The sequence below is a fragment of the Lytechinus variegatus genome, chromosome 2 (genome assembly GCF_018143015.1).
Source record: "Lytechinus variegatus isolate NC3 chromosome 2, Lvar_3.0, whole genome shotgun sequence".
Lineage (NCBI taxonomy): Eukaryota > Metazoa > Echinodermata > Echinoidea > Temnopleuroida > Toxopneustidae > Lytechinus > Lytechinus variegatus.
Genome location: NC_054741.1, coordinates 18,223,082 through 18,367,260, shown reverse-complemented (window position 1 = coordinate 18,367,260; position 144,179 = coordinate 18,223,082). Strand labels below are relative to the sequence as shown.

General features: G+C 35.8%; 2 protein-coding genes across 7 annotated transcripts in view; one reads left to right on the top strand and one right to left on the bottom strand.

Annotated features, from left to right (window-relative positions):
* Nucleotides 1–27,761: 27,761 nt before the first annotated feature.
* LOC121407484 (ankyrin repeat domain-containing protein SOWAHB-like) lies at nt 27,762–89,501 on the bottom strand. Of its 6 annotated transcripts, XM_041598582.1 has the most exons (10): nt 89,339–89,501; nt 76,541–76,602; nt 62,260–62,580; nt 57,943–58,176; nt 56,411–56,551; nt 54,303–54,431; nt 51,255–51,323; nt 36,288–36,338; nt 33,758–33,844; nt 27,762–27,893 (listed from the first exon to the last, which is right to left on the bottom strand). In XM_041598582.1, the coding sequence occupies exons 1-10, from the start codon at nt 89,466–89,468 to the stop codon at nt 27,777–27,779; spliced, it is 1,341 nt and encodes a 446-aa protein (XP_041454516.1). In that variant the 5' UTR covers nt 89,469–89,501; the 3' UTR covers nt 27,762–27,776. The 6 variants fall into 6 exon arrangements, with proteins under 6 accessions (XP_041454516.1, XP_041454518.1, XP_041454517.1 ...); XM_041598584.1 differs by lacking the exon at nt 33,758–33,844; XM_041598583.1 differs by lacking the exon at nt 36,288–36,338.
* A 50,003-nt stretch (nt 89,502–139,504) lies between these two features.
* Nucleotides 139,505–144,179, top strand: part of LOC121407483 (iroquois-class homeodomain protein IRX-4-like) — a 20,318-nt gene continuing 15,643 nt past the window's right edge. The window contains exons 1-2 of the mRNA XM_041598581.1: nt 139,505–140,269; nt 141,778–142,020. Coding sequence (XP_041454515.1) covers nt 140,222–140,269; nt 141,778–142,020 — 291 coding nt within the window. The 5' untranslated portion in view covers nt 139,505–140,221. The remainder of the gene's footprint in view (nt 140,270–141,777; nt 142,021–144,179) is intronic.

Below are 144,179 nucleotides of genomic sequence, written 5' to 3'. Positions count from 1 at the left end.
TGATTTACTTACACCTTATGAAACATAAATCAAAAGGTTCAGAGGGTTATTTTTTCAGTGCACCATTAATTTTTGTTGTTATTTTCCTTCACTCTTCTTCTTAACCCCTCCATATACTCATTTTTCTTTGTCTATCTTTATTTTATTTTTTGCCATTCTTTATTTCTTTTCCATCCCATCATCTTTTATCCTATCAAGAAATCTATCCGATAAAATCCAAATGCCTCCTCAAAAAAAAAAAAATCAACCAATCTCAAAAGAATCGAGTGTAATAACAGCTTGAGGCCTGATATAGGTCTGTGTTAATTACACAGGGGTCAATTCAGGTTACTATACTTTTCACATCAAATATATTTCAAAACTGCATAATTATTATTGTAAAGAATATCAATATTATATCTTTAATGTAAAAAAATTATGTTTTAAATGCTGCTCTTATTTTATTTAGTAATTCACATAGAGCCCCCATTCTGAATTAAGAAAGTTATATTATTCAGGTAAGCGATATTACTTGGAAATGATACATACATGAAAACAGAAACATTCCAAGGAAAGTGATTCAATAAAGCAAAATCAATTAATATTCATCTGATTCATTCAATTATACTTTTTGTATCATATGGATAATCCAATTCTAACTACCTCAACAATTATTAAGCAAATTAGACTATTAGAATTTTATAGCACTAAGTAAAATGCTATTCATCATTAATGACTTTTTTAACCAAATAAAAATATTTACAAAGCATTCTTCATGTCATATATTGCTTTCCATACTTACTGGGCTAAGCACTGCAAGCTGTTAACGCCCGACCATATGGTTTTATTTATGCTACAATTTGTAGGTTATTTGTCCACAGACTGAGTTCTTTATTAACCCAACACACCCCAGGGCTTACCCCGTAGCTCCACAATCTAGAATAATATTTTGAAAACTAGGTTAAGAATGATTGCACGTGGAACTGTCAAAAGACAAATCAACCAGACTTGGTATGGTATTGTGATTCTCGGCAAAGATGATAGTCTAATAATATTGGTCATGTTGACCAAGTTCGTTAGGGGTAAACCTATTTGCAGATGATACAGTGATCTTTTATTTATGAAATAAAAATTGGGGTGACCTCATCATGGATCATACTCTTTGACTCTTTGTTTGTGATGAGTAAGATGAATTAATTATCCATCATTCAAAATCAAACAAAGGAAAATGATAGTGTGCTTACCCCAATACCTGCAGTTTAAGATAACTTGCCTCACTAAAAAAGTGCAAACATTCACTTTTTAGGGAGTAAATTTACAATGAAAGACATCGCTCAATATGTGTCCTAAATTTGCTTTATTTTTTCTTTCAGCTATTTTGGTGGTCACTCTAGAACAGTAAATAATGAAATTGTCAATATATATTCATTCTTAACTAATTTCCCAAATAAAAAACATTGTCACTATGTTTATACTCTCCCTTTTTCTTAAATGTAATTTGTAGAAACTGTCTTCCATAAAGGATTCTTTTACTTCCATTTTGAAAGAAATTTGAGATTTTTATATGTGTTTTCTACAAAGTGTGAACAATCATTTGAAGTTGAAGAAAATGAAATAAACAACAAATGGATGATTTATGCACCCATGGTCACATTCACCTAATCATATAGTAATATTCTCAATTTTTTTTACTTGAGAATACAGTCGTTATCCCTCATTTCTTTTGAATTATAAACAGCTAACAAATTTACATGCATTACATCCAACAGAAAGAAAATGCGATGGATAGACTTTTATTATTGACTTTAGGAGTAATATGACGACTCTTCTCCGTGACTTGACTGAACAAGTTGATGCGTAACGTAAGACATTTCCAATTGCAAATTACACCTCATAATATGTAAGAGAAGAAAGCCTCTTTACGATTGAAACAGGCCCATCTAATGTTAGCTAAATTGTTTAAGGCCTCATCTTAATCACTTCCTCTTTCGCCCAAACAACTCCTAAAAAACAATCAATGATGTGTTAAACACCCTACCCTAGTCACCGGGGAAATCAGCCCGCAAAAATTAAATTCAAACGGCTCCATAAATGTCATTTTCGGGGAGGCTTAAAAAGAGCCTCGATGCTGGCAGCGGATCTTCGGCCCTGCTGGAAGCGCGCAGGGAATCTAATATGGTGACGCCTTCGGGGAAATCATGGACAGATTAATATTGGTGAAAGCAGATCAAAGTAATCGTGTTAAGAAACTAATCTGGGTGAGCGGTGAGCAGGCCGAACAGCGGTTTTAGCTGCTCCCAACAGGTGTAGTGCAGTCAGAGCCTCTGTTCTACACTAATAAGACATCGTCCATACTACCCGTTCTAGAGGATCATCTCAGAAGGTGGGTAGATGGGTAGGATAGGATAGGCCACTGCACTGACTGTCAGTCAGGTATCTCTCAAAATTGCATCTATGAATGACTGCATTTTCATTTCAATTCAATCTTGTAAGATTCCTTTGCTTTTACAAAGTCGTACTTAATCATTTTTTTATCAATCAGACAAAAATATGGTAAAAGACTGTGAATATTTATTTATATACTAATTGGTGATCGTCAGTTATCAACTGACTGTCGTTTTCTTCTGAATGAAAGAAATTCAAGCAAGAATCCAAAACTTTTATCAAAATTATGAAATAACATTCTGTGTATATGTCCTGTGGACGATGTAATTAAGCATCTTCCAAAAGCATCCAATGTTAAAAGTTGACTCTAATCACTGGATGTTTTTATAAAGATGATTATGCAATGAACAATATTCATGAAGATGTTGTTAACCACATTATTTATTATTTTGAAACAAATGTATATAGCAAGTACTTTGTTTCTGACCCTTTAGACGTAATTCCCTGGAGGTAATTTACAACTGTATTGAGTGTCCCACATAAAAATATGTTAATGGCTTTACAAACATGTGAAAAAAAAAGTATTTTTGAAATATGCACCTTATGGTGTTTTCAGTCCAATTCCTTTTACAAGATAATGAAATGTAATGAAAGTACACTATCTTCTGTTTTCATCTCATACTCTCAAGACCTAATTCATCTAAATGAATTTATTCATGGAGATTTAAAAACCCAAACACCTCCCCCATTTAGTAATTGGTGTTTTGACTGACAGGTTTGACAAAAAAAACCCCACTTTGAGTCAAACCTTAATCCCATGCATGAAGGTTTTTGGTAAAATGAATTAAGAATTTGTTGGAAAGAGGATGAAAATGAGTGTTAAATGAGTGGAAAGTGTGTGTGTGTATGTAAGATAATAAAGCAGGATAGAGGGGTAAGGTAAACATGGTAAAGATTTGTACCCCTTTTGGGAGCCAGTAGTGGATTACTCAATTAAATCAATCATGAGGCTGGTTTGACGAAACCCGGCGACCCTCAACACTCTAAATCTACATCGTAGCGAAGATCACTAAGCATACTAGAAGCGATGAGAAGCATGGAGCTACTACTAAGACTACATCTGTTGGAAAATTATTGCGAAGAAGCCCCCATGACTAAATCACATTTAACTGTGCATCACTGCAGAGATTCTGTGATTCCTTGGAAGGAGTTTTATTCTCCAAAGGCTTTCTGTCATCCTGTGTCGACCGCGGGCTCCGCTGCACAAGCCACCCGACTGGAAGAGCCAATTTTCCCTCTCCGCTGAGCAACAATTGGAGGTAAACGGGGACTCCCTCGGTCTCCCTGGAGAAATCAGCAAGGAGAAGACCCTCGGGTCTACGGCCAAAATTACAAATTCATTGGATGGGCTCATGACGGTATCGCCGGGTGTTAAGCAGACGTATGGAGTTGGGGATTAGAGATCATATACCGCCGAGATTGCGCTCTTCATGGCTATCATGCCCGCAAAATCCTTGGATTGATTTCATATCCTCCCGATTCCAAGCAAATTACTCCCTTGGTCAAAAACCTACTAACAAACCATTACCTCATTTATTGGAATATCTGTATCAAATATCTTGCCTGCAAACTGTGGTTCTTCAAGAGGAATGAACAACGACAAATGATCATATGTCACACATGACCTTCACTTACTTTGTTCTCTAACCCACAATGAAGGTAATGACATTCTAAGGAGGAGTACTATGTTGAGCTCCAGAATGACTTTCTCTGGCTTAGAACAAGAATGTCATTAGCAGTACATAACAAAAACTATAATTTCCACTTTCAGCACATACAATCTGTTTACCCCCATTGTTAGAGGGGTAGGGCCACTCTGGGAGGATAGAATAAAACTTGTTTACATCAACATCACAAAAATAAAAAATATTGCCCAAATCAATGGTCTCAAGCTATCTCAGTAGTCAAAGGATCTGTCCTCAGAAATCTGAAGGTATAAAGTGACAAAATCCAAAGGTGGTTTGCACATGCACATGAATGAAGCCAATATCAAATGTCAGAAATACTTAATAGGGATGGGTCAATGAAACATATAATTCTCCTTTAAAATAAAGTTTTAATTTAAATTCAAGCAATGAATACAAATATCCTAACCACCAACTTGTTCATAGGAGGAATCGCCATCTTGGGTATAAGAGGGAAGAGTAAAAGAAGGAGATAAAATCTGAATATAAGGCAAGAGGGTAGGTAAGATACACACAGAAAGAAGTGAATAACAGGGTAAGAGAGTGAGAGGAGAAAAACAAAGAAAGGGGAAGGGTGATTTAGGAAGAGGGGTGGCAAGCAAAGATAAATAGAATAGAGACAGAGCAAGCATGTAAAGAAGAAATTAAGAGAGAGTGGGAATAAACTAGATTCATTAGGCATTGATAGGGGAGAGATGGATGAATAAATGATAAATAGGCAGAAGAAAATTTGAATAAAATTGTTTTCAGATAGAAAGAAGGGGAAGAAAAGGTGAGGGAAAAAACAGAAATAGAGATGGATACAGAAAGGGTGCGAGAGATCGAGTGGTCGGTGGGGGTAAAGAGAGGGAAAGAGTATGGAGATAGTTCATCAATACTTCAATACTCCCAGTGCCTGGCGTTACCGTGGAGGAGTCCCATGGCGGGTATCAGCGGCTTCTGACTAATGAGAAAGAATGCTCAAGTTTCAATTTCTTGGCACCGTTGTGCAAATCCCATCACTTTCATAAATCACCCGAAAAAGAAGCTCTAAAATATGAATTTTTTCCCTCATCAATGATTCAGGGGCAGCCGAGCAATAAAATACGCCAAAACCCATGCTTCCTACATGGAAAGTAGATGTCTGATACCCCGGTTACAGGCATGTATCTTGATATAGTTTGAATTACGGGCTGGAAATAATGATCCTATAAACAGGGCGTATATCAAGTCAAGGGTGAAAGGATTGGCTTCAGAAGAATGGATATGGCAGAGAGGAAGGTTTTAAGTTTACAAGAGAATCTCAATATACTTGTATGAAGAAAATGCAGAATTCAACTTTTAAAGCAATGATTTCATTTAATTTTAGTTTTTTTTATATGAAAATCAAGGAGATTAAAAACAACAAAACAAGCTAGAGCCATAGCTATATCTACTTATTAATTTCTCAAGATACTAAATAATTTCACAAAAAAACCCCAAAATAGTGACCGATTAATAGCTGCTGATAAAAACACACAAATTTTTAGGTTTCAGAGATTCTTCCTCAGTATAAGATAACACAGAGCCAGATCTTACAGCCTTGCCAAATACATAATATATTTGTTCTCTTATTCTGATATCCATTAAAACAAAAATAAGCAAACAAAATTAATACTGCCTAACAATGTCAAAATTGAACTTTTATTTTTTTTTTTTTGTAGGTTGTCAAAGAAGAAGTATACATGTAGAAACTTACAGAAATAATATAAAGCTTATGAATAGCTTAATTGTTCAAAAGGGAAATTAGACTATAGAAGACCTTCAAAAAGCTGTTTATTTCTTGTATTAATCATTATAGAATTCACAACTCAATATCACCCCCCCACAAAAAAAAATATGAAACAGATTCTGAAAAGTCATAAAATATAAATCAATAATAATTTATTTGACTGAGTTATATCCAATAATTTCTATCGCTAGTTATTATTTGAAGCTTCTTTTGTCCCGTAAAGTGATTTAAGTCATTTCAATATGGAATAAACTGATACTATTTAAGTGTGAATATGGAGCCATTTTAGAAATTAGGCAGTGCAGGCCCGACAGGGATCCCCGCATTAAGTGAGTAAATTTCATTAGCATGTGCGTGGCGTGGAGAATTGGAATGGAGAAACAGACATAATGAGCTTAACTTTGATAGACGAGGAAAGGGAAAATTGTTGATGCAAACCAAAGGAAAAAGTATGGATGAAGGAGAATGGGGGATGGATGGAGAATGGAGGAGAGACAAACAGAGAGATGGAGAAGAAATAGGCAGAGGTAGGCAGAGAGAGAGAAGGAGAGAAAGAAAGAAAGAGCGAAAGAGAGAGTCAGAAAAGACAGAGGTACCTGTACTAGACAAAGAGAGACTGATGACATAAACTCATACAGACAGAAATTTACAGAAATGTGTGTGTGTAGTTAATATGCAAGATAGAAAGAGAAAGAAAAGTAGAAAGAATGATAGAAGTAAAAAGAAAAAGAACATGAATAGAAAGAGAGTGGAAAAGTGGAAACTGCACGGATGTAGGAAAAGGAAATGAAAGAAAAAAGTCAAAGGTGTTTGGCTGATCAGTGAGAAATATACCACGACTAAACACTATGGAAATAGGTAAAAAAAATTAAATAGATTTTTTTTAATATGAAGGATGGCCTATGTGAAGAAAAGAAATAATCCCAAACAAGGTGACATGACAACAAAATTCTTTTAAAAGAATCTTAAAAATAACACAATTGTATCTTTATCAGGAGTATGGATCAATAAATATAAATCCTGAATATTTGGATATTTCTAAAAATAGTTGAAAGAGAAAAGATATTCATAAAAAATCTATACAAGATTTTTATCTTTGAAAATCCAAATCCCTACAAACAAATCAAGCTTAATTATAGACACTAAAAAGTAGGAAAAATTAGCGAGAATTCTTTTTTTTCTAATATCATGAAAATAACCTCAGATAAACAACAAAGCAGAAGAGTTACAATATCATATAGAAGAGAGAAAGAACAAAATTAGAAAGGATAAAATCCAATTGAATCATATGAGTGAATTAAAAAGGTGAAGCCGTTGATGACTACACCCCTCTCGACTCTACCTCACCAAACCCTATGTTGCAGAGGTCTCAAGACCCAAGGGCTATTGGTGTATATAAGTGCCGATGAATATTTTGGATTGAATGAAATTATTTTCCAATTGGGGGGATTAATACGGGCCCATGGAGGCAATTACTCAGTGGGAGGGCCGGAGAGCGCGTCTGCCTGGCCGTTCTCTCCACCACCACAGCTCGGCGATGCATCAGTGGGGTACAATCGCGGATGAAAAGAGCAAGCGTTGGAGAGGCGGGCACAATGACTCGGACACAGACTGGGGCAGAGTGAGTGTCTTTATGGGGGAGGCATTGACACATTTTCGGCTACGCTGTGAAAGCTTTTGTCTATTGGCACCTGAAACTTTACAAAACATCAAATTTGACACCAGGGTACTTGTTTTTGTTTCGCTATCTTTTTCCTCCTTCCATCCATGTTATTTCTTCAAAATTTTAAAGCTAAACATAGGTTCAGACAACGGTTTAAGACAGCTGTACACAAGGACACAATGCTTTTCTCAAACGACTGATTCCTCCCACCGCAAGAACTCAAGATCAAGATTAAAGATGACATAAATGGGCAGAGATGCAGAATTAATACTACTCGGTAGAGAACATGTGTCGTCTCAAGTTTAAGTTCAACAAGCTATGATTAATTCTTTGCCGAGTCTTTGAAGTGCTCTCAAAATAAAATTCATCCATTGTCCAGAACATTGTCAAACTGTTTCCATTTGTTCCTATGAATCCAATCAAATTGCATTGGGTAACACAACTGCCATGGATATGTTCCTTTCATTCTTGTAGTCATATTCCACAAACATCTGCAGTAACATAGTTCTTGTTTTCTTAATACTATTTTTTTCAGAGAATTTTGGTTCATTACTAATCATACTCTCTACCTCCTTCTCTCTTCCCTTGTGTTCTATTATTCTCCTTACACTTCAGTTTTGTTCTCTCTCTCTCTTTCTCTCTCCCTCTCTCATTTTAAATGGTTTTCTCAATTCATTTTCATCATTACTAATTCATTTCTTTCTCTCAAATAATTGAATACATTAAAACACAAATAATTGAATACAAAAAAAAAACACATAACCATGAGAGGTTGGTCTTAAAAAGGGTACTTCCCATTGCCTTTGTAACATACTGTTTGAACATTTCTTATGGGTTGGGCATGAAATCTCCATCAATTCTAACCTGAATGAGAGTACGCTGAAATGGTATATGTGAACACAGTCATATTTACACATTCACTCCTGTCTCATACAACCCACTGTGTGAAGACACCTTCACGTTGCCTCGTAGGTCTGTACGTTGATTGATCACTCAAACAATGATTAATGCAGCCACTTATAGGAAAAGTCTTCCACAACGTGATTAATGGCTTGCCTAATTGTATGAACGCATCCAGTGATAGAGAGTCACTGACTGTGCACTAAATTGATTCCTCAAGAATTTGGGATTCGTTTTTATTCATGATTCCATCCCGGGGATCAATCATTGTATTTAATAACATTCAGTTTTGGCCATTCACAAGATATTTTCCCATTCACTTGGAAAAGTTTTATGTCTATAGCCATTTTTTTTATTAATATCATGAGAATATTGAACCCTTTTTGTATCATACTGAAAAATGAAAAAAAAATTATTTTCCTTTAATGATGCACTTGTGATCTTCTTATTTTATTTTTAAGAATGGGACATACCAACTGCAGGAGGAAACACAGGCAGTTTGAAAATAGTGGGATTTTTTTACCCCCAAAGGTTTTTTTCAAACTCTACATCGATATTCAACACATATGCAAAATATTCCAGCAGAGTATGCAAAATATTCCAGCAGAGTATACAAAATAGTAGTTTGCTAAAAAGATTAAAGGATCATTTCTACTCCCACTTACGATTGTGACAGTGCGCTACAACATCAAAGGTGGGCTAATTAAAATACAAATACACCTTGCTTTCAACAAACATGTTAACACAACGACTGATAACCTTCAATTTACCTTGACGGTCGGGTAAAGGTGAAATGATACTTTGATGTTCATAGAGGAATGAATGGAAAAAGATACCAACAATCAGAAATGGTTATGGATGTATGACAAATATAAAATCTTGTTTAAATAGATCTGGATTACAATATTTTCTTCATATTTATGACTAAGGATGCCTTGAGACATGCCTACTATGGAAAGAGAACATCTGTATGTGAACAAATGCCAGACTGCAAATAGTCAAGCAGTGGACATACATACTCTGTCTCCTTTCAACCATCTCTTCATGCACTGACCTGTATATTTTCCTTTCCTTTTCGTATCTTAAATTCTATTCCGTTCTCTCCATCTTTCCCCTTTTTTCACATCGACCGAGACGTTATGAACCAAACGCAGATTCGTATGGAGAATCTTTGATTTGGGGAAGACTTTTTCAAACCACGTGTTCCCATGGGTAAGGTTTCAGAAGCATCTTGTCAGTAATATTCACTGACTAATTTGCGCTCAACCAATCAGATTCAAGGATTTCAGTAGCTTGTAACAGTTATCAGTGAAAATCACTATTTGTTTCATGAAAAGCTCCCCATGGCTGAAGTTCTTACTAATTATAAAGTGAGTACAGAATTACAGATAAGGGAATAAGATGTATGGGTATGCTCTACTATATTCAGTCTACTTAATTGAAATATGACTTTTAAACAAATTATTGTAATAAGGAATAAATTTTTAACAAATATGTGAAATTTGGGGTTCAGAGACACATCTGATTAGCACAGGGATGGCAAGAGAAGCGAGATCAAGCTTTTAGCAGTAGTCATGATGGAAAGAAAGTGAATGGAGACGTATAAGGTGTGAACGTGCTGGACAAGACCTCTTTTGAGTTGAAGCGGACACTTTCAAAGCACTCATAAAATACTTGTGAAGCAGAGGGGGTTTAAGATTTGCTAAAGAGAAGAGTCTCAGCCTATTGGGGAATGGTTGAAAGAATGAGAGGAACAAATTTTGTCCCCCAATATAAAAGGGAAAAAAATTAATGGCAGGATGGTCTTCCCATAAGGAAGCATTTTTTTTTCAAAATTACAAATCAACTTAGGCCCCCCCCCCCACAAAAAAATAACAAAATTAAAAATTTAATAAAAAGGAGGCAAAATCCAAACTGGTAAGTGGTATCTGAGTTTCCAAGAAAACCAACAGCCTTGCTGAGGAACACAAATGTTAAAAATACTTTAAATTATAAATAAACAAATGAAAAAATAAATAAACAATAGAAGTGAAATAAAAAACAAAAACAAGTAACTTTGTCTGGTGGAGATATAATGATAATCAAAAGGAAGAGGTTGCCATAAAATTACTGTCTTTCACTTTTCTACAGTCACTGGACCCTCTCCCCTCTTTCTCCCCCTTGCCCCCCCCCCCCCTCCTCTCCTCTCTCTCTTCTTCTCCATTTTTCCATTAAGCTGAAGTGTGACCGCAACATTATAGGTGCCTATATTCATACCCGCACTGGACCCATAAAAAAAATCCTTGTGAACCTACAAAGGGAAAATACCTATTGTGCAAACAACAAAATGTAGCAGTCTCCTCACAATCAACAAAACCCAATATTTGATTCTAAATCTTTATAACAAACATATATTAGCCATTATAATCATACTTATTCCAATAATACAAACCACAAAGCATTCCGTTCACCAACCAAACCTCGGATCTACTTTTGTCAAACAAGAAGCTGCGCTTGTACCCCCTTTCCGCGGCTCATTTTCATAAAATTTCTTAAAATTCTGTTTTGCTAATTAAGCATGCACTGCTGGCGCCATTGTATGTTACGGATTAAGGCTAGAGGCCCATTGACTGGCTGTATTTCCTTCAACTACAGCGAATGTCTTTTCCCAAAATCGTCATGTGACAGATTTACTGCTCGAGAGAGATTTATGGTACAAGTGCAAGTCTCCAAACTTGCCAGAAGTAAAACTATTTGTAACCCATGAACAAAAAGGATATGTTAAAAACTTTACTAAAGGCCATTCCTCATAAACTGACATATTTATGACCATTTAATCTGTATGGAAATCCATCTAACTGCTAAATGTGCACTTGATATTCTCCTGCTATTGCTGGCACCAAAGTCATTATGCTAGATTATTCAATTATTACAAATAGCTTTTTTTTTAAATATGGAGAAATATTTTAGACAAGTCAGGGAGCGATTATTTCTGAAATTCAAAAGTTTGATACCCAATGTCACTGAAGCTTGATCTACTATGAAATAAAATCAATAGGTTAAAATCTTCTTTTTTTAGTATGAATGAACAGTTTTAATAAGTAACTCAGTGGTAATTATTTTGATAATTTGAATATCCTTTCAAGTAAAATTTTCATTACATTCCTGTCATGATAAACAATAAAGTACATAATTGATTAGCAAAAAGAAGAAAAATATGATTAACTTATAAAAATGAAATAACTACTCCATTGTGAAACAAAAAGTGCTATTATGCCAATAAAAAAAAGAAAAAGAAATATCCTTTAGATAAAAAGTCCATTTACATATTATACACTGAAACAAAATTGACTATTTCAATATTTCTTTAGCAACTACATATAGATTTAGCTTCAAAAGTACACATCACACTGCAACCCTCTCGTAATAATTGACCATCATAATTCTTTATAAGAGCATGATACTTTGAAACTTTCCCACAATATCAACATAACCCTCTGATAAAAAATAATCCATGCTTATTGAGGTGTGTTATGATATAAAACTAATATTTAATTTACCCACTTTATTCACAATGACCGTTGCCCTAATTTTCCTCTAATGAGGTTCTCATTATATCCCATACATGTGCGTCAGAGTATTTATTGTCGCAACATTTAAGAAAGGGAAGTAATGGATTTTCATAATTACATTGCTGAGAAGAAATACACACATATGTCATTTGGTAAATAGTCCACTTATCAAGTGAAATTTGATGGCTCGGCGGAAGTCAAGCAGAGAATGACGTTGGTACCGTTCCGGGGTGTGAGGAATCTCATAAAAAAGATGGCCATGCTTTTCATTAAAGCCCACTCAAGCAGTCATCATCAAAAGATTTCAGATCATTCCTTCAAATGTGCAGAGGGAAAATCACAGTCATCAATATGTCTGATTAAATGGATATCTTTTCATCCAAACGAGCCTCCAAAGACTCATTTGTATTCAGGGCGCAAACGAGGTGATATGAAGCAGTCATTAAGAGGGAGACAAACAGAAATATGGCTGGTGCTCTCAATGTGTAGCAACACAATACCCGTTGTTGACAGAACTGCGCGACATCCATTATAGAGCCCAGGATTGGCTGTGATTTAGGTCATCTAATATTCATGATGTAACAACTCTGTATCATTTACAAAGCGCAATCAGAACAGAGATGGGGCACTTATTTCGCCAGTGTGAAGTTCAATGTGGCTGGCTGCTAAATGTACCATCAGAGAAAGGCAAATGATCTTTTCACGCTGCGCAAGCCAAGAAGTGCATCATGGTTTCTGCCATGAGGTCAGATGCTGAGCTGCGGAGATACCATCTGACGAAACCCATCTCCCTCGAACCGCTACCAGAAAAGCCACTCCGTACAGACAATTAAACGATTCACTGTTTGGTATTCATGACGGCTCAGCCATGATCTTTAGAAAGACCAGGTAATTTAATTGCAGAATTGACCCAGGTAGTGACTTACAAACTGCAATCCTGTAGACGTAATACTCTCCTAAAGACTTCTAGCTTCCATCCTCTTTATTGGCAGACAAAGTAACATTATGAGAGGTGGTGAAAACAGATTCCTCATCAATTAGATGGAAGACTTGGCATGGATTTAGGAGTGTCATGAAAGAATGCCAGGTGACGGGGACTCATTTACATCTTGATTGGGTGGTGCGGACTAACTTACTTCCTAGAACTGGGCCATTGAAGTGTCAATGATTCCTCAGGAGGGTGAATGTAAGAATAGGTTAAGATGGGCTTAGAGGTAATTTAGAATCAAATTCAAAAGAAACCACTGAATGAATTCCTTCACTTCCATTTCCAAAAACGTGAACTATCTCATTCGCCAACCTTGTTACAATTAGACATAACAATCACTTTTAAAAGATTAATTTTGGTCTTGGGCCCATAACAAAATGCTAAGTATTTGCATCGTCTTAGGCCCATAAAACTAAGTATTTGCTTGAGGCTGATTTTTACACTTGTTCATACACAACAATCAATGCATTTAATCAAAGAAATTATCCCCATGATCAGTTGCTTAACTTTATAATATATACAGGCCATGGTTATGAAATTGAATTTCAGAAGAAACCACCTGAAAGTTATAGAAAATATTCATTAGAATGCACAAAAGAACAAGTGTACACTGTAAAATTTGGAAGCATCAAAATGATTTGAAATTGACTCTAATCTACTGAAAATTACTTGTACTGCACACAAAAATTATTTCAAATATCATGAAAAGAACTCCAAAGCTCAACAATATCTCTATTATCCTGTAACTACTCTATTAGGTGGGTGTTGTCAAAATGTGTATATTGTTTGGATATTACATGAAAGCTTAGACATCTAAAAATATAGAAATACAAAACAGTATATATCAATTGGACCGGCAGTTGGCAATAAGACTGAGAGAAATAAAAATTATAATAAATTATTGAGAAAAGACTGGTTGAGTTATTCATATATTGCTCTTTGACTGAATTATGAAATATAAAACAAACAGAAAATACTTTCAATATACTTTACAAGTCAAATACTACCTCCTGCTGCCATTTTGATGTTTATCAACAAGACAGAAATTTAAGAACTATGTTAATGTAACAAAAACAAATCATCAGAAAAACTTGATATAGCATTCCAAAAATGTCTATTGGTAAGCTTGACTAAGTTTGAATAGATCTCCACCATGCTCTTCTATCAGAATAAGAGTTTGCAATTTAACATTTGAGGACTGAGAATAAACACAAGAGCTCTTTACAGTACAAAAGGACAGGGTTCCTGCTAGTGAGCCGAGAAAGGCAAATCGTCCTTGACTTGCCATGCTGCTTGAAGCAACCCGCTGTCCTAACACGGATAGCTCCTCAGGAGTCCATGTGGGCAGGGTGCCCCAATCAAACGAATCGACAGGTATCACACCTCTAGATCAAGCATACCATCACCTTCACCATACCAGACCTACTCCACGTAAACAACAACCATGCCCCTCTGGTATCCGTCTTGCTCCTCAAGACCCTAACACCTCATTCCAGAACCATTGTCGACTCTTGTCCAAACAATCGCCTTCCTCGGCTTCAATTAACTGCCGATACTTTCCGGAGATAAAGCGGTATCGATCGACAGAGGAACAAGATTTTCAAGGCAAATGTGAAGGGAAATCGGGTTTGCAGTCAGATTCGACACCTCAATATCTGCGCAGATGTTTTAGGGGAGCCAGGACCATAGGTGGGTGTCGCTGTACGGATATTGGCGAAAAACTGCTGTGTAATTGAAAGCACGATGGTGGATGATGAGATAGGTTAAGATGCGAAGAAAAACGTAATGAGAAATGTAGAGGGTGGATGTCACCAAATGGTATTGCACAGGTGGTTCACTGCTAAATCATTCACTGCAGCAATAGGAACATTACATGCCTGATCTATATTATGATTCAATTGCCTTTTGAAGGTGGTAGAGCCTAAAGATCCTGAAATGCAACGGATAGACACTCCAGCAAGTGGTCTTATAGATAGGGTGGGAAGGACTTAACCCTCTCCTGGCCATACTCTGTACAATAAATATAAGCACAAGGTATATGTACAAGCTGGACTGGGGTTGCGTGGGTTAATCTGGGAATGGGTGATACAATAGAAACTGGTTTGATATCAGCAAGAGGTCTCTAACAGGTGGTTTGGTAAAGGATCTTGAGACGAGGGCGTGTTAGCCTTGAAAGGTGCCTCTTCCTGCTCAACTCCCTCATGTCAAGAAGAGAAAGGGACAAGTGAGAAACAAAAGTGTGACCTATCCTTAAACAAAAACATAAAGGATACCTAGACAGAGGGCCATCAACCTTCCACACAGACCAAGGAAAGAGAGGCGACTTTCCAGCAAACCGGAAAGAAAAGTGATTGCATTTTCAAAGAAATGGATAAAGCGATGGAAAGGGACACATATGATCATCTAGTTTTCAGATAGAAAGGGGAACGATAACCGCTTATGATGAGCCTGGTTAAGATTGTTACACCTCGTATTCTCTGTGGGTGATGTGCTTAGGAGTTCAATATTATGGCGTCTAAGATGATGAGGCGTTAATGAGAACAAGCGGCGAGATCAAAGGAAACTCAGGGGTACCTACTGAGAAGTAAGTGTGTGCATCCTGGAGAGATGAAAAGGTTATGTGTGAAGCACACCATTTCAGAGTTTGCACAACGGACTCCTAAAATGACCCATTAAGATCTGAAATCAAAGTAAATAGGCAGGCATTAATTAACCCTGTCCACGCCTGATGATTGGAAATTTATAGAAGGAACTGTCAATATATAGTAATAAGAGGTAAAAGACTTCTGCGGGCATTTCTTTCAATACTCAACCATTCTCGCTGATGAACCAGCTGCTGACTCAGAAATGGTAGTTCTTGAAAGTACACAAAATTTTTATCACGGTAACATATTTCCGATGATAAAAAAACCCTTAAAACATTGCAAGAAACTGAAAGTTGGATTGAAACATTAATAACCTGATTATAAACACCCCTCTTGGGAACCGGTTATCTCCTAATTCTCAACTAGACAAAGATGTATTTCATGTACGAAAAGTAATAGATGTGCATATTTGCCACTGGATAAAAATTCATGGTCACTATGGAAAAACGCTACAAATGTAGTGCTCCCCTTCTATGCTGTCTTTTAAAGCTTTTCCCTAGTATAAAGTCAAAACTTTTCTAATCAAATTAGTACAAGGTAACTAATGAAATCTTAATCAAACATCAACTAATCATGCAAAACTTTAATTTCTTAATTTTTTTTTGGTTTTCTATCTCTTGGCCCTGAATTCAGTCCTGCCATGGATGCTACCAAATCACTTTGTTACAATAGAATACACAGCTCTAGCTTTTCACATATATTCTAATGAAACAAATTATTCTTCATGTACATTCAATTTTTAATCATTATGCCATCTTTCTTATATGCCATCACAATTTGAGGGGATCTATCTCTGTTCTAAATGGCTACAACTCCAGAGCAATATTCCCTCCTATCCATCAAAATACAGTTAAGATTCTTTAGGCAGTTAGGTGCAACATTTTAGAAATGTTAAATCTCCTAAAGTCACAGTAAGAATGTGATGGTAGATCTGGTCCTGAAGATCAGATGACTCTATTACAGTCACTTAATGATTCATGATCAGCTTCCACATGCTAGAAGCACTGATTCCTGCACATCACATCCCAAATATATGACAAAACTCAAGACGATAACAGCTATACTGACTTCTAAGTGGAAAACAATCTATTTCTAGGTGCTAAAACTTCCATGCAATTATCTCACTAGTGTCAAAACTCCTTTCTCATTACTTCACGTTCATTTCAAGTTTGGCGAACCCGGAGTGGCCAGTCGCCCCCACACCTTCCACGCGATTACACGGGCTCATGATGAGCTCTCACACGTCACGGTGCGCACGGCGAGCGTGATGCACGCCGACACTTCAGCCGAGGGGAATTCGCCCACCCCTCGCCAACGGGAGTGCCGTCGATTGGATTGGAAAAAGAGTGTTTGAGGAAAGAGTTGGAGAGGATTTTTGTGTAATGGGATGGAAAATGTGGCAAATGATATTGCACATCTCTGTCTGCTCAGCCATATGTTATGAAAATATGATAGTGATACCAAGTTAATCTCTTGAGTATATAACAGACTAGCAAGTCAACAAGCCAACATATTGTTCATACCAAGAAAATATTTTCTTTTTGTGCCACAGAAGCTACTATCGCAGCTATCCCAGTAGCTTTCATGAATATAAAATTGGCGTGGATTTTCTGTTTTATCCATATGAAGTCAGGAAATTTGAAATTCACATAAGAAACAATTGTATAGGCCTAAAATATTGCATTGAGCTTTAGTGGCAATCATAGTGGGGGGGGGTATTCGAAGTTCTTTTGTTTACTAAAAAGGGAATGCATGCATTCATTCAATTTTAAAAAATAAAGTATTTTCCAATAAAAACATTGAACATGAGATAAATTAGTTATTTGTTTTCATATCAACTGTAAAGCTTTATATGATTAATGTGATTTTTTCACTTCACTTTTCGCATCCTAGTATAGCATACGGTGTCTTCACTTCCCATGCAGGGATGTCAACATGTAAAGAGTATTTGGGTGTTATGAGTCAAATAAAGGAAGGAATAAAATAAAAAGAATAAGTATTAAAACCAAGGTTCTCCACTCATGTAGGTCAACATACAATGACGAATATAGACCCATGACATGAGATATCTGTCTAATTCTCTGATGAGTAATTAATCTCATCAAACCTCTGTAAACAATGACAGTCCTATCCTCTTTAAACAACGCAAGATGTCAAAGGTTGCATTCGCCAAATCAGGGCCCCTTTATGCGTCCCCGGGGACCGTCGTAATATTTCTGCTGGTGAAATTGGAGACATTGTTCATAAATTCAAGCGAGGATGTCATTACCGTCTTGAGGAATGGCCGCCCCGCGCCTCTGCTCCCATCGTTGACGATGACGGCGACAATGCTGCCCTCTCGTACCCGCTGATTCCGCCGCATGTTTAACACATGTACGGCCGGCGCTGCGTGCGGGGAGCCCATTCATCACTTATTCATGTCTTCTGTCTGACTCTCCCCAACACTGCAATGGCCCAAAGTTGTGATTGCTGCCATATTGGATTACCGCTCTAATTTATCAGCCATCCGACGCGCATAGACGGCATTCTCAACAACACTCATCTCCCGTTCCATCTTCTCAAGCGTTTTCACACCAACGAGGAAGTGGCGATGAATCTAAATACATACGATCAAACACCTTCAGTGTTATCCACATTTGGATTTCATTTTATACTGATCATCCTATTTCTGAATGAATGGGTGTTTTTATTCAAGAGAACTTCCAATGCAATGGGAGTTACAATTCTGGTGAATCTGGTGGATGGCATAATAAGGTTGTTTTAAGAGAAGTTGTACATAGAGAATTATTGTAAAGCAAATTATGATATTTATGTATCTCAAGTAATATCTCACTAAGAAATTGATCAAAAATTCAACTTGCTTACCTATAGATTTATGACCTATTTCAATCTAAAAAAACAAACATCAGTAACAAAACAAAAATAATGAGCAGAAACACTCTGAGCGTGATCAGGGATTGATTGTCAATTACAATTTCAACCCAATGTTCAAATCGTACTCCTCCATTACCTGTATTATCTTACCAGAGATCGAAAGGCCTGGGTATAGAAAAGATTCAACTTAATTGCGATAACCAGCAGGTCTTACTCTCAAACATATATGATGATGATGATGATAATGATGATGATGATGATGACGATGATAATGACGATGATGATGATGACAAAGATGATGATGATAATGATTGATGATGAAGAGGATGATGATGATGATGAGGATGATGATGATGACGATGATGGTGGTGGTGGTGGTGATGATGATGATGATGATGATGATGGTGGTGATGAAGATGATTGATGATGGTGATTATGATGATGATGGTGATACTGTTGCTGCTGTTGACTGTGATAATGATGATGATGGTGACGATAACAATTGATTCAACATACATCTTCATCACCCATGTGCTACATCTAATGAGTGAAAAATTGTTTTTTTTTTAAACATGAAATCCATAAATTACTAATAATTCAATTCATGTGCGATGTATTACGCCTCTTCAGGAGTATGTCATCTAAGGTCAATTCAATCAATTTTGATTGGTAGTGACCAAGACTACCATTGCATGGAGAGGGGTAATGTCATCACTGCTTAATGAAGGAATCACCATGCATCTATCTAAACTAAAATGAAATTATCTCGTCATTTCAAGGATAGTAACACATTTGAGTGAAATATGTAATATCAGTGTATCTTGATCAGCCTAGGGGTTCCCCCCCCCTACAATAATTTTAAAAAATTAAAAGATTTTTTGTTCAATCCAGGGTAAAAGAATTGAATAGAGATAGAAACTAGGAGGTGGGAAAACATAAAAAAAATATGACCCATCCTCTTTTCATTAACTTTATTTTATGTATCTTATCAGAAAGGCGCCCCCATCTTTCTCTTAACTCCAGCTTGCCCCAGGATACCAGGATAGACCACTGATGAAAGGTAGTGAATGAGAGTCCCTTACTGCATTGGTAAAACAGCTATGCTCTGAATATCATGGTCATGTCTTTATCACTTAAGATCATCATAAAGACACCATTGTACCTGGGACATAGGCATAATGACACTTCAGGGCCCCGTCTTACAAAGAGTTGTGATTGATCCGATCAATCGCAACTATGGAAAGCCAGCAACAGCAACATCTGAAATGCATGTTTGTGCAAAATATGTTCTAGATATGCTGTATATTCATGCACTCATCCTTTTCTTGCAAGTTAAGTGTGCTTTTCTTTGCTTACAAATGACATTGAGGAAATTTCCTGCAAAAAAGATTATAACATTGATGGATTTCCATAGAGTTATGATTGATCGGATCAATTGTAAATCTTTGTAAGAAGGGGCCCTGGAGTCAGTTCTAAAATTCTGGCTAGCCTTTGTTATGAAAGAAGAAAATATAGAATAACGATAATACAGTCCCCATTACCACACTACCCCCTGATTGCAAAGTGTCAAGTCCCTTGGTAGTTAAAGTAACTCACACTGAGGTTAAACGTAATGCATATAAAACTTTGAATATATTTATCTGTGGGCTGTTTTTTGCTTGATCTTTTTTTTTTATACTTCAAACCACTATACAATTTACATCAAGAAATATCCATCCACAGCCCCAAAATATCACAAATATAACATTCTGCGTATTTCATAGTCCTTATTGCCAAGATTTGAGTAATGCCTAAGTTTATGTGTGCAAGAAGAGTGGAAGATTTGGCGATATTGGGCTAGCAATTGGTAAATACCATGAAAATTTTTGCTAATTTGGTAGTAGATTAACTGGGACAGAAGTAGGGGTGAAGTGGGACAGTCAGGGAGAAGATGGGGAAAAAACTATTCTCACGACAATAATACAGCCTGCCGGGAGAGCAGTTTTCGGAAGTGGCTACCCTGGGTAAATATACCGTTATTACTATTATTACTGAGCATTCATTGCTATCTATATTCATTAGGAAATTACTTTGATGTTCACAAGTACATCCAATAGAGATGTAAAAGATTAAGTGATCACCATGTGATTGCAACAAATATCTTCATAAGCTAATCATAGTAGAATTGACTTTTTTTTAATTTTGCTCTCATACAAGCATCCATCAAATACATCAAACGTACCTGGAACCTCAATTATTATATTTTCAAGATCTCTTACAGTATTCCACAAACAAATCAGTAGATCCCTTTCTTGATTCTTCCCACGAATATTGGGCCCCGGTGATCTGTGTAATTCATGGGGTATCATTCGCCTCCCGTGATTTACAGCCGGATAGAATTTTCTACAACGACATCCCCGGTCACGGGGATGATGGAACCGGAATGAAGAAAGGAAAACATGGCATAGGGATTTACATGTATATTAATTTCATGCTTGGTGTTAGACAGTTTCAGACCTAATACATCATGACTGACAACCCAGATAAACACTTGAATACAGATTGAGGCTGAATTCGATTCTCAATTTTTATCACTATTTCAGGATTTCCCCATTATGATCGTCAGGATTTGTTATAACTCCATGATGTATCATTTCATTATCAGGAGCTGATTTATTAGATCTATTACCAAAGAGAAACTATGTTGCTAAGGGATTTGATATGCGGATGGATTACAGACAACCTTTTCATGAGCAACTTTTGGTTGATTGGAACTCAGCAGCTATATTTCTAGTTCAAATTCTTATTGCAGTCATGTTTTGAACCCCATTTAAGCATCATTTATGTTGATACAAAATAATTCAGATTTTCTGGATTATCAATGCACTTCCTCATGGAATAAACAACAACAATAAAAACACTTTTTACACTCTTTTGAAAAAAAGTAAACATAGACAACCAGAAAGACACATAGACAAAGAAAGGGTGTTTGTAACGTATGTCTCACTCAATTAGCAGTAATAAATGAGTTAAAAGTTATATCCCAAAATCTAACATTCAAACTGACAAGTGTTTTGTAGATTAAATGCATGCATCAATAGCATCCCTTTTCAATAAGAAAAACCATGTGTATTACAATGTTAAAAATGTATCTCTCTCTTTTCTCCTGCTTTCTCAAATATGTAATCTGCGAGGGCTATGGTACTAACCTGGATATTTAAAAAAAAATTCTGGCCAATATTTTCCCCTGAAAAAAAGATATACCATATAAAATATGAAATTTCTCTTTTTTTAAATTATATTACTTCAGGATCATGGCAAATATGAGGACTTTGTAAAAAGAAATGTGTACCAGTATGTATTGTAAATTTGAACATGAAAGCATCTATTACATCTTAACATGATCTTTTTTCTGTTAGAGGTGAAAATGGCTCTTATTTTGTATCAATCTCCCCCCCCCCCCCCCCTCTCTTTCTTTCTTGGCCCATCTACAGTAGATCCACCATCGGAGAAGTCGAGGACGTACAAATACTTGGGATTTTCTACTACTATGGTGTATCTAATCAAAGCCTTTTCAGCCACTGACTGAGGGAAGGTGTTGCAGTGATCCTAGCAGACAAAACTAATTAAGCTTTCATAACTTTTTCATAAAATGCCATCTTTACAAGAAAATAATGAATCTAAATGATGTATCATCATTGCCTCTTTCTAAGTGAAAACTTATATCCTAAAATCTGACTTTCAATAGCTGACAAGCATTTTGCAGATAAAAAATGCATGCATTTCAGATTTCCCATTGACATGGGAGGTGATTCGCAGCATGATGAGATACATTGATGCCTTTAAATGCTATTATATCACCACAGACTTCATCCTATTCATTGCCACCATTCAAACCCTTTGTCTATTTAACCTTTTATACAGAGACCCCACCACGCTTACGACCGGCAACAAAAGACTAAGACAAAGACTTGATGAATTTAACCTTCTAAGGACAGTTCCATTTATAGACCCCAAGCTTGAAAGCCAGTCATGCATCCCTCCAGAAGGCCACAGCAGCAAAGGGAGGGGGTTTGTGGGGAGACCGATTTAAGAATGGGTGCCAAGATTGCCCCCTTGCTTTGGACAACCCCCATGGAGACGGACCAAACTGTAATCTAGTAAGACAAAGCCAAAGTATTGTGCGGTTACTACCCCCTCAATGCCAACTTCTACTCCAGTCAGGTATTGATGAGGTCTTGTCACCTATTTGGAGGCTATACTGTTTTACAAGACTTCTAAAGATTGTAGGGTTTGAAAAAGAAAGACTACTAAAATTAGTAATTGGTTAGCATTCCCCCTGAACACTTCTTATCTCCAATGCTCATCTGCAACTTTTCATAGCAAAAAAATTGTCTGAAGCTCAGTTAATTATAGACTTAAAATTGATTAAATGGTACAAAACTAACACAAGAAGGAAGTAGAAATACCAGTCACAATTACATGAAAATTATTTATTTTCAGTAAAACTTTTTAAATGTGTAATCGATCAATTTAAAAGAACAGACCTCTAAAAAAGAGTGCAAGGCAAGAAAGACGTCTGGCCTCATGCCTGGATCTTTCTTATCTGAAAGACATCTTTAAAGTGAACTGATATCAAAGGGGGTCTGGTCACTTCAATGATAAATTAATCCTAATCCAAGGGGTACCTATTGTTCCTGTATTGATCCAAATTTTATCCTGAGACAGGAGAGAACAATTGCACAATAACCCCCTTACATCCATCCTAATCAATCTTAGCATGTGTCGTCAGTCTGTTGAGCCAGTTCTACCAAAATGGGGTATCTTGTCATCTGGAACTGAAGATAGGGGCCACTTTCAGAACAATGGCACAGCCCGGTATAGATTTTTGATCTCTTGATTAATAATTCAGGGAGTACAGGACCAGTAGCACATTGCCCTATTTTGGGGGGCCACTTCTGAATGATGATGAATGGTAAATAATTGATGCAGAGATGTAACAACCTGGCGGGCAGGAACTCTGGGCATTAGCACCATGAAATAATCGACATGATATGGTCAATTTTCTCACAATGATGGGTGAATAATTAATGAGATCAAAGTTCCTATCGACTACAGGAAGCTCTATGAATCGAACATCGATTTGTAAGAAATCACTATTACCACGGTGACTCACACTTGTTCTCACAAGAGACAATGGGCATTATTCTTTACCATCATGTCCTTAAAATCTACTGCCGATATGGGTCCAAGGTTTTGGTATCTCCTGTCATTTGCTGGGGTTCACCACCGAACACTAGTTCCTATAAAAAAGTGGTTCCACCAGCAGCGATTGTTAAAGGAATCACTAGACAATTATTTACCACTTGTAGTCATTTCAATATCAGAGGGTATATGTATACTTTACTCAGTGTCCATTCCATATGATAAAATCTTACTTTATAGTGCTTTTCAATGCATGTCATTCTCCTGAACACATCAAGAATATACTAGTTGAAATAGACAGTTAGGAAGGTCCTTTCAGGATGAATAAGACACCCAAGAAAAATTAGTATGTGTACGTTTACATCGATGAACTTACAAAGTTGAAGATTTAAAATTGAGTCAAAGATATATTAACATAATATTACAGTAAAATTAGAAGATTTTTTTCCTTTGTACTTGACAAAAATATATCTCCATCCCCCCCCCCCTCTATTGATGGTGACTTCAGATTATATAACAAAAAAGACCAACAGTTTTCTGGCACTTTTTTAGGTAATTTCATGCAGTGTTTACAAACTATTAATACTTATGTCTGAGGAACAGGTTTCAAGATGCATAAACTTTCACTACTGACAAAGTAAAAGGGAATTGCTGACATGGAGAATGCCCAGTGTCTTTAATGAGACTCAAGTACATCAACAATATCCCAAGAACATGTGGCACCAACGAGGGCTTGGTGCATGGCTGGTAACTGGCCATCAAAGAGCAGCTGCCTTTTAAGATAAGATTCCTCCTTCAATGTCACTGCTCTTCAAAGTGACCAGTTAATATAAAGACACTAATGATGAGCCACTATTCATCTCAATGTATGGATTAAACCTCATCACTGTACTTGGCCCAGTCCCAAGTTAAATCAATGTTTACAAACACTACGCAACAATGCCATTCAAGACAAGGTCTTTGCCACAACCGCTAAAGATAAAGGAACTTGCCATGAGATCACAGAAGAGACATGCTCTCCTTAAGACGAAATCATAATGACATTTAGAAGAAAAAAGAACATCAACTCTGGCACCTAAGGAGCCTGGTGATGAAGTGGGTGGCACTAGACAGTTAGGCACAAGCATATCCATAACAATGTGGAGCAAAGATGGCTTTAATCTTGGGAATGAACACCCTTGTGTTAAACTACTAGAGATAAAGGAACTTTCTATGAATTAAAGAAGAGTCCTTTCTTCCATCAAGAATGGTGGTGGTGGTATTTAGAAAAAAGAACATCAAATCTGGCACCAACGGATCCAAGAAGTGGAGTGAGTGACATTTGGCAGTGAAGACACAAGCCCATCTGCAACAACATGGATAAAGGAATTTTCCATGAGTCAAGACCCTACCATCTCTCGTTAAGAATATGCCATAGTGAAAATTTGATAAGAACGTTAAATGAGGCACCAATGGAACAAGGCAGAAAGGGGAAGGGGTCGGTTTAAAAATGAAAACACAAGTACATCCATAACAATGTAAATAGGAGAAAACTCTGAAGTTGTCATTAACACCCTTTGGTGAAACCCTACGTGTAGAAATCATGGGACCACATTGAGAATCTAACTTAAGTACACAGGAGATTTGGTATATTGAGAAGATGTAGAAGAGAGAAGGAAGAAGTGGAAGGAGGAGAAAAATAAAATTGTCCATGAAGGAAAATGGAGGATGGAGAGTATAAATGAAATTAAAAGAATTTAAATGATAGTGACAATCAAAGATGAATAAGACTGAAAACTAACCAATAGTTATATGTGCATCCCAGAAAAAAGGGAAACACATATACATAGATACCACAAACCTAAAATGTGTTTTGATATCAAATATGAAACTGAATGGGAGAGTACGATATCTGCTTAGATTTAAGACCTAATTTTCAGTAATTATTCATGCAAGGAGATTGCAAATTTGTTGTATCCTAAACAAAGCTGGACCCATTTGTTGTTTGAAAACTTGGTCCTGGAATTGTAATTTTGAATGATTCTTTCTTATCTTTTCATGAACTTCCATATTATTTCAGGTAGATCAAGTTTTCATTGATTTTATGAAGATACATATGAAATATCATATATTATATGTCTGTGCAGAAACTAAATGAGAATCCCAGTTTTCTTCTTTTTTTTCTGAGGCACACTATATTGGAACAATGGTGTCATGTTCCCTTTTGCTTTCTAAATATAGACACACATAGTTGGGCTGTCAGTTTATAGGGAGAAAAAAAACTAATGAGACTGTCAAGGGTGCTTAGACAGACATCTAGGATTATAAAATACAATGAAACAATGACACAAAGGGACAAAAGGACGCAGAGACTGCTATATGACAACCTACTTGACATTCAGTCTAGGCGTTGAGGAGTGTTAATCTACTATGTATAAAGGTGCTTACAGAAGGGGGAGGGTAACTAATCCACAGACACCTAGCTGTCAATATTGTGGAGTAGAATTTATTGATCAATAGAAGAATAAAGTCTGATCCCCTAACAAGTAATTAGTGAGAGTAATAGCAATGACTTATTTGTAGCTAGTACTCACCAGTTGTTTGATGCAGGCAAATTAAGATTACTTACTACAGAGAAATGATTGTCATAGTAAAGTTGTGCTTAGAGATCAAGATACCTATGATAGAGATACCTGTCTCCAAATGTCATTTTGTGTGACTTTGGGATTCGGTCTTAGAATGCTTTCCATGCTCAAGTTTGTGTTTCATAAAGCTAACAAATGCCCAACTTTCCGGACAGTTCATTATGTTCTTGGTTGCTAAATCATATTCTTAATTCTTTTGATTCCCATTAGCTGCAGTACATGATCTATCAACTTTGAAGGCTAAAGTTTTTATTCAACACAAATATTTGAATGCATAGTTTTTAGAATTTCTTGAAAATTTTATTACGGTTAAGAAAAATCTGCTACCAATCAGCAAAAACAGGAACAATTTGGGGTATCTCCTTAGGCGCAACAGGTCACCAGTTGCATGGTCAGTGGTGGACCGTGACCCGTAGAAGACAAAGCATTGGAGGGGCACTGTATTGTTTGTGAACAATGCTGTGCCCCTCCAATGCTTTGTCTCCTCCGGGTCACGGTCCGTCACTGTGCATGGTGAAACTGAAGATAGTCATAAAAACACTTCTTACATGGAAACCATGACAATTTAAGTACCACTTTCAATACATCTCTAACTTTTCTTGCAGGATAAGGATAAGATTTGTAGCCAGAAATACAGTTATGGCGCAGTCACACTTCGACTACGATGGCCTTACGAGTCGAAAACAGCCGTTGTTTTTTTTCATTTATCAATAATTCAGCCAAAAAGGGAGAAACAATAAAATAAACAGCACCCACTCAAATATACAGGTAACTATGCCCAAGTCACAGAGGTATACAACACATATTTTGCATATTCTGGCATAAAAACTTCTTCAACTTTGGCAAATATTTCATTCATGGAATGTCGAATTATGCAAGTTTACCCATAATAATTATCTTTCTTTCACTAGAGCAGAAGAGCGGACAAATTACAACATTTCAGAATAATTATCTTTCTTTCACTAGAGCAGAAGAGCGGACAAATTACAACATTTCAGAGTTGCAGGCTGTCCATCTAGATCTGGATAACTTCCTAAAGAGATGGGCTACTGAGGAATGGAAAAAATTTAAGGATAGAATTTGGTGCTGCTCTTTTCATTCAATCCATGCCTAGTCAATACCTGGTCCATTGCGAGTGGTCACAAAGCAACAAAAATGTAGAGTAGTTCAGAGTTTTCAGACATACAGTAGACTTCACAAACATTGACAGGTCCATAATTCCATACACCCATCTATTCCTTAGGATTCACTCACACAACTCATTTTTTTTCTCCTAGCAATATATATTCTCACTTAGTCTCTCTGTGTTAGTAATGAATATAAAAATCCAAGCATCAGAAACAGTCTGATTTTTCTGGAATGAACAATTTTTTAGGGAAATTCTAAAATTTTCCTTCACTTTTAGCAACATATTGCCTTGCTTTTCCACCTTGTTTGGTTAAGTACATAAAATCAAAGATACATCAGAGGCAGTCTGATTTGTTTTTTCTAGAATGAACAAACCTTTTTTGTTGCTAGCCCAGGTTCTTGTTCCAGTAGCCCCATGAGAGCGGGAACGTTGCCCTTGGCAGACTCCATCATCCATTGCCTTTCTAGAGGTTCAAGCTGTAAGAAAGAAAGATACTGGGCAGAATAAAAACGTATCCACAGGCTATGAAAATGCAGTAGATACTTGCTTTAAAGACATTGGTATATGATATAGAGATTTTTATTTAACAAAAAAATCTTAATCTTTGATGTGTATTGGATTCGATAATACCCAGAAAGAGAGGAGGGAATCAAATTCATTCATTTTGAAGATATCTGTGACTAGAAAATCATAATTTTTAGGGATACATTATTTACACCCATATCACATACAAAGGTAATATTAGGGATCTTATATACACCTCGGTTCATTTACAGTAAAAAAAAAATGTGTTTAATAAATGTTTGTTACCACAAGATCACTATTCTATAACATTTCGAATAGCTTCATTTCTATAAATGATATAAATGGAGACCTTGTCAATATATGGATTATTTTTGTATAAGGTTTCATGATAAGTAAACATTCACAGATAAAAGTTGAAATAATGGAAAGGATTCCCTTTTTAGTGAATATATCCCCTCTGGAATTTTCATTGCATGATTTAGAACAGGTGGATAATGATATGATATAAATTCTAATAATATTCCCATAAATTATTTAGGCATAAATATGAGTAATTGCATAGATTCAATATAAACAAGAGCTCTGTCAAGTTGGCATTAAACATGAACTGAATACCACTCCCACGATTTGATTTACTAATTTTATTGATATCTGTAATACATTTCAACATTTTACATTAAAATTCAATTCAAGTTCAATTTTGTAATGTTTTTTTTCTTAATACTTACCTACTGACACAAATCTATAATTCAAACAATTCATCATTATACACAAAATAGGAAGAAATCCATAATGAATAATAAACACAGGCAAAAAATACTAAACTGAACAATAAGAACTGATCCACAAGTTTCAGAAGTAATTTCCTTATGCAAGCATGATTATATCACACTGAATATAGCAGTTATATTCATTTTTTTTCCAAGGAGGAAAATTTCAAACATGCATTATTGAAGTTTGGTGATAGTGCAGTTGCCATAGCTGCAGTTTGCAAGAGTGCTTGCTGGTGCTAAAGGGATGTGTAACAAGGACAGTAAGACATGGATGTGGCCAATGGCGGATCCAGGGGGGGGGGGCACAGCCAGCCCATGCCCCCATTTTGAGAAGCAAAGTTAAAATGTGTAATGTAAAAATGCCATTACAACAGAAATGTGCTCCCCTCCCTTTTGAAAGTGAAGACTTTTTTTTCCACTCTTCAAATTTTTCCTCAGAAAATTGTGCCCCCCCCCCCTTGGAAAATCCTGGATCCGCCACTGGCTGTGACATATTCATGAGAAAAAGAATTTCATTCCAAATGACCAAACATATAAAATAAAACCTGTCTATAAAGGACACACAAGGGAAACAGAAAAGTGGCTACTGGAGACAGGTGACTTTTATATACAGGTTCTATAACACATATTCCTTCCGAATGCAACACAATTTTGGTGGCTTCTAAAAGACAGATTTTCACTAGACAGGTGGCCACTAAAGCCTGGGTTACACCTGGGGCCCCCCTTACAAAGAGTTATGATTGATCTGATCAATTGCAACTATGGAACGCCAGCAAAGTCAACATATAAAATGTATGTTTGTTCAAAAACAATTCTAGATATGAATGTATATCTATAAATTCATTGATTTCTTGACAATTTGGTGTGTTCTTTGTTTACAAAGGACATTTTGCAAATTTCTTGTAGAAAAAAATTATGACACTGATGGATTTCCATAGACCTACGATTGACTGGATCGATTGTAACTCTTTTTAAGACAGGGCCCTGAACTGACTCAGCTGCGAATTCATCCGAATACACAATCACATATTTGGAAGGATTCAGGAGTGTTTTGTTCTCCCTCCCCGAATGTGAGAAAATTCAGGAGGGATTCAACTCGTGTTGAAATGTTCAATACCCTCCAAAATACTCCAGAATGTGACAAACAAATGTCATTCGGGCCAAATTTGGGATGTATTCGGATGGAATTTGGTTGGATTCTGGGAGGCATTTGGGGTACTCTGGGTAGTTAATTCTCTGCGATACTGTTCTGATTTGGGACCTATTCTGGACCTATTTGTCTCAGATTTGGGGAGCTCCCCGAATCAGAGACGAATAGGTTCCGAATCCACCAAATCAATCATAATCGGGCCATATTCAGGCACAATCGGCCCAAATTTATTCAGGGGAATTCGGTTTTGGAGGAACCATGACTTAAGGTTTGATTGTATTCATTTTCAAATCCCATCTGACAGTCATCAAACATATATCTTACATCTTGAATGCTGATACATATCTCAAAAATAGTGCAGATTACTTAATTCAAGTGTAGTTAGGATGGGTCCTGAAAATTTACAATATCTCTGTGGTCACAGGGTAAAATTTACTCGCAATTGACCATGGCTATTTAACTGAAATTCCATTTGCAAGATGAAAGTAACAAACATGAAGGCAAGACAATATTTTGAAGGAAAATCAGTGTAGGCCTTATAATTCTACAATGATCTCCCCATCTCTATATCCCTCTCTCTCTCTCTGCTCTGTGCAAATGACACAAAATGAACATGCAGGACTTTAATGTATTAGTAAATCCATGTTAAGTCATATTCTTCTTGTGCAGTAGAACATGAAATTGATGTGACCCTAATTTACCATCTACCTTAGATAGCATACATGTATAGTCTGGATGTGGCCAAAAAAGGCAATTATAGGCACCTTCACAAAAGTCGGTGTCTTTCAGCAGGGAATCTGTCTCAGGATCTTTCCTCCTCTAAGGGTGCGTTTATGCTTCCATTGCAAGGAAAGAATCGGCGATTTCAAACGTCGATTCAAAACGCCGATCGTAAACGTGGTTCTGGGAGTGCTGTTATGCTTAACTTTTCAAAGCAAATCATGATCTCCAGCTGGCTTCGCATCGTAAAGCGAGGTCAAATTGGGCACGCCTTTTTTCGAAAGTTTTTTTCCGATTGTTGTTATTACGTGGAGATAACATGGAGCAATACGACTGTATTTGCCAGCGGATTTTCATCTCACAGGAAGCATGTACCAAATGACGTGATTTTAACATGTTTACGATCGTGGTTCTGTTTATACTTCCCCAGAAAGCCTGATTCTGGTCAAACGACGTTTACAAACACACCTTTTTGTGAGTTTACGATCGGCGTTTTGAAACAGCGTTTATATGAAAGTAAGCATGGACATAACCATGTTTTGGACTAATCAAGTTTGGGAACGCTGATTCTGGCCTGATAAGTGCAAGCATAAACACGGCCTAATGACCAATGCAGAAATGCTGGTGTGAAATTATGCATTCAAAAATCATTGAAAGATGCAACTTAAACTAAACTTGTTAAGGTGCCTTGGGGCTGCCGCACAAAGAGTTGCGTTTAAACGCAAGTAAAAAAAAAATCAAGCGCAAGTCCCGAATGCACGCTTTTGATTGGTCGAAAATCAAGTTGCGTTTTATCTTTCAGAGTTGCAATTGACTTTGTAGCTCTTTCAGCAATGGGCCCCTATAAACTCACATGCTTTTTACACATAAATTGTGTCATTCTGGCTCTGATCTAGGCCCTGTTGCATATAAGTATTATGAAGGTGACTTCGCCGGTGACACAACATCTGCTCTTGCAACATTTGCTCCAGTCTTAATATCAGGGTTAGAGATAGGATTGTGATAGAGTTTTTTTTTTCAAAATAATGTATTCAGATAAGGATTAGGGTTTATTTAGTTTTGAAGGTTAGGTTTTAGGTTTGGCTTAACGTGCAGATTTTCAATTGAAAAAAATGTTGCCGGAGCAAATGGAATGGAACTTTCTTTGCCATCCAAATATATTTACAATGGAATCCTTGATTTTGATTGGTCATTGAGCATTGTAACCATACAATTTACCATTGGATGGCAAAGTTACTGTAAAAGCAACTTTTATGCAATGGGCCCCAAGATAATTTATATTCACCATATATATTTTAAAAGAGAATAAATTAGTTGCTATATATGAATTGGGGAGGTTTTTAAAGGTGATTTTTCACCCAAGAATATATAGGCCTATCTACCACCAAACTATTTCTTCAAATGTCTTTCTTATGATGACATCTTTTCTGTCAAAAAATGGGTAATTTTAACCAATGTGTAAATAAAATCAAGATCACCCTTCATAAAACCACACCATGCCTCATTGCCATCTCCATATATGACTCAATAAATAACAGACCATGAATTAAAAAAAAAGAAAACAAAGAGAAAAAAAAGTATACAAGGAATAATGAACTCGCCTACAGTTATTTTTAATTCAAACAGGGGTGACTGAACAAGCGATCACAAATACATGTTCACAAAGATGAAGTGCAAATGGATAAACAAAACCTGAAAATGAAAGTTAAACTTAAATAAAGAAGCCTCAAAATATTGATTTGATAGTCCCTGGATATGTTAAAGCTTTGTAGTTACCTATTCACATGAAACCAAATAATTAATATGTACAAATGTCTAAGAAGATTGGTTACACCCGTGATTATGTAGCCTTCCTTTTTATAACACTTTAATTGGGTTATTGTATGGTGTCCCCCTGAATTAAATATGGTGCTCCCAAAAAATAAAGGTTTTCAAAACTTATCAAAGAAACAAGAAGGTCGAAAAATTGCATTATTATTCCAGCCTCTTGAAAGCCTACCCCCCGAAAATATATATGTATTAATTCATTGTTGTAAAAAAGTAAATATACTGAAACATAAACATGGTGAAAATGAAAGGATAGATGAAAATTTAACATACAAGATTTTAACCAAAGAAAATAGACATTAACTCAATTTAACAACCTTGTACAGAGCAGGTTAAAAAGAGAAAATCATCCAATTGAAAAAAATCAGGCTTTTCAAAGAGATGATTAAGAAAAAAATTTTAAAAGAGAACAAAAGAAAACAGTGGAAAGACTGATACATAGAAATTAAAATTTGTATAACAAGAAAGCCCAAACTAAAGCACATATTTTTTTCTCAAAGCGATGAATATGAAACTATATTTTTAAAAATTTAAAAAGGAAAAAAAAATTACAAATGAAAATTTGCATTCAAAAAAATATACAATAATCAAACTGAAGCTGAAATGCATTTCCCCTAATCAATATAATAAGAAACTAATAAACAGAACAATGTAAAGGAATGTAGAAGGGAAAGAATAATTGAAAAAACTAAAAATTTGCAAACAGAAATAAAACAATGGCAAAAATGGCCCAAAATAGATGAAAAATGATTGAGGGAATGTAAAGAATTGAAAAAATAGAATATTGCTTACACCAAATGCAGTTAGATTAAATAGGGCTTTTATAAAAAGACTTCAGCACTGCAAAACTGCATTTAAACTTTTTGAAATATGAAAAAAATATTCACACAATAACTAAGACAAACTTTTTTTCAAATTCATCAAGTGCAAGATCTTGGAGAACAAAAAATAGTTGCGTTTTCATACCCTTTCCCTTTTAAAATTGAAATCTTTCAGAATGGAATTAATAGCACATGATTTCATAATAAAAAGTATTGAGCTGACATTTGAAATTCATTTTTTTGGAAAATGTATCAAATAGAAAATAGAACCTCAAACACAAATTTGAAAACCGAAGAACTATTTTTTTGTGTGAATATGTTTTCTAGCAAGAGATAAAAGCATTAAACAACAGAACTTAAAAGAAAAAGAAATATCCCAGCTGTCAACATGTTGGGGTTTCTTCTTTCACCAAAGCACCAAAAAGCAAATACCACAGTCTGCAGCTCAGAAAAAAAGAAAGCAGTAAAAAAAAGGAAATTGAAATTGCAGAACACTAAAGAATAGCTCAAGCTTTGGGGGTTACCTTAGCTGGTGTGTCTGGATACGAGTTTCCACTACTTGTGGACTTTATTGATCGTAATGTGTCCGATGAAACGGATTCGGTTAAATCCTTTGGGTAAGCATGAAAATAATGAGGTAAAAACAAACCATTTCATGAAGAAATTTTTATCAATCTATTTGATACGTTAGCTGATACAATTCAACACATTTTAAACAAGCAGTACAAATTTTTCAATTGTAATTAATAGTATGAGGTGCAAACGACTTTGTTTGAACATCACTAAATCCTGCTAATTTATTTTCACTAAAATTTTGCAGCAAGATAAATTGGGTAGCAGAATTATAAAGGGAAGTATGGTTTGAAAGAAAAATTGTAATTAAATAAACACATACATGTATATCATAAATTTTTATAAAAATCATTTTTACAAATTGAAGACCAACATAAAAAAATTAAACATTTTCTAATGGAAAAGTAAAAAAAAATCAAGACGAAACTTCTAAAATCTATGCAAATAAAAATGACCAACTAATAAAAATATGTGAGTTATTCTTCAATACACACCTAATATGAAGACACTACATATCCTATTTCACTTGGTTATTTCAGTTATTTCAATTATTTCAGTAACCTTTGCTTCACTGTAAAGCAAAAAAAATACTTTCTACAATTATTATGGCAATATTCATTTGAAAGTTGCAATCCTGTAATAACGAAGGGAAAACCCTTAAACTGTTATTTCAAGACATGTCAATGTTAGAGCGCCACCTTTTGAGCCCACTACCTTGCAACCATCAATTCCTTTGGGTGAAAGTTATGTAAGTTTACAGAAGGAGAAGATGTTATTGGGTAATGGATCCAATCAGCTGTATCACTTAAGCCAGTTGGAGGTGGATGGTCCTTTATAAAATCTCTGTCAAAGGATTCTTTTTTCTCCCTTTCGCTTTCCCTTTTTCCCCCTTTTTATTCTAGAGTACACAAAAGAACCTTTACTTCATAATGTGAACACAAATCATAACAAATAAAATTATTCTACATTTTATTATATATACATTCTTTTACATACACCCATTTTATATATTTTCTTTAAATTAAAAACATACAAATTTAACATCTTTTTATTAATGAAAGAGTACTTGTGATGCCTATTTCAAGAAATAATTCATATACGACCCCCATTTCTTATAGAATTCCTTACATCAGATTTTTTACACCAAAAAAGTACCTTTCAAGATCAAAATATCACACTACTTCCTCTTCAAGGAGAACATGATTTTGTTGTTGTCCTTATGTTTTTCAATTTCATCTTTGTCACCCCTCTCTCTCTTACCTCCTATCAAAGTGGAATAATTTTAACACATTTTTTGCCATTCAACGTTCATTTCATAGTCATTTTTGTAAAAATGTAAAAAAATAGCAAAAAGTACCCCCTCCCACCATCACCAAAAGCTCAAATTAATCTATTGATTAATTTTACTTATTGTGTGTGTTCCTCTATTCCGATCCCTCTCTCTATCGCTCACTCACAATGCTTTACATGAAATTTTAAGCATGCTAATAACTGAAAAGACTCAAAAAATAAAAAATATATATATTTGCTTCTACAGTATGAGTATAGTTAGTTACATCACACACAAACAAGTACTATATAGGCCTAAAATTAAAACCATTAGTGTTATTCTGCCACCCAACCCTATCATTATTTTGTCACAAAATTCCAAGTAATCTCATATTGGTGACCTATATAGTGCTGACACAGCAAAGTGAGTTCTAGGAAAATCATATCAATCATTTCTTTTCATAAATACACAACATGTCACCCACACCAGTAAACACGCTCTACATTATTGAAAACATTAGAAGTGTAAAATCGATATGTTAAGTCATGCTGTATACATTACACAGCACTTGCTTGCATTATTGATATAGGAAATCATTGTGAATCCACACCCTATCACCTGTGAAAACACAATTCTTAAGATATAAACTGAAAATATACTTGGCATTTCATTAACTAAGTTAAAGTCACTGTGAAACATTTCAAAGGATTATGAAATATTCAATTGATATCTGCAAATCAAGGTGCTTTTAGGAATAATCAAAACACATTTAGTCTCTAAACAAATCATGTCTCCATTCAAGAGATGATTTTGCTATTGATTATAGAGGCAATCTTGGTGAATCATTCCATGGTGCAATAATCAGCAAGCCTTGTGATTGGTGCAAAGGTGTCAAGGACCCTGTTTTATAAAACTTATTATTAATAACAAATGCTAGAATCTATGACAAATCTGATGTCAGTCAATGATGATGATGATGCACAGCATTTGTATCATGCCATATATCTGTCAAAGACATTCAAAGGCACATTTTTGGAGGAGCCAGCCAATCTGGGTTGCCTCAGAAGGGCACGCACACAGAACTGTGACCCGCAGGTCTCTCCTCTAATGACAGCACATCAACAACTAACACTGGTAACTAGCAACTTGTCATTGATAATTAGTTTTATGAAACGGAGCCAAGTTTTGTGGAAATTGCAGACTTGCATTACCTGCTGGACTTCATGGGCTAGGTCTTCATTACTATCACTGATGGACGAATCCTGTTAATTCAAGGGACTTTATCAATTAGAGTCAGGACATTCAAACTGATGAGAAAATCATGGGTTTTGTAAACTTTAGACCTTTTCACATTATTATTCGTATACCATACATGTAAACTAGTAATGTGACTGTGTGTTTAGTTATTGTTTAGGATGCTATGGTGGTTGTCATTGTTGTTGCTACTGATGAAGTTGTTGTTATTCCTTATTATTATATTGCTCAAATGACTGCGAGTGTTTTTTGAAAGATTAACGGCAATTGCCAAGTATTGTAGTTGAGTTTTGTAATGTACATGTGTGCTTACAAGAAAACATGAATTCAAGTAAAATGCTGGCAGAAATAACATAAGGCATACAATGAGAAAACAATTATTCTATCAAATATGAATGAAGAATCTGGCAACAAATAACAATCATTTAATACAATGAGAAGACACTTCAAAACTATGAAAGGAATTGGAAAGTGAAATTCTTCACCAAAAGCAAAAAGTTCATCTTTTCATAAACACATACTTCAAAGAACTTCGGACCCCAACAGTGAAAGTCGTTCTAACGTACAAGGTAAAAATGATTACTCTTTCCTCATTCCACCATCGACCTCTTGATACAATTCACTTGAAAAACAGTTAAAATCAATCATTACACATCAATTCCACCTAAGAGAGACACAACAAGATATTGAATCAGTCTAAAGCTCTTAAACTGGTCTCTAAATCACAATTCTAAGTATTCTGTTTACAGCAAATCAATCCAAGCAAGCATAATTTTAACAAAAGACTCAGCCATTTCTGAAAGCCAATCTGAATAGAAGAAGCGATTCTTTTTAATCAAGAAGAGGCAATGATCTTCCTGGCTCCACATTAAGGCTACTTTAACTTGATATGACGACGGGACCTACATCACAGACTTAATATTCTCTAAGACCATAGTAGACAATCATAATAGAATGGAGTACTTGAGGAAACAGAGAATAAAGCTAGTGAAAAGAGAGAGTAATCTTAAAATTTGTCTTAATCTCTCTTAAAATCAATAAAAGACACAAACGCAAGTAGTAATTTCTACTCCACGATATAAAACCCAAATTTTTCTTGCATTTTCTCAAAGATGGGGATTGTTTGGGGGTTGAATGATGTGATATAAGATTCTATCACTCTGCTCAATATGAGCGTAATAATTTCTTTTCCGCATAGGAGACTATCCAGCAGAGTTTGAAGAACTGGAGTTATTGTTGCATAAGTCTAATTTTATCTCACTGTTATATATCAATATCATAGGCACAGGATCATTTCCATTAAGGTATCAAATTCCAATTGCCCCCCCCCCCCCCATCCATAAATCTGCATTGGCCACTCTCCATCCAGGAACCCAGGTGTAGATGGGACCCCCCCCAAAAAAAAAAACAACAGAGAATCAAGCTAGTGAAAAGAGAGAGTAATCTTAAAATTTGTCTTAATCTCTCTTAAAATCAATAAAAGACACAAACGCAAGTAGTAATTTCTACTCCACGGTATATAACCCAAATTTTCCTTGCGTTTTCTCAAAGATGGGGATTGTTTGGGGGTTGAATGATGTGATATAAGATTCTATCACTCTGCTCAATATGAGCGTAATAATTTCTTTTCCGCATAGGAGACTATCCAGCAGAGTTTGAAGAACTGGAGTTATTGCTGCATAAGTCTAATTTTATCTCACTGTTATATATCAATATCATAGGCACAAGATCATTTCCATTAAGGTACCAAATTCCAATTGCCCCCATGCATAAATCTGCATTGGCCACTCTCCATCCAGGAACCCAGGTGTAGATGGGACCCCCCCCAAAAAAAAAAAATCCAAGAACCATGAATGATATTGACACCAAAACATGGAACCATGTCTTGGCAGCTGAGCCATTTTATTGAAGGCTCAAGCTAAATAGGCTACATATTGGGTACATAATGTCATTTGCCCATATTCTGAAGTCGGGTTTAATTTAAACTCGGGTATTAAGTTGTGGTTTAACTATGGAAAGCCAATAGTTACATAAATCCATAACAGAAGAGGTTCAATGTATCAGCTCATTTGACTCCTAAAACTATTAATTGCCTGGGAAGGATAAGTATGATTGGGAATTCTCTCTCCCTATTAACCCCCCCCCAAAAAAAAAGAAGATATTTATGATCAGAGTGGGATAATTGCATGGAATTGCAAGAGAATTAAAGCAAATGGATCATACAATTTGACATCTCAGTAACTTATATTTAAAGTAATCCCTTTGTATTCTTGTGACCCAAATGTAAATAATCTAAGCAAGGTCAAAGAAACTGATATCATGAAAACCCCCCCCCCTAAAAATAAAAATACATAAATAGATAATGAATAAAATCAAGTAAGAATGATAGAAGTCTCCACTGGCATTAATCATGAATGATGAAGCCCATAAAAGTATCACCACTGTGTTCAGATCTAAGTAAGATCTGTAGAAGACAGTGACTATTCAAAATCACATGCAATACTATTTCAGGATTTACACATTTTATCAACTTCAAGTTCACTCAGCGAAATATCTTCTTGATGAAATTAGGACCACAACTCACCAATACAATTGATTCATTTTATAACCTTATGTATATCTGGTTACTAACATCCAACTCATATTGTACCCAATCCAAGATAAAGATGGAACTCGTCTTGGCAAACACAACAAAGGGATTTGGAAAAGAAATATGTATGTTAGATGCAGAAAAAGGAATTGCTAAACAAAAGAATGACAGAAATTGAACAGAAAATGGGAATTTAAAGCTGTGTAATCACATAAGATTAAAAGCTCAAGCATGTTCGTCTTAGTAAGAATAGTGTGTGGGCTCAATAAAAACCATTCATCACTCTCGGAGGGGGGAAGATAAGGACCATTGTAGGGTGCTTTTAACAGGACTGGGGCTATTGTCTGACCGGTCTGAGTCGGGGGTTTAGACTCCCTGCTGACCGATACACCCCTAAAATCTATTCTCAATCAGAAAATAAGAATAATTCTACAAAGGTAAAGAACCTGCTTGAAATAGACCGGATTTCATTCCAAGAGGAAGGGCGGAAATACGACAAACAAGAAATTATTGAAGAGAACAAGTGGGATATGTCTTACTAAGATATCAAAATGTTTCCAAGAAGTAAAACATTTCAATGACTATACACAGACTACAGCAGAATGGAATGTGGAATACATTCCAATATCAAAGAGAAAATCTTTGAACATATCCAATCAAGATCCTACTGAAAATTTACTTAATATTCAATTCATTTTTTTTTCAATTGAATTAACCATTCTGTCTAAACTATGGACAATGATGTGAAATTGTAAATGCACTCTTACAAATGTATGCAAAGCTCCAAAGCAAAGGCTACAATGCAAAGAATACAAAATATGCATACCCAAAATAGCCAGAAATACATAGGGGAGAAGTAAAAAGTAGTGAAATATAAGAATTTTCATCTAAAAATAGTTGATAATTTAATAATTCTTCACTTTGATATGAACAAGTGGTAACTTTGACAGGGAATACGACAAGGAATCCATTAGAAGATGACAATGTGTGTCAAAACACATTATCAATAAGAAGCAGAGATACAGAGAGACCTTTGACTAATGGTTACCACACACTGCTTTTTGGATTGGTGATTAGTAGGTATAGCCTCTTAACAACCTACAATCTGAGCCAAATACCATTACGCCTTTCACCTCAAAGAATTGTTTCCAGTAAACAAGCATTAGAAGAAAAGACAAACTCTTTTCTTCTTTTTGATTTACTGGAGAATTCTTCCTCCTCGTCCCTCCCCCTGCTAAGTACCCCTCCACCTCCTATCCATTGGGGCACTCCATTAAAAGGATTAATCAATGGTCACCGGGGCACCATGGTCATTTACAAAGTTTCTAACGATGTCCAGGGACACTAATGGTCAGTTTGAAGGGGTCATTCTGAAATAATCACTTGAGGAAAATTCACACTAGTCCTTTTTTCTCTATACTTTAGGTTGAGAATCATAGGAGAGTGTGAGGCGATATTTCGTTTGATTCATATACAAACAATATGAGTGTGAATAATTTAGTGCTCTGGATTTTTTTGGTTTCAATTCTCCAAAGTTTGTCAAGGTCATGCGAGAGATTGAGGAGCCAACTCAAACTAACGCTGCCATCTACAAATCCCTAGTGTTTACAAGAGCGAAGTTGCAATGTCATCAACACCTGTAAGTATTCTGTAACAATAACTTAATGATTCATTGATCATGCCATGTTATGAATGCTGAGCAACAAGAATGGCCCAAACCTAAAGGGATCTGTGCAGAAAGATAAAGCCTTGATTATGGAAGGATCATCAAAGTCAAAATCAGTTTTCAAATCAGTCAATGTGAAAGACTCCTTCTCTTCCCCACCTTCTATTGTCTGCCGTAGACCATCCCAAATCACTACCTGTCTTCCAGGTCCAGTTTAATAAATGATCAGCCGATTTGCAAGCCCCTTTCCTATTCATCAACATCCATCCATCAAACCAAATGCAATCCAATTCCTTTATCTGCTCCAAAAGAACTACTGCAAAGATTAATGACCACATTCCCAAATACTGTTTTTTCTGTTAAGATCATAATGACTTCATTGACGACACGAACACTTGAAGAAATGCCTTCCACGACATCTCCCGATTCCTTGTTCCTGTCTCTCCCATTCTTTCTCCGATCTCTTACACCCTTAAAACCCAAACACACAACACAAACGAACCTAATGATAATCACTGCAGCCACACTTGAATGCGGGATGGGCACCCATTTTTCTTCTTTTCACCGGTCGTGTAGAGACACTAATGATGATTACAGAATAATTTGGATTAGGTGTAGCTAATACTTTTGGTCTCCACCAAGGCAAATTATGCAGTTCAACTATAGAGGAAAGCAAGATTTATGATATTGCCTGTCTGATACTTGGTCGTATTCCAGGACTGAGAGGGGGAGGTAGAAAGGCAGAGATACAAGGCGTGAAAAGCTAAAGCAAAATTTGGTGGAAAACCGCAGAAAATGAGTTCAATAAAGTAGAAAACAAGAAAGAATAGAGAAACAGGGCGAGGTTCTAAAAATATTGATACGGACACAAGTGCATTTTGATGGAGTGAAAAATTTGAAAATGTGAATAAAATTCTAAACCAGAAAAAATGTTAGTAATGATTTGAATGATAGATGTTACAATGTTCTTTCTTCCTTGAAAAAAAGGCTTCAAAATCTCAAAGAAATTCCTTCCAAAATGAAGACTTAAGTTAGAATTTTTATTCCTGATAATGTGCTATAAGGAAGTGTGGAAAGTATATAAGCAGCATGAACCATGTGAGTCAGTTCTCATTACGGATGGTACACAATGTAGATCTCAACCATATATTGTGTCGAAATATTATGATTATTTGAAAAGTTAAATTATCTTTCTCAACCTGAATCAAACGTTTCCTTCTCCCAACTCTCTAGATTAATTATTAGCTGGGCAAGGTGGCTCAGTGGTCAGCGCACCCACCAGATGAACAGGAGGTTGTGGTTTCAATCCCTATTTAAAAAGGGATATTTTATCTTATACAGGGCCTATGGGAAGAACAGCTTACTGCTGAAAGAGACAATCCTGGGTTAATCAATTAAAATCATTATTGCTATCATTATCAGTTCTTTTATACAGATAGAGTAAAAGAAATGATTTCTGTTATATTTTGTGTGTCACCAAGGAGGCAAGGACTATAATACAATGACCAACGAAGCACTGCTGGTATCAACGGGTGAAGAAATGTTCACCAACAAAATGTATCATCATGCCACTCTGTCCAACATCACCTTTTCTTTTTGAAATACCACCAAAACATTTAGGACCACCATGGTAATTTGGTTCTATAATGTGCTAAATTTCACAAGCCCAGTAAATTTTAGCAAGATTCTTTACAATAAAATAACAAGGGGCATTTTTAGGGTCTTTCTGACTGACAGAGTATGGCCGTGTCTTACACGCAGCTACCCTGAAGAGAGGTTTGAAGTGTTTACAGCATTTCAGAAGCATCGAGCACATCTGGACCACCCCTGCACCACTTGATCATGAAAAGAGAGGTCTGAATGGAAATTGGAAAAACACAAATCTTAAGATTTTGTACATAAAAGGAAGGAATTCAATTGAATTCAATTTCCAGAGTAAGACAAGTTTTATTTGGTACTATTGGTTCTTTGATCACGGGAAAAACACTCCTCAACACGGTCCTGTGAATAGGTTACGATGCATCATCGGACATCTGCATTTCAATTAAGAATTTTTATATTTTTTTCTCAGCAAGTAACTGGCAGAGGTTAAACCGGTAGAGTAGGAAAATGTTGTGAATAAATTGATATAAAGGGGAAATGAAAGTGACGAACGAGTGAGAACATTTGCAAAAGATAGGAAATAAGTTTCCATCATTTCCCCATTTAACAAAGAAACGTCACACATCTCGAAGGCCTTCTTATTTGAACCTTCGCTTAACCGTGGGTGACATAATCCTTTCCCTTGCCTTGTCACTCACCTACCTGGCCTTCTAAAAGCAACAAAATATTTACATCCCAAGTTGGACTAAAATCCTTTTTCTCTCACTTCTGCCTCACAATGGTAATGAGTATGTGGGCAGGCACCGCGAGGCCGATTAGAGCACGCCGCACAAAGCCCGGCTTTTACCACCATTCACGCTAGGTGCTAACCCAGGCGACAGGCAGAGACAAAGTGGCTGAGGAGGTGTGTGCGGAGCCCTGGCTTTACAGGAGCCCGGCATGACCGATTCCAATCCACTCTCTTACTCTGAAAACTTTTCAATTTCTCCACTCTTCTGGACTTTTACCCCGCTAAAGAGGAGCTCAGACTGTTATGACAGATTTAGCAGCTAATCCGCCTACTAATCCGTCTGTGTTGGTACAACTGAAAACAGTTAAATCCCTGCAAGACAATAGACTGGGGAAGAAAGGAGGTATAGCGAAGAAGGGTGCAATGGAGACACCCTTAACAGGATTTAGAAACCAAAGAGGTTTGTTCCTCGTCAATTAATCCATGTTTGTCCCTACTCTACTCTAAATTCGTTTCCGGTCACTCGTGTCATAATGCGTAGCTTCCATGAAATGTGTGGCACATTATTATGACAGCTCTCGTTGCACTATTTGGCCCTGTACCATGGATCAAAGGTTGAGTTGAAAACACCTAACTGTTAATCCCAGTGCCTCAACATGAAAAATAACATGCTTTCTAAACCCTGGGGAGTCCAAGTAAAGGACTCCAAGGTACTTAGATAAAATAAAGCACCATTAAATCTACAGTAAGCATACATATATTTCTATTTTTGTAGACCCTCAAGAACTTAAGTTTGTTTTCATCTTCTGAAGTAGATATAAATAAGATGATGCAAAAATACAGTTTCAGTCAAGGAAAAAAAAGAAGACATGAAATAATTTGTTGGTCTCTTGGCCAGGAACAAGGGCGGAAATCGCAGGACAGTAGACAGATATACTTTTTGTAAAAAAGGTAAAGGTGGTATTAAGGAAAATTAAAAAACTATTGATAATAAAAATGAAATAACAAAATGATAGAGGGGACAGTCAATCATATCACTGTACACATGCATGACATTTTCAAAGAAATCCATTATGACCGTTTTTCACACTTTCTTTTTAAGGTTAAATGATTTCATTTTTTATTTGAGCCCTCAGAGTTATTATCAAAGAACACATTCTTGGAAGTAAAGGTGGTGTACATGTTTTTGATACTGACAGCTGACATCTACAAAAGAAACGAGGCGATTCCTTCATACATAAATTTAATTACATAACGGAAGAGAATTTCAAGAGGGACAAAGGTTATGTGGGTGTAATCTGAATCCATTAATGACAATTACGTACGAAACAACATTGTTAAAGGGTATAATTTGTGGGGGAGATAATAGGAATAAATGGGTGGATGTTTATTGTTTGAAAGAATGAAATTCAAGGAAAATTGATATAGTATGAAGAAGATAGCCAACTGAATATTTTGAGGACGAAGAAATGAATAGCATATCAATTTCCATATTTTAACACTTTAAATTCCCAAGAAATAAATTTCTTTCAGTGGAGATGGTGTTTATATATTGAAAGGGGGTCAAACATATTATTCTGAAAAAAGGGACATTTGAGAAAACGAATGGATTTTGTATTCATAGTATATGGACTGTATCTGCCCCTTGGTGACAACTAAATAATTCATACCTTAATGAAATTATTGATAATGATTTGGGCCAATATTAATGGTAGAGGGTTTTTGCCAACAATTTGCTAATCAATAGCCATGTCAAACACCAATTCAGTCAAAAAAACAAAATACAAGTGGAATTATTGTAAATCATATATATTTTTACTAATCTACTGTTAAAGGATACACCCTGAGAGAAAATAAAACATTGACATGTTTTTAACATTGTAATATAGATATCAAAAACATACCTCTGTCCATTTGAGGCAAACCACAGTCTATCACTTATATCTATATAAAATCAAGAAACATCAATGAAGAAAAAAAGATGCAAAAAAAATGAAATCCAAAGAACTCACCCTAAACCCTACCATAAAGATCTTTAACAAAGAAAAGAAATGAGAAATAAAAAAGAAGAGAGAGCGCCGGACTAGGCGTGCCGTTCACCCATTTACCTCGGAATATGGGCCATTAAAGCTACTGTAATTTCTATAAATAATGAAAGAAGTTAAAACTTTGGGAAAATAGTATAAAAAAAGGAATTACCTGACACAGTGTGGGATAGGTGTATTTAACTACATTGAAGTAAAAATAACATGCATATCACGTGGGTAAGAACACATTTGATAAAGGTAAAAAACAGTGAAGATGGAATATTCTTGGACCCAGTTTCATTATGATTTTTATTGATCAGACCTATATGGTAACTACCAGTGTTTTAGCTATAGTGGATGGCAGTGATCAGGCCCAACCAGCACACAAGATTTCTAACCACCACTTATGAAAAACACTGCTTCCGTCCACCACTAATTTCAAAGGAAAAGTATTTCAGACGCAACTCCTTGCAAAGAGGAGTTGCACTTGTGTTCATTTCCATATTTAATCTTGTTTTGTTTGTATAATTTACATTAAACATTCGTATATTTGATAAATATTGGTTTATTTTCAAAGATTTGCTAAAGTCAGATTGTTATTACATTGATATTCCTTCACTTTTGGCTTAGGACCTGTAACTCGGCCTGAAAAAACTTTGCAATGCTGTGAAATAGCGACCACCACTAAAATGGGTCTAGCTAGGGCACTGGTTACTACCATGGAAACCTTAATTTTATTGAATGCTGAGCCTTTGTTAACATCAGAAGTTACAATAATTTACAATGTTGTAAGTCTTCATATGCAACGGGCTCCATATAACTACTATTTCATTTATTCAATTTCATCATAAATTGCATAGCATTCATATCCTTCTGTAAACGAATTCAGGGGGGGTTTCTAAATAGATGCACAGAAAAATTACCTCAAGACAGATGTAGACTACCCTAGAAATCAATCTCATATTCTTTTTTGATACAAGAAATGATTAAGAATGCCTCAAAACTTTTACCCCCCCAAAAAAAAAATCAAGGAAAAACACATGCATGTCGACAAAAAAGCTGTTGATAAGAATTGAACATTTGATCAATCACTAGTTGGAATTTGAGTGGAGGTAACTGACCGACCTATAATGAGGTTAACACACACAATCATGACTATAAGACAGACTATCATTAATATGGTAAATGCACATTATGACAGGAAGATAAAAGACTCCTTGTTTGTTTTTTCTTGCACCAATAACTTGATGGCAAATCCCACCAGCACTTTAGCGACCAGACTACTTTTATCTGTTTCCTTCAAGGAAATGTTCTTCACATGTAGAACATCTCGCTGAACATCAGCAGAAAGCTGTCTTCACCTAATTTATACACGCAATCCCCAAAGATGATGAAAATGAATAGAGAAACAAAAACAACAATTGATGAAGAAAAAAAATGATGAATGAGGAAGACTCGATGACCTGTCAGCCAGGATCATTTTTCAAACATGGGGTAATCATCGGGGCTTAATCCACAAGTAAGGCACCGGGACTATTCACAATTGATATTACCTATATGGCCTTAGTCCATGAGTTAATGAGAAATCTGTTTCTACATAAATGTTTTTGTTATGGATCCTTCTCTTGTGGAAATTCTATTGAAGGAATGACTGATAGCGCAGGAATAAATCATTATCTAATCTCGGGCTGTGGGCTACCACCGATACACCCGTCCACCGACGAAGAAAAGGAAGAAAAAGCTCTTACAAACGGAACAAAGGCCGGAACGACTAACATGGGGAAATTTGTCAAAAAGGGTAATGGATGGGTGCTGATGAGCGACGTTCTCAAATACAAGGGGATAATAGGATGGTTATGACAAGCAAAAGTCATAAATTGTACAAGTTTATTAATGTGATGCACTATTCAATGCTTTAGTTCTTCAAAGGTGTCATTGTACACATGTGATTTTCAGTTTCTTTCTTCGCTCTCAAAAGGTAATCCCTATTCAAAACTCTGTTCAAAGATATTATATAAAGGGAATTGACCTGAGGTTTATGATAATCTAGAATTTACCATAAACCAATAACTGCAGGAAGCGTTCACAGCATCATTACGCTGCCTTTGAGTATTTGATGCAGTCATTCCCACCCTAAATATAATGGGAAACGAAAATGAACAAGAAAGAAAAAAAAGGGGGAAAAAGAATATTTCAAAAGAAGTAATAAATATCTAAGTCACATCAACGAAAAACCATATAACCATTGTAAAGCTGATTTAATTTCTTTTCCACTTTTCTCAAGTATAAAAATTTTACTGAATTTCCAGCCATGTTTTGGTGTGTGGAAATATGGATGAGAATTTATCTCACAATGTTAGAAACTAAGACCAGTAAGGAGGAAGAAATAAAAAACTTTGATCTATCTAAATCTCAGTTTCAGCTTAGTTCATTCCACATATTTTTTATCTTTTAAATTTCCTGTATCAGAAAACACATCAGAAAATGCAAAATGAATCAAAATTCCTTCAACAATATTTGTTATAATATCCCTTCCAATCTTTTGCAACCTGCTGCATCAGAACTGCACATACAGCATCCATATTGGTGGATATGAGAGTAATGTAGTGAGACACCGTATCCACAAAAATCTTCAAGGTAAAGGTGCATATTTGTTGTAAAGTATTGATAACTATCGCCATGTCTTTCAGTTTGTAAAAGGTAAATGGAAAAGAAAAATCAACGTTAAGACCCGTAGGTCATCTGGATCATCTGGATGTAGAACAAAAGATGAAGAAATGGCTAATTAACACTAGATTCCAGGGGCCTGATGTTACAGAAAGAATAAACGCAATTCCAAAAAATCATTCGCAACTTGATTTTCAACCAATCAAGAGCATGCATTCAGGACTTACACTTGATCTTTTTTTTACTTGAGTTTAACCACAACTCGTTCTGCAACGGGCCCCTGATAAATGATAGCTCAAGAAGTGAGTGAATGATTGTAAGATTCATATATGGTTGGATATACAGCATTTTCCACATGGTGCTTTTCTAATTCTGACCATTTACAAAAAGTCCTCTCTTATACACCAGTCACATCGATGGAACTGACTCTAAACTGGCCAATGTTATGTCATTGAAAATAATGTAAAACTTTCGGTCGGACAGGAGTCTGTTTTGCGGGTGTGACCGTAGCATTACAAAAATCTGGATTCAACACCAATCACTGACATCAAATTGACCTTGCATTCAATATGATTGGTTAAATATTTCTCTCTATTTGGGGGAGTTGGTGATGGCGAGACAGGAGTCTCAGGGGACCTGTTATGGTCCACTGTAATCCACTTTAAACTGACTGGTCATGTGATTTTTAGTTTGACTGAGGGAGAAACCCTGAGATGAGGTTTTCATTTGATTGATCTCAAAAGAAAGATTATCGCTCCATGTTGAACATAAGGACTCAATACTCTATAGATGGGACTAAACAGATAACATACAAAACCCCTCAAGTGGATTTCCATTTCAACATGAATGAAAGAGATGGAAGGGGCCCCTACCCATCCTCTTTCTTTCCACATTTATCTTTCCTTTTTCATATTTTTAAAATCTCTCCTGAGACTCTTAATTCAGGATGGGATCTTTTTTGACAAAACAGTATTTTGTTCTCTCTGGTGTTTAAGCGGATGTTTGGGGGATTGGTGGCCGAAAAACAAGTTCCTAATCTCTCTGTCTCCAAAAGCATCTAATGCCGTCTACCATTTTCTCTCATTGTAAAATAAAAGGGAAGGACAATTATTTCTGCTGCCAGAGATAAAGAGAATTACATCAATAAGGGTTATTTTTAATCTGTAATAATTCTTGTAAACAACTTCAAATCAACTAAGAAATGTTGAATGCTCTTGGAAAATTCTTACTTCTATTGTGATATCTAGTTCATAGTTTGTAAAAGAAAAATTCTTACATTTCTAGAAATAAAAAAAATGTTTGTATATTCAAAAGCACTATAGTGTTCTTTGAAATTTCAGGTTAGTCGAGATTGGTGAAGCTCTAATAGATGAATAAAGAGTACTTTATTAAAAAAAACAGGACAAACAAAAATATTGAAGACCGAAGGAATATCAGAATGCATATTTATTCATTTCTTGCTTATTGCATATTCATGCCATTTTATTTCAACATTTATTCAACCTTATCTAAAACAGACAAGTAGGCCAGATGCAATTTGGTATTAGGACTATGATTACCATGAAAAAGAATGAATTCAGGGAATCCTTCCTGCATGTACAGGATGAGGCAATCATACATATGATGTTAATAAATCCTTGATGACAAAGACCATCAAACCAAGAGTGTATCTCCACAGGTTTGATGACCTGATGACACAATGGTTCAAACGTGGCCAGCATTAAACCCAGGAACAAAAGATGCCACCAAACTACCCCCAATCAATAGTCAAAGAAGCGCAATCTGATCAATCACACGCAATACATGTTCAACTTGTCACTTCAGAATCAAAGGACGAACACAGGTGTCTATTGTGACAGTGAACGGGTCCCTCGTTCTATCCCGCGAGCATCTCCCTATTCTCATCTTAATGCCTCCTCATTCGGGGGTTACCAGTGATAAATGAACGTCAGGCTCCATACAAATGAGGAATTTGGGGTGAAAAATGTTGGACAGATGTAAATCTAAATCTAGCTTAGGGGACATGAAGCAAGCTTCATCGGTGGAGCTGTGAATCGGGATAACCGGTCGGCTTCAAGCCAGGCAGACACCCTAATCTTTTCATTCCAATCTGGTACAACAAATTATATCCTAAAAAGACGACTGCCGTACTTGTACCCTCTCCCTCTGCATCACATTCCAAACAGAAATAGTCGAGGGTACGCTGCAAGAACCTGTGTTCTGGCACAGTATGAATCTGGGGAAAGACTCTTGACTTGACAAAAGACAAACCTTTTGACGGAAGAGCATTCAATTTCAGAGGGCGCAATAAAAAAATCCACAAAATTAATGCACAACAAACGGTAGAATGGAAATAGCTACTGTTAATCTCTGAATAAAGAATGAGAGAATGGGGAGATAGGGAGTATAAAGTTATAATCCATTGCAGGAGGCCCACTTCATTCTTTAATTTTTATTTTTATTCCTGCTAGATTGTCTCCAAGGATATAAAGTTTGCTAGCTTGTATAATGGGCAATTGATCACTTGGGGGTAATTTATGAGCCTTTCGAGTGGCATTGGGGGGGTGATGACTTGTAGAGTTATAAAGAATCAAATAGAAACATGCCTCAAATAAATGCCATCCAGCAATACATACCACCCAACTGGTAAATTGATGAGCTAGGATGTTAGCATTTTCCCCAAATATAAGCTTGTCGTATTTATAAGCTCATCATAACATATTCAAACACGGCTCCACTCGTCGTCGTCGTCAAATGTTATTTTAATGAAAACATCCAGAAAAGGCATGGGGGCGGCATGATTATGATTTTTCTCTCACAAAAAAGTTAAGACCCCATGAATACAAAGTAGACCAATTGGCATGCTGGTCCTAAAGACTCACAAAAGTTTATATTGCCCAAATTGTGCAGAAATAATATGTTTATGGGGATCAAGACAGCGGCACATGAAAGGTTATGACAAGCCAACATTCCATGAAAATTAACTTCTTATCCATAATCAAGTCATAACCATTCAACCTAGAGATCAGCAGAAGTCACATTCTATAACAAAGCAATCAAACATTTTCACAGAATTACAAAGATCAAAATTAGCCATTACACACTCGGCTGTAATCTCAATTCTGAACAGATTTATGGGACATTTATCAGACTTTACTGTCTATTCTTCAAGAATTATTACATTGTGGGCCACATTCACAAAACTCTTTAAAAGGAGAAAGTCAACCACTTAATTTATCCGTTTGTTCAAGGATTAAGATTTGAAAATGTGGGCAACCTCACACAGACAAAATGAAAAAAAGTATCATTCCTACTCCTTATTCATCTTCACATACGTACACAGTATTATGATGATGTAGGTGGTTGAATGGAAATCATAACAATTTTCTCATCATTCTGATAATTTCCTGATTAATCGGTAATATCTCTATATCCTGTACAAAAAAATGACAAGCTAAGTGTTCAAATCATTATATGCAAATATAATGGCAGCACTATACCAGTAACTTGCAAAAGAGAGAGCAAATACATGTAAGCAATATTTTTCTGTACCATTGAAATCTTCATAAAATGAAACCTTGTATACATAAAAGAAATAGTAATTACCGGAACAAAGAGATGAAAAAGAAATGGTATACTTACTGATCCGACTAAGTTATGTTCTTCTTCATCATGGTGATGAGCGGGAGATACACCGTTTTGAACAAGTTTCTGTGAATAAAAACCAGAGAGATAAGTCAAACAACATCATTTATCTATATCATTCCAATCAAAGCAATATCGGCTAATTACAAAGGTCTTTGATCTTATTCCAAGAGCAGTCAAATTTCTTTCATGGTCATATGTATTACATCGGAATGCTATTAGTAAAACCACTATGAAATGATAGTTATCAGTGGCTACATTCATGGTTTCATCAAGGAATAAGTGGTTCCACGCATTAAATAAAGATTAAACTACGAAAGCATTGTGTCTCACTTACTTCAAATACTTCGTCGTCATCGTCATAATAATCATACTCGATATGGTTAATACTTTCGGTGTGCTTTACTCCGTCAGAGAAATTCACAGAAAAATTGTAATCTAGCACATCATGATTGTTTCTTTCAGGCAAAAGGTACGCCATGGTTAAAGAATAATCCTCTGATGTTTCTAGTGTAACAGTGAAACTGTACAATTGCAAATTTTATGTGCATAGATAACAGACACTAGCAAAGACATACAGAGTGATTAATCTTCGTAACAATACACTGAGAAAAAATATCGTAATGGGGCCATCAATAGATAGTATTATCTTACAAAAGTAATGAAACTGAATGATTCCATTTTCATGAATGGTAATTTCACCAATCTTAATGCAGGAAAACTCATACATGTCGCATTAATGAAACCAAAACCAATTGATAATCAATATGGACTTACATGTAGATGAAGCGCTGTTAATTACTAAACTAGATTCATGTCAATATATAAACAAATTTAAAGTCATGTAATTATATATTTGAAAGTCACTTCCTTTTCCTTTCCAATAATACTGAATAACACATTTGTTAGAACTGTTAAAAGATGAACAATTCTTTACTAAAATGTACCTCAAATTTCTAGCTATTAATTGTTTTCCCTCTCATTAAGTAAAACAAAACGAGCAATCTTTAATTCACATTTAACAGTGTCAAATAATATTAAGATATGATACAAATTAATTGATCAAGTTTGGGTATACATGTAACATATTAGTATAATTCATATATTTGTATATATAAAACAATTTAAGTAAATATAAAAAAGGTAATTTATTGAATTATTTGTAAATGTTCTATTGTATATGCTGCTCAGTACAAAAGGTTTACAAGCTACTTTTAATATCACAAGTGTGCATGATGTAGCTATTATTATTAATAATTGATAATATCACTAAATATACATATATAAGAGTTTTTCTTTCAGAATACATAAAAAGAAAGACATTTTGCTGGAATAAAGAACCTACATTGATTTTAAAAAAACATTATTATATATTAAAGTGTGGTGCATAATTTGGAAAAGTCAAAGAAATTTTATTTTTATGAAAATCCTAAGTTTGACTCTCTTTCCCTCCTCTACTCTACCAATCCACCCCCACCACCTCTCTTGCTTTCTATCTCTTTATTTTCTGCCACCCCACCCCACCCCCCCACCCCCCTCAGATCTCACCATAATCTAGATCATCAGTCCATAAATTTGTGATTACAATTTCCTTCATTGTGGAGAGCAGGTAGTAGTATTTCTATCTTCACACCAAAGACCAGATCGGAGCCTTCTCCAACACGGTCTTGTGTCGAATGAGTGTCAAGGATTAAATTCTCAAGATTTGTTTCCTCAGTGACAACACTCCCCTAGTGTTGTCACATAATCTGGAGAAGCGTTGGAATACCACTCTGCTTCTATCACTTTGAATTCACACTCTGATTTGAAATCTTAACAAAAGGTTCTGACCCAAATCATTGCCCTTGGCCTTTCCATGATTTTTAACAAGTTTTAAAACCTTGATATTCGTACTTCTGGCAGTTATAGAAATCTAATCCTTTTCTCTTAGCTCTTTGTACTTGAAGGTGAAGATATCAAAAGAGACGAGTTATCAGTATGGTGAGTCATATTTGATTACCTCCCTTCTCTCTCATTTTCCCCTCTCTATCTCTCACTCTCTATGTCTCTTACATGTATATGCTTTTCACACTGTTTTTCCTTAACCCCATACCATCCTTAACCCTAGAATATCCTTAACCCCATACTATATTTTTTGGTTTCACACTGTCTTTCTTAACCCCATACTATTTGCTGAGCTGGGATTAATGCTCAATCCCAGACTATCACACAGCTCATGAATATTGATGATTTTGCCACACAGAGAGTGATTAACGTGCAATTTCAACTTATGTGCTTGGCGTATGCTTTGCCCCACTTTTCCTTAGCCCGGTTTCGTTTCACACTGTTATCTCTTAGCACTGCAATTGTCGTGCTAGCATCACAATATGCCAGCTAACCCTGCTTTTTTGCACGGCCAGATAGTACCGTACTATTTACCGTGCGAGCCCACTTTGCTAAAACGTAGTGTGAAACCAAAGTGGGCTAAGCTTAACCCAGGGAAATTGGTGGGGCTAAGTCCCCCCCTTTGACCCACAAATTTCCCAGGGTTAAGGAAAATATGTGCAGTGTGAAAAGCATATTTGTCTCCGTCCCTCCATCTTTATTTATCTTCCATTTTCAGCTTCTCTACTTCCATGGCTCCCTCTATATACCCCCTTTTGCTATCATCAAAACATGTGTATGCACAATGCTTATGTATGTACATCTGAAAATTAATTATTATTTAGAGTATACAATTAACTTCTACAAAACAGAATAATGTGAAAAGACAAGCCATCAAAATTCAAAATCATGCACTGTCACACTTAATGAAGCAACAGGCCTACATACACTTACCAAATCTGATCTCGGAATTTGAATATGATTAAAACACACTTTAACTGGCATGTAATTGAAGTGCACCGTTCCAAATTTGTCAAAAGAATATAGTTTAAAAAATGATTTAAAATAAAATAAAGAATGTATATCATGCAATAGAAAACAATGCATTCATCAAAATCATAATTGCTCGTATTTGCAAGACAGGGATACATGGCTGGCTTGAATTTGACTGCAGCCCCTCACCTTTGATAACTTGGGTGTGCGGTTGCCCCCAAGCTTTGGGGTTAGTTGAGCCGCTGAGGCTGCTTCTTTTTCTGCTTCTCTCTCAAAAAGCTTTCTTGCCCTTTGAACGCTAGGAGAACCATCTGGTTTCTATAGCACCCAAGTACACCAGCAGACAGGCAAGTGCAAGAAAACAGCGAAAGAGCAACACAGCAATAAAGGAAAAAAAGCAGGGTGCAGGTTAAAGTAAGAAATTTCAAGCAAAGTTTGGTCATTATATAGGATAAAGGGAAAACACAAACGAGAAAGAGTCAAGAAAAGAAACATTATTTGGACAAAACAATACACACAATATCATGGTGCAATTTAACATTGGCCACATCAAAATCATGCAGGGACCCCCCCCCCTTTTTTTATAACTATCAACTAAAATTATCATTTAGAGTGAGACTACGCTTTCTATTCCTAAAAGGAAAGATTATAAAGTTAGATTTAAATTTGTTTATCTCGATCTACAGAAAGGCAACGTGAAGCATACATGTACATGTAGCTGAGAGAAGATGGGCCTACAGTACTACAGGATTACATAATTCATGACTGGATTGAAGAAAAACATGACATATACAGGATGTCTAAATGCATTTAAAACTTCACCTAGAAGAAATAAGATCCAATACATCAGTTCATTATTCATACATCACCAAAACTTTAATCTCTGTGTTCATTTCATATTTCATGTTACATGTTGAATATAACTGATGAATATAATAGGATAATAAAATTGAAACATGTATATATACATGTATACGTACTTTTATACATATGTGTGGTACTTAAAAAAATGAAGTGCTTATGAATCTAAATAGATTGGTGAAGATAGGTTGTTCTAATATATTTTCATTGGATGTAGGTTAAAAGTGATATGCAATAAAAGAAAAAACATTATCCCCAAAAACTCATGCATTGCATATTAAAGCACTTTGTTATATTCAACAATTGCAACAACAAAATTTTTAAGGAAGTATAAAGCAGATATAAAGATGTAAGCCCGACTATGATTGATACAGATCTCACTCATGCATGCAGATTTTGAGTTCTCTCAAAAACATAAAATAAAGGATATAGAAACCAAAGCAATTTGATCAACAACAAAAAAGAAGAAAATCAAGATATTGAGCTTTATATGTCATGCATTTTGCATCTGCAATCAAAGGTATGAATCTAATAAGGAGATAATGTTAACTTTAACGTTACATGCTCGCTGAGTAAGTCCCATTTTTTATAAGAAGAAAGTGTAATAATAGCAATCAAAGAGTAATAAGCAAATTCATCAACACAGTATCTAAGCCAAGTTTACTGTAGGTATTAGTGAATTTGTATACACATTATACAAAAGATAATTTTTGGTGATATCTAGAATAGGAATAGAATATCCAAACGGGATTCAAATTAAACCAACGTTAATGCACCAATCACATGATTTTAATACAAGTTTCTTTGCTTGTCTTTGATTTTTTTCTGATTGAAACAATTCATCATCCTCTTTGATGGGATATTGTTATTCATGAAGCTTGTATTAAAGACTAGAAAAGATTAGGGGTTGTGGGCAAATACAAATTCAAATCGTTCGAAAATTTGCAAAGGGGATGGTAAAAAAAAATGTGGTGTGGTAGGCTAACAACGCATCATCCTCTGAAATGACTGTGATTCGGTATCCTATCATCTAAATACAATCAACCCATCCGTCAGTCAAGAAAAGTTGATAATCTTTGGCACTTTTTGGTACATAAAAACTGAAGAAATTGAGTTGTATATCTAGAAATAACTGCATTCACTATTGTTAAGGAGCACTTTCAGAAACCTACAAGATTTACTTTCATATGTTTTCACATTTGAAAGGACAAACTGTGGACTGTTTAATATGTCATTTCTCCTGAAAAAGAAAGGCATCCCTCCCAACACTAAAGTAGAAACCACCATCCACTATACACAGCATACCTCCGCGTGCACTATTATGGAGTTAGTCGGCAATATGAAAGGCATGTGCAAGAGGTTATGATAGCTTTCTTTTTATTCTTTGCAAGGAAGCGGTGGATGATTTTGAAAGGATTGTCTGAGGGGATCCTGACCTGCATTTCTGAGACTGCTTGTGAGACAGGTGGAGCAAGAGGCATGGAAGAAGGAGGGGGTGTCGGCTCCTTGGAAGGTTCTGTCTTCTCAGTAATCTCCATGGCCACAGGATTCTCGTCTTTCCTATCTTCATCAGTAACCTATCAAGGATAGAATGTAAAGATTTGATTTAAGGGCTGTCAAATAACAATTTATTAACCTTCAAAGTGGGATTATTCCTACTTAGATTGCTGGCCAAAGGTTATCTGCAGATAAATTGTATGGACTGTATAGCTCTATGATAACAGCATGCACCGCATAACCACCTTCGTACTGTATGTAGATAAATGAAAGAAGTAGTTTGGTTCTACCGAGCCTTCAAGATCATATGAACCAATTGAAAGTATAAAGAGAACAGAAAAGACAGACAGATAATTTCTCAACAGTAAAGCTACTGATTTAAATTGCAACACCTAAAATCTCCCCAGCACTTCATGTTTTTTTGTACAGAATTGAAAAAAGTTTGTTACTTAGAAAAAAAAATTATTCTAGGAGCACGAAGTCAATACCAGAAAGCATTCTGAAGAAAATGGGGATCATTTGTTTTGTCAATAATCTCTCTCAACCAATCAGATCAAAGATTACAGCTTGTAAGAGTTGTCACTGGAAATCACTGGTAAATTGTAGTGAGTGGTTGCATTACCGAACGTGCCATCATATGCAGCAGAAATAATTTCATACGCTCAAAACTTTGCAACATCCCTGGGAATTTGAATGGAAAGATGATGAAGTATTTGTCAAAAACACATTTTCAGTCTTTATATTCTCAAAACAATCAAATATGGTAAAAATTGCTCATCAGTGATATTGCTATTTTCTCTACTTTTCTCACAGGAAACACACGTTCGCCAAAATATTTCACAAGCGAAGAGGAGTGAGATCGGGGGCTGATTTCGTAAAAAATAAAAATTATTTCAGCAACATTTTTGCATCTTTATATTCTGTAGGTATTTGTCTATGTATGGATGAAGTTTGATGAATTTTATGATATTGTGTTTGATATGATTGAAATTATGAAAAGTGTTCGGTAATACAATTTACTACCGTACTTCATGAAAGTCTCTCCAGGAGCCCACTGCACATGATACATTACCAATCAGAATATTAATGACTAGTTTTTGATTATATAATTTGTCTCTGATTGAGAAGCCATATCAATCAATAATATCATTATTTGCAGGGTGCTACATAAGTCGGGCAAGTGTTTTGAAGACCAAACTACTTGCCCGAAAAAGAAAAGCAATAACAAGGTAGATCAGTTCATGTCAAACGAGAGGAAAAGGTCAATGGTTTATAAAACCACAAAACTTTCTTTAGAAGAGGTAAAACTTTTTTTTCAAGGATTTTTTCAGGCAAGTGAAATAGATTTTGGGGCAAGTATATTCCAAATATTTAAATATTTACTTGCCCAACTGGGCAAGTGCTTCTAAAAAGTTGGTTTATTTCAATTGCAGAGCTTTAATTATGAAACATTCTCCTGAATATAACAGACCTGTATTTCTACCGGAGGTGGATGTACCGCCTCAGGCTTGGGAAGATCATCATCAGGAGCAGAAGAGGCAGTGGCAGTGATGGTGGTGGTGGATGAGGACGGGGGAGGGGAGACAGCAGACTGTCTAGGAGGACTGGCGGCTTGTAACCGGGACTCCTGCTCAAATTTATCCAGAGCATCCTTAACTCCTTCAATCTGACTCAGTTCTTCTATCACCTTCTCTCCAGCTTTAGTCTGAAAGGATAAAAATAGAAAGAAATGAGTGATAGTAACAGAGGTAGAATCCATGATACAAGGTCTATTTGTAAACAAGGAATGATTATCATGAAGACTGTCAACATGTTTTTAACTCATTTCATACCGGGGCACAGTTATAACCTTAGACTATAGCAATTAACTAGTCGACGGATTATGTCATCATCAATGAAAAAAGACATGAAAATAAATTCATCATTGTAATTGAAGCCTTTAAAAATCAAACCAAACATAAAGTTAAAGGGGTACTCCAGGCTGAAAATAATATAATTTGAACAGATAGAGAAAATCAGACCCAAACACACCCCCCAGAAAATTTCATTAAAACCGGACAAGGAATAACAAAATTATGACATTTCAAAATTTTGCATTATTTTGGTGAAGCAGTTCTATGCATGTCTAGCTGATGATGTAATATCCCTACTTATAAATTGTATTTCATTATATAAAATTACATTCATTCAAATTTTGTCCTCCAAAAATAGAACCAATTGAATTAACTACGATGTAAGATGTGAGGTGGTGTAAGAAAATCATTACTGTGCATTATTTTGTTACATGAATATATGAAATTATTATGATTTCATTTAAAATAAGAAAAAGGAAAGTGAAGACTTGACATCCATTAGCCCACCTATCCATGACGGTGTGCACTAAACTGTTTTCACAAAATATTTCTAAACTTTAAAATAACATCCTTATTTGTTATCAGATTTTGATGAAATTTTAAGTGTTTTACTTGGTTAATACTCTATTTTGTCAGATATAATCATTTTCAGCCCAATACATGATACTTTTGCCATAACATTGATTTACACTCATGCTCTTTTCTCTTTGCATCTTTCCACAAATCTTGTTCTAAATAACAAGTTACATTCTGTGTGAGTATTACCAGCTATTTTGTGCATTTGATTGGCAGAAAGCCAATCCATAGACAAGTGGAAAACTTCTTTAACAATGAGCAACCTACTTCTGTTCTTTTTTTCTTATGCATCTATCAAAGAAAAAGAACAAATCTATGAAATTCCTTTATTCTTCTTTTAGTCTCCTTCATGTTTAAGGACAAAGGCTCAGTGTAAAACAAAATCAAATAAATCATTTTGTGTCTAACAATGACACATGGAATTTTAGCAACAACAGTGAAATAAAAAAAATACATTGATACAATATTTTTTTTAAAAACGTAGTATTTTCATAAATGAATGATAAAAAAACACAAATATAAATCTGAAGAAATTTTTTTTTTCTTATTTGGAGATGAATCAATTTGATCTCACTGATATAAAGTATCCTATTTGTTACCAGGTACAGATCCACAGTCAGACTTTGAGGGGTGCGATTTGGTGCGAAAAAATTTGACAAGCAAAAAAAAAGAGTTATTGCTCATTTTACAGGTGCGCAATAAAGAATTGCTTTAGGGTTCACCACTACATTTTCAAATTTTAATAATGGGGTGCGCCTGCACCTACCGCCACCCCTGCATCTGCGCCTGGTTACATTTATCCCCCGTCATCTGCCTTCAAATGAATAGAGCAAGTCATAAAGTATATCATCTAAAAGACATTACGAAAATGATGCTAATTTTGGTCTAATATCTTTTTTATTTATTTATTTTTATTTTTATTTTATTTATTTATTTACCACTTGTGGGAAGGAACACCCTATCAGCACATACTGTTTTTCGTAGGGGTCCATAATGCATGATGCACAAAATAATGTGACATACAAAATACAAGCATTTTTAGGTTATGACCCTCTTTCCACTTCTTTTACGCAAACTGTATAAAAAAAAGGAAAGATAAATAACTACTTTCAGAGAATATTAAGCTCTAATTCAGGCATCAATCTTTATGAAGTTGGTGCGAAAGAATGATTTTGATAAACGGGGTCGTTTGTATTTAATCAAAACAAAAGGAATAAAGGGAGGAGAGACACAGACAGAAACAGAGACAGGAGGTGAGAGGTTGATGGTTTCCATCGCCTGGCTCCATGCCTATTTATTGATAATTGTAGGCATTAATGGGAGCAGGAAGGAATGGGTGATTAAGCAAGTATTTAATTCCTTATTTCGAATTCTATTGAGGATTCTCTTCACCTTATTTATCCAATTGGGAGGTCCGTTCACATATCATGGCTAATAATCTTGTATGATCATGGTTTTTACATGCATATGTGCCACTATTGCACATTCTTCTCATTATGCATGTAATTTGAAATGTTAGTACTTGTTTTTAGTTGTTGTTGCTGACAGTCAGATTGTTATGGGACTTATGAAACAGGCCTACATGTAACTTCTTTTCATTATCATACTAAGTTTAAATTTCAAAACTTGAATTATTTACATACAAGTATATATACGAGATATTAAATTGTGAATTGACCCAAAAATACTTATGAGAGCTCATTGATTTATTCAATCACCATAAATGATACTTTGAACAAGGGTCTTACAAATAGATCAAAGTTGGCAAAGTCCCATATGATAAATCAACAAAATTCCATTCAATGTACATAAGATATAGCAGCTGATTTGTTTCCAGTACTGACTGCAATTCTGTCTCTGTGTCTTCACCCATAGCTGATTTTCAAAAAAAAAATTGCTTTCCTGATCGACAAATGTGAACTGGCTCATACTGGAGTGCGTCTTGTTCTGCTCCATTTGATCACATTGACCACAGAGAGATTAATAGTGTATGAAATCACAGCAGAAATCAACATTCATTTATTTGTGTTTTGGAAGAACTTAAAAACTCCCCCCTTTCTTCAGTCTGTCATTGTTACAGCAGCCACAGTTATCTAAGCTGGTATAATCGACCCTTTCATCCACAATTACAAGCAGAATAGAAGAAATTAAAAAGGAGGACAAAGTGGGTAGCCTGAATGGTCGGTCGGATGCTGGTTGTCATGGTTTTTGCATGACTAGCCCTGTGCGCCAGGATGTACGACAAAAATAATGAGAAAGAAAGGGCACTGCAGGTGACTGAACATCCAATTACCATTATCTTTTTATCCCATAATGAGACCTGAAAAACACATATGGATCTTTTCATCCCCCTTCCTCTTCCTTTCTTCTCTCCACCACTGCACTCGTAATTTGTTTATCTGCTGTGCATTTACTTTTGATTGAACACTAAATAAAATTACCGTACAGTTATGTCTTTGGAGGATTATTTCAACCCATTCACCCCTCTCCAAAGTAAATTCGGAGGGTCTTCTTCAAACGCACAAAACTTGATGTAATTGAGAATGGTCAAAGCAATTAAAGATCCAATGAAGCCTTATTGTAATAGTGATTGGCTCCTATTGATGCTATGTCCTTCACCTTCCATTTTAACTTCCTAGTAATCTTTCCTGTTAGATTTCTTTCCTCTCGCTCTCCAACATTTCCAATCATGTTTTCCCCAAACTGGTATCACTGATTTTTCTTTGTAATTCTTTTTCTCAAGAAATTTCATTCATGTACAATGTTCAAGTAGATAAGTATCACAAATGGTAAACGGTCATGATTTTGACCTGATTTCTGAGGATGCATGAATGCCTACAAGCAACCAAACAGAGGACAGACAGCTTAAGGTCCTCTCTGAGGGACCTGGTAATGAGGATAAATGCCTTACCATAGGGCACTAGCACACCAAGTGGGAATCAAACCCAGGTCACCAGAATCTGACTGGTCACTGCTGCATATATTTTGTGCTAGATTACAAACAATTATGGCTATGGGTCCCAAACATGATATGTTTTGATTTGCAGGGGGGGGGGGTTTGGGGGGGAGGGTTCCTTCCAGTTTCTATTTGCAAATTTGATTTATATTGGTTTTACTAGAGTTTTAATGCAAAATAATTGACTGAATTGAATTTAAAAAAATGCCTAATTGCTATCTATAGGGAAGACCAAATATTTTAGTAACAAGGTGTTCAAAAGAACATCATAAAATAAGAGTATTCCAATATCTTCATTAGATGTAAATAAAATGATGGCTTTGAATGTTGAAGATCGGTTATCCTCACCTATCCTCCACTCCAAAATACTGCAACACTATGATAATCCTATAATCATACTTACACTAACAACAGAATGTTGGTCAACTGGTCCCGTATAGATAGGTGCTGAAATGGTAGGTCTAGGACTACCTGATCCTTTGGGCTTTGGACTACTCCTTCCACTCCCTGACGATCCATTCTGAGCCGAACTGTGATCATGTGACTTCTTTTTTCTTCTGGTGGGTGCTACAGGTTGGGTCTCTGTCTCCATGGGTTGTTCCGGAGCCGGTGGCGGCCATGACGGTTTGGGAGCTTGCGACTGTGCAGACCGGATGATGACATGTTTGGGTTCTATCCATTCTCGATAGAAGTATTCATTCTTTAGGACCAAGAGCTTTTCGCCCTGTTTAAAAAAAAGAAACATTAAATATTCCCAATCAATGTCTAATAGACAGAGAAAACTGTGCTTAAATATTCATGTCATCAAGTCAGGTTTTAACTCTTTAAATATCTTAAATACTTGATATATTTTCTGAACTGGCAATACATCTAGATTCCTGGCTTGTAATAGTAACAAGTTCATGTATACATGGCTGAAAAATTAATATTGACATTTGGTATGACAAAACAAACTCTGCAAACCAAAGATCAAAATAATCTCGTAGAAAATATTTGAAAATTCTATATCTAACCAGTTATGCCAAGAATGTTTCCCTAATCCTTGTATAATACATATTGGTTAATGACTTCAGATATAATTACTTGAATAGTGAAAATGGTATGATTTTGGAGGTCTTTGCTTCATCAGTTCCCTTAAATAGCAACAGAGCAGCTGTTCAGGTTGCGGTCTGGATCATGGTCAGAAAGTTAAGGTGGATGGTAGTGGTAGCAGTGGCTAGTACATAAGGGGAAATCCACCAGGATTTGTTCTTGTTTCTCCCTACAAAGTTCCAATCTCCTCACTTAATCATGTCTAACCTTAGCTGGAGGGAGATTAATGTACTTATTTAATGAGTTTGAGTAGTTCAGGTTTAGTAATACTGTGATGAATTGTGCTAGAAAGGGGTTTGCTGGAACAAGTGCAGGTTATGAACATTCTTTCTAATTTCTTTCTCCATATTTTTTCATTTCAGTCACCCTATACCACTCAGGGGAGAGGGGCCTTTTTTACTGCCTCCCTCAACATTTTTCGTGAAAAACATATAATGCAAAAAATCCTAACTTGTACAACTTTTAAGACCAAAATCACGACACAGGGATAAGCAGTTCCGAAGCTACATAACGTGTTGTAAATGCATACATGTCACATCCAAAATTGCTCAAAAACTGTAAAAATAATCCAATGCAAATTCTGTAAGTAGCCAAAATTCATAAATGTATCATTATTTTTAGTTTTAAAACTTTTAAAGCAATAGATCTAATGTTATTAATGACTGGAACAGTGTTGCAGATGATTTTCCTCGAAAAAATGATGAAAAACATAAAGTTAAAGAGACCGACACACATAAGACATTTTAAAAACAATAAAATACATGTGAAGAAAATAATATTGCAATTTTTTTTAATGTACATGTGATAATAATCATAAGAAGTGTCCAGACCAAAATGTAGCAGTTTTGGGACTATATTTAAAAAATTACAACCAAGTTATGATATCATGCATTAATTGGCATAATTAATCGAAAATAAATTTGGTACAATCGACAATTCAATTGTAGAGATTATGTCATGGATGATGTGCGTGCCAATATTCGTCGTGATTACGCAAGCAGCGGTCGAGATCTGGGGGGAGCTCTTTTTGCCCCCCCCCCAGAGCTATGCAATTTTAAAATAGCCAGGACTATATACATGTAGGGTTAAGTATGTTCAGATGTGATATCTTTTTAATAGCACTAATGACACAAATATAGTAATATACATTAAACTGGGGCTTCAGCTATTTCCTTCCCATGCGTTATACTTAATTCTTCTTTAAATCCTTAGTACATATAAATCTTTTTTTCTATTTTTGTCATTATCTCATCCCTTCAATTATTAATCAATATGTGATTCTTAAAAATTTTACATAGACAATGTCCTTTATTCTTATATCATGTAAATGTACAACTGTACTTTTGTCTAACAATCTTGCATATGGAGATGATGAAATTCACGAACTCACATTTTACAAAGACGCGAGTCAATATGAAATGCACGTTCCTCAGAAAACGTACAAATAAGGCCAACATAGGACAGTTGCTCTAACTGCCCACCCTCGCAGTCTCGTCCAAAGAAATTAGTAAAAGGAACAGATTGCAGAGTCTGCAACCATCGATTAGATCAAATATGGAATATCCTGTTCTACTAATCTTCAAGACAAACGTTACACATGTAAAACTGGTTCATTCTTTTCCTCCAGACCCGTCACTTTCCATTTTCCCTTGCGTTCCGGCAAAGGCTTGTCCAAGCAGAGGGTGCTAACGTCCATAGGGTGGAGTCCAAACGGAACTGTCTTCAAGAGTGACAAATCCTTTGACACTTGTAACAGATCAGTTTTGGATTGCTTTTTATCAATATGGTGTGTTCATACTACAGAACTTTGTTTAAGATGTACATTTATGATATATTAACTTGATGTTAGACTAGATCTACATGTATTGAAGAGGACACAATTCCAAAACAAAGATGAAAATAGATTTCATTGTAATCAATCAGAATTATCACAGATAAAAAAAGGACTGAGAAAGTCCTATATTACAATTAGAATAGTCTAGTATCAAATTGTTTAGATTTAATTAACCAAGTTTGCGTGCTGGAACATTCTATATACATGTGTGTACTCAGCAGTACTATATGAGAGGCCAGAGTTCCAGATAAGGTTTCGCTTACTTTCAAGTAAGAGAAGCAAGTGATCACGGTAAGTCAATAACTTCTAAATAAATAAATTCTTTACGAATTGTATCCATACTATAAAAAGTCAAATTAGCTAGATATTAAAGGAAATTACACAAAACTATGATGTCAAAAAGTCATAATCATTCAACAAAAAATACCACCTTTGTGAAAGGGAACCATCGCCTGATCAAGAAAGTCGTTACTTCAACAACAAAAATAAGGCTATTGTGCTATTAAACAGAGAGAAAGATTTGATACATACAGTATATGCTGTAGCAAATATTTTAATAGTTTTCAACATGACTCATGATACACTCTTCAACTTCAAGAAGAATTGCATTTTTTACCCAATTCAAATTGTTGTTTTATTTGCCCCTAATTTGTCATCTTCCATAAGATTTATTCTTTTATCCTATAACAAAACCTCCAGAGAGGGTTTCAAATTCAGGACAAGAATGATACATGTATGAATCAGGATTTCTGGCATACTTGCAAAGTGAAGTCTGTTTCATTTTCATGAGTGTGAACGTGGGTACAGGCCTGCCATGAGATCGCTGCTGGGCACAGCATCACAACCCACGGACCAAAGTCTCAGGGATACAAGCACTTTTGCCTCATTTGTAGGCTGTCGAAACTACTTAGGGAAACAAATGCTCCGCCAGAAGAGATTGCTAGACTTGTTGCGGGGGTCCTGATCGGGCAACCAAACCCTGGATAGGATGTAAGCCCTTCCTTGTATCATCCTTAACAAATTACCTCGTAAAAGTCGCACCAACAAACATTTCGATGTCACAAGGATCAGAAACAGATGATTGTGGAGCAGTATTAGGGGGTCTAATTAAGTGTAGGAGGAATAGGAAGGGTGGAGAGTGTTTTCTGGCAAAAGTGACAAATTGCTTTCTATTTGTATCAACTTGTGATGAATATTAATCACCTCATCCTTCCATGTTGAACATGATCTCGATAAACATTTATGGAGCTCATCTGATTGGCCACAATCCAAGAACTTTTTTTTTCTTCGTTAAAACCAAACTGATGTCAATCAACTATAGCATTTAGGAGATTGAGAGAAAGAGAGAGCCTTAAGAGTTGGACTCTTTATTTTTTTCTGATCTCAACAGGAATGGTCAATAGTTTTCTGTAAAAATGGGTTGAAAGAAACATGCACTTCCTTCTCTATCTATTATTCTTAAAACTTGGGGGAGACCCTTCGATCATGCGTGCCCCATACTTTTGAACAGACATCCTGAAGACATCAAAATTTGTATCTCTGTTGAGTCTTTCAAAATTGTTCTTAAACCTTTTTTTTTACTTCTTAATTTCTTTATGTGCCTTGAGCACTCCATAGAGAGGATTTGGTACTTTATAAGTCACATGTATTATTAGTTTAATCTATTATTTCTATTTTAATTATCATTATTCCCTTTTTCTTTTTTGTTCTTCAAAGTCTACAACCTTCATAGTTATTTTATGTGTAGATAGAAGAGAGGATGGAAATAAGAAATAGAGTCACTGTTCACGTACAGAATCCTCCATACTTATTTTCCAATTGGATCTGGTTGTATAAACTTGAGAGTTGAATAAATGTTTTCATTTGGAGGTTGCTGTAGTGTGTGCTGTTCTTGTCATACCGAGGTTTTTAACCGACTGATAGAAAGCACGAATGCCTGTGAGCAAGCAACCAGGGGACCGACGGATTAAGGTCCTCTCCGAGGGACCTAGTAATGAGGGTAAATGCCTTACCAAAGGGCACTAGTGCACCATTTGGGAGTCGAACCCGGGTCACCGGAATCCGAAACCCCCGCTCTACCGACTGAGCTATCGCACCTCTTCAAGGCAATGCATGCTGAAATATTAATAATGTTTGGTTTTCAAAACTTTCTTTAAAAATATTCCTCCGGTTTGATATACATGTACATTTGCAGTCCGACACGGAGATGGATTATCAAGTCCAATTTTACCAGTAAAAACCTGTATACATGTATATGACACTATCAGGATCGTACATTTTGAAGTACATGTAAGCTATACACCAAATAAAACTAGGCAGTACAAAGTTTTGATATACATGTATAGAGGAAATGGCTGAAGTAAAGACCTTGTAAATACATTTCCTGCTTTCAACTAAATCTATTTCAAATGTTTGTGTGGATCATCGCTTTGCATGTTTCTCATCGATGGAGAATGAAAAGAGCATGTTAATGTGATTGATCAATCACCTCTGATTGCTGAAAGAGCTGTCAAATCAAAGGGTTCCATTTCTTTCTACTCTGTTAGCAATCCCTGACGTGTACAAATTTGAAAAATTGCCGTGTTGAGCACTTCTGCGATCCGAGAGAGAGAGGTCGGACACATGTTGGTGAGGGGTCTCTTTGCAGGGGGGCACGAACGTACATGCCAACCATAAACGCCAATGTGTTGGGCTAATTTTTCTCCGTCAGGATTTTTGGCGGGATGTGACCGAACGGGGAGGGATGATCAATTGTTTTCTCCATCGCAGCAGGTGCGCGTCTTAAGACCCTAAGATTTCTGTTGGTCCCCTTGGTGGTGGCTCCTACCAAGGGGATGCCTATCCTGGGTCCCTGGGTCTACAGGTGGTACAGACGTGAACAAACATAACATTGATCGATGGCTACCCGTATTGGCATTGGCTGCACAATGCAACTCCACAGATTGCATTTAATCTTGATTTCTCTTTCTTCAGATTACCAAAAAAGTACAACTGGTACACGTTGTCCTCAGCCTCTCCCCCTCCCTCCCCAACCTTCCTTCTCTTTCTCTCCTCTCTCAGGTAACGACTCCGACCCATCTTCATCCTCACCTTACGTTCCACACCCTCTATTCTTCTAATTCATCATCCATTCTCTCTTCCGTGTTCATCTTTAATAGCAGTCACCCTCAATCGCATCTCAAACGGATCATACCATTTACCTCCTAAAACTTCCAGAAGGGCCCCAAAAAGAGAAACATTCCTACATGTGTACACGTTGAAAAAGTAATTCCCACATCCCCCTCTGGTGTCTAAATGCATTTGTCGTATGTACACATGTATTTGCCTCAGCATCAATTGCACGGCACTTCATACTGATTGTTAAGGATTTTTAAAGGCACACACTAAGAAGACATTAAACTATTTCAACTTTTTTTTCTTAGAATTTCTAAGAGAAAGGGGACTAAACATTTTCTCTGGCTCTTTCATTGATGTGATCAATATCTAATTTCAGGCCTTGCCAGTTTATTTGATTGTGCATTCATGTCATGAAGTTTTTCCCTAAGTCTTGAATTTAATCCTTACGCTGAATTACCTGTATCTTGGTTCATACATAAAATAAAGCCTTGACATTACATGTATGCATGTACTTGCATAAATCTGATCTGAATTTAATTTCCTGTCTATTTCTTTCCATTTCATTCATATTATTAAGTTTTACTATAACAGTATTACATATGATTATACATTCTATCAATAGTTAACATTTAATAATTTGAACAAATTCTCCTCTACATTATTAGAGACTAACCCTATTAAACTGGATTTCACATATATTAAGCTCTGCAGTAGGTGTTAAGTTGCAAGCTAACTACAATATGATATCTTTGAGAAATACATGTACAACTCCTTTAAATCCACATGTATCATCTAATTGGAACCCAAAGCCACAAATTAGCAAAGCTCTTTTGCCCCAACTAGATTACACTTTTTAATACTGAAGTATATTGTAGCTCATATTCAGGGGCAAGAGTTTTATTTAAAATGAAAAAAAAACAGAATGGGTGATTTGAAGTTTGGGGATGACCTTTTGATGTTGATTTGAAACAGAGGGTCGTGGGTTTGAATCCCAGCCATGGCGTAATTTCCTTCAAGCAAGAAATTTATCCACATTGTGCTGCACTCAACCCAGGTGAGATGAATGGGTACCTGGCACTACTACCTGGCAGGAATTTATTCCTTGAAATACCACCAAGCTGTAAAAAATGCTGCAGGGCTAAAGCCAGGGTAATAATATCAAAGTCCTTTGGAAGCGCATAGGGACATTATGACATAATGTGATATGCGCTATACAAGAACTGCATTATTATTATCTGAAATAAAGTTAGTCCTATGATGAATCACATTCAGTGTTAAGATATAAATAATGTAATTTGAATAATTTTTGTAAACTCAGATAAGGTGTTAGAGCTAGAAAAGTCATTATTAATTTTACTTCCAAAATCAACACTGGCACCAATGCAGAACTTGAAATAATGACAATGGTGTGAAAATATATTACTGCACAAGCCATCCTACCATGCGTTCAGCAACAGTTTTCTTAGATATTAACAAGCTACAATATAACATCTAAATATTAATCTAAAATTACCAAATTAATAAAAATAATAAGAATATGTTATATTTTACCCAGGGAATTAGCCACTTCAGTTCCGAAACTGTTCTCTCAGCGGACCCTGCTTTACATAATTATATTTTTATTACCCCGGCTTTAGCACGGCTGCATTCAAGGTATTTGTTCCTGCCAAATACCCATTCACCTTACCTGGGTTGAGTGCAGCACAATTCAGCACAATATCAAACATTAGCTAAAATTTTGCATCACTCATTGGAATTCCTACATCCTAAAATCATCTAACATTAATTTTCTATCATTTTACACTTGGCAAAAAATTCTATAACCTTTGAAGCTCATAAACCTGAAAACTACTGATTGTCTTATAGCTCAGAATGTGCATTAAGGCCAATGCACACCTTACAAGCCCGACTGGTCTATGACTGATCTGCGACGGAGTGAAGGGAAATGGGACGTTAAAGCTCTTATCAGCTTGAGAGTCGCAGACCGGTCAGAGACAAATTATTGCAGGGAAAATTGTAAGGCTTTGACATGTTGGATCCTTACAACTGGGTCGCAAGCTCAAGCCAACTTCCAGCCAATAAGACAGCAGATTTGCGCTTAAACATCAACATGTACATGTAGATTATGCAACTCCCATATGCAGTAGTAAGCATCATTTTCTCAGTTATATGTCAAAAAGCAAAAAGCGCATGCGTGAGTCGCAGACTATAGTGGAGGTCGGATCGCAAGGTGTGCGTATCAAGGCTTATGACTACCTTGCGATTCAGCTCATCCCCCTCAGTTGCAGACCAGTCGTAGACCAGTCAGGTCGTAAGGTGTGAGGTGGCCTTAACAGGTACCTAGCCCATTCATTTAACTTTATTGTGGGAGAATGCAAGTGCCCATGACAGTATATTTTCCATCTGATTGTGATAAAATCATTATTTTACTTCTTTTAATAATTTTATTTATTTTTTTATATGAAAGGAACTTTACATCAGGCCAGGACTCAGGAACAACCACTTTCTGATATAACAGAATACATGTACTTGGATATTATAACTAAAGAAATATCAATTTTATATACAATTTCTATACAAGGTGAATGATCAATGACCCCCAACAATGTGGGTGGTATATTTTCTGCTATTTTAAGAAAAGACTTATGTTAACCTATAGGAATAAAACTATAACCCCACAGATAATAACAAACATTTCTGAACTTCAAACTCAAATGCACAGATAAAAACATAGTAATCTGATTGCAATCCCCGAAGCTTTGTGGTTTACACATTTTATGACTGTTTTGTTTGTTTGCTAGAGCTGCAGTGAACTCTCGAACGACATTTGAAAATGTTTCGTAAGCATTCATCCGCGTCCTACAAACGGAAAAAAGGAACATATTTGGCACGATGTGAAACCGTGAGACCAAGAGCACATCTGATTTTACGTAGCCAGAATCACAGACAACCAAACCCCTGGATAGCAATAAAAACATCCTGTCTAATCCGTTGATTATTGATACTGACTTTCAAGTTAGTAGTTCCAGATTTGGTGATGTCATCCAATGTACTTCACACTCCCGGTTGAAGATGAAAGATTCTGTACTGTTTAGACAAGGGGGCATTTCACAAAACAAATAGTCACTCCTTTTCACTGACAAATTTGCTACGAGCCAGTCAGATGCAAGGTTTTCAATAGCTTATAACATACAGTTAGTGAAAATCACGAATTATTTGTTCCAAGAAAATAGAAAAGAATAAAATATAGGTTGGGTTAAACACTTTCAGGCTTCTTCTTGACATTTTTGCAATTTCAAAAGATTAAATTTGTTTCAAAGTTTCTCATTTATTAATTATCTTTACAAGAAAATCCAGGATTGCTGAATATCGCACACATGTACAATGGTTGTTTTAGAGTGGAGACATATGTCCATGATTTTAGGATATCCGTTCATTTCATATGACAATCATCTTAACTTTGAAAAGGAATTAGACGATGTTGTATTCAAGATCAGACAATACGAGTCCAAGAGCAAGACCATAAACCCCAAGTCCGAGATCAGCATATTGCTTGGGCACGAGTGCAAAACCATTCACGTACGCCTGCACTGAAAGTATAAGGTACGACAAGCATGCGCTAACAGCAACAACAACTTACCCTAGCTCGATCACACATGAGCGCGCTCTGCATGCATCGACAGCATTAATTTACACTACGTTGGGCTAGCTAGAGGCCCTGCACATTGCACAGCACATGCACAATTGATAGTAGTTCTTCGAGTGTTGCAAACTAATAATCAGTGTATACACACGTACATACTTCGGCATATTGCGGCAACGCCAAGCTGGTACAATCAGGCAGCTGACTGACCGGGGCACGGTAGAGATGATTGCGACTGTTGAGATTTATGAGCAAAATGATTATTTTATTGGTCTCATGCTGGTCTCGGCCGAAAAATCAGAGACCAAGATCAACATACTAGTCTCATAACCTCCAACACTGGAACTTCTTTGTAGATTGATTAAAACTGAATAAATAAAAATGGATGATCATTTCAATAAACCTGTATTATAAAGTGCTGTTCTTTTTTTCTTTCTGAGATTGCAAGTATATATAAGCTTGATCTTGAAGATAACTGAACGAGTCAGCTGAAGGACATTTTGAGCACTCAACACAGGTCACGTGAATTTGGCACAACATATTACACTTATTAATGCTCTTCTGAAACCCAATCACATTACGTATAATATTGTAATAACTGTATGCATGCTGATTCATAATGTGTATTTCTAAAGATAAATTATGCTTTTTCAAATGAAGTTGAATGACCTAACCTAACTCACGGTACCTGTAAAAATGAAGCATGACAAGGGCCTAAAGGTTGAGTTCAAACAAAACCTACTTGGAAAGACAATTGTTTGAGAATATCCTGGCAGGAACCTGTGAACTACAGGAACTGAACTACAGGAGTGACGAGGAGTGTTGTACAAATGTACTGCACATGAGGGTCAACACTTCAAGGCATACTCTTGTCTTAACATGAGGCCTACTCCACTCAACCATCTCCGTTTCCAATGTTCTCATTTTCCCCGAAGTGCATTTGTGTAGGCCTACTCGTTGTGAAGAGACATCGTGTGAACTACATGGTACATAGTAAGGGCCCCTTCTCCCTACATTGGCTGAATAAGAAGAATTGCCACAAATCTTCCATAAAAGGTCTTGAAAATGAACACAATCAGGACTCTTCCTATTAAAGAACATCATTACAATTTTGTATGAAATTTGAATAGTGCTTCTTATTCCATTCCTGCTTGATTTGATGATGATCCTTACTTGAAGAGTATAATTTGCTGAGGGGCACCTCACTAAAAGTCAGGGTCACGTTTTATATACATGTAAGAATCCCACAAATGTCTTTTTATCATGACACCTCACTTTCGTCTTAGACAAAACACCGGGGAATGTAGGGAGAGCACTATGTAAGATGCAAAACACCATTACAGCAGTACTCAAAGGCACTGTGTCTTTCCAGCATTCTCCATTCTTTTATCTGATGAATACCTTGTGGAAATAATACCAACCAACCGTAGCTTGCCATTAAGCTCAAAAGGGATAGGCCTTTACACACGCATACATGTGCAAAGTGTTGGAAAGTCAGGACTACTGATGAAAAGACCCTTGCGGGGATCCTGCATAAAAGCTTTGGTTCTGACTTTCGGTATTAGTACCGATGATGTAGCCTGTACAATGGTGACATTGGTAAACTAATTGGTAAACACCAGAGATGAAGGAAAAGATACATGCAAACAAGTGGGATGATGTGAATCAGGTGGGTCCCAATGTCCTTTTTTGTATTTTTTTCTGTATCTCCCTTCAAAATCTTTAGAATAACCTGTACGGTTCTCATACAAAAAAAAGAGAAATGTGAAAGTATTATACAAAAAGATTTTTTTAATCTTGTAGAAGAGCAGATATATTTCTTGTATGATATTGTGATATAAGAAGTGAACATTTTAGAGAAGATGAGTAGTTGTGTGTAACCTTTCCTCACCTGCCTCTGACCTCTACAGGGGGGCACACGCCCAGTAAATGTCTAACATGGCTACGTGCTTAACCTGCAGATATACCCGGACACAGATCTTTGATTTCAACTGAACCCATCTCAGATACAAACGACGATAACCAGTACCAGATTTTGCCTCTTTCTTGCCTCATTTCAACGAGTGCACACAAAGGGAGAAATGAGCAATTAGATTTCCTGCTATGATTTCTGTCAGGAAGATCGCAAACAATGAACGAGCTGGGGGACTGACAGTGAACGACACGAGAGAAACATGAAAGCCCCATCTCCGAGGGGGAAAACAGAATCACTCAGTTTTCGGCTTGGATTTCAGTCTTCTTCCTCCAGCTTTTTATGTTTGGCATCACCCGCCATTCTTCTCTATCGCCCTCTCTGATCTGTGAGATTAAAATGCAACATAGGAAACCCAGACACTCCTTCATTCAAAACGCAAGGCCATGTTCACATTTCACATGACCGGTGTAATTTTAGCGTTCTTGTACGTAGGATTAATTTTGTTTTACAGGTGAATTTCAAGCACTCCTTTGGTTCATATGCCTCATAAAAGGGGATCAACATATGAGAATACTGTTTTGAACCTTGAGATGCCCAAGTCTGATCTACATGTAGTTCGAATCACTTCTCAAAATCAGGGGGGAGATTTTGTGAGCCTCCATTCTTTATCTGTCCTAGACACCAAATATGCTACATGTATAGGTGTGTATTTGTTGTAACATATTGAGTTAAGAAACTTATTGAACAGAATTCTCCCTTGTTACAACATATACATGTATTCCCTAAATGCAAGGGTATACTTTTTCCAGGGCATGAAAATGATAGCACCACTACAAGACACTCCTATGATGAATTTCCCTTTTTGGACTATAGTCTAGATCCATTCACAGAGGTACTTAATATATCAATATCAAAATTATCCATGCACACCGTTCAAATTTCGACTCAGGGTATATTGAATCTAAAGTCTCAAGAGACCGAATGAAATCGTATTGTAGCAAATCTTCACAGTGTGAACCCACCTCCTGACATTTTGGAAGCTGACTGATAATCATTTTATCTTTGGATCATCTAAACATTTGCAGATCAATCTGTGTATTCAGCAAAATGCCAAGTCGGTCTGCACTTTTCTTTCCTTACGAACCAATGTCGGCTTTTGTCTCTGAAACTCTTTGTGAACCTCAGCACCAAGCCGACATCTTACGCCAAACGGCTTCTCTTTCGTTACTTCATCTTCATATTTTGGGGGGAAGTTTGGATTATCTACAATATGTATCACCATGCATCAAAGAATAATAATGGCCGTAATTTCAACATGATGATTCTTAGACCACGGTCTATTTAGTTAAACCGTACTTCAGAATATGACCCTGTTCTCATTACACTTTCTAAAACTAGTTTACTGGATATTGGCTCAGGAAACTAGTTTGGAATATCGCTTTGCTAGCGTTCCCATCTGATCACCCGAAAGTGGTTTTCAAAATTACAATGTACTTCACGTAAAGCAGTCTTGTTGCGACAAGAACGCTCTCAGTGGGGTGACACGTTTCAAGCTAAATGTGAAACTGCAGCATAGGCATTCTACACACAGCATGCGGAGTAGCACGCTCAATTTGAGCGAAGATCGCTTCCTGAAGAACGGTTGTGTCCTGCTAAAAACCAGTTTAACGAGGCAAAGCGATCTTGAAAACTACCTTGCGGAGGTGGTTTTATAAACTGGTTTGGAAGTGAACTCATACTGTTTTAGGATGCCAAATTAATTATATGGGGGATGCAACATTTAGTTTGGATTGAAAGAAATAGGAAATAGAATGCCTGACAGAAATAATAATTTTTCACCACCTATGAAAGTTGAAGGCAGAAAACTTAAATTCCCCAATCAGAGGTAAACTTTCACTTTAAGGGTTCAGGTAACAGTAACATTCATGGAGGTGTCATAAAACTGAGCATCTCTATTCCATCTATTCAATTTTGAACAAAAGAAAGGCATATACCCCTTGTCAATAATTGTACACAAGTGCATAAACCACATCTAGCAAAATATGCCTGTAAATTGAGTGTCAGTAATTTGTCCCTTTTTGTCACTAAAAGTGACAATTTGATTCTGCAACAGACGCTTGTTAACTCAAAGTAATGCAGCTTCTTCTTGAACTCTTTTGACATCAAAAGAAAAAGTTAGAATTCACCCAGACAAGACTTATTCCACTCCTTAAGAACTATATGGTTCACATCATCAGTGCCAATGCTTTAGACTTGCTTCCAATTATACAACTTGACAGCGACATTTTTTTCACCCTTTCCTTTTCTTTTTCTCTTGTTCTCAGTGGGGATGATATGTACAGTTTTTATTATCAAAAGGAAACCTCTGCAATAGGCAGATTCCCTCAAAGTGTGTTGCAGATAATTAATTTGACAGAATCCTCTGAAAGAAACATATTGTTTTGTTCCACTTCACACCATTTAAATGAAAATCAGAGTGCTATGCACTTGGTTTTGATAAAGTGAAAAGTGTTGACATTCTACATGTAACATGAGACTTCCTGAAATGTTAAAGAGTACATTACAGTTTTAATGCAGATAGGATTTTTGGTCAAAATGGTCCTAATCAAATATGGGAAATAAATACAAGTGGTATCTATGTAAACCAATAAACCAATTACTTCAAACATACAAATCTAATTTTGATTAAACATCATCACGATATAACAAACCCTGGATCAGGGAAAAAATTTCCATGGGGACTCAGGGCAATATAGCCCCCAAATTCCCAAAATGCTCAAACGATCCCTGGAAACTAAAAAAAAAAAAAAAAAACCTCAAATCCGCATTTACCGCAATGTTAAAGCTCATCCAATGTTGCACATTTAGGAAGTAAATTGTGAAAAGTAGCCCGAAAATAAGACAATTAATTCTTTGCCTGCCCTTCATACATTTATTCTTCCAAAGGGGGGGGGTCTTATACACGTTAATCAGAAATGCAACAAAAGGGAACATTCTATTTCAGGCTAATGATTCAATACCTGATTGAGTAAGAAAAAACTAATAATGAATTTTGAAGAGAAGAAAATTATGAGATAAATTACCTTTTCTGTCTTGACTGTTGCCACTTCATTGATGAAATCTTTGAATTTCTGTCTATTCAGAACTGAAAGATAATACATAAAATAAAAATTTTATGTTGTGTTGAGTTACGTTAACTGGAATACACCAATCTGCATTTCATTATGGTTTTCCGCTACCAAAGAAAGATACACGTATGCATGCATTTCTTCAACATGTGCATTTCAGCAAATATTTGAATTGATGGCAATGATGATGAAGATAATGATCAAAATAATGATAATAATCACAAAGATAATCTAAAATATTACAGATGTATCTTCCACTGTTCTTTACATTCTGAATCGATTATTTTTTTAATGTAAAGAGTATTAATTTCAAGCTCACAACATATTTATACCTGCAGGTATATGAAAGACATGTGTGAACATAATGCAAAGACGGTAATTAGAGGTGATTGCACTCCAAATAACATGGTCACATGAGTTAGGTTAGATAACTCTGAAAATGAAATAAATGACCATTTTTAGCCTCATCCCCACCTCACTTATCACTTCGATATACCTGTTCTTAATTCTCACTATTTACATGTAATTTCATAAGAAATGTACAGCTCTTTCCCCGAAGGACAATCTACACCCTCCAAAATGGTAAATATAGGATATATCCAGACCAACAACCACTCCCCAATTGTAAACAACAACACGGATTCTAACATAAATCGAGCTTGTTTCACTTTCGTATTAGCCCTCCCAATAGAGATGAGTGTCCGTACTACATGAAAGTTGATGAATCTGAATTTTTCTTTCCAAACAAAACCCCCGTATTGTCGATTTCCTGTAAAATAATGTGTTATTGTTAAAAGTGGGAGGGAAAGAGGGACGCACATAAAGAGCGAGGTGGAGGATGACTGATTAGACATCGGGAAATGCCTTAAAACTTTTGGACATTGTCAGACTTTGGAGTGAATCACATGCTTTAGTTTCACTCGACAACTCTGATCAGTTTCTTTATATATTTTCTTTATTTACTAAGTAAATAATGTAAATCAATGTTATCGTAAGTGGATTATGACACTACGTGAACTTGAGATTATGTGTGATATTAACTTGCTTATCAAAGCATACTGGCCAACCCTTAACAAACTCTCTGAGAGCTCTAGCCTAATCAAGTTCTAAATCAAACTGAATGAAAGTTTTACCAATATTAAGGTTATTTTTTATAGAAAACACATGTATGATTCCATCATCATCATAAAAATGGTTGCCATTGTCCACACTGTCTTTAGGGTTACACTTCGTAATTCCAAAGGTACGTAAATCCGAAACACGTAACTTGCCTATACCTCGATGTTTGTTAATCCGAAAACAAAAAAGGGTTCATTAATCTGAACATTTGTGGCGTCATTCCGAAAACGAAATAAGGTTCGTTGTTCCGAAGGTTCGATAATCCGAAAACAAAATAAGGTTTGTTGTTCCGAAGGTTCGATAATCCGAAAACTATATAAGGTTCGTTGTTCCGAAGGTTCGTTAATCTGAAAACGAAATGAGGTTCGTAATTCCGAAGGTTCGTTAATCCGAAAACGAAATGAGGTTCGTAATTCCGAAGGTTCGTTAGTCCGAAATCGTAATAAGGTTCGTTAATCCGAAAATTAAATAAGGTTCGTATTTCCGAAAATTAAATTAATTCACTTTGGTAACAAGAACGGTGTTGTCCTTGCAAGATAACAGGATATTATGATAAAATAACGAACGATGATACATGTGTGTGTTGTGGCCAACGCATGTATTGATTTAAGAATAGGCGCCCGGATCAAGCATACGATTAATTTCGATTTTATCTGAGCAATTGCTGCCCAAGCAAATTGTTTAAAGATGCAGGGGTTTAAGTGTGTTGGTCGCATGCGAGTAACCTCCAGATAATAGGATTTGTATTGGACATGTTGGAGGGGATGTCATTTTTAATAAGAGCTTCTCATGAAAATTAATCTAAAATGTATACTTTAAAAAGAGTATTTTGAAAAAAGGGAATTTTCCATTTTGGAAAAATAGCATTTCCCTGTTGAATTATTTTGGGGTATAAGTTCCCCCTGCTACCCCCCTCCCCCAACAGGCAGATCCAACTTTCGCCAATAGGGGGCGAAATTTTTTCACCTATAATTTTCCCGATCGGCAACTTAAAGTTGATTTTTGTTTGTTTCTTTCTTTTTTGAAAGGGTAGTCCTAATAGCCAATAATCAGCTTTATTCTTATAAAGTAAATATGTAATAATATCATAAGCCTTTTTGAATAATGCAAGCGCGAAGCGCGAGCTATATTTTTTGTTGAAAGTTTTTTTGTGATCTTCAATACAAAGCTATGTATAAACTAGATAACAGCTGCGAGCAAGAAGAGCGAGCAGAAATTTTAATTATAAGCTCTGACCTGATCTAAAAGGGACATGTTAAGGGATTTTTGAAGTTAGCCATGAAGACGATACATGTTTCAACCAAGAGCGGCGGAACCTATTTTCCTTGCATGGGGGGGGGGGCAAAGCCAAAACAGGTGCACTTATATGCCAAAACGGGCATTTTTGTGCAAACCATGAGATTATCATCTGTGTAAAGCTGTGTGTTTTGTAGTAATTAAGTTGAGCAAAGTTTTTTTAATTGATTTTTGATTAATAAGATATATATTTAGGTTTTATTTTTGCGAGCAAGCGTAGGGAGCAAGTGGTTTGGAAAAAAATCTTAAGTTATAAAACTCGCTTTTTGGTCAATTATGGACCTAATTACAGTTAAAAGGGCATCATTGTGAGATATTGCAAGCGAGTCACGAGCTCAAACTTTGGAAATTTCATGTAGGACTAATAGGACATTATAGTAATAATTTAATAATAATAATAATATTTTTTACCAAGGGAAGCCACTTCAGTTCTGAAAATTGTTATCATTACCACAGCTTTAGCTGGGCTGCCTAGGTGCCCAAAGGAAGGCATTTAATTAATTTCTTCATACCGGGTACCCATTCACCTCCCCCAGGTATAGTGCAGCACAGTTTTGAAAAATTTCTTTTTGAAGGAAAATACACAATGGCTGGGATTAGAACCTACAACCCTCTGTTTCATAGTCAGAAGACTAATCCACTGGGCCACACCGCCCCACAAAAAAGTTAACATTCCGTGCATTTTTTTGTAATCATGAAAAACAGATTAACATTGTTAACACTAGGCGTAACGATCCATAAAATTTTATTAACATTTATATTCTTTATCATTTTTATCATAATCGTTTGGGATTATTATGATCATCATTAGTATTATTTTTAGTACCAGCAGAAGCTCTTATTAAAAATGACATCCCCTCCAATACAAATCCTCTTATCTGGAGGTTACTCGCACCCGGCCAACACACTTAATCCCCTGCATCTTTAAACCATTTGCTTGGGCAGCATTTGCTCAGAAAAAAATCGAAATTAAGCGTATGCTTGATCCGGGTGCCTATTCTTAAATCAATACATGCTTTGGCCACAACACACATGTATCATCGTTCGTTATCTTATCATTGCATATTATCCTATTATCTTGCAAGAACAACACCGTTCTTGTTACCAAAATGAATTTATTTCATTTTCGGAAATACGAACCCATTTAATTTTCGGATTAACGAACCTTATTTCGTTTTCGGACTAACGAACCTTTGGAATTACGAACCTTATTTCGTTTTCGGATTAACGAACCTTCGGAATATCAAACCTCATTTCGTTTTCGGACTAATGAACCTTCAGAATTACGAACCTCATTTCGTTTTCGGATTAACGAACCTTCGGAATTACGAACCTTCGGAATAACCGAACCTTCGGAATAACGAAGCTTCGGAAATACGAATGTATGCGGTCTTTAGAGCTCTGCTGGATTGTATCTTTACACTTTCTCTAAATGTACTAAATAAATGACAAAAAATACAATGTTAATGATATCTAGGAAGTATGTGGTAGAAATTTTAGAAATTGTAAGTTCCCTTTTCACAGATAATGATAGCATTGTATGTGGTGCTGAACTTCCTTCATGCTTGATATGTACACAACCATATTTAGAATATATAATGTAAAAAAAATCATAGTTTAAAGAAGACCCCCCTCCCCCAAAAAAAATATAAATGCTTTTGCTGTACATATAAAGGTCATAAAGGAACGTTCTACAGTAAGATACACTTTACTAGCATAATTACATTAAAAAGTTACAAAACTTAAAGGGGAAGTTCACCCTGACAAAAAAATTTAATGTAAAATAAAAAGCAATCTTGAATCTCTACATCGCGAGGTGGTTTAATGAACCGGTTTGGAAGATCGCTTCCAAGATCACTTTGACTGTTCTCATTCCATGTTAAACTAGTTTTAGGAAGGTAGTGAGAACAGTGTCTAGATGTATGTCATCTTCCTTGCTGTTGATGTCGCCACAATCAGCAGCACATCATACTTTGAGATATTAATTCAATCCCTTTACAAGGGCTGTCTTTGTTTTATAAGCTCAAAAGACCAACTATCAACAGAAGTGGACAATGAGTAAGAAAACAATGTCCCAGAAAGATTTTTTTTTTAAAGAGCACTGAAGTCACAAATACATTAAACCACCTGGACTGAACTGATTGTACAATGTACAATTCTCATTAGGTTACTTCTAGAGGAGGTATGCCCCATATACATTTTGTGAGGAAGGGGGCAAGCCAAGATTGAGGGCAAGCTCTTTGAGGCCCAGTATGTTATATTCAGCTCGCAATTGGCAGGTTAGAGTCAATCTACATGGAAAAGGTTTCACCACAGAATTTGATGTTTATAAATCTCTGCCCCAATACTGTGATGTGGACTGATTCTGCCAAGTCTGTACATAATACTCTAGAAAAATTAACTGTCACTTGGGAGGATAACAGCGAGTATGCCTTTGAGTGTAAACTTGAAAGGTATTCTGAACTGATGGCATAGTGCTCAGACAAGGAATGAATGCTTCCCCTTTGTGGTTGGCAGTCTAGGGTTTTAGCATGGTCATTGTCAAGGTGGTTCTGGGAGTAAGGTTTCCCAAACAGAGAGAATAACCATGCTAAAGTAGGACTGCTTGAACTGAGGCAGCAGAGAAGGCATTCTGCTTGGATTTGAACCAAGTATCCAAAGGAAGAGGGTTACCAGCAATTAAGCAATTTTCTGTTTCCAAACGTGAAGGTTTGTGCTCTGCACTACTGGCCCATCACCAAGAGGGAGTATGATTCATTATGGGCCAAAACTTCCAGTGACTGGTGGAACAACTGATGGTACCAGTGGTAATGCATGAGGCTACCTTCTCATATTTGTTTAACTTGTTTTTCAGGGTACCAGTAACTGCCAGGAAAGTCTGGCTGGTGAACTGGATTAACCTGTTGTGAGGTTTGCAGAGCTTGACTATCTGTTGAACGCAGTAAAATAGTTTAATGTGTAGCATTGTATAGCAAGTGAATCTATTTACCGACCAGCCTTTTATTACAGAACTTGCACATTTACAAAATTAATCTCATACATTAGAAGCACTGCAATGCAAGACCCTTTCAAAGAAAGTTTGAATAGAAAGATGATCATAAAAAAGGCCCCAAAACACATTACATAATCTATTTTTTTTTTATTACAAAGTATGGTCAAATTTTGATCAGTGATTTTGTTAATTTTTGCACATTTTTCTGCGGAAAACATATTTTTGATAATACAATACCATTTTAAAGCACTGACAAAACATTTCAAATGCAAAGAGGGGTGTGATTGGATATGGTATTAATAAAAAGAAAACTCATCTTTGCAAAAATTTTACATTTTATTTTGTAGGTATTTTGGAAGTTTTAATAATAAATATGAGAATATATTTTGTTTGAAATGATTGAATTTTTAAAAACTTATTCAAACTAAGTTGACCGAAATATTTATTTCACTCTCACGAAAAGTGCATGTGATTAATTGACTAGACACAAATAATTGTTGTTTCTGGGGATTTATTTTAACAATATCTGACTTTTACTATCATCCCCATTCCCCAGACACCAACGATAATGCAAGTGCTGACAGTCTTTCCCCAATATAGGCCTATGTTTTGTCAATATATTAACCCTATCTTAACTAGGCTATTTCGAACCAACATACACAATATGACCCCCCCCCCCTCAGATCGCAGCCGTTGATAGCGCGATCGCCAAGAAAATTTGCAAGCCTGTACAGCTGGATGTAAACTCCAAGATTGTATAGTACTAAAATTTAAAACAAAATTGATCGCTTATATTTTTGATTAATTAATTATGCAAAGAAGCGTATGAAATTTGCCCTAAATTTTTTTTTTTTTTGCCTTTAACTCAATTCATACAGCGAGTAGAAAGCTAATTTTTGGTGAACATATCAAATTTAATATTTTGAACAAAAATCTGCAAAAGAATTGTCAAAAAGTATTGTATTTCTTTGTTTTTTTAATTTTTTTTATTGTTTTGGGGGATAAACTTTATCGGGGACCTTAGACGATCATAAATAATATAAAATAATTCCATCTAAAACAAAAAAAGTAAAGATAATCATACATTTATGATTTTTGGTTGAAAAACACAATTTGTATTGACTTTGTACATGGAATCACATTTTTGAGCAGTTTGGGACTGACATGCGCTTACAAAATTTTGCGTAATTTCGGAACCGTATGCCTGGGCTTCGTAAATTTGGTCTAAAAAAATGCGCAAGACTTGAAGTAAAAAGTCGGCAAGCGGCGCGGTTAAAAAAACTGCGCGGCGGCGTAGCAACGAAATTTGTAGAGGGGGATCAAATTGACCCCCCCCCCGTTTAATAAGGGTTAAGCATTTTAACAGATCTAACTGAAATAATATTATTTCAAATGATGGCTCATGTTTTTTCTTAGAATATAACTTTTCTTGTGATGTTACTGATTATCGAATAAAATACCGAAAAATAAGTTGTTTTTTTGTTTCTCGGTTTTGTAAAGTTGACCAGTGGAGTTGAAAAACTGGCAATGAGTTTGTTTTGTTTATAATTAGACTTTTATCAAGGTTTTTTATATCCCACCCAATCTATGTGAGCGACAAGTGCAGAATGCGTACACAAAGTCAATAGCGATATGCAGAAAAGCGTAGCAACACAAATTGCATTATACTGCAAGTGGTAAAGACATTCATAAAGATGATGACGTCATTCTATTTACATGTACTACCAAAAGAATCAACAAGGAATGTGATCATTGTTCCTGGGAATTTTTGCAAGCTGTGGTCTAAGTTACTTAAGTTATTATTTTTTTCTCGTCAAAGTGGAGATATTTTTTTGTACAGATTGGATCTTTATTTACTAAAATAAAAAATGACCAGAAAATTTGCTACCTCCAAATCTACTGCTAATGCACTGTCTTGACGTATGCACCTCCAAGACTTCAGTCTTTGTGAGTGCAGCCAACATAGCTCAGCAGAACAAGAAATCCTTCAGTGAATAAAGCTTTGGTCCAATCATTATTGAGACCAAAAGCTTCAGTCTGTACAATTGGTTGTTCAACTAGACTACTCTCGTTTTGAAGGATCTGGGATTAGGTCACAACACTTGAAAAAATGGAAATCATGAACATCAATTATAATAGCAGAGTATGATATTGAGAGTTGCGAAAGCAGCGAAACACGACAAACTGGAAAGCTGCCATAGCCAAGAGGTAAAAGCAATTCCATGACTTTTCTATGACTTTTCACAAATTGTCCAAATTCCCTGACTTTTCCCAGACCAAATTTTTTTCCAGGATTTTCCATGACTGTGAGAACCCTGACAAACTTAACGATGGGATGCCCATGCCATTCAGACAGTGTATTAGCAGTAGATTGGGATTGTTTTGCATTTGTACAGATCTCGACGGATAGTCCTATCATAAATATTCATAATTTGAGCTGCGATTTCCGCGCATGCGCAATTTGCGATGTTTTGGAATCGACAGTGAATTAATACGTGTGAGGAACCCGATACCAACTCTAATTTCTAAATCACTAATTTTGAGACTAATCAGAGGATGGATATGGAGAGTGGAGTGAAATAAGCTAGAATGAAAAGTAGGAAGTTTTTATTCTTTTTAAAATCATGTTCGTTCATGAGTTTTATATTTTCCCCCATAAAATCCCTCCTTTGTCACTCAGAGTATCAGAGCGAGTTCACCACCTTGATGTTCGGGTAGGTGTAGCGTAGTGTAATGATAGTAAAGTGGAGCCTATACTCACACGTATTGCGAGGTTAGTAAATTATTACTATACCAACCTCGCACTACTGACGTGTTTACGCAGTGGATTTTTCAGTTGTCGGTTAACATCGCTTCATCCATCCATATTTTTTTTTGGCCTGACTGGAAACGGATATTTCAATATTCAGATATCCGACACTGAAAACTGGATGGCTGATGGGTATCCGAAATTTTACCCTGAAATATAAGAAATAATATCCATTTTCACTTATTTGAGTTATATTTAAGATTTTCAGTTATATTTGAGTTTTTAACCTATCCGATGGTGGCGAGAGTCAGCGTGCGCTAATTAAAATATTTCTGAAAACCACGAAATTACGAGAAGCTGAATATTTCGGGTTTAATCTGTTTTGCAATCGGATTTGACTAATGTGAGTTAGCATGAGGCTACGGCTACAAATGTAGATCGTATGACTGTGTAAGCTATTAGTAAATGACTATTATTTGAGTTATACAAGTCGGGCCTAGTTACAATCCCATTTAATGGTTGCGAGAGTATGTGTATTTATTTTTTAGTTCCGATCAAATGAAATAAGATGTAATGAATTTGACCGAGGCGAGTGTAAGTGGGAATCTACTATTACTAAAAGTCTAAAACCAGACAAGCCTATATCATTCAGCTCACGCACGGGCTGTCCTGTCTGGACGTGTCTGAAGTGAATCGTCCGATATATTTGGTCACATTACACTCACTACACCTTCAAATGGGATCGTACTTGGAATATTTTCATTTTCATGTCGGGTTTTTCACCATTCCCCAAATTATAGCCAAGCTTCTCATTTCTCAACTTCTGAAACATAATCACACTTCTAACGAAGATTCCAGACAAGATTTAATCACAGTAACAGTAACTAATCACTTACATTCATCACCAGTAAGTTTTACTGCAAAACATGTCGATTCACAACTGACCACATACTCGGCGGGCGCACATCATAAACCTTTCTGGCACGATACCGCCTTTTAAGTATTGTTGTTTACGTGATGATGGATAGAAACAACATGACACACGCAATCAACATTCATTCGACGTTTTCAACTTTTCATAGTTTCAAAAACAATCATCTTCATTGGTAACCAAAGTTGCTGTGAGAAAAAGTAGAATTCATTTTGCATTTGATGAATAAATTACAAGAGACAACATCCAAGAAAATATACAATGAGTTACGCATTTGAAATAATCAAAACATAAGACGGGAAAGAAAAACGATCTTAAGCGACACCATAGTAAAATTGCCATCGTTGTCAGAACGGAACTTTACTCCATCACAAACGGTCATGCTCCAAAACTGATATAAGGTCATGTTTCAAAGCTGATATAAAAACGATGGTTTACGGCGGGAATATATTACCAAAGAAGATTAATTGATATTGGTGATTATATTGGCGACTAAAACTTATAAATTTTGTTGGTGAGTCTTACTAAATTTAATGAGTTTTTGTGACAGGAAAGAGGTGAATTAGTGTCCACAGATACCCGAACCCGAAAAATGAAAACTGTTATCCGTATACGCGGGCGGAAACCGTTAATTAAGCCTGAGTCGAATCGATTTTAAAATCGGTGTTCGATCGATGTCATCGAACACCGGTGCAGATTTTGCAAAATCGATGCATCGAAAAAAAAAATACGTCGGCCGGCCGATTCGTTTGGTTTACACAATCAATCATCAAAATATCAGTAATGCCCAACTTTACTACTACTTGATTTCTATTGCCCCCAAAATGAAACCGATAGAGTAATTACATGTATGATGCTATTCACCATTAATTTGAAGTCTATTTCGATCATAGTTCGAGTCTTACTCGTCTGCTCGTGCCGAGATAATTTATGCACGATGAATTCATGAATGGAAGTCATGGCCATCGATCGTGCATGCGCAGTACTGTTCTTTAATCAAACCAGAAAATGGCCGGAAATTGACGCGATCAACGTAAAATAAATCTTGCTTTCATGAACAATATTAATATCATGACCATAGAACATTATTTAATCGTAATATTTAACAATAATTTGCATATGATGATAATCATTAATATGAATTTAGAGCTTGATGTGAAACGTTTGTATTTCGTTTCAATTTTCAATGGCGGACATCTCATGACGATCGACTTGACTTCGAGCTAGTGCACTTGTCTAAAAAAAATAATCATCACATCAGGATTGATTCTCGAACATTGTCTACATGCAAAAACTCTGTTCAAGTTCGTAATATCACCATATAATAACATTTTACATGACAAAACAGAGAAAATTGCGTTTGATTTTTTTTCCCATCAATTTGAAGCTAGTTTGTGCCCAACTTTGGGCTCTGATTTCATGAATGGGAAAATATGTCATACGTCATCGAACACGCATGCGCATTGTGCTTATTTTCTCGGAGCTTGGAGGAGACGTCCGTCCAGAGATGGAATAACAATAGAAATAATCCGGCCAGTATTAATTCTTCCATATGAACATAACATACTTTGCTGACATCGTCAATATTCTTAGTATGACCATAAAATCTTGTTAAATCGTAATAATTTAGATGAATTTAGGGCTCGATTCGAAACATTCGTATTTATTTTGATCGCATGCTCAATTGCGTCTAAAAAACTGGATTGTCATTATCAGGATTAATTCTCGAACATCGTCATAACTCATATTCCACAATCTTTCCTCACAATCGTTATATCAGCATTGAATAGCAATTCAAATGACCATCCAGAGAAAATTACGTATTTATTCCCATAAATTTATTTGGAGCTCATTTTGAATCCAACTACACAATCTCAGGCAAGTTACAGCGCTCTCCGTTGATTGCACTTGTTTGCTGGAGCTGGCGCTGACGTCAAGCACGCCTGTTGTTTCGGGAGAGTGAGTGTACGGAGCTGCGGACGGGGCTGGTGAATGGACTGCGAATGCTAGTTGACCGAAAATCATTCGGATCGACTCTGCGTGATTCATGTCTTTATTATTGTTTCATTTTTAACTTATATGTTGTCATCTTCAAATATCATTGTTGAAGATATTTTGGGAAGAATTCTGCTTTGGTCCCCGGCCTTTTTTTGTGTGTTTTGTGATCATGGAAAATACAAACGAACTTTGCTGTCATCTGCTTGTGCAACGCTCACCCGGCCAACGCCAGCGCATACCGTCAGTGCGTAGTGCATATGCAAAGCGCATCGCATCGACGCAAAAACAAAAGACTAAATTTTCCCCGCCTTCAATATTCGATGCATCGATGTTCGATCGAATTAGAGCTGTCGAACACCGGTTTTCAAAATAATCGATATGACTCAGGCTTACCGTTAAGATATCCATTTGGTGGCAGCATTAATTTTTTTATTGTTCAAAATAGACATGAAATAAAATACTCAGAATATTTGCTTTGCCAAATTTATTGTGGGCCCGGCAGCCGTTGTGCAGCGCCAGATCAACGAGGCTCTATTCCTTTAATCGTTGAACGTCAAACAGGGTAGCAGCAACTCCCACCATTTAACGTCTTTTGGTCTGACGCGGCGGGGTTTGAACCTATGACTCCCGGTTGCGAGACCGGGAGCCAACTGAGCAAACACACACGGGAATAATGTTAGCCGAAACTCATTCCGCTACTTACCAGGGCTTTTTCAGGTGACGGGCATTCCATTTTAAATTTTTATATTATTCTTTATATAAAAAGCACATAAAAAGAGCAAAAGTGGCTTCGCACGTCTCTTCCAAATAAAAGGAGGGTTGATGGCGCTTTTACAATTCGCAACCTTGATTCAGCTCATCTGTATCTTATAACTAGATTCTAGATTAATCGTATGCGCAATTCCAAAGATTGTTTGATATTATAGACACCAATAAATGCAAGTAATTAAAAAAAAAACTTTTCAGATTATTTTGCAGACAATACTTTTTGGAAAACATTCAAAGCAATGACAAAGTAAACACAAAAATAGAAAATTCTTTGTGCCTTGAACGAAGCAAGCAGTGCTACAGTTCGTTTGTCAACAAACGTTCCACCAAAGTCTTTACAGTAAAAAGATAGGCACTTTGCCGACTTCACGTAACGCTTTGCATCCATTTACGTGTAAAATAGTTTTTGTGCCTAGTCTTTCCCGTACTAGTTGTAGTATCTTTGATATGAAGATAAATCACACACCCTCTTTAGCTCATTAGACAAAAAATTTTGGAAATTGCAAGCTCGCTCTGTATTTTGTCAAAGAGAAGAAAAATAAATGCTTAAACATGTTTAAATGACACTATTTGAGCCTGGGATATTCATCATAATTAAGCCGGGGAATTTACTTCACATCGTTCAATAAGTTTCGTAGGATAAAATGAGGATTGATTCTGTTAATCCTCTTGTGAAATTTGCGGGAGTTTTTTTCAATTTTGCATGCGCCGTGCCTTTAATTTTCCTGTACACGGCGGCAGTAATGCAGCCATGGTGTGCACGTACTGCCCCCATTAACATATATATTATGGGTTCATTTGAGGTAGCCTACATGAAACTCTGCATGTGGGACTGAACTGAAGCCATTTTACAGTAACGAAGTTGAAAACATGATTCATAACAATTACAGTCCAAATTACCTTTGAATTCTGGATCATTTAAGTACTTCGCAAAGTGGCCAACAACTTCCACATTTGTAGCCTTCCCACCATTTGCTACCAAGAACTTTTGAACCCCATCTGCCGAGAATTCCTCTTCCGCGTCCGCCATGTTTGTTATGATTTCATTCTCCGATGTCTGAACAAGTACAAGTTACGTTGCGCTTGCGAGATATAGATCGAGATCGCTGCGCTCACGCTCTTGTAGGTAAGGTAAACCAGCTGATTTGTAGCCCATCATGCCCATAAATTCATATCAATTTATAGCCATTACTTGGGGCATTTCTTTTTTTTCTATGTACAGATATGAGGCTATAATTGTGAGACAAAACTTTCTTAGTATAAACATAGTCATATCTAATTTGCGTGATTTCTGGTAGTTTTAGTGTTGTCTGGTAAAATATAGGCTACAAGGCCGATATTTTAAGATATAGGCCTGCCTATATGTTTTTCAAAAAGTTTCATCAGTCATGCAGTTGTTTGCTTCAAGATATTTCAAAAATAGTAAAAATAATAAATCAGTTCTGAATTTTAGAGGGAAGTCCACCCTGACTTCAAAATTGTTTTGATAAGGGAGCATAAAAGTAAATTGTAAGAGAAAAAAAAAGATCTTTGGCATAATTGAATGAATGAAAAATACAATATAGAAATTTTTATTTAAAGACCTCACTTGCGAACAGTTATGTGGAAATCATTTCACATAAATAAACAATAACGATTATCAATCGGATAGTCCTGAAAGTATTTTTTGGCAGATACATGTGGATGAGACTCTCTCCTGATAAACAGGCTTACCAGCGCCCCCCCCCCCCCACCACCCCGCCGAAATTCGATTTTTAATTTATTAACATAAACATGAAATGATGATTATCTATCGAATCCAATCAGAAGATAAAATTGAATCAATTATCTCAACTTAGATGGATCTTTAAATATTCATAAAATATTTGATTCACAATACTGTAATGGGTCAAAAATTCAGAAATCTCACAAAATGACATGGCTGCCATGGCCCTGGGAAACGGGGGTGCTGGGGTGCTCGCCCCGTTAAGGAGCACCCCATGAATTCTGGTACGTGTTTAAAAATTGAGTAATGTAAGTACAATTACCCTTTTTTAGTGAAACCTATCTCTTTTTTCTTTTCTTTTTTTTTGCTTGTCAAATTTCTCGGGACCGGAAATAGCCCTCATTTTGCAGTGAAAACCCTTTTTTTTTATTTGGCTCGTCAAACTTACATCAGCACCCCCAGTAAAAAAAAATCGTTCCCATGCAGGGCCCTGAATTGTATTGTGACACTTCACATTTATGCTGCGGGTGTCTATCATCATCATGGCCCTGGGAAACGAGTGTGCTGGAGGTACTACGTATGTTATACACTATTATACCATTGGCAGGACCCCTGGAAATAGTAAATGTAGGAAGTTGAAAACATAATTGTCATTTTAGGGCGGAGACCTTGTTTCTGTTTAATCGTCAATATTTTTCAGAGCGAAATCACCTTCATTTTGGAGCGAAAACCCCTTCCTGTATTTTTGTTTTTGTTTGCTTTTCAATTTTCAAAACCAGCAACCCTTAAAAAAAAATCGTTTCATCGGATGCTGGTGTCAATTCATGAAGAAATAAGATGTGGGGGGGGCATCCACAATATTATAAATGGGAGAAGGTCTTAGGGATTGTGTGTTTGTTTTCTAAGCGGGTTCTTGTTAGCAAGGCCCTTGTCAGGGAAATAAAGTAAAGTGGGAGAGATATAAAAGTAATGAAATTATGTTGGTACAAGCAAATGTTATAATTACAATAATGAAGAAAAAATTGCATTAATTAATATTGCATCTTATGGATCAACCAGGTGCGGGCCCAAGGCGCCCCCCCCCCCCAATCAGGAGATAGAAAAAATAGTACTATTATTAGATATTGGCATCGTTGAAATGAATATGATTATGAGTTCTAGTGACGAGTCATAAGAACGCCCAATAAAAACATAGGTCTCCTCCAATACTACTAGCTGGACAAAATATGGACTATATATCGTGGGGGCTGTTGTAAATGCATTTACAATAATTTTGTTAAGTTGAGATTTTAATTAAGCGAGTGTTTTCATACCGCTTCAATGATCAGTGAGTGCGCCCTCAGCCCTGACGGTGAATTGTAAACAATACCAAAAAGAACTGCCAATGTAGTTTGCTGATCACAGATACTGACATCATGCTCTTTTTTTTCAGTTATCGACAATTTCCTCTTTATTGATCGTTAGCTTCAGGCCTGCATTGATTGGCTATTTAAGTCAATTTTTCGTACTTCTTTGAATCGCATAATATCAACATAATTCCTTTTCACCCATGCTACTCTGCAAGCCCGGCCAACATGGCCAATGTGCAAGATATTACAGCATGTATTTTAATCGAACCCCGGCCCATTTCAAGTGTACATACAGTCATGTATCTGGGATTGCGGAACCAGTGGATTGGGAGTTCAGCCCTGTATATTATTTTAATAAAAGTTTTCAAAAATGTGGAAAGGACGGTATAAATTTTTGCATGATAAACCCCTCCCACATTTAAAAAGAACTTCTCACAACCCCTACATATCCCACATAAGTCAATTTCATTGTCCAAAGTATTGTACTTGTGTTATTATACACCTTCTCTGAGTCACTTTCGGTGTTTCATTGAAAAACTCGGAAGGGGTGTCTATTTGGTGCGAAATGCAAATTTTGTATCTAGATATCCTACCCTCGCTACATCTGCAGGGCTTTTAACATTAGATGTAAAGATTATTACGCTTAAGGGAGTAATTACTCTTTAATTAGCACCAAGCCACTGATTTAGAATGTGTACACATTTCTGGTTGGTTTGTATGTTTTTCGCGTTCGTGCCCGTACAGTCTTTTGGTCCTCATTTATACGATTATTGACAAACCTAGTGTTCTGTTTGATTTCTTGACACACCAACATACAATAGATGGGACTAAGAAAGGATGTCACTCGAAGTCCGATAGCAAAGTGTGAAATAACTTGCCACAATGCAACGGAAATGTCAGAGTGTATTGTTCTCTTTGTTTTCCACAAAACCCAAGTGTCATTATGAGTTTTATTGGCAAGAATTAAAACCTAGATGCAGGTGTTCTTAATGGGGGTCTTTTATTTCTATGGTTTTTCTTGTCGTTCAGGCGCTAATGTACTCGACTGGTTTTCGCGTTAAGTAACCCCCCCCCCCTCCCCGCCCCATCACAACTTTTAAACACTAGGCCCTATTTAATGTTCAAGGTATTGCCTTTTACCAATGTATCATTCCTTTTACATTGTTTGCTGGATTGTTGTCATGGTGGATCAAGAAATGAAGGGAAATTTTATAGGGCTTATTCGTAATGGATCTCTTTCCAAATTCCGTATTTCGTTTTGCTTTGTTTTGCTTTTTTTATTTTATGCTTGCTCTGATTGTTTTTAAAGTTCTCGTTGGACCACTTTTCCGTGTTTTTTTTCTATATATTCATAGACTTGCTCTTTTAAATTTTTTTTTTTCATTTTGATTTATTTGTCAATTATACAAATAGAAATTAAGTAAGTAACAATTCATGAAAGCTGGACAGGATAACTCATAAAAGTTATAGGACATTTTTTCAATGGAGTCCCAATGAACTCGATGAACTTTTATGTTCATCCTTAGTAAAGATGAACTACCAGACGTATTTTATTCTATGTTCACACGAAATATAAATGTACATCACTACAAGATCTGCTGGACCTTTCCATTTACCTAGAACAAGGACATTATTAACAAACAAACTGTTCATATCTTCTGGTATCAAACTTTGGAATTCACTTCCGCAAACTTTACGAAATAAGCCAACTATTCATAGCTTCAATAGAGCACTTAAAAAAAATCTAACCAATAACTTTAACACTCACATCATTCATCATACTTAGGATATCTTATGGATCTTCTGTTCCCCCCCCCCCCCCACCTCCTGCCTTTATTTCGTTTCTTTTCCTGTCTCCTTTCATTCGCTCTACCTGTGCAGATTTGTTTTGTTTTTTTGTTTTTCTTTTACTCGTTTTTGTCCTTTGTTGTTGTTGTCTTATTTTTTATTTTTGTCTGTTCTTGTGATATTTCGTCTGTCTTGTTTTGGTATAACTTTTTGTCATGTCTTGTTCTTGTACCGTTCTGTCACGTCCTGTTTTCGCAACTGTTTTGTCTTGTGTGTCCTTTTCACTTTTCTTCATATCTTGTAATATAATCCAGCCTTGTTTATCTTCTACTTGAAATAATATGTAAAAAATATACATATTTAACAAGGATTTACATATAATTTTTACAAGAAAGATATGATGACTTGTATATTATATATATTTTGAACTTCAACAAGAACGATATGATTTGTATATATATTGTTTTTTGCATTAATATGTCTTATTTATTGAAGGAAACCTTCGATAACAAGCTTTGCTTTTCAGAAGGTTCCTATTTCATTTCAAAATGTTATATTATATTTTGCTTTACTTTGTAACTTTGTTAAAATTTTGGAATGAATAAATTCGTTATCAATCAATCAATCAATCAATCCCCATTTCCATTCTACGGCATGCTTGTTGGTTTAGTTCTATTTACCGTATAAAAATCACAATAAAATACATTGCACAAGATATGATATTAAATATAAATATATAAACATGCACATAAAATATACGGATGGATCACTCTATTCAGAGCCATTGATATAATGGCTCTGTTCTTCCTTAAGTTCAAATATTGCTATTGATGGGGATGCTCGAGGAAAACGATCATAATTTGTTGAAAATAAGAAAAAATAAATATTACTTAAGTCAACCCACACTTTTAAAAATGAAATGTTAAATCAACATTTGAAAGGTTGGAGGAGAGACAACCTTTCCAAATGTTATGGTTATATATCCAAACTATATAAAAACTCGCATATACAGCTAAATCCAACATTTTAAGCGTTGTATCGAACCATGCAACATTGAGAGGTTGATTTAACATTTCCTTTTTAAGAGTGTATACTAATATAGACATTGCACACCTTCTAAAGTACATTATTCTATATACTGTAAAAAAAAATGAAGCATACAGTGCTTGTATAGTGACTGCACTACGAGTGCTGATTTTCTAGTTCAAATTTAAACTAGAAATCAGCACTCGTAGTGCAGTCAATATACAAGCACTGTAAGTGATGAGGATTCATATCTCACTACAAAGATAATGCGAGTGCCGAGAGCGAGCTGAAATTTATTTATTCAATTCAATTCAAATAAACATTTATTTTCCTCCATTTTACAGAATTACTTCATTATTGTTCACAAGAATACACTTCAAATCAATTTCTATAAAGAATATAAATATAAACAACTTAAGTGTAAAGAGGAAGGCGTATGTCCCTAGAAGCACATGCTTCTGAAAGCTTGATATTCTAAACATTTTTGGTGCTAATGATTGAGATGGGTAACTAAAAGAGCAATAGATACGAGCGCGAAGCGCGAGCTGAAAATTTTGATATTTCGATCTAAAAAAAAAAACACAGTTTAATGGACGTTTTTAATAAAGATTATTGCATATCGATGTGGGAGTTTTTTTTTAAATTTAGAACTGAAAACGGGAATATCTATTATATTTAATCATGAAAAATATGGGTTTTTGCTCCAGAAATGATGCGAGCGCGAAGTACGAGCTGAATTTTTTAGATTCCAATCTGAAAAACGGAAATTTCGAGCACGATTTCAAATAAAGAACGAGATGTTTACCTCAATCTCGCTTGCTGATTTCTGTGTAACATTATAATCTTATTTTATTTTTGCACATGCGGAATTATTGGGGGCAAAACGATATGTTTGCGCCCCAATATTTTCATTAGTGGGGCGATCGCCCCTCCCCCCAGGATCGACGCCTCTGGTATAGTGTATTATTCGAAATGTTTTGGTAAATTTATTTCAGATGGAATACATGCAAATCTACATCAAGCTGATGTAGATGACTTTCGTTGTTTCCTATACCAGCCCCACCCATCCACGGTCTTGGTAGAATCCACCCATCAGAATATTTACTCGACCCATTTAATCAATTTTCTACATCAAAATAGAGACCCTTCATCGCTTCCCTTTTTTTTATTAATTGTGTTTTTTTAAATAACTTTGAGCTACAAATGACGGCTTAATTCCAAGTGTATTTGGTTGCGTAGAAAAGAAAAGAATGCTGGTAGAACTTTACTTTCCAAAATGGTTTCAAGTCATTGGTTGACCAGGGAGGTTAATATCGAGCAGGAGTAAATCAGGTGTATTGTTTGAAATTAGTGTTTAGAACGATATGACATGATTAGTAGCATCTTTATAGAGAGAAGCCATTCTTATCGATCAGCAAATTGACCCTATCAGATTACCTAAACCTGTAATAAACGACTACACCATGGTAAATTAAAATGCGGCTCCTTTGACGCTAATAAAGTCTACCTCCATGAAGTCACTTTATTAAGGAAAGTATATAATCCACTGACAATTCCTACTTTCCCGATCTTATAATTTTTCTTCTTTACAAACTAGTAGAGTTCATCAGGTACTCAGAGAGTCGTTCAGAGGCCATATACAACTTCCTATTGTCATGTTAAACGAACAAAACAGTGTTTACAAGAGTAATTAATGAAGGAGACCACTCTTGGTCTTTTCAGATAGTCGGCAACTTCAGTCGGATTTAAGGAGGACTGACAATATCGCATGTAGAAGGAGAGTCGTAAAACTTCGAGCCTTTTCTTCCACATCCGACAAAAGAGTGGTGGTAGAATTCTCCCTATAACAAACTTTCTGAACGCAAACGGATTAAAGCGACCGAAAACAATACATCACTTGCTACCAATGGGCTTACTGGACTCGGTGGTATGGTATCCGCTTAGAGACCTCTCTATAAAGGGTGGAAGGGTGGATCAGGAAAAACACAAGAATGGTGAAACCCATACAACTCGGATTTAATGTTTTTATTAAAGCTATAGCCTTGTTGTGTGCCGTTTAATGAGAGTGATCGTGTTTGCCAATACAACCCGTTAAGCGCCGCTCAATTGTATGTTTATGGATGCGATTAAAGATGCAAAGTGGCTTTTCATATATTTACCATTCAAACCTTAAACCTTGTTAAGCGCTGGGGGTTTCGGTAACTTAAAAGCATACCGACAAGAAAGGGGGAGAGATCATACAATGCATCCGAAAGAATCGGAAATTCACCGCCTAGTCATTTACCCGTGTTAGATCCATTGAGTCACTTTCCTCATGTTATAGACATCCATGGAATCAGTCATTCTTTTTTTTTTTGACTGGTATAATAATAGCCGACTAAATCAGTGCAGGCAAGACGTTATTTACCGTGCATTTCTTCTCCTTTTCACGGTAAGGAGGGGGAGAAAGACAATTGATCAACATTAAAGAATAAATCCATTACTGTACTCGTGGAATTGCCCATTAAAATATTTTTACGAGGTCCCTAATTAACTGATGATACACAACAGAGTTTCTTGCATGATAAAAGAAGTGGGCAATGATGGTAGTAGTTTATTGAAAAAGGGATTATTTTGTGAAACCTACAAACCTGTGATATATTTGTGTGTGTGCAAATTCTTTCAAGCACTTACTTACATGTAAATGTCAAATTTGGGACAATTTCAGGACCTCGCATTTCCAAGAAAACAATAACTTATATGACGTGAAGCACCTGAGGCAAAAATGTTTTTGTTGGCATGTTTGAACTTTTAGTATATAGAAGGCGATTAAACAATTTTTTTAAATTAAGTTCGATTTTCATAATAATGATAATAATGGTGATGATAATAGTAATAATAATAGCTGTTTTTATATAGCTCCTTTGCCTTTTTACCCCGGCTTTAGCTCGAGCAACCATCACCGGCGCTCAGTGCATGCAAGGAATTAATCCTGCCGGGTACACATTCACCTCACCTGGGCCGAGTGCAGCACAGTGCGGATAAATTTCTTGCTGAAGGAAAACACGCCATGGTTCGGATTCGAACCCACGACTCTCTGTTTGAAAGGCAAGAGTCAGGACCACTAGACCACGACGCACCCGCATGTCAACATGTCAACGATGATGTCAACAGAATAATGAGAAGATACTTTAATCAAGTAATCAAGTTTGTTACATTCATTTTATATAAATATTGATTTAGTTATTTTTGCCGAATTTCACCCAGATCAGTTCTGGCTCTGCGACCTCACATAACCCCTAATATTAATTAGGTGCATAAACATGATAAGGGTATTAAATCACTAAATCAAGTGGGAATAATTACAACTTTTATTGCCTATTACTTTTCATTCACAAGTCTTTGAAATATATTTATGACATGTCTATTACAAGATGCAGGATTTTCGTTTCGTCGTACACTAATTCAACCGTAGATTTTCTACAATATCGATATCCATTCACATAATTTTGTGCTTTAGATATATCTAGCAATGACCGGTAAATAGAGCGTCTGGAGTAGCGTTTCTTTTCATCTTCTAAAGATAACGATCGGTCGTAAACCAAGAGAATACATCCCCAAACAAGTTGTTCAATTATTCTATTAATCCAAATTGACCCCAATAAAATATTCGTTTCTTGCATTGAACTGTATTTTCCAAGTCACACACGACATAAAAACACGGTTTCTGTACGAACACTTGAATAAATTCGTCGTTTCGCATTTAATAAATACAAGCGCCGCCCTTAAGAAGGAAAAATCGCCAGCAGATCGTTATCTCGTTCAGCTGCCGTTCTCTAAATAATCATGAGAAATAGTGATAATCAATTTTGTCTAAAAATTAATGAAAACTAGAATCTAGACATCAAATAGATGTCGATTTGTTCTCCCCCTCTCTATACTTTGAATAGGGAAGAGTAAGAATAAACTGAATAACCTTTCACCCATATTTGCTTCTTGTTTATCGGTTGTCGCTATCCCTTTTATTTCAAATTTTATTTCCAGTTTGAGAAGAGATTAAATCTGGTTGCATGCATGGGCCATATTTTGTTCATCTATTCTTTACAGAAGGAGGTAGAGTCCCATGTAAAATCCGATTATCGTCGAGTAATAATCAGTTAGAAGGCTTCATCCTCGCCTAATTGTGCTTTGAAATCCTTTACTTCCACATTCGTCTTATATACAAAGATGGTGTTCACATAGTCATTGACAGTGCTCAACATTAAATGCCAGAGTATGCGATTATTTTTCCACCATTTACTGATTTTCGCTGATCATCATGTCCTGATTCTTGCTTCTAGCAAGTCGAATGAAGTGTATAAACAAAACGAAAACTGTCGTCCTGAAAAATTTCTATTCTTGTCCAATATTTCAATTTAAAAAATAATTTTTATAGTATTGTTTGTTATTATAATGAATTGTGTCAAAAGCAAAATGTATGACTTTGGAACATATTTTTTTTTGCATATTAAAAAATATCATCAGTATATGTTGAGACTCCTGATGGCGACTTGTATCGTCGTGGAATTGTTCTCTTGAAAGAGTGCATCATCCGACGTGCACATGCATTCCATATCACAAGCACCACTAAACAAATTACCAGGGCGCCACCGAAATCCCTCGAGAATGTTGGTCTACCACTATTGTGCCAACCAGGTATTCCGATAATTTAATCATCAGGTCAAAAGAACAAACGAAGTTTAGGATCTCTTCTTCTTTTTTTTCATATAGAGAATCAAAATGATCGGTAAATTGCCAATTCGTCCACTGCCAACTCGTCCACTCACCGCATGGTCTACCTTCACTTAGTCTAATGCCATTCCGTCCATCAACATTTCGTCTTACAGCCATTTAGTCCAATTACCATTTGGTCCAACCATCACTTCGTCTAATCACCAGTTCGTCTATGACCATTTTTTGTCTCATAACCAGTTGGTCTAATATTCGTTTCATTTTCATTCATTTGCCCAATTAACACTTAGTCTAATTAGACCAAAGGTATATGGACTACATGGCCATTGGACCAACTGGTTACCAGACGAAATGGTGAGTGGACGAAATAGCAATTATACCATGTGGATATTGCACGAATTGATGGTAGTCCAAAATGATAGTAGACGAGTTGGCATGGACAAATTGGCACTGGAACAAATAAATATAAACAAAATAATCTATGACTGAAAATCTAGTTACATAATCATTTTGGACTATTCATGGACCTAGTATCAGAGTATTAGGTCTATGGATTGTTCGAAGTCTAATGTTTAGTAAAATAATGAATTTCACGATAAATGTTTTACCACAGGATGTTATTGTTCTGGACAACTCATTCACCGCCGTGTACTCTACCTAGCATCGTTGATTCATATTTTATATTTCAAATTTAAACGTTCCTATTATCTTTCACCTATTTTTTCAAATCTTATAGATGAATTCCGGATTTTCATAATGAACTGAAGAAATATATATATATTTCATTTTCACGACTGATTGCACTCTCCATGCACTTAAATATATAGGTTTCTCCATCCCTCTCATTTATCTCGATCTCTCCCCCTCTCCCCCTCTCTTTGTCTCTTTATTTCTTTCTTTCTTTTCCGAATTTTTTTTTGGGTTCTAATTAATGATGTAATGACTGAAACGCTGTCGAAATATTATGCTGGATCTACCCTAGATTTATGTGACCTTGCATCGGAAATGTTCAAACCTGAATATTCAAAAAACGTTTCTGTGTTCATGTTTTATCATTTAAACATATCAATAAGCCAAAAAATATACGCTGCAAAAACTCCGATGTTGATTTAACACCAGCCCGTAATCTATATATGTCCACACCAGAGTAGTATTGAAACAACACCAGTTTGGAATGAAACCGATGCTGTTTTAATACTAATTGATGTTGTATAAACACCTATCTGGTGTTAGACCAAAACGAAACTGGTGTTGTTTAACACTTCTCTGGTGTGGACATATATATTACGGGTTGGTGTTACATCAATACCAGAGTTTTTGCAGAGTAAAATTATAAGTTGGTTTCCGGTAAGTCTCATTCCATGTTCTTCAACAAGTTTAAACTGCCAATTGTAATAGCCTTTGTGTACTTGAATGTCAAAAATTCCAAAAAGTAATAAAACAAGAATAGAACTTAAAGTTCTGTCCATGACAATATTGGTGATCATTTTAACTTGCGTTTAAATTTTACAAGTTACATTCAAGCGAAAGCTTGTGCGTCGCGCGCAGGACTTTAGATAATTGGATGACTACTGATTTAATCAATATTATTTTTTTAGTTAAAGATTAGTTGATTGCTGATATAAAACAATGTAATTGCTTTTCTATACTGACAAGTATAGTCGTATCTTGCTACTAACTAAGCAATACTCAGTTACAAACCAACGAAGTATCAAAAGTAGTCCGGTTAAAGAGCAGCGCCAAGTATAGTTCGAGGTATAACATCGGTCTATCAACAGATATTAATACGCGCTGTTGGCAGTACACGAAACACGGCTTTGATTTCTCGTGTGATAAGAGTACTGATATGTATGCTTGCTAATAGCGGCCCCGTGGCGTCAGGGGAGGGACGCCAAGTGATGAGAAGAGGTGGTAGAAAACTGGTCTTCAAATGACACTTCATGATAATTTAAAGTTTAGGAGACAGGACGGTGATTTGGACACTTTATGATCACGAAAAATACCAAGACGACAAGGAAAAATAAATACACCACGATCACTTACTGCCACAGATAATGAATCATATCATTTAACTACAACTCTTCTCATTTTGTGATTTAATGAAATGATTGACAGCATACATATTGTATTGTTTATTAATTTTACAATAATTATAAAGACAAAATATTAAAGATAAAATAAAAAAGGGAAAAGGTGTGTGATCTCATTGATGCTATGACAATGACTACTATGAAAAGAGGACTGATTCCGAACATTGGACCAATCAGGTGTATATGCCTGAGCAGTCTCGTCAAGCTATGCTGCATGACGTGTGCGTATACCTACAACGTAAAACTACCTTTGAAAATGGAAATGTTTTGATTTCCTAGGGATAAAAAATATGAATCAAGAACTGTTTTCACGTTTTTGGTTCCACCATTTTTCAATTCAATCTTTGATTGCGATGCTCCATCTCTTGATCTTACATATTCGCTACAAACTGTTTGAATTTGCGACCAAGAAATCTGGACCTTGCATTCAAACAAAAATAAGTGATTGATAAATTGATGAGCATATAGGTGCGGCTGTATTTATTTGTATTTCAATCCCTCAATAGTCTGTTCTCTTTCACATCATATTCATTCGCCTTCCCACTTGCGCCTGAAACGCTCCCATCATGCCTTTCTAGGAGGCCCTTGTCGCTGACAGGTCGCCAGGGGTTAGCCGTCATCTCTTCGCTCTTGTTCGCTACGCTTGTAAGCCGGACAATTAACTCCTAACAGCGCGACCAAAATATGACTGCTGATAATACAAGACTGGTGATAGATCAAGAAAAATATCTTTGACTCTTACCCTTAAAAGGGCAACGACATAAATTCCAACTCCGATCCAATCCGAGATGGAATGATAGTGAACGATAACTTTTGAACGTGCAAATTGTGTTTGTCGTTGTAGACGTGGGGGATGTGTCATCATAAAAACATAGATTTGGAAAATGTTCATTATACTTATTATTTGCAAAAACTTCGTAAAACTACATGAGTTGTCTTATTCGTTTTCATCACAAGCATGCACATAATATTTGTACCAATATTGCCCCTAGTATTTCTATATATTTATTTAATGCAGGATATAATTTTGATACATAATTATGAAGAAATGAGACTATTGTGAAAAAATCAAGCGATCTTAGAAGCCTGAGCATCGGTGTTGAAATGATTAATAACCAGAGTTGACAAATAGACAACTTTATTTCTACACGTCATCCATCTTTTCTACATGACATAAGTTAAAATACATCTCGAGATTATCTCCATAAAAAGCAAACAGGCATTTCAAAGTCAATACGCGTATAGCATCGATACCTGCATGGAAGCATCTTTAATCTGACAGTTCTCAAGGAGTAAAATAAAACACCGGTATATGCCTCCCACATGTAGGCGCCACTCATCCAAAGGCATAAATGGGGATAAATCTTATCCCTTAACAATGCCCTTTTACCACTAATAACTGGCGTAACAGATAAACAGAATCCGTTATGAATGCAGTAATCGGAATTCACTTCAAATAAATCAATCAATACAAGAGGGATCTCTGTTGTAGGATGAAAAGCCCCGTAGCTCTCTATTAAACCACCATTGTTTTTAATTTACAGATATTTCTATAACGTTACACTTTCTTCGACCACCTTGCTCGTGGCGCCTGATGAGCTGAAAATAACGAGAGGGACAGCGGTGAGGGGGCGACTCGATTCTTTTCAATCAATCGGGTATTATCACCACTGAATTTTTCATCACATTTGTCATCAACCGTAGATCTTCATTATTTCCTAATGATAGTTGAAATTGTCTTCGTTTTAAGGTTTCAATTTTAAATGTTATTGTTACCGTCACAGACAGGCATTCTACCCCCCCCCCCATGCTCCGACATGTGTGTGAAATCCCAGAACAAAATTAATTATAGTGATGACATTATTCTTTAAAGGTTAGTTAAATTCGACTTTGCCTTTCGTTTTGTAGAATTTATTTGATGATCTTCGATCATTAATATTCTATACTGTTATCATGGTTAAACGTTGTGTGTTCAATTTTTGTTTATAATCCTTAAAAAAATTACATTCTTCCTTTCTGTATTTTTTTATTTTGAATTATTATTTCTTTAGTTGCTTGTTGTCGCTTGTGCATGCAGGGACATCTATTCACTTTGTTCTAAACTACGCCAAAAGGCATGAGTAATGTTTCTCAGAGAAGTCTAAAACCGTCAGTCCAGACTTGTTTTTGTACTTTGAAGTATTTATTCTACCTGAAGAGATAATACGACTGACCATGATAATGAACTGATCAATGTATTGATAATGATGTCATCCAGATCCACGGAGACAGTTCTTCTTTTATTATAATACGATTCCTTATATAAAGATATGTGAAACCACAAGAATGCACTGATGGTATAATGCCATAGCTATCCCTTTAAATCAATAATGAAGTCTTCTTTTAGAGTCCGTAAGTTTCGAAATGGGTCTGTGAAGATTTCTTCTTGTTTTTTCCTCTTTTCTACTTCTTCTTTTTTTTCACTTTCTTCTTCTTCTTCTCTCCTCCTCCTCCTTCTTCTTCTTCTTCTTCTCCTCCTCCTTCTTCTCCTTCTTCTTCTTTTTCTTCTCCTTCTTCTTCTTTTTCTTCTTCTTCACAAAAAACTATGTTACGGTTGAAATCTGGTCATATGGCTTGACGAAGTCACGTCCATATGGAATCATGGTATCGTTGGATTGTATCAGTTTGTGAATATTTTGCTGATCTTGCTAAATTTGTCAAATATTATGATCGCATCTCTGGCATTTCGATCAGGTGGTTCAAATCTTGGCCTACATTAGATTTTATGAGATTACAACATTTTAATAAAAACACAAACAAACGAATTATCCAAGCTCCCCATGTAGTATCTCTATATTCATATAGTCAGTTGACCAGATGACGTTGAAAAAACTATGATAATCGTTATTTTCTGATCTCATCCCTGGCATAAAAGTTGTTCAAATAATGATAACAAGGGGAAAATGCTATATAACAGAATAAAACTTTTCAAGTTGGTATCATTATCATTTTAAATATTTGTTACTTGGCATTTTTTTATTAAAGGACAAGTCCACTCCAACAAAAGATTGGTTTGAATGAAAAGAGAAAATTCCAACAAGCATAACACTGAAAATGTCATTAAAATCGGATACAAAATAAGAAAGATATATATTAAAATTTGCTTAATTTCACAAAACGGTTGTAATTATGCACATTCTGGTCTGTATGCAAATGACGAGACTGATGACGTCATCCACTCACTATTTCTTTTGTATTTTGTTACATGAATCTTGAAATTTTCTCCTTAGTGTCAAGAGAAATACGATTAATTCCTCCCTGAATATGTGGAATAGGCATTACTTAATACTATATGGGACCTACGCCTATCTGTAACATAAGTTGTATATATTCATATGGTAATTGATTTCATATAAATTCTTGTTAACAAAAATAAAAAAAATTTGCAAAATGGAAGAAAATGAATGTTTATTTGAAATGAAAATGGAATAGTTCAATCAAGTTTTGTCCTTACTGTCAAATCTGTAAAAAAATAAATATATTGTATAATTAAAACAATAAAAAACAAAGAAATATAGTGAGTGAAGGACATCATCGACTGCCTCGTTTATTGTCACTGATTTGTGCATATAACCGTTTTGTGAAAAACTTTTGCCATAACTTTTTTATTTTACATCCGATTTTTGATGAAATTTTTAGCATCATGCTAGTTTGATTTTTTTTTCTATTTATTCAAATCAACATTCTTCTAGGGTGGACTTGACCTTTAAAGAATGGGCACGTGATAGATTTTATCCAATTATATTTTTTAAGATCCATATCTCCATAACTATACATAACCCTATTCCATCGATTTATTGTGTTTTTAGACATGGTCTGATAAAAATGTAAAGGTCGCCATCCGCAATTATTTAACATAAAAGTATATGAAGTTCGTCATGCAAGCCGTTAACAATAAGGTAGACGAATCAAAATTCAGTTTCTTTTGCATAGGAAATACGCTGCAAACTATTATGCAATTTATATGATATATCCTGATCCTGCTTTGAGAAAAAAAAATGAAACAAAATCATGGGTTGAGATCGGTGTATTAGCTCCTCGTGGACATTTTCTGTTGTTTCTGCAAATGAATGGCAAGCTTACATGTGTAACGTTTGGGACCAGAGCTGTGGCGACCTCTACCAGTGATGAGGTAACACCCTCCGGATGGACAGTGCGGCGCCACGAGTCCCAATACCTTACATACGTAGAGTGCGACTAATTCCATGGGGAGTTCCACATCCACGGGGACCGCGCTGTGTGTCATCGAGTTGAAGTGTTCTGGTGTGTAAAGTAAATAATTTTTAGACGTCATGAAATTTGTATCAGGATATTCTTATAAAAATTGATTAAACATATTTGCTTGAAATAATATTGTGTTGAATTAACAAAAATGATTTTATGAATATATACATTTTTGATAAAGGCCTTCTTTCTAGATGTTGCAACATGTTCTCATGTTCTCGATATGTTCTCGATATGGCACAATATCTTCTTTCCCTCCATCTCCGTTTAATACTCTCACTCTGTCTTTTTCCCCCTGTCACTTCGCTTGCGCTCTCTTCAAAACTCTTGTCTTCATTTTTATGTTTGTTTGACGCCCACCCCCATTCATTCCCCTTTCTTCGGTTTGTGAGGGGTACCCTGTGGCAGTCTTCCAGCCCGCTACTGACCGCGACTGACCACCTCGACGTCTGTCTCATCAATTAAAACGCAGGAGTTCGGGATGATCGATCGACTTGTTTATGCGTTTCGTCACTACACCCTTATGTATAAAAACACATCACAATTTCCTGACATTCGACGAGTAAGAAAAATGAGATCATTTTTAAATAATGCCTTACAAACACCTTCTCGAGTATACTCTTGTTTAAGAAGGGCATGGAGACTGGGAGAGAGAGAGAGAGAGAGGGGAGGGGAATTTGAAATATTTTCTCTAGGGACCAGAGAACAAAATGGATCTGTAGATCTATTACAGGAAATATTGTATTTGTAAACAAGGTCATTTACAACCTTATCGTATACGTCCGTAAGGTCGATAACACCTTTATTTACATATTTATTTCAAGGTTGTCTAGACTTTTTAAATAGAGTAGCCGCCATGATTGTGAAACCGGCATTCAATCTCTTTTATCACTTTTATTCAAATGGTGCAATAAAGACATACAATGGGGAATAAAAGTCTCCGACATGCCTGAACAGAAAAGATATGAAATTGTAAATGGTCAGTATAATTTTATTTATTCAAATTAAATCTATGTTTATGAAAAAGTGTGCCGTCATGATATCGAAACCAATTTTTTTTTATTAATCTTTAATTTTTTTTTCAATAATTCCATGTATTTCAATAATACAAGTTTTAGTGCACCGTTTACATATTTCGTTGGAGTAAAAGCAGATTCATACGTACTATTACCATGATATTACTATTGTAACTAAGTGGTATTTTGATTTTATCTATTTTTCCTTTTATTTCCGGCCTGTCGCCGATTCTTGAAAAGAGGTTATTTTCTTGTTAAAAGCACCCGGTCCCTTCATTTCATCATCTGTACGCATTAGGTTTTATTCACAACTGAACATCATTATCTTCTAAAATGTTGAAGATTTGATGTACATGTATAGTCATTGTAAGTATGTCATTTATGTCCTTTAAATAGTTTCGATCGGCTCTCTATTTTGACACTCTAAACAAAGACGACCTGACATGGAACGAAAATAGTCAAGTTTAAGCGTCAGTGGAAACTTAAGAAGATGAAGATGGTCATAGTAGACATTCCACCGGGCTAGCTCCGTCACCAGAGAGTGACGAGTTTGGGAACAGTTCTCCTCGGCGATGACAAGGTAGATCCCGTTGTTTTTACAGGGCTTGTAGCAGCAGACATAACGATACTCACGGATATGTATCAGGAGAGCAGACGACAGCAGACTGAAATCTGTTAGCATTTCAAGCCCGCGCGCCAATAAGCCCCGTCGGGAGTGCACGGTGCGTTAACGCGATGAAAGACGCACGGCGACGGGAGAATTCGGGCCTGGCGTGTTCGCTAGGTCGGGGTCATGCCCGAGAGTTCATTGCCGACTTCGCCAGGCATAGGTTATCGCTACTCAGGCGCCAGTAACAAACTCTAAACCAATTTGTCGAGGGGGAGAACACATTCCCAAGTCTTCAGGGGCCGTGAAGAGGAAGAGAACAAACGTTACAAGATGTTGTTAACATCAATACCCCTTGTCATTTGCCCTCAATCTATACACCACGCTCGAGCTACCTTACCGCAAATCTTTCTTCTCCGTTCTATCTACTAGACGGTTAATTTACCTTGAACGTAAAAACATGTGAGTACGCGCCTGGCTGGAATAACGATAAGAATGCAAACTGAAAGAAAACGAAATGACGTTACGGAAAAGTAGATACGATTTCCAAATCATTACACGTCACTTTTCATCAAATCGCCTAGAAGACGAAAGAAAGACGACATCTAGTCATAAATAAGGGTTTCGAGAGGGAATCTTGGCGTGGCAAGGAGATAGCGAACATAATGATGCATGCGATAAGGTTAGTTTGGTGAAAGTGTCGTTCACATCTAAAAGATGTTTTCAAACCTGCTCATCCAATTTTAACAAATAATTTAGTCGAAAAGGCAAGGCAAAATTGTGAAAACGGGATCATTCTGATTATTACATAAGGGGTTAACATCTGGAGTAGATGGTATTTAAACTTACTATAGACCTGTCTGAAAGCATGAAGTATTCAAATCCGGTATTCATTTTAATTAGCTGTTGTCGTAATCACTTTCAAATTTCGCACTTTTAAGAAATATTCGTTTTCTTATTCACCGTTTTCTCAAGATATTGTTTACAATATGTAGTGTGAGTCCAGTATCAACCTTCCTCAAAATTGATTATAATACCTGGTTCGATATGATTTTTTTTAAATATCTTTAATGGATTTTTATATAAAAAAATCAGCTATTCGCTTTAGTGTTATCCATTGGAAATTGCGCAGGATAAATTAAATCAATTTCTAACAGTGACCTTTATAATAGAATACCCAACGAGAATCTGCCCGATTCAGTTTTGATGTCACACGTGAAGAAAATGGTTTGACTTGTAGGCCTATGAAAATAATAACCAGTGGCTTCAACTCTTGGTAGAAACGAGTGTTTGGAACCAAAGACCTTCAAGCCTCTTATTGAAATGATATCATAGATATGAGCAAGGGCTATCGGTAATTTTTTTTTTAATAGAGCGAGTCATAATCTTACGCACATAATTCTTATCTCCTCGGCCTAAATAAGGAAATAATCGTCTGTGTCAAATCGTAGTTGTTATCATTTTATGCGAACAAGATCTAAAATTGACATCAGTAACGTGAATCCACACGATGTAACCTTTCATACTAATTTTATCTCACCGACCTCTGATCACATTCACTTCTGTTCATTTCTTCTATCTTATGTGAACAGGGTGCATGTCACCGGGAGAATGAACCCACACGATGCCACAGGACGACACCTAACCTTTCATACTCAAATCTTATCTCCTAGACCCACGGTGTTAACGTCCTGGATGAGTGCACCCCTCCACCCATCAAGACAGGGTGGCTCATCACCAGTCAACCAAACACATGTCTTGGTTTCTATTGCTCCAGCCACACTGGCGGAAAAAGACTCCTGGTAGGTGTTTCATAAAGTTGTTCGTGAGTTAAGAGCACTTTAAGAACAACTGGTGATCCTTTCTTGTGGTAATTGATAAATTCATTGGCGATGGTTAAGCGCGTAAGAAAAGTTCACCATCAGCTCTTAACTTTCGAACAGCTTTATGAAACGCCCCCCCTGGGGCCCGTAACACAAAACTTAGCAATGATCGTAGGAAATTGTTATGCTATGATTGATTCCATTGACCAAGATGTACAATCAATCGTAAAAATCACGCGTATGTTCAATCGCTAACCTTTGTGTTACGGGACCCAGATAGAAAAAAAGCTATTACGTTATTTCTAATAAGTTATTTCTTATGTCACCCATTGGTCGATTAGGAATCGGGACTTAATGGGCATAACTCGGGTTCAGGGGGTCCGTTTCATAAAACTTGTTATAATATCAAATTTGCAATAACAGTTAAAAGCTATTGAATTACTTCAATCTGATTGGATGATAGTCAATTACTTATTGAAATTGTGCACGTGTTACTATGACAAATCTTCATGAAACGGGACCCAGAACCTTAACGAGAATAAAACGGAAGAGTATATGCATCCTGGAAATTCAAATAGACGGTGAAGAATAATTGCGCCCCAACTCATTTAGGACAGTTCTTGGCCAGAAACCCAGCAAAATCAGTTGGATTTAACCAGTCTTATAAACTTTGTAAAGAAAACTTATCCATCTTTGTTCGTTATTTTGAGAACTAAAAAAAAAACGCTCCTCGCTTCTAGAGTGCTTTCGATAAACTTGAAGACTTGGTAAGGAGACAGTTCTCAAATGTTACTCATGGTCTAAAGTGAAACCATCTTAAATATTATTTTAAGGGGCAGTTTGGGCTTAATCTATAGATTGTACCAAGAAAAAGTAAAAAAACAAAATACGACATGAGATAATGTGTTTGATGATTACGAAGACTTTGTTCAAAATAAGCTCAGCGGACAAAAACTTCCACACAGTGATAAACAGTCATGGCAATGCATTTATAGACATATTACACAATAAACGCCTTAACGTTTAGGGCGTAGTGTAGACATTGTATGACCTGAAACTGCAACACTTTCTAAGATGACAAAAATTATAATGCTTTTAAAATGAGTATTTCCCCTTTCCGGAAGAGCAAATGAAATATGGATAATAGGGAAATTCATTTCATTTGTTTTTGGGTTATTCACTTTGCCGGATAAAGTTCTGTAATGAATACAATTTTATTGACATGATAAGTTGAGAAATAAAAAACAGTGCTTTCCTTGATTCAAGTGGGATGAAAAGAAGGGATTTAATTAAAATTGAGAATTTACACTGTATTAAATCCATTTCTCAGCGTAAATCCATGTTGACATTTCTTTTTTGTAAAGTTACTTTAAAAGCTTTTGTTATTGAAGGAACAGGGCGATTCCCTATTCAAATACTGATCATTTTCTTGTCGTTGAATGGTATTTGATATCGCTGATAAATCACATTCAGAAAGAGATGAATAGACTGGTGGGTTTATTCACCCCCTTTGCGGGCCGATTACAATACATTACAACACAAAATACTTGTCAGACATAATTCGACACCAAGTTCAAAGCCGGGCAGTGGCTTTCGTCTATTTGTTCTGGGTTGTCAGCGAAGAAAAATGAGCGATTTGCTCTGAACACGCATAATGTCGCCGAAAAGACACTCAAACCAAGGCCATACATCATCTCACAATACGACCACAGCAGAAAAATGAAAGAATTAAAAGAATGAGAAAACTTTTTTTCCACATTCCTTGACATGTGTCATGTTGGTAGAATAGTAATTACCCTTCAATCCGTACTGAGATAAACTTGCCCTGCAACATCGCTTGGGTTTTGTTCGCTCTTGGATTTTTACACAAGTAAATTATTTTCTGCCCCGCAGCCCATTCATTCAGAGGGCCTAGAGCGAGGGATCGTTAAGTCGCGTTTCTACATCCATCATACTCACCTATTATACCACTTCTTTCTTTTCCCCAACTCCACACAAATCTATACCATGATGAGAGTAGGCCCCCTTTTCTTTCATTCTTTTATCGTCCTGTGAATTTCAAGTTTGCCCTCAATGACCGCTCATAACCCTAAGCTACCAAACCACGATAACTCACCCCAGTCATGTCCCGGGCTTTGTAATAACCACTTAGATCTTTTCACCCTTTTCATCAACGAAATATGAAAAACCGCTGGAGAAGAATAGAATTTTTGAGCTTTCTATTTTGAGTATACCTCTTTTTTTATTCTTTCTCTTTTTCTCGATGGAGGCTACAATAGCGAAAATAGGTCAAGCCTTTTGGAGCGACATGTTCTTCAATTCAGCGCCGATCCTCGTTTCTCAACGCGAGGTGCAATAACCGATTGGAGCAAAGAATTGGGGTGGTTTGGGAGTTCTGAAGAGATAAGCGAAATGGTTGTTGCAAGATAGCTTGAAAGGAAAAGAAAGATAGATCGGGAACGAGGTTGGTTAAAAATAGGACCGCAATCATACCATGATTGCGACGATGAGTCTATTCGACATCTATGACGACAACGATGATGAGGAACACAAATCGAAAAAACTTTTGAAAGAAACCCTTATAGACCTACTTTTATGTTCCAACAAACGATTACCAGTGAGGGTCATGTGGGTGCTTTCATCTAGGTCAAGAAACTTGTTCCTAGAAATAGTCACACTCATAATTCACTGACTCATCACACGTATACTTTTTGTTGCCATGATCCTTTCATATAAAGATCATTTTTACTAAATGGCATGATCACATTAACACAATGAGGTGACCTCAATTACTTGAACATATTTTGCAAAAAAAATACCTAAATTTCTTATTTTTGTTTTAATGCTCGAAATACTTTATGTAACTTCATTGAAATTCTTTCTGAAATGGCATTACAGTTATGGCGCTATGATAAAATGATAATAAGAACTTTTAAGGGGCAATTTAAACTTCGTTACCATTTAAAACGATTGGACCACCGAGATCAAATCGTAATGTCATAGACTTGAGGCAGACACCCAAACTGGTAGTAATGTTGTTAGATTGATCTAGTGTGGTCATCAGAAGGAGACTAAAAGAAGCCTACCTCTCTTTCTATTCTAGCAGTCAAGTTTGTTTGGGGGTGAGGGAACCGCAATGGGGTCAGGCCAGGCCACTTAGGGTGGTATGTTGGGCTATTCAACTCATCAATGAGAGGCGACAACTCCTTTACCACGATACAAGATCCTCTCATAACACTGCGCGGCAAGATCACAATAGGAGCAAGGGGGTGTTGGTCACCCCTCCGATACCAGCAGGGCGTTCCCCTCTTAAAGGACCCATTACCCCTGGCAATCCCATATTTTTCTAATCAAAAGATGAAATGTTGATTGAATTGTATTGGTGTTACGGTGCCTTTTCCTGAGGATTGTATGGCTGATTTGTGTATCATGTCTGTATAAGCTTGTACAAAGCAAAAAGTTTTTTTTGGGGGGATGACAAAATTATAAAAGTATTAAAGATATAAAGATACATCAAATCAGTTTCTTGGCTACCGGACAGTAACCGAATTTAGAATTTGGATTATCCCTCGTATAATAAGCGTAACGAAAATATATCTTAACTTAAAGTTTTCAACAGAAAAAAAAACAGAATGCGTTTTTAATTTTGTTGAACTCTCAACATTATAGTATGATTACACAAACCAGTAAGAGATTAAACGAAATTTTTACAGAATTTATTTGATTTGCGGGAGAATATCTAGTAGGCATAGAATTAATACATTAATAATATCAATACAATAAAAAAATATTCCAATGAATGAATAAAGAAAAATATATGAGTTTGTCTTGTATTTAAAAAGTGAATAATGGTAATGGAGAAAATGATAACAAAAAAAAAAATAAGGTGAAACAAGAAAAAGGATAGGCTTATATATAGAGTACGAAATTTACATAATGATCTTCCTGAAAGTTGAGTGGATAGAGTTACGTGCTAAATACAGTAATACCTTTTCGTAATTTTGTTTTCAAAAATTGAATAATGGTAATGAAGAAAATGATAACAAACAAAAAAAAACAAAGTAAAACATGAAAAAGGATAGGCTTATATATAGAGTACGAAATTTACATAATGATCTTCCTGAAAGTTGAGTGGATAGAGTTACGTGCTAAATACAGTAATACCTTTTCGTAATTTTGTTTTTCGTGTAAACTAGACTGGAGGTCTGATGTAGCCCCTCCCAGGGCGGGCAGCTTACATCAGGTCCTTAAATCGAAATATTTTGCTCCAACAAGATCGAGACTCAGCCTGAAGAAGAAAGGTGTCAAATGGTCAATCTAAAGGGTCGTTCATTTGACCTCTCAGGGGTCGACAGTCTCAGACCATTGACCTTTCGAACGTGAACCTGTGAGATGGCAGGCAAGCTATTCGCCTGTATTGTGGTGAAATGATTTATTTTCCTCTTTATAAGAAATCCCGTGAGGGATCTACTCTTGTATTGTGTATGGATTATATCGCCAGATTTTTTTAGAATGATATATGAGTTAAATATAAGATTATAGATATTAGATTACATTACATCTTTGAAAATTTCTTTTAAATATTGCCTGTGTAAAGTTTTTCTTTAATTTTTCCCCTCAGCAAATTCATTTTTTTAAATACTTTTCTTTTATAAGAGCATGGATATCTTTTCCTAAGACAATTTAAATCCTTAGGACTTATTGTATCAGATTATAGAACATGATTTTACAACAAATTAACCGAATATTGCATGTATTTCTATCAAACTATTTGTGCTGATAAGAGTATAATAATGTAATCAGGGGATTTCATTTGATTTTGGTCTTTGTTATAGAAAATTTATTCATGCATTATCCGTATGGGATAAATGTGACAATTGAACGAATAAAATTGCTAAACTAGTACCGTTAAGTCTCAAAATGATTGAAATAAGAGTTTCAAGAAAGGTGGGGAAAAAGTAATAAAGAACACATGGAATACCAAAATGCCGATTCTTTTCTGCTGAAAATTATCTTTTTTTATTTGAATCTTTTTTAAATAGCTGGAAATACAATGATTTTCAAATTGATTGCTTATCTGCTTAATCAATGAGATGAATAAACGAATTAAAAAAAAGATTAAGTGAGGTATAGGACATCGGTAAGGGGTACTAAAAGCAACCTTTGAAAATTTACTTTTAAGATATTTAACAGCAACTTAAGTAGTCCACTAATACCATCAAAGATAACGATGAATAGAAAATATTTGTTCTCTTACTAAAAAAATCATATGACAGACTTGAACAGACTATCATTGTCAGTTTTCTATGTTCATGAGAACTATCATAGTTTGATCTCTTACAGGCGCTAATTGAGACATCAATCAAATGCTATTTTCTTTTCATTACGAAGGCTTCAATAGAGATTTTGGGACAAGAGAATCACAAAGATACAATTCTTAAAAAGCAGCGATTAGTGAATCATACATTGAACTTGACAAACAAACCGGACCATTGTCTCCGAAAAGCGATGTAGAATGACTGATGAGTTGTATTTATGATTTTCAATAACTAACCATCATTTATCTGATTTCAATGTTTCTCACCAAAAGAAAGGCAAAAGAAGTAGATATGAAAAGAATGAAAGAGAAAACAACCCGATAGAGTTTTCGATATTGTTCCTCGTTCTCTCTTTGAATACTCGGTGGAAAACAACTACGTTTGAACTCGCATGACCCTTCACACGTATCTTAAGTAGCCCCTTTCTTATTTTGCCCTCTTTTTTCTGTTCTAGAACGTCGACGGCTGTCGCCTGAGTTCCAATTTTCCCCAAAAACCATCCTGCAAGAATTCCTCCCTTTCCATCAGGGTGGGTGAATTTTTGTATGGAATCCCAGTGGCACTTTAACCAAACAAACTTAGGATTTCTTTTGAGGTTGTCTGATATGTAGTGTTGGTGTGCTAGGGTATCACTTTCCACTCTGACTTGCCTGTAAATGAGAGAAACATTCACCTGTGTTTGAAAAGAGTTTTTGAATCAATGTGTTCACACATGAAACATTTGACGTCAAAGAAGATTTCCACATATCCCAACAATAAGTGAATTGCAGGACATTTTCACAGTAATGGTAAAAAGTTCAACAGGAGCTCGAAGATACTAAAAGAACATTTGAAACTCTATATCAAAAATAAGATTCATGAATACATTCAATAATTTCAATATTTCTAATTTATATATATATCACTTGAATAAAAATATTGTGCATGAACTTTACAAATATCATTTTATGACGAGGTCGTGTATTCATATTTATTTAGCATCAAAACAGCATGGCCGCTAGGAGAATAGTTACAAGGAACTGAAATGGCTACCCTGGGCAAATAAGACTTGTTTTCATTATTATTACACCAATACATAATGTATATTTGACATTTTCGGCATAGGCGTAATCATATTGACATAAATGAAGCACTTTAAAGCAACAACACAAGGAAATGGTCCCGAATTACACATACAATTTACATACATTACACAAAGTTCAGGAATCTGCCATTTGTGTTTTCTCTCTTGAAATAAAAGAATAAAAAATACGTGCATACTTGATTCATCAAGTATATATGTTTACTTGAATTGATTTGAATCCCATGTTAAGTTATTTATTTATTTGTATAACGTACTTTCAAATACTTTTTCGTAATTAAGAGAAAATATAATTGGGGATAGAAAATAACACACACACATCACACCACCCACCCTTACACACACATGTATGTATATACACCATATATATATCTGCCATTATTTTAATGTTGAAAGATAATCGTTGTAGAAATTAATAGTGTAATTCTTTTGAGCTAAATAAAAGTACCAGCTCTTCCCCGTATGTAAAGTAAGAGTGAAGAGGACCAAGTGTTTTTGGATCGGTTTTTCTATTTCTTAAACCCTTGGGACTTTCCTATACAACTTTCCTTAAATTCTAAATGGGTTTTAAATTGAAGAGTAATGGCAGCTGGGTGTGAACGCCCCTATTCCCGAAAGTCCCTTCAAAGAAAACTTGGTATTAGGAAAGGTAGACAGCCAAACAATAGATATGACGAAGCATTCCAACCTATATACCACCCAAACCAGGCCACATCACCCCACGGCGATCCTCAGCGGCCAACTTTTACATCTTACCGTTGTTTGAGACAACAAAGTTTCGTGTCGACTTGGCTCTCAGTTGCGAGCGGTTATGACGAGGTTTTCACCGAATACTCTTTCCCAGTTTCTCCCTTTCTCATTATTTTGATACTTTAAATATTAATTCTTCCCCCATCTTACCCCTCTTACTCTCTCTGTCTTTATCTACACTTGGCTCATCTTTTCCCCCCTCTTCTTCATGTTCATCACCGTCTCTCCTATTCTTTCAAATACTTAATTACTTATTCGTCATCTTTGTTTTAACTTTTAAAATTTCATTTTCTAGTTTAATTTCTGTTAAGTTTTCTTCAGTATTGATCAACTTTTATTTTTTTCTATACCTGTCTTTTTCTTATCCAATACTTCTCTTCAACAAATAGGCCTACTTCATTTCTCCTGAGCTTTGAATCACTTTTTAAATTTCATTTTTTTAACCAAATGATTTTGTCTCCATTAATAGGCTTTCTATCATCTCTCTCTTTCTACCCTCTCATCCCCTCTACCTTCTCTTTTAACACTCCCTTTTCTACCTGCACTCTATAGGAGCTATTTCATTGAATGAATAGCTACTGGTTGTTATAAGCTACTGAAATCCTTGCATCTGATTGGCTCAGAGCAAGGGTGTTGGAACAAAAATTTTAATGAAACACTCCTAAGATGTCTGTATCACCCCTCTTTCCATTGTCCCATCCCAATACATGTATTTCGTTCTCTCCCTACTTCCCCCTCCACATCATCAAACTCCACACTCAACGTTTTAACACTTAAATTTCAACCTCCTCACTTAGGCCAGCTACAAAGGGAACATAATATATCTAGAGGATAGAATCCGAGAGGTAACAAAATATTAAAGGAGGGAGAAAGTGAAAATAGATGATTCGAGCAAGTTATTATTGGGAGGCCAATGACCTGTTAAAACACGTAAAATATCGGTCATGGTGGTCATGAACTGGTATAACCGGGAGTTTCAGAGCCAATGAACTTGGAAAAAAGGTGTGAGAACGAACAGACGCATGTTTTTTTTAATACACTCGAACTACCTTTAGTTTGGTTGTATTGAAACTAATTGTTCAATATAGAGTTGATCTACCATTTTTAAGTCAATTAACCTTTATTTTGTAAGTCCTATTAGAAGATCCACAAGCGGATTATTCAATGGCACCAAACAAACCTATTCCACCTAGTACTGAAGTTTTAATTTTAATCGAAAACATACTTTGCAATATATCATTTTATATTTAGTGATATAAGTACATATTAGCATTTGACTAAATTCTGGGATAAACTAAAATATTTCCTATAAAGCATACCGGTAAGTTAGAGTTGTAGTCAAGAGCAAAAATGTAGAAAATAATTCAAATGGATTCTTATCCCGCTAAAGTCAACAAACGAAATTGGATTTCACATTTGCCATTTTTTTTGTAAATAAACGATACTGATATTTCGGTCTATTTTAGGCGCACACGTGATTCAACGAAATAATGAAGGTTCCCGTAGACCAACATAAAGATCGAGAACTAAGCAGGGTATTGAATAAATAAATAACAGTCAAAATAAAGGATAGATTCCTATCTGAATGAAAGTTAACCAGCAAAGCAAATGAATGAACGAAAATAAATCAATAGACAACAATATTATATAAAAATATAACATGTGCAGATAAAAGAACGTGAAAGTTCTGACATATATAATGTTATTATTAATTTATCAGAAAATGGTATAAGAGTAGATTTGAAATAGACTTATTGATTAGTTGGAAATCGTCCTCAGTGGTAAAAAAAAGGCATCCAAGAGCGTCAATTGGTAGACGTGGTGTTCTTAGCTTACCACAAAATTTTACTCATTAAAATTAACGAATTTCATGTTTCGGTTAATTAGAATTCTAACTTCCATTTCTTTTCACATTCAACTTGTAATATCTAACTAAGTCTGATGATAATGATGAACTGTACTTGTTTTACAGATCAATAGGGATCAGACTTTTAACAGTCAAAAGAGAAATGGGATTTCGCCAGATAAAATTTTTATCAAAATCGATGTAACACCTGTAATCCAGCATGTTTCCTAAAGAAAACATCAATATTACAAGCTTCTTCAACAATTACAACCTGGGAAGCGCTCAAAAAGAACGAAAATTCCCATGGATTTTCAAATCGATACCATATTCTGTAGAGCGTAATTATTTCGTCGAGAAATACGAAAGGAGTGAAGGGGATGACCAATACGGGGTTTGTCACAAGGAGACGACTGAAAAGAATTAATAAGATGCGAAGGAATTTCACGGGAATGTCGTATCGATAATCGATATTCATTGCTAGATCGAAAAGATTAATCCGAAAAATTTCAAAAGAAGCCTATTCGTGTAGGACCTGAATGAAACAAAAAGGCTCGGTCTCTCTCGTTTTCCGATAATGATCAGCTTTAAAGCTTCAAGTGAATAAGTTCTGTATTGAACAATCGTGTAACCAGTTGTTGGTACAACATGTCAGAGGATTCTTTTATCCCAGAATCCTAAAGAGCATCAATACGGGTGCGTACTTGTACCCCTTTCTCTGGCTCAACAGGTACATCGAAGGGAACAATGGCGAAGCGGTGGTCCTTTTATTCAGGGCAGTTTATAAGTACCCCAAATATTTGGAGTGCGTATGACAAAAGGATGGGAGTTCTAATCCAGAGGTCGATGAATTCGCAAGGACAGGAGAGCGTCATGGTCGTTTTTTTGTAATACCAGCGTGTGCGTGAGTGTACGGTGAGGCCGGTGGGTGTGCGAGGTTGTGTGCGTATTGGGTCCTTCGGGTGTGCATGTGGCCTCGACGGCGTTCTATCTTATCTTAGACACTTCACTGTGGTGTTCACGTGGCAACGATTATCCCTACTGACTTTCTGGAAAAAACACAGTATCCCACAGTGTATTTACAGCGCATTCACAGTGGGTTCATTGTGTTCACAGTGGGTTCACAGCGTGTTCACATTGGGTTAATAGTGTGTTTACAGTGTTTACAGTGTGTTTAGTGTGTTAACAGTGGGTTCACAGCGTGTTCACATTGGGTTCAAAATGTGTTCACAGTGGGTTCACAATGTGTTCAGTGTGTTCACAGTGGGTTCACAGTGTGTTCAGTGTGTTCACAGTGGGTTCACAGTGTGTTCACATTGGGTTCACAGTGTGTTCATAGTGTTCACAGTGGGTTGAAAATGTGTTCACAGTGGGTTCACAATCTGTTCAGTGTGTTCACAGTGGGTTCACAGTGTGTTCACAGTGTGTTCACAGTGGGTTCACAGTGTGTTCACAGTGTGTTCAGTGTGTTCACATTGGGTCACAATATGTTCATAGCGTGTTCACAGTGAGTTCACAGTGGGTTGAGAGTGTGTTCACAGTGTGTTCTCAGTGTCGAGTTAGAATGTGAATTAATCTCCACACGTATTCACACTCCACACTGTGCATACACTGTGTGATTTTTTTCCAGCCTGGATTTTAGAACGACCAAACATTTATGCCTGATGCAAATCAAGTTCTATCATTTTTTTTCGGAGAGATTGTTGGTTCATTAGTGGTCAACAGTTGCTTCTTTTCTTTAAAACCTGAAAACCGTCGTTCAGTCCGGGACGGTTACCAATCAACAATCAGGCACTACAGAATACACATCCATGCCCAGGTGGAGTGTGACATTAGTTTAAAAACAAGTGTTATACCAAAAGAAAGTCATATTTTCCAGATTTCGTTACACTGAAATCGATAGATAATCATTTTTCCATGCATGGTCATGGGAAACTTACACAACTTAAGTATTTTTTTTCCTGGAAATTATCAAGTGTTAAATAAAAGAAAAGTATCATACTTTTATTAGCCGTCCTTCACTATATTGATTATTGAATGTATATATTTTTCAAGTTTTTCTTTTTCTCCTGGTTATCATGGTTCCATCCATCAAAATGATGTGTGTTCATTCTTAACCTGCAACCATGTACCCAACATGCACTGCATCTAACGAAACTCTTCTTTGAGCTGTGACCCCCCTTTCCCGTATATATATATATAAATATATATATATAAATATATATATATATATCAATTTTTATCCTTTTCATTTTATCTTACGTTACGATATATCTATTGAAAAAAAAACGTAAAACGGCTGCCTAGAAAAGTTGAGCTTGCATATTGCCATCCCAATAAAAATTTCCAGAAAGATATTTTATATCATAAAAAAAATACTGAAAATTTATTTTGTCTTATTCTTCACGATCTACTTTAGATATTCTTACTTCTATGACGAACTTGAAGATTCGAATACAATACGGTTTTCTGCATTTAATAATGAGATTACTGATGAAAAAGGTCCCCTCATGTTTCAATCTTTCGTCTGTCCTATATTATAATCAAATACTCCAAATTTCGTGCACTTATCTCCCCCAATGACTATTAATGCAATTTATTGTCATTCGCCTTTCACTGTGAATTGTCACCAAAAAGTAGTGTCCTTTTTAAAATCAATTCATGGTGACTTGTTAAAACCTTCTTCGAGACGCTGAACAACACCTGTCATAAAATTGATTAATCATTAATCTACCTTTTTATTCATTGTGAATAAAATGGATAGCAAGTAAGTGTACGCTTCTTCTTGGTTACTAACTCGTCGTAATTAAACTATAAGACCTTTACAACCGTTCTATTTCGGAATTTGAATGAATGCCCCAATTTTTTACCCTTCTTTAGTTGCATTTTAATTTTCTCCTTTTCACTTTATCATGACTTTCGTTACTATTTGTGAAATTCCACACTAATACGAAATATCATTCAAATACAATTTCGATTCCGCTACCTTTCCCGCACTTTTTGTTACAAATTCTTACATTTGAATTTTATGTAACTGCTAGCCCCATTTGTACAATTTCAAATTTAGTTTTGATTTCAATTTCAATTTATTTTAACAATAGAATATAACGCATTTCCTGGTTATTCACATTATCTCTAAAATAACAAGATGCAACTGCAAAGTGTTTCGGGAATGCTAATGATGAAGTTTTTGTGCAAGATTTGCTCTTGATCGCCACCAACACACCTCTCTCTCTTACTTTCATCTCCTTCTCATTCCCCGTTCTCAAATGTTCCTCCATCTTGACCTAGATTAACAGAGATACAAGGAGGTTGTGACGAGTCTTAAAACAAATCAAATGAATAGAACAATCTTTGATCGCGGTGACGGACAGCCTTGGATCTCTGTCTCTCTCTCTCTCTCTCCCATTCTATGCCTCTCTATAGTATTGATCCGCATAAATGGCATAACTCGGTTCGATTAAAATCTCCTTCTTGCTCGCATCGATGATAGAAATATTGAGAAAGTGCCACCTGTTGAAAGGCCGACACCTTTCAATAATTTACTCAAGAAAACAATAGGTACGATGAGTCACAAGCTTTGATGGGGCCATCGCTAAGAAGGCGCCATTGTCCGCGGCCATTTTATGCCTCCGTCATACCAACGAAATCGACCCGAAACGAATGCTGGTCATGACGTGTATTATCTTTAGTAGATCTGAGGTTGGTAAGAGCAGTGTGACCGTGCCATCATCCTCGTATCGATATGAAGGCGCCGATCATCGTATTTCGCATTCTTACATCGATTACATCCGGGTATTACTGAGTAGGCCAGGGCTCTGGATAAAAAAAAATTAACAGAATTGAATTAGAAGTATACACTCTCTTTTCTTTTCCCCATTCTTCTTCCTTCCTTTGTTCTTTCCCTTCCCGTGTCTTGTAGAGGTTTTGCGGTGTCATAAAATGTAATAAGACAATCACGTACAAAATCAATAGAATGCTGATATTAATCAGGAAGGAATTTAATGCATGCAGTATTGAATAGCAGAAATGAAGACAAATCGATTCCTAAATTGATTGTGATTTTGATTTTTTTTAATGGAAAAGGGCCCATTATTATGCAAGTGCTATACTAGGACCAATTTATGCGGAAATGATATTGAGAAATCTCTCTAGAGAATGTTGGACTTAAGAATAAATTTCAAGTCGATCTCGAAATCTATTCATGTAAAATTAGGCCTCATGATGTTATCCCCAATGAATCTACTTACATATCTTATTCAGTTATTTAGGAATAAAAGGATTATTAAGTCCCAGAATCCTACAAAAGATTTCGATGAATTCAAATAGGGATTTCATTTCCGCCTGATTTATTTGTTTCCCAATTTCAAGATGCTAACAAGGCTTATTACAGAGATTTGTTCAAATACAATGTAAGAATTTCGTCTTCCAAATCTGTTCAATCTGTAAAGCTTGTTCAATAATAGCAAAAATCCTGTAAGATGCTTTTGGGAAACAAAATCTTCTTTTGAGTATTTAAAAAAATCTCGTGTAATAGGAATACAGGGTTTTAAATGGTTGGCGGTTGTAAGCTTGTAGTTCGTAGTCTAATGCGGATTTGATGACGAAAATTACGTCATGGTCGAGTTTTTCTGCGCCCACTGCACGATCAGATTTTAAAAAATATATTTCATCGGCACTGTGTGGATGAACGGTCCCTTAAGATTCACTTTTAGGGGTTCTGTTTTGAGAATTCATTTGTCCATGTCGGTTATTTGTTGTGCTTTCTATTAATCCTCGGTGTTAATCTCGTTTGGGATTAAAACAGTTCAGCGGTGCGGGACCGGTAGACAGCGTAAATCCAGGCTGGCGACTGGCGAGTTTTGGCGGGGGCGGTCGAGTGTTGGAATGGCTTTCTTTAAGAAAAGAGAAAACAGTTACCGGTAATAGAAGATCATCAAAATCACCACAAAACAATATTTAAAAGGCACCTCGCAAACTCAATGTTACACTCTTTTTCAATTTCCTTTCACGAACAATACATAAAAAAGGCGATTAGTCTGTTCTCCAAAAATTGATAGCTGTTTCAAGAACCGAGGGATATTATCAATGAAGTGAATCTGGTGATAAAAAGTTGTTTTCCTTTTTTCACATTGTAGTGAAGTAAACTGAAGCCAAACACGACGAAGGATGGATTTCAATGTCCGCTAACGGACTCGACTATATAGTGTTTATGGGTCATAAAAATCTTTCACATTTACGGCACAATTCGATACTTCATCAGCTTTGAGTTACGTAATTGTTTCACATAAACTTTAGCGAAACTCTAAAACACCAATCAGTGACTCGCAATATTCAAAGGCTTTTAAAAACCCTCTTAAGATTTTTTTTTTTTAGGGGGGGCATTCATTAACTTCTATCAAACAGCAAAAAAAATGAAATGCATGTATATTTGTTAAAGATATATCTATCTTAGTTAATCTGAACAACATCCTCTTCTAACTAAAAAGGAAATTTACTTATTATCTAGTTTAATAGATAACAGGAGTACCGACCCCAAAATAAGGGAATGTAAAATATTCATCAAATATTTTACACATTTTTTTAAAGTCTTTGATACGTCACCGACGTCGCTGTTGTCACTTTAATTCTACACAACTACACGATTGTATACAGTGTAATTCAAGCAAGATCTGTTTTATCATAGTAAATCCATATAGGCCGGTCCATGGTAAATCAGAGCTATATAATTTGTAAACAAGGAATTGTTATTCAAGACCAAAATGGGCACATGCTTTACTCTAGTGAAGAAGAAACTAACATAATTTTAGCTGAAATCTTGGGGTTTCGTACATTTTTACCCGAAAATGCATTTTTAATTGTATATTGATTTAATATGGAAAAGATTATAAAAATTTTGATTTTTGATTTACCTGAATAGGAGGCTGCGGTGGTGTAATGAGCCAAACATTTAGAAGGGGCCGACCATGGCGTATGGGACAAAGTTCCCTAAAATTATGCTAGAGAGCGAGGCGATCGAAAAATTGTCCTTTTCAATATCAAACACTAATTTTGTAATTGATTTATACATTATAATGATAGAGAATATCTTTGGTAAATCACCTGCCTTTCCTTTTTTCTCTCTCTCCTGATCTCCATTTTGACTGGTTCATAAAATTTTACTCTTTTTTTATTGGGGGGGTACATGACACCCCAACCCCATAATGTCCGTCAAGAGGGCGGAAAGCATCGAAATAACGATGTAATCTTGATGAGAGTTTTATTTTTCAAATCACCTGAAACAAATAGTTTTACATCTACTTTAGATCACGTGTCATAAGACAAAGAATGTGAAAGAACAATTCAAGGTGTGATTACGTAACTGATTAATGAAAATATTCCAGAAAATACGATGGCTAACTATATGAAACGTTTTTATTTACATAGTCAATATTCAATAAAAGAAAGGAATAAAGAAGGGGATGGCTTTAAAACAGAAGAAGGATGACAAGAAGAAAAAAAAATAAAGAGAAGAAGAAGATAAAGAAGAAGAGAAAGAAGAAGAAAAAGGAGGAAGAAGAAGAAGAAGAAAAAGACAAGTAAATGGAATAGAAAGGGAGAAGAAAATCAAACTACAATTTGACTCTCCTTTAACATTTCAATATACTTTATTACCTTAGAAAATGGTGAATGTATTTATACTATACACTGTACCAAGACGTCATGTTCCTGTATCGAAATGCACCATTTTACTTTATATATGTAATTATTGAATGGCATACATTTTTGTTCTCTATATGAATTATATGACATGGACTAAAACCTAAGGATGTCGTATAAAATAATTTGACGACGAAAGTCAAAGAATTTGAGCCCAAATCCTCTTCGATCTCCCCAAAAGTTATTGATCGTGTATTGATCTGTTTTAGGCGACATCTTTAGGCTTGACATGGGTTGACAATAGAAGCACGTGTCCCAAGCTTTCTAATCAACTCACTCTCCTTTCATCGGCTTTTGATCCCTATTCAGTTCGACCCTCACCACCCTCCATAGTCCTCTTATTCATCACCCGATCTTCCAAACTCGTCCTATTGTGCGGTTTGTAATCTCTTGTACCCTATACAATAGCGAGTATAGAGGCTTTTCAATGGCTTGAATGTGAAGAGTGGCGGGCCGCACGGGCAGAAGATCTCCTTCCCCTTGCGCATGGGATAGCTATGCCGCCAGTCGGGCGGGTTGACCAAGACGATGTGTGGGTGGAAGATACCACGAGGATAATTCATTCTTCCATTGATATCACCCCCTCTCCATCAGTCTCAAAGCACATTTGGAAACCGAGGCCTGTCCCATAAGCGCATTACCTCTCACCATGAATAACATTTCTAGAATTCAAACTATCTTATTCATATCTGCGATTGCCTTATTCATCCTGTTTTAGACTAATACAACTATATGGATAACAGTTTAAGCAATAGAAATAATAATTATTCCCTTTCTACTTATTTAATAGGCCTGAGACTTTATCAGATCTTTAGATTAGAAGTAATTCAATTACACTTTGCATGCCGCACGTAAACGGATCTATTCTTCGTTGAATAAATTCCAATATTGGAGATAAAAAAATGCTTCCTTAATAATTCATTTTTTCAACAATTCACTCTCAAGATCGATATTTTTTTTACTTTCTCATGCTGGGGTAAAATAGAACATTATGGAGTTTGTCTAGAAAAGGAAATAATCATTAAGAAAATTGTACCTACAGAATACCACGACATTAGTTTATTCAAATTAATGAGAAAATACAGACTACTGCTCTTAATCAGGTCTCCCCAAAGAAAGTCAGTGTGCAAATGAATTTTATTTTGGCAAGATATCAACGTTTCTCCATCAAGTCAATCAAAGTACTCCTCACGATAAAATTGAAAATTCCACGTGATCCCTGATTTGCATAATACTGGTGTATTCACATTCCATAATTATATCAAATCTATGTCAGATGGATGTTGACTTATTAAGATTGTCATCTCATTTCATATTCAAGCTTACTTAATTTTCAACAATCAAAAAGTATAATGTCATGATTATCACCGTGATCAAGTAAACTAACTAAATGCAGCCCTTCGCGCGCTGATGTTGCAATTTTGCACATTCGTACATTTGAATCTAACAATAAAAATTGTAAAATTCAAATTTCTCCTCTACATATATATTAGAGAAGTTTATAAATTGCAATAGTTCTTGGAAAACATCTATATAATAATCATACGTATCAATGGTGCAATATGGAAATCTTGAATTAAAGAAAATAACATGGAAACAATTGTCATTATTATCCCCATAAAAAATTAATTCAGCATACACATTGAAAGTGAAACTTTTGTAACGTATATATATATATATATATATATATATATATATATATATATATATATATATATATAATATATGAAAGATTCCCATTAAAGTCCGTGATACGAATAAAAAAATAGGGAAAAATATACCGGTAACTTGATATTTTTTAACATGTAGTGAAGACAGCTATGAAACAAAATAGACAAGGTTTTTAAACATACGTACTCAAAGTATTACTCAATGTATTACCTAAACTTCGATCAGAATAAAGAGTAACTTTATGAGATCGACAAATGTTTGCCCCAAAAGTTTTACGGATGCTACGTGTTGTTTTATTTTCTAACCTATATTGATATCAATAATAGAATCTCGAACTGTGAAGTTTGGAGAATTCTCTTGATATGGACTTACACGTCATACAATATGCCCCTGACGACCAACATCTAAAGGTGTATCTCAAAATATTATTGTCCTCTAGAAAAACAAACAAGCAGTTGAAACGTAACGAAACTAAATTACTAGATTTCACGATAAGTTTAATCTTCTGTCAGAATTAGTTTATAGTTCCGAATAGACCGCTGCACCCTTTTGATGACCTTTAATTCTTTCATTGATCGCTTCGATATGAATACACGATTGGATTATGAAATTAATCGTTTTGTACACAACGTTGTTTGCATCTTAGAAGAAAAATGCCGATTTAAACGAATAACGACGTAAATCGATTTAGGATTTCCGTTTTCGATTATGTGCTTTTTAATGTAATTGAAAACCCAAGGTGAAATTCTGTTCGGCCAAATAATGTTGATTAAATAGGATACTTTAATTTCAAACAAAATCTAAATGAGATAATTCAACGTTTAAGAAACATATTAACGGGAAAGGAAATATAGGATTTTATCTGTATTGGAATGTTGCAATGATGAACTCAAGAAATGAACAATACCGACTGTAATGTTTTTTTCTCAGTAAGATTAATCTGTGTCATGTATTCGTATTTTTTATGTCAAGAATACTGGAGCCGGTTTAGGAATTAGGAGCGTTATACGTCTTACAAGACACTGAAAACCAAAGTTATAGGAACCTGAAATCTGTATTTACACGACCCTAGAGATATCCCACCAATTACAATAGAAATCGAGAAAGTTGTTTACATCAATATTGTATCGCTCGATCTACTCTCAATAAAATAAATCTTATTTAAATCACTTTTATTTCAGTAACTTTCCTTTACATGCTATTTGTTGGCTCGGGATGGGAGACGTTTGGCATGAGGCGAAAGGACTGATAAATTCATTAGGGAAAAGAGACAAAGGTGACGGTGCCGTCGGATTGTCTTGCTACTCTCCGCGTGTCTAATCTGACTGCTTTTAAGATCCAGGTAAATCGTCGTGTCTCCAGGGTTTTATGGGTTCATTCTCCCCTTTTGATCCAGTCTCTTAATCGGCACTGGATTAATCCAATCTCTTCTTTGATATCCATTCTTTGCGATGCTTTGGGCCATGATGTAAACAGAAATAGGAAGTATTATTAGCAGACGTAATGATAGAAAACAAGTAAACATATCCGAATCGAATATCGGGAAATATTTTGAGCCGTCCTGGTAGTCTATCGGGATTGCTATAATAGGAAAAGTTGTGTAAGACCGCTTACAACTTTCGTTTTTCTTTTTTTTTCTCTCTCTCCTTTTTTTTTTGGGGGGGGGGAGGGGTCCTTAAATAAATATTTCGAAAACTAAGTAAATGCATTTTCACAATTTTGCAGTGAAATCTCGACACGGTGTGGTATTTTTAAAGGGGATATGTGCACTAATAATTAAGAAATTGATTCAGAATATGAATCAGAATTCTTTCTGAATACTGTTATTTAATATAAAAAAATATGTAAAATTACAATTTGGAGGAGAAAAAAAATTAAATATCCGTTTATGAATATTTTTTAATTCAAACCTATTTCGATATTATAGGCAGACTACATTCATTTGAATATACTCATACCTGTTCTTCAAGACAACATTTTTGTGAATATTGAAATGTGAAAGTTATTGTACTTTCACGTAAAAGAAAATAAAAAAGAAGCCTTTTTTAAAACATAACCACCTCATGAATATTATAAAGATGAATAGAGAATTCATAAATTATCATTTTGAATAACTTTTAAAAGAGTATGATGTATGATATTTATTTAATCCAAAGCATCAAATAAAAATATTATTTTTCGAATAAAACACAAAACACATGTGTGTATATAAATGTGAGAAATTATACATGTACAACAGATTTGGCAACTATTGATTATGTTGTGAAAGAAATGAATTGTGTATATATATATATATATATAACAACCTCTGATACTTAGAAGTCATTACCCCTTTCTGGTGATTCTCCAAACCGAGTCATCTTTCATCGGATCATCATCGGTGCGTGAGGGGGGAAGGATGCACCCCGTCATATCCCTCTCACCCCTCATACAGGTGTAAAACAAGACATCTTTACCCCTGTCTGGTCCGGGGTCTACTCAAAATATCAACATTGCTCTTACATGCTCCACTAAACACGTGACCCGACACAAATATCCAAAAGAAAGCAAATTATGACGAGTTGTTAATTGTGCGTTTCTCGCTCATCGCTGCAGGGCCTTCCTGCCGCATCTTAAACATGTTAAAGAGGCAAAGCTATCTCCATGGATTAATAGTTTTATTAAGACGAAAGTTTGATCGTATTTACATTAAAAGAGAAGCATCCAAAGCATATTAGATAATCGGGATCATTTTTATAATACAAAATTTGAATGATGTTTTATAAAATTATATTTCACTTAATTTCTTTATAATATCTCGGATATTGTTGAAGAATAACATAAATGAAATGTAATATCATACATTGATTTCATGTATTGTCGAGTTGTAGTAACATTTATATATTTGAAATAATACTTCTTAGGTAAGGTAGATAACGATGTTGAGATATAATTCATATCTTAGTTTAAATAAAAAGTATTTAGAAAGTCGATGTTTGATTGTGAATATTGCTGCAAACCATCATACCTTGAAATGTGACTGGTGTCGATAAAAAGACAACGTTAGACTTTGCCTTTAAAGAAATTGATGGGATGAATATTTATATATGAGAGAAGCGAGAAGAGGAAAGGAAGTTTGTTCGGAGACTGATAGTGTGAACTGTCCTTAGGCAAACATGGTATGCACAATACTAAGTATTTCTGCAATAGACAAGTTTGTTTAGGAATGATCTTGCTTAAAAGTGTCTGCGATTTTTTTTCTTTTTCCTTGTCTCTCCCTCCACTCGTCATTGTGATGTATCGAGAGGTTAAATACGTTGCTATTTTTCCAAGTTAGGTTATTTGAATTTTTTTCGAAGCACTTTTATCTTCAACGACACCATGGGTATAGATATAAAAATATCGAGTGATGGAGGTATCTACTTCGATGCCCTTTTCAAGGAGTGGGGGGAAGGAGGAGAAAGGGTTAAAATAAAATAAAGCGAAGAAAATAAGATGGGTGGTATCAAATGGGTCATGTAATTTTAATTCGATTGAGAAAAACATGACTTCACATTTCCACTTCCCAATCAAAGTACAATGGTGCCGTCATTTAGAAATTATCTTTTTGACATTAAATTAATGTAACATGATTTTTTGGCAAAAATTTTAAGTCAATTCTATCACAAACGGGGTAATAATATACTCTTTGACGAAACACGAAAGTGAAAGATAAAATATATTATTCTGATTTGTGATAACAACGGTAATTAAATTTAATTTTGTTCCTTTCACGACGAAGAGAGAAATAATGAAAAGAGTAAAGAGAAACTTATTTGATTTTTTGGTATATCAGACTTATAAATTAAACTAATTATTATCGAGGGGAGAGGAGAGGAAAATTTGTTGATGCAGAGTGAGAGAGAGAGGGGGGGGGAGGGATGGGGCCGCAAGAGGTGGATCAAGGAAAGGCTGTTCGTGTGTGGACATTGCCACTACACTACATCCGATCGCCAACTAATGGCCACCCTCCCATGTTGCTAAAGTGATCACCACCGAATCAGAGTAATCAGATTTATATACTTTCTCTTGTTTCTAAACAGTTGTCTTCACAAAGCTGAAACAATATCTGTTGGCCGTTGCATAATAAGAAATAGGAAAGGAATGGAATGCAACTATTGAAACACCATTGACAGCGCGTGGGATGTCAATGACTTGAAAACAAAGATATTAATTGATTATCGAAGGTGATTTCCACTTTTCTTTAACAAATTAAAACATCCTCGTGAGGCGAATTCTGCCAATTAATATCCCTTTGTACCAGATCGTTGCACTAATTTCGAAGCAGATGGATTTGGGGTTGTGGAATTATGAAAGAAGTGGGCAAGAAGTGTCAGGGGACGGAGGGGGAGGGGCTTAAAAGGCGTGAAGTGGATGTACGGGCAAGTCATAAGGGGTGGAAACCAAGATCTCGGGGGATAGACACTCAGGTCTAATGAGGAAGAGAATGGGAATAATGAACATGATGAAGAGGGTTGGGTAACTTACTTAATATTTTGAAGGGGCAACGAAAAGGATAAAGATGGTGATCGTGATTATGACGAGGCTAATACTATTACTACTACTACTACTACTACTACTACTACTACTACTACTACTACTACTACTACTACTACTACTACTACTACTACTACTACTACTACTACTACTCCTACTACTACTACTGCTACTACTGCTGCTACTACTACTACTACTACTACTACTACTACTACTACTACTACTACTACTACTACTACTACTACTACTGCTGCTGCTACTACTACTACTACTACTACTACTACTACTACTACTACTACTACTACTACTACTACTACTACTACTACTACTACTACTACTACTACTACTACTACTACTACTACTACTACTACTACTACTACTACTACTTCTACTACCACTACTTCAACTAATGATAATAATGATAACAAAACAATAACAACAATAATGATGATAATAATAATAAAAATTTGCGAGTGTATGTGCACGCACACAATACTCACACACCTACATCCACATACCCACACTCAAATACAATAATATGAAAGCAAACGACTGATAGAGTGACAAAAATGACATCAAAATTCTAGAGACATCTCAAAAGACATGGCGTAAGGATGAGATAATAACCATGCTTGGTCATAAGAATTGATTTATATTCTCATTATACTTGATACGGCCAATAAGTGTTGATATAGATATAAATTTCTATGAGAAACTTAATCCTCGAACAGATGATTCATATGAATAGACGTTCAATGAAAGCACAGAAAAATACACGAATTTAGCCCCTCAGACATATCGGTACAAAACTCGGTTCTCAATATGATACCTTAAATACAAGTTCGGTATCAATTTCCAATTATTTCCATAATCGGCACAATTCCACCCTTAATGGTTCCGGAGAGACAAGGACTGCGCTTTCGTCTCTCGAGAAGGCATATCATCATCGCCGCCCTCTTCAAAAGAGCCCCCAAAGACCCCCTCCCTTCGGAGGCGAGTTCATAGGACACTGGTTCGTTTACGGGACCTTGCAATCGGCACCGAGTTCCAACACGGCTTCGTGATGGCAATCGACTTGATTTCACGCGCCACCGCGTTACGGTAGTCGAGTAGCATAGAGTTGTATAACTATCTACCATGGTTTTAATTGAACGGTATATCGCGTTACGTCACATCGTGGAGACGCGACAAATTGCTCGCGGCTTAAGCCGGAGTCTCCCTCAGTTTAACGGTGATAAAAATCACTTCTTTTTTAGATCGGGCCTCTTCGAATATGGGAAAATTTGACAGTTTCACGTAACATAAAATAAATCATGAAATCTACGTCCTTAGAGAGGGTTAAATTGCAGAAAGTGACTAGATCCATTCAATGCCATTAATCCCAATTGGAGTTGCGAATCATAGGAAGTAAACAGCTCAGGAACATCACACAACGATTTATCGAGTTAACATTATTTGAACATGATTTACAGCGTATGACATAGACCTTTCTTGAAACATTATATTATCTATAATTATCAACTAGACAAAAAATATTAATCAGTAAACAACCATAGGGCATGGATGCGTTCAGAAATTTGTGATCATCTTAGATTATACATCATATTTTTCGTGCCACATTAAATATGTAAGGAAAAAAACCCGGTTTAAATGAAAAAGAGAATGACGTATGCTCACAATGTAATATCACTGGATTTGGTGAAAAGACATCCGCATCTTTCATTTTACTAGAAATTATATAAAGTGCAAAAATAATCCATTCATCTTTATTCAAATATCTAAATTGTATATCCATAATGTGGTTAAACGAAAGATCTTGTATATGATGGAACATAAAGTAGATTATACAAAGCTAAAATTGATGACATTGTATAAACAGGCCTCAATAGAAAATATCAATAAAACGAGCACTGATTTTGTTCCAAACCATGTAAAATAAAATTCTAAACATTAGTAAAAAACAATCAATAAATGAATATTAATTTCAATCTAAATATCTGAAATTCATGATTTTCTAAAATAGGAATAAAAATCATCACATCTAAATTTTATTCCGAATTACCACAGATATAGTGTATTTTTAAGCAATCAACTTTTGTCGTTTGACATTATGTCTAAACCACTAAATGTAAATGCGTGAAAAACACAAAAACGGCAAAACATCAATCTCTGTTATGTTATGTTCATACTACAATATACTATTGATATTATGTGTCATCATTACCTCTGATCTACATATTATGACAAATTATAGAATAGTAAGTGTAAAAGTGTAAAAATAACAAGAAAAAAAGTTGAAAAATACATAGGCTTTATTTCGGGTCTTATATATACTCAAGTACATTAATAACATTTGTACGTGCTATCCCTTCCGGATGTTGCAAGGAATGATGGGACTTTATTGGTGACGTATACATTGTTTTGGTTCAGAATCCCCGGGAGATAGGACTTCTTTCCCGACTTGTCCTGCCCTATATCTATCATTCAACATGTTTACTTCCGCTCTGTATACACAAGAGACAATATGTGAATATCTAGTCAAGAAAATAAAGATGATGACTTTACCATCTGCATCTCACGGTTTTGGCCAAGGGAAAGAACGGGAGTGAAAGAGAGATATACATAAGAGTCACTAGAGTCGGAATAGATAAGGTAGTCATTAATAAAGAACGACAATAAGATGTATGAGGAAATTGATAATCGGTCTTTACATAGTATGTAGTTGTATGTTGTCTACATTAAACATACATCAATGACTAATTCGATTAGACGGCAGTGTAGAGAGATAAGACGCCAACATTCAGGAGCGTACGAACATACGGACGGACGGAGAAAGGGTCCGACGAACGAACAGATAGACACGAGGTGGCGAAGTATACATACATTAGGACATTTGTGGATATGTAACAATAATTTGAACATTTAGACACTGGGGACACACACTCTATTTCTCTGCATGTTCTTTCTCTATCATCATGATCATGAGACAGTCTGGCTGATATTAATTTCTTATTCGTATGATAAGTATGTTTTTTTGCAAGAAACACAAGTATTCAATGAGACAAAAGTGTGAACCTTCTCAAGTTTCGAGTGCTCAGTTCTCTTATTCGAGTTTTTATCGTCGAGACAAGAGATGCTGACAAGGCCCCGAGGCCAACGGGGATGGGGGCAATGGATACGGGAATCTGCAGGCGCCAAATACTTGCTAGAAGCCCCCAAGGCGATCCACATCATCGCTACCCCCTTGGCGCTCAAGATGAGGGAAGTCTTCCGACTTTCAGAATCGTAAATGTAAAAGATGGCATCAAAACAATAGATGTTCCCAGGTTTAGGCTTTATACAGTGGGCTCCTATGCCAGGTAATATGATAAATTTCAATATTATGGTGATTCCAAAAGTGAGATAAATCAGCATTCACAAACCTCAAATTACACATTACACATATGATGTACAAAACAAAGCATTTATGAACAAAGTAGAGAAAGAAAGGCAATTCTAAGAGAGAAAAAATGCGTATTTTTCATTAATAACTTACTATTTATTTTTGTCTTGTTTAGCGTAACTTAGACTTACTTCTTAAAAATGCCAGATGGAAATGCAAATTGTCTCTTACACTCCATAACACAGTTGTGTTGTTTTACATAGCACATCACAGCGGCCAAATGCGCTTATGGCGCAATCCCAGCAACAGTAACTCTTGTAACAAACAAATTCTACAAAGAAACCTAAAATCACGCGATGATTAAAAGGTAGAGCGATGATAAAACAATTATTGATATGTTTAAAGAAAGACAATGCTGAAAAATGGAGAGAGATTCGCTGGGACATGATATGTTCTTGTAGCATAGTTTGACTTGTGAGAAATTAAAGTTGACCTCGCCATCAGTTCACATACTGCCCATCTCTAGTATATCGGAAAGAGACCATCATATCCCTAGACAGTTCATATCCGCCACCAGCCCTCAGGGTGTAAAAGGGGGCACTTCCCGGATTAAAGAGAGTGTCTTAAACTGGTGATTATTTCATTGATTTGTGTACCTTCGTCCACTTTGTATTGGAATGACTGCATGAAAGTTATTTCCCCTAAAAATTTTGCTTATGTTGTCAACTGATGTTAAATTATTACTACTAAAAACAGGTCCATTTATACATAGAGCGCAGCTACTTTATGTATACATGGTTTTCAAGAAAGCTTAACTTGTAACAATTTCCCCAATCTTATCGAACAAAATATACATCCATCGACCTTTTGTAAAAATATTGAGTCTTGTCTGTAAACAATGTGTACATACAAAATAAAGCATGCAAAGCAAAAGCTTAAGACCTTTTATAATTACATAATTCACTTATCAAAATCAAAGTGATACTGCATGCTTAACTAAAACTTTACCTTTAAATGCTACTACCATAGAGGGTATACATCTCTATGGCTACTACCCAATTACGGATTCATACACCTTTCTTCACTCTAGTACATGTCAAACCAGGAATGCTCACAGGTTTATAATCGGAGAATGACGTCCTCTAAATAAATGACCGAGCATGGTGGCTCAGTGGTAGAGAGTCCGCCTTATGAACTGGAGGTCGTGGGTTCGATCCTCATACCCAAAGATGTATAAACTGGGACCTTCTGCCTTTTTTCATGCTCTTGCACGGCACTCAGCATTTAGATTGGAGAAGGGTAATAACAACACTATGTTATGCAGGGCCCGCTGGTAGAGCAGATTCCTAACTGAAGTGGCTACACTGGGTAAATAAAACGTTATTATTATTATCATTATAGATATAACATACAGATGTGTGACTTCATTATGTGATCTTATTTTCATTCTCCAGGTTCAGTAGACATGCACCGTGGTTTGTCTACATGTATTATCTTCTTGTACTCAAAGTACTTTTCACGCACTGATATTCCTCCATTTCTTCAATTCATATTCAATTCAATTCAATTCTTCTGAATTGATTGTAGCATCTTCTTTGATTAAATTAAAAACATTCGATGTTTTCAATAGGACAAGAGGGGAGGAAGTGGCTGAATTTGGAGTATATTTTTAAATTCAATATCTATATTTTTCATAATTATAATAATAGACCTATTAAAACGTACATTTTGAAGATTTCAGAGAGTGAGAGAGAGAGAGAGAGAAAGAGAGAGAGAGAGAAAAAAAATGTAATTGTAAATTGAACAATCATTGACCATGATTGATATAAATTATTGTCCCTACTGTATGTCCATACTAACAGTAATTGAATTCATGATAAAACTCTTCCCGTAAGGCGCTAAAATTTGTAATTAAATCAGAATTGTGTAATTGCTGTTGATTGATATTTCTATAAGTTTCAGGTATCAGGGAAGTACGATGGCAACTGAGTCTTATTCTGGAAGGAATTAATGAGTAAACCAAGGAAATGAAAAGAGATCGTTCTCTTTTTAATTACAACAAATTCCTGAGTACGTTTTCTTTTTAAATACATCTTACTCCGAATTTAGACGAGCCTGGAAGTATATCGTATGTGTATGAATATAGGAATTGTAGGTTGTTAGAAAATAGAACATTAATATTTCGGGATACCGTTGTGAGTGTACTGTCGTATCATTTATATCGCGCTTTTTCGTATGATAATCGAATCACACGTCGTATATACAACGATAAATAGGTGTATTAATAATGATAGCTATATAATAGCACTTTACACATTATTATTACCCCGGTCATCATCCTTGCATCATGTCTGCATACAATGCATGCCCCTTCTCCACTCCCTGGGGAGCACCACAACTTAGAGTTCCAAGACTCAATTGCTAAGCATTTTACATAGGCTTTCACATCCTACCGGGTACCCATTTAGCACCTGGCTTGTCAATTAGGACGCCAGACCGTGGTGGGACTCGAACACACGACCCTCTGTTTTCAAGGCGAGAGTCAGAACCACTACACCACGTCTCTTCGACGTTTGAAATCAGTGTATTGAATCGTTACTAATTCATGAAGATGTTTACTTGTCTTATTGTTACATTAAATGTTCTATTTTTATTTTCTAATAATAGATTAGGCATATTAACTGATCTTCTTTTTTAATTTGTTGAAGATTATGAAATAAACCAAGATAAGCATCTATGATATTTTTAAACATTGTTTTAGATTATTCATATTTTGTTTTTCTTTAGTAAACCATCAATTACAATTCGTAGATTAATGATTTACAATATCAAACTAGAACATTACAGTTAAGGGAAAAACAAATGAAATTTTATTTATTTGTAGGTATTTTGTTTTAAACTTCGGTAATGTCTAACACTTTCCGGTATAACTTTGACATTCAAAAATAGCATTGACCATGAAGTCTTCAATATCAATAAAATCTTTTGAAAATAAATGGCCCGTACTTAATATGTTGAGTCTCATCGTCATACAAAAATGAAGTTCTGTAATTTTTAATTAATTTCTATTTACGAAAGGGATTCTATTTATAACAGTTCTAAGCACTTTATTTTATTTTTACTGCAAAGCATCCAAACGAAATGGTCATGATACAATAATACGCAATGACTGTGAAAGTACAGAAATTATACTATTCTTAGAATATTGAGCGACGTATTTGTGTAGACTTTGAGTCTTTCTTGGAGCTATATTAGATTGATAGCTATTAACATTCGGTGAGTGAACATTGAGATTGCGTAACTTATAATGATACTAATTTCTGGTTGCTAAATTGGTATAACGAAGAACGGAATAGAGACCTTGTTAATAATGACTTGATTGTTTTATAGCCTGTTTAGTCACCCCTAAGAGGGATTCTCATAATAAATCGCGACACCTGAGAAACTTGTTTTCCTAAAAAAAGAAAGGAAAAGAACTAAGTTACGAATAAGGAGTTATCACTTAAAGACAGGTGCTTTGTCTGTTCATTTTGCAACAACAGGATGCAGGTAACTACTTGTCAAAATAAATTTCGATGATTTTCTTCAATTTCATTTAACTTGCTGTTTGAAATTAGAAATACAAAAAATGATCAGAATTCAGAACGTCACCGGTAAAACTGAAAAAAGGAGCGAAAACTCCATCTTCAATTGATGGTATAAGGAATAGAGAAAGAAACTACAGCTTTTAGAGTTAAACCGTAGGCCTATAGTACAAATGGAGAAAATTAGATTAAAAGAAATTGGTGTTTGGATGAAATGGTTTATATCTTGCCACTCTTGCGATTATAATTCCAAAGCAAAAAATTAACTTCCATTAGATATTGGAACATTGTAATCAGGCAGATAAATGGATACTTGCATAGAGTTCAGGAGATGTACTAATATTAGATACGAAGGATGGACTTTTAATCATGGGACCCGTTGCATAAAAGTTACCATATGGTAACTTTGTAATCCAATGTCTACTACACTGTAAAAAATATATTAGTTAAAATTGTTACCACCACGAGGGTAATCATGTGTCCAACCAATTTGGAGCAGTATATTACTCAATGTGGGAAGCATATTTTCCAGTAAGATTAAAAAAATAATCAGCAATTACTTTAAAATTAGCAAAATTTTCATCATACTAGATAAATAAAAATGCCCCAAAGAAATGCCCAATGTTGGTTGAACACATAATTACCATCATAGAGCATTTTTACCCCATATTTTTTAAGAGTATACAATGGTAACGATGATCAACAGCCAATCAGAATCAAAGATTCCATACAAGTTATCATTGAATGGCAAAGTTAACATGATAGTAACTTTTATGCAACGGGGCCCTGGAGAAATAATCGTAAGTGAGAAAAGGGGAGAGAGATGGAGAGAAAGGGAGGGAGTGGTTTGTATGTGTGTGTGACATAGAGGCACACAAATTGAACTATAAAGAGTAAGACCACAGCAATTGAAGAACACTTATTTCATAAAGTTGACAATTTCTCAATTCGAACAGAGATGGCGTTGTTGACATTCTTGCCAGAGCGCTGTGGCGGGTGTATAGCGGATCGCTGACAGTGTTGTGTGTGACACTCGACTTCTAATCACATAATCACTTATTCATAATACAATGAAATTCATTTCGATATGCACCTACCAAAATGCAAATAACTTTAATAACATTTAAAAAAATATTTTAAATGACATGAAAATGACATCCCAAACTACAAGGTACATTAAAAAATGCTATTCGTAAGCCTACACATACCTCAAAATGGAGGGGGGATATGCCTAATTAAGGATAAAGGAAAAGCTCCAGATATGAATGATTTCAAATTTAAGATATAGTATTATAGTCATTGTTCGATTTTTCTCAATGAGATAGGAACAATTCCATAGCATGGCGAAAACGATAATTTTAAAGCTTTATTTTCTAAATCTTCAAATGTATAATAAAAGCATAATTATTTTGAAGTTAAAATATATAAACTAGCAATAGTACTCTTTAAACAGCGGACAACGCTGTGTAGAAACTGAAGTTTTGTAGAGTTAGGCAAAATGCGCACCCTCCTCGGTTTCCATCACGGCGTGTAAAGATCATTGGCGAGAAACGCACGGTTTCCAACAATCTAATAATTCACCGCGGTTCACAGTGGGCAGCGGTAAAATTATTTCATGACGACTGGGGGAAAATCTCATTCACTTAGGAGACTGGCTTGCTTCTCCGTATGCCAATCACAATGACGTATCACAATAGTGTATGCTTATTAAGATAAGGGCTGCTGTGATTGGTTGCTTAAAGTGATTGAGCGGTACACGTCACAGTAGTCTGGGCGGGGCCTGTTCATGGCGGAGTTGGGTGACTGAGAGCCCCTGTGTATGGTAATAGCAGGGCTACTGGTTCGGTGTAGCATGGTATATGTGTTAGGGGGTGGCGGTCACAGACAAGGGGGGAAACGACCCATGGGTCTTAGAAGGGTCTAGCTTTAGAGACGCGCGGGGCTGACACAAACTCGTGAAAGGCGAGCAATCGGGTAGCGCACGGGCCTCTAACCATTTCAGATGTTATACACTTGCCAACTCGTAGCTAAGTGTGTTTTACATGGGAACGCGTGGTACGATGTACAGGGATTTTGACGTATAGGCCCAGTGCCACCGAAAAGTGGTACACAGAAAAGAGTTTGGACTTATATTCTACGGACACACATCGAATGTTATCATTACCAGTAGCATCTTCAGTGAAAGTCGCATCTTGGTTTTATTTGCTGTTGACCCAGTGGTCACTCTCATTGTCACCCTGGGAGTCCACTTCCAACACCCATCTCGCCTCCGTGCACCCCTCTATTACCCCTACAGGGATATTTTTCAGCCTCTTTAACGTATTCGCTTGGACTTTAATCAACGCTGGAGATTCTCACTCTCGCTAGTTTCATCAACCGTCAACCGAGTTTTAAGTCAACTTTTTTTTGGTTGAACACCAGGAACAGACTAAGTTGGAATCATATTTAATAACTCACTTGTCTGGTGGCAGCCACAAGTTGATGCAGTTGTTGCTGACGACTTTGAGTGGCGGTGACGACGTTGCATCAAGTTGACTTCAACAAACAGATATCTGACTGGAAAATGACCAGCTATCCTCAATTTGGATTTCCATACCCCGCTTCATCACAGGTAAGTTAAAAAGAAAATCTTGAAAACCATGGTCGATGGTATCAACAACATTATTATGTTCAGTTTCATCAGAAAACTCGTAATCAACAATGTATCTTTTAAATAAAAATGTACCATAAATGTCGTATGCCTTATAAAAACTAAGCCTATATACATTTAGCAATATCTAACATATTATAGATGTATTGTTTAAATAAAAGAATTGTTTACCACTGAAACTTGTACTCTGATTATACTTTTTAACTTTTGGGGTCACATGCGTATACTTGCTGCAATGCTTTCCATTCTTAGAAAACTACGAATTCGATTTAATCAATTAATTCACTTAAAAGTAACTTTATTTAATAATTTACATGAATTATAATCTAGGACACTAATGTTGGGTTATGTCCGCTTACGGATCACCCAATAATAAGACAACAGAGCGGAGCTGTATACTAATATTCCCCGTCTCAGTCCGACAGAGTGTTCCCTTTTCTGGCTATGTATCTCAAGAAACTTAAGCGTTATAAATATCCGAATTGGGGTTTTGTAGTTGATTGCTATTTTGTAAGTAGTAATGGAAGAAAACTTATACCTTTTCTAACTCTTTTTCAAGAGAACATTTCATTTTAAAGTAAGGAATATTGATTAAGAATTTAATATAAACTATTGCCCATCGTGCAGCTGTAAATTTGCATCATATTCGGTTTAATAAGACAAAAATCCGCATAGGAGCCGTAGATAGTGTATACATTCATCTCTAAAGAACACGAAGAAGGTTAAACATTGGCCTGAATTTGTCTATCTGATAACAATCGACATCATTAATGTTATTTTTCATCACCACTGAATAATGATTATGATTCACTCAGTCTTGTTTAATACTCAATAATGATTATTGTCCCTAACCGAATTGTGTTAACGGTTATTAATTCCTGTAATGGTTGATGTGATACCAATTAATAAGATTATACCATTCTCTTCGCTGACGAACGTTTGAAACGAGTTCAATTATTTCCAGATGAAGCACACATTTGCTATGAGAGAATTCAATGCCATCACGTTTGACAAAAAGGGATAAGACAATTGATCAATGTTATACGGGTTATATCAGAGAGAAAGAATACTTAACTGCACCATGCAGCGTTCCTAATTAAAAGTAAATTGAACATAAAAAGGAACAAAAGCAAGAGAAACTCGGTCAAATTACACTCTTTCATAATAGAATACATTAAGTCAGTTTTATTCAAGAAGCCTTCAATTTCGTCTTGAACAATGACAAGTTATTATGATGGTGATCTATAAAGGGCCTTTAGTGTAAAGAAATGATAACAATGTCAACAATAATGTTTTGTTCTGGGATATTAATGGGATTTATATTGATAATGCTTTATTAGAACTCTCAGATATTGTCATTTTTAGTGTGCTTTTCTTTTTTTGGGGGGTAAAATTATGCATAGAGATTTCATGAAATCAAAGAATATTAAAATAAAGTCTGATTTCCATTACATCTCTTTTCAATATAGTTACTCATGTCGGCCGCGGCACCCGCTACAACATGCTGCGAGTCAGGTCGCCCGGTGGCCAGCGATCCACACCCAGGCCAGGCCGTGTGTTGCCCGCCGCTAGACAGCAGAGCAGCGCTACTCCATTCAGCCCGTGTATCGGGCCTTCCCACCGCACTCTACTCGTCGCCCTACGCGGCGGCAGCAGCGGAGCAGGGATACGTGCACTTCGCTGCCGACCCATCGGCCTTTTACTCACCTCTGGTAAGTCAACTCTCTTTCCTAACCAAATGTTTCGCGGTATGAGTTTCGATGTTGGGTATCAACTTGTCTCTAGAAGTTGTGATGAGGAAATCATACTGCTTATTAACCGTATATTAAAACAGTATATTACTCAACAGTCCAACGAAGTCAAGATAACCAACCAGCAACTAAAAAAAAAGAACGCTTAGTTTCACTTTCATTTACACTCGACCAACTTTTAATCACAACACTTCGAAGTAAAGTAAGATGTATTCAATTTACAAAATATTAAAAGGGTAACTGGTGTCACCCTTTGATTTCACTATTTTATGTTAACATGGATGAAGTGTTGAAATCCATCCATCTTGTGAAAGGCGACAGTGTTAAAACATTAGTTCAACGACACTACGGGTAGATTATGATATTCATAACCATTTCAATCCTCGCCAGAGGGGAGATTGGATGGAAAAGAAAGCTTCCTTTCTCCTTCCACTCTAAGCTAATCAATTATCTCGCATTAATCGGCAGAAAGAGATGATCCAAATTTGGCATGGACAAAGAAAGAAATAAATCATCCCGCAGCATTGTTATCTCCCACAATAACCTATGGTGGCATTCAACAAACAAATTTCAAATACAATTTCTTCTATTCTATCTTTCTTTGCGCTTCTCAAGTTTTACTTGCAAAATAAAATAATACTTACAATATTGGTAGCCACGATATAAATGTTATGAAAATGCGATGGTTTTTAATGTGCGGTTAGGACATAGGGCCTGATGTTATAATTATTTCTATAAATTAGGTGTTTCTTTAAACTAGGAAAGACACGTGTAAAAGAAACATCGGGGAGAATAAATCGTGTATTGCTAGTTTAGAGGTTGTATCTTATAATCTGATGATAGAACTGGGTTTAGATTAATAAATTGAACGATAATCTATTGACAGATGTATTTATTATTTCTTTGGTTTTTGACTGCTCATGGAAAAAAGAGTAATACCGATAATCTTTAATTTCGACTGGTTATTTTTTTGGTTCCATTTGCTCTTAATGACATGAATGAGTTAAAACACAAACTTAAATGAACTCTTATACTTCTGAAAACTTCTTATCTTATTCGTTAAAAAGTGAGAAATAGGCGGTAACAAACAAACAATGCATATAAAAGATATTTTCAGATCTTTATTGATATATATTTCATTATGCTTAGAATTATTGTGCATAATACGCGATTTAGCTTGGTGCTTTAAGATTTTTGTCGAGACAGATGGAAATATTATTTGTTGTTGTTTTGGAATGAAAGATGTGAGCACATGTGGGGTTTGATTATCGTCTGGTTATTGCATCAATTATTTAGGCCACCGCTTTCTTCTTTCTGCCCTCTTCTATCTTAGTCTAGCATTCACTCTTTCCCCTCAGTCCCCCTCACCCCCCCTCCCTCTCTTGCCAGATCATACCATTCTTTTCCTCTTTTCTCGTCACCTCTTTTCTCTACATTTCTTTCACCATCTCTTTATCTATTATCTCTCATAAAGTTTTTTTTCAACACGCCATTTATCTCCATCACTCTCCCCTTCTTTCTCCCTCCCCATGCCTCCTATTTATCCTATCGTCTGTCCATCTATATTTTGTCTTTCCATTATTATACCATGCACCCCCCTCTCTCTCTCTCTTCGCTCACAATATTTTTTGCGAGAGCCCTTTCATGGCCAATGATGGGCTTAATAGGCGATCATGAATATGATGCCCCGGGCAATAAAGCAACTTGACTGATTTGTTGATCCATTTCGTGAACACGCAAAAGCCCATGGAAAGAGTAAAAGAAGATTTGAAAATTGAATAATTAATAAAAAGGCGGGTACTGTTCTGTTTATGATTTATTATTTGAATATAACATTATTGCGCTCATTAGTCATTCAAAATGCTGAGAAAGCAAGTTTGTTGACCACAGAGTGAACAATGCTTAGTATAAAGTAGGATATTGCTTTAACTCGAGGAACATGATAAGCCTTCATACATAGTGGGCTTAGGAAGTATACGCACAATAATTCGACATTTTAATCCGGTATTATCATTATAGCAAGAATGCATTGTGGTGAAAGCAGAAAAAAGCATGCTACTTCGTTTCTCAACATTAAAAAAAAAAGAACATGAGATATCGGACGAATGCCATCATCCAAA

Coding starts and splice junctions, on each gene's coding strand:
- LOC121407484 (XM_041598582.1), bottom strand. CDS start 89,468: ATGGCGGACGCGGAAGAGGAATTCTCGGCAGATGGGGTTCAAAAGTTC. Junction 58,177..62,259: donor ACCAACATTCTGTTGTTAGT/GTAAGTATGATT, acceptor TTATCCTTTCAG/ACTAAAGCTGGAGAGAAGGT. Junction 54,432..56,410: donor AAGCAGTCTCAGAAATGCAG/GTCAGGATCCCC, acceptor TGGGTGCTATAG/AAACCAGATGGTTCTCCTAG.